Source organism: Gymnodraco acuticeps, unplaced genomic scaffold (genome assembly GCF_902827175.1).
Source record: "Gymnodraco acuticeps unplaced genomic scaffold, fGymAcu1.1, whole genome shotgun sequence".
Classification (NCBI taxonomy): Eukaryota; Metazoa; Chordata; class Actinopteri; order Perciformes; family Bathydraconidae; genus Gymnodraco; species Gymnodraco acuticeps.
The window spans coordinates 3,996,312-4,124,159 of record NW_022992265.1 but is presented as its reverse complement, the minus strand read 5'-3'; the positions used below and the strand labels follow the sequence as shown (position 1 = coordinate 4,124,159).

The window sequence follows — 127,848 nt, the reverse complement described above, 5'->3', positions numbered from 1 at the left end:
TGTCCATTTTGTAATTCAAACAGAAATGGGAGTCTACAGAATGCACAATAAACAAATCCAGAATAGGCGGCAGAGTGTGACACTGTGATTGGTCTAAATGGGGACGAATCACAAATCACAACAGACACATGCATTTATTTGACGTAGCCTGGCGCCTGCGATTTTTTTTTTTTAGTTCTGACATCACATACATCGTAGCATAAAAGTTCACAGTTTATTTATAATAAAAAAAATAAAAAATATATTTTTTTAAATTGTTATAAATAATAAAAAACGTGTTTATTGGGGGAGGGCAGGAATGTCAAATGGGAGGGCCTGGCCCTCCCACGGCGCCGGGCATGTGTCTAAACTCCGAAAAAACTATTTGTTTCTCCGAATCGAAGGTTAAAAACACAAAAGCATTGTACACAATTTAAACCAATCAATATTGTGTAATTAACAAGGATAAACTGATGTTTTTTAGTGGATGAGTAATGGAGATCATTTGACAGTGTGGGGAATACTTCCGGTTTTATTATGAAAACTTCGAGACCGGAAATACTGTTTTCACCCATGCCAGAGCCATATAATAGAAGAGTTACGACAACGGAAGTCCAAAAACGGTTATCGTCACGTGGTTCATGTAGAAGAGGATCGTTCCCCGGAAGTTCATGGCGGGCAATGTGAATGCATTGATAACAGGAGATAGAACTACGATTTTTGGTAATTATTAGTGAATAAAGGTTTTGATTTGCAATATTTATACAACAAATCGATATGTGTATGTATTTACATCAATATGTTTTAAAAAATAAAATAGAATTAGCTAATATTAAGTGATAATATTAGGATTAGTGTGAACAACTAGTTTACATGTTAGGCTAACAGTGCCTTGGTTAAAGAGCCTGTTGCTGTTTATTTATAGCTTTGAATTCTTTAAAACCAATATTATCTTCTTAAACTTGTATGGTAGTCAGGAGCATCACTTTCTAATGTGTATTGATATATTTAGAGGGAGGGGATCTAAAGTAATGCTTTAAAATTCAGATTAGATTAATGTCTACCATTTTCTTAAATTCATGGTAGTTTCAGTAATCCCATGGTAATTGAGGACACAAGTTATCTAAATGACTAATGTCATCTTTATGGCTTTCAGAAAGGACAGGAGACCGACAGGTGACTATCAAAGGACTAGCAGCAGCATGATGATGATGATGTTAAATGTGTTGTTTTAGGAACATCCATTGCAAATACATGGAATTCAATAAACATTGAATAGCATATCATGCAGTTTGTCTGTGCCTTTTCCTCCTTGTTGTCCTGGTTTGCTGTGCTGCCTCCTAGTCGCCACCATGGTTTGCTGTGCTGCCTCCTAGTCGCCACCATGGTTTGCTGTGCTGCCTGGGGATGCTCCAATCGCTCAGAGAAAGGAGTACGAATGTACAGCTTCCCCACTGACACAGAGCGGAGGAAGTAGGAGCAATTTCACGACCAACAGCAACAAAATATGTGATTTATATACAAACATTGCATTTGCACTTTTTCACAAAACGAAAACCACACCATTGGGAAAGCTTAATGTTTTGTTTAATACAAAAAACAGGGAAAGGCTTGAAAAACACAGAGTTGAGACTCAGGGTGCAGGGTGAGGGTCTCAGTGCAGGTATTCAGGCTCCATTGAATCCCCCTCTGGCTCTTGTGCTGAAAGAGGGATAAACAGACAGGAGAAAGGGTTATACACACCTATATAGCACACCTATTGGATGGGAAATTGCCTTGGGGAGATAAGGTGTGGTCTTTGTTCCCAACTGAAGTTATGGAACTTTATTATTTGTGAGTTTAACAAAGTATGACAAATGGCATCAGTAACATATGTGATATGAATTTCTATAAAGTTGTCTCACATTCTTGGTCATATTGTATATACAGTATGTAATGAGTATAACATGTCCAGTAAGTATAAAGTGTTTCCTAATACTGTGTATTCAACCACTATGGAATATGTATGTGGGCAGACAAAACTGAGTTGTTCTGTGTGTGAAGTAACCTCAAGTCACTCCGCAGGCACATTTTGATGCAGACCAGTTTGTCAAGACAAAAAAGGGCAAGACTAGGCTGAGAGCAGAGGCTATACCCACCATCTTCGTGCATCGCCCTGTGGTCAAAAAGAGAAGGGCCCCTGCACCACGATTCACCCCGGGACCTGTATCTACAATGCCCATAGCTCATGATCACAGCGATAGTGTGAAAGGTGACACAGGTATAATAAGTATGAACTCTTAGTAACAAAAGTAATATTTCTTATTTTTAAGTGGTATAATATTTTAAATGTTCGAACATTTACAGTGCCATGTCTTCTACTTACATTAGTCTCAAAGATTGAGGGAAGAAGGGAAGGGATCACTGCCCTCCACCTGCCAGAGGAGTGCAAACAACAAAAACAAGCAAGGTGTCCCGTCATGTACCTGGAAGTTTGGGTTGGCAAAATGGAGTAAGAGAGGGACTTGAAAAACCTTGGTGGCTGTCTACTCATGTTGTTACAGTTGTCTTGGTTACAGCTCTCAAGTTTTTTTTTGTCCCATTTCCACATCTTTAGAAAATATGAAAAAATTGAAGTGAAATCAACCTCATCTCTGGAGAACAAACTTCGATTTCTCTGTCTTGTGAGTTTGCAGTCTTGCAGTTTTGCTCCTCCACCTGTAACATCACTGCCCCTCCACCTGCCATACAGTAGGTTACTAACAAGATTACTTATATAATACAGTGATATAATACATGTTTAGTATGCTTACTTATATAAAACAGTAGTATTAAACTTACCTTGTGTGTTCACTCTCACTTAAGTTCCTCTCCCTTTGCCATCAATCCAAAATCAGCTGAGCTGCAACATTATACACACAGGTAATAATCAACATAATCACAAGGACACAATATGGCTCTGCTAAAAACACTCACTCTTACACGCACCAAAGTTATATTTATCTAATATTTAACTCCCTCCACCCCCGCATACAATCCCGTTTAGAAGCCCCTCTTCTCTAATTCAACAACGTTGGACCAAATGACATTAAGAGAACGGAATTTACAATTAAAAGGTTGTTCAACGTCTGTTGCTAACTTGCTTCGGTATCCTAGCTTGATCTGTTATCTGTAAACGTTCCCTAAATCTACTAATTTAGGGATAATCCACTGACATCCTTTAATACACATGTTCAATTGAATCAGATGTACTGATAATATCCGCAATATAAATCTTCAAACTTCTTCTTACCTTTAAAAGTCCGTCACGAACGGTCTATTATGCTGCAACTCCACAGCTCTGCTAGCCTTGGCGCTAACTTCCGGGGAACGATTGAGAGGCTCCACGATCCGCCATTGCTGTAAAAAAGTGGTCCATTGGAGTGAACGGAGATGTCATAACTCTTCTATTATATGGCTCTGACCCATGCTAACTTTACATGGAAGCTGCCCCATATACAGTGCACGTTCTCTTGGCGAGACCTCAAATTATCTTCGTATATCTATCAAACTGTAGATCCTACACATCCACTGGACGTAGATTATAAAAGTACAATATACACTTCTCGCTAGAAATCTAATAAAAAAAGCATTTTAATGGCCAAACTATTCCACAATTTAGGATTTTCCAGAGGGTAATTTGTGAATAAAAGACCCTCCGGAGCGTTTGCAATCGACAGGAGCATGTTGTTTCTTACACGACCACTAGAGGTGCTACACTTTAAAACGTGACTGGGTCGTATTTAGCTGCTGAACAATCGACCTATATGGTCGTTTTTTGTAGGAGGACAGGCTGAAACACTGGACAGCAACACTTTTTGCATTTTTTTTTGCAAAAATATGCAACTTTTTCATAATTTGCACCACACATTTTGAGGATGCCACAAGTTAGATAAAATGACCCCTTGTTAAAAAAAAATTGAAAATAGTCTAATGTGGTCTGTATTGACATGTTGCTGTATTGACTGGCTGCCAAAATGGTCAGTTGGGAAATGGCAACAAAAAAACAACAAAAAAAACATGCAAAATGTTTAAAACCGACTGGAATCTTAAAACTCTAAACTACCTGTGTGCACTCTAGTGTGCCCTTCAGTATAAAGCAACTGAGCATTTGGCACGTCTGTGTGCAGAAACCTGTAATTAATGTATGAAACTCCCAGTTCTTCTACAACATTTCAATCTTCTCTCTCTATCAACACTAAGAGGCAGTCCTCATCGCTCAACTTACAATGAAAACATACGCATCTCAACTGTCTACCTCTATTCTCTTGAGCAATCTACCAACACATAATGTTCGTCATACTGTACTTCATCACAGTTTAAAATGTCTGTTACTGTGAAGCATATCAGTCCTTTGCACTTATGATTCACTGAAGCAAGTGAAATCTTTTAACACCTTCTTTTTGCAACTTTGTCAGCTGTTGTTCTAACACCAATATGTGCACTTTAACATTCTTATGGAATCCTGTCATATCTGCAAACACTAATTGGACTTTAAGACAATGCTTAATGAGCAGCAAAGTGTTTTGTATGTGTCAATAAATCAGTGTGATTTCATGTGCAGACACTCCATGTGCTCCAGAGACACATTTCTAGTCAAAGGCAACACTTGATTCCTAAGCCCTATTTCTTTTCAGGAGACTCAAACCATCCAAGACTAACTTTTCTTGGCCCTTTAGGAGAAGACTATAATATTACCCCGACAGACTGAATAAATGCAAATGAAAACAATTGCCCATATATACATCCAGCAGATTCTGAGCAACAGTATCATTCATTTGATGTCATATATCTGGCCATCTAGCTGCTAAATGCTTCAGTAATTTCAACATTCATTTTGTTGCCATCGAGCTGATGATGCTGAGTAGGTTGTGTATGGCTTGATAGAATTCTTCCTCCAAAAAACTGCTGCCGCCATAAAAAAGAAATTAAGAGAAGTAAGAGTAAAACAAAACAGTTACGTTCTAGACACAAAAACAAAACAATGAGCAGAAAGAAACACTACAAAAACAATCAGCCTTGAATTTTCCAGGGATTTCGTCACCACAAAGTGACTCCTTTCAAATTACTCATTCTATAGAGTTCCGTCAAGAAATGTCATTACACTGAGATCTAATTTGAGTGAAGAAAAAATATATATATTTTGCCTGGAAATTTGATACTTGCAAAAGTACCCTCTGGAGGCCAGAAACCAATTATCTTTTCATTTTAAACTTAATTAGAGAGAGTAAAAGCAAGGTATCATTTACCTTAAACGTTGACCATCCATTACTATACATGGTAAACTACACTTAGCAAATGTGTATGTCGTTTCTGCCTACAGTGTCAAGAGCAGAACTCACGGTGTGTCCACACAGCAGCTTTGACCAAATCTTGAAAATCCTGGAGCTGGGCGTGTCTGACAGCTTGGGGATTTCGCGACCAACAACCAATCACATGAATATCCCGCCCCCGACATACAAAGCAAAAAAACCTGGTTCTTCTACACTATTGTCAAAATGGATGCCGGTTATGTAGCAAGTGTAGTAGCAAGGGTGAATTTAGTGGATGCAATGTCTCGCTGGAGGCCATGTAGTTTTCGTCGCTGTTGGGTACATCCAATACTCCGAAAACGTCTGCAACGGGGGGAATACCACGTTCTGGTCCAAGAACTCCGTATGGATGACCTGCTGTTTCAGCAGTACTTTCGGATGAGCAAACACGTTTTCGACGAGTTGCTCCAGAAAGTGGGTCCACTGATTACAAAGGCTGACACCCATATGCGTTTTTCAAATTGGACCCGCCGAGCGACTCGCCATCTGCCTACGGTACGTTTTGTGTATTTCTACTTCTTTAATATGACTCTGTATATAAAGAGAGAGAATGCATTTCATGGATGAATGATGACTGAAGTCTTTGATTTAGTTCAGATGGATGACATTAATTTAGATAGCTAGGTAAACACAGTCTTGCTCCCCTGTGTACATGGCGTGTGTGGTCTGTGTGTGTGGGGGGGAGGATCTCTGTGTGTGTGTCTGGTTTGTGTGTGGGGGATCTCTGTGTGTGTGTCTGTGGTCTGTGTGTGGGGGATCTCTGTGTGTGTGTCTGTGGTCTGTGTGTGGGGGGGATCTCTGTGTGTGTGTCTGTGGTCTGTGTGTGGGGGGGGGATCTCTGTGTGCGTCTGTGGTCTGTGTGTGGGGGATCTCTGTGTGTGTGTCTGTGGTCTGTGTGTGGGGGGATCTCTGTGTGTGTGTCTGTGGTCTGTGTGAGGGGGGATCTGTGTGTGTGTGTATGTGGGGTCTGACATATTTATTTTAATCATGTATATATTTTTTTTCTCAGGTACCTGGCAACCGTTGACTCATACAGGACAATAGCATTCAGCTATCGGGTTGGGCATTCAACAGTGGCTGTCATCGTCAGGGAGGTTGCGGGTGCTATCTGGACCGCCCTGGTTGAGGAGACCATGCCGGTACCACAGACCGAGGACTGGAGAGCCATCGCTGCTGGGTTCCAGGAGCGCTGGAACTTTCCGAATTGCGTTGGTGACATTGATGGGAAGCACGTGGTGATCCAGGCTCCGGCAAATTCTGGGTCCCTGTTTTTTAACTACAAGTCCACCCACTCCTTGGTACTGCTGGCTGTCGTGGATGCCCAGTACCTCTTCAGGGTAGTGGATGTCGGAGGTTTTGGAAGGAGTAGCGACGGTGGGAGCCTGCGGAATTCCGCTTTTGGAGAGAGCCTCCGAGATGGCAGTCTGCAGCTACCACCTGATACCGTCATCCCAGGAGCAGAGCGGCTCGGCCTTCTTCCCCATGTGTTTGTAGGAGATGAGGCTTTTCCGCTGCTGGACAACCTGCTCCGTCCGTTCCCTGGACGCCAGGTCACACGCGAGAGAAGGATGTACAACTACCGCCTCAGCCGTGCCAGGTTGGTGGTTGAATGTGCGTTTGGCATCCTCTCACCCCTGTGGAGAATGTTCAGGCGTGTCATCACCACCAGCCCGGAGGTAGTAGAGTTGTGTGTGAAGGCCACCTGTGTGTTGCACAACTTCCTCCGCATGCACACCTATTGCAGAGTCCACAGATGAAGCTCCAGCTCCTTCAACCCTGCGTGATGCACCGAGGATGGGCTCCAACAATGCCACACGCAGATCCATCCAACTGAGGGAGACCTTCAGCTCCTACTTCAATGAGGAGGGTGCAGTGCGATGGCAGAAGAATGTGGTGTAGGGTGAGGCAGAGATGTTCACAAGTCTTTTTTTGCAAGTCCAAGTCAAGTCTCAAGTCTTTGTTCACGAGTCCAAGTCAAGTCTCAAGTCTTTGTGGGGTGAGACTTGATCAAGTCTCAAGTCTTTGGTCACGAGTCCAAGTCAAGTCTCCAGTCTCTAAAAAATAAAAGTCTCATGTCTCTTCTGGTTGTAATAAGCCTTCTATTGTCTGCTGCTATCCAGTCTGTTAAGAATACTGCACAGCTATATCTAAGAAATTCAAAGCATTTACTGTATTATTATCACTCCTATATCTATTAGCATACAGTATCAGTATTGATTAGTTGTTTGTTATATGATCATTTTAAACAGGCTATTGCAATGCAATATGAGGAAAAACATCACACTTTAGCTAAATGCAAACAACTTATAAGCAAAACACTTCAGAATCAGAATCACAAATAGCCTACTTTATTAATCCCCCGCAGGGAAACTGTGTTAAAAGTACTTAAAAGTACTTCAAAGTAAACATTTGTTCTGTGCCATTTGCAACAAAAAAACTATTGCTGCAATATTATCTGAAATATACTGAACTGGTGATATTAAAACATGACCTGTTCCAAAAGAGATATCTACCATTAACACCATTTACCAGCCAAATGCTGGTAAATCATGCAAGTGGCTGGTACTGTTACGTTGCACGCACCAGCCAAAGATAACAATGGCAATCTATTGAGTGGCTGGTAACATTTCAACATTCACTAGGCTAGCCATTTGGCCAGTGGACAAAAATGCTAAAATTTGACCTCTGCAACCGTATTGTTTAATTACACTGGGTCTCTAATGACATCTTTTAAGTCTACTATAAATAAACATATTCCTCTATCCTCTCACTCAAACCCAGTGTAATGGTAACCTGATAAACCTGTAACATTAACGTTACGTGGTCAACAATACACCTGTAACCTGCCTATAAACCGACAGATGTGTTTATGTAACTATGTATTTTTCTACGTTTAACGTTAGCCAGTAGATGGTGGCAGCGGAACGTAATGATTAACGTTACCGACCTTTTTTATGTCATGTCAAGAGTTGGATGTCAACGCCACTCAACGCAAACAAGTGTGACAAGCAAACATTCACTCCTCTTTTCAAATATTCAGTTACAAAGCTAGTAGCAAGCTAAGTTAACATTACATAGCTGATGCTGAGCTAAACATGTTTGCTAACCGTCCATATGCGTTAATGTGACTGACCTCTCCGGGTGAGTTTTCAAGTGCCTGATGAAATTTGACGTTGTTGCACCAGCATCCTTGATTTTAATATTGCAGACTTTGCAGTGTGCGCTCCTTTTGTTAAAGGAAAAAAATCAGAGGGGTCTCTGGAGCAGAGACCTCCAGCGGGCGCACGTAAACCACCCGGAGCTTTTAGCGGTGTTCCCCACCCTAAAACGCATTCTGCCTTCTCTCAGAGGACACCATGTACTCGTGAGGACAGACAACACGACCACAGTATCGTGTATGAACCGCCAAGGGAGGTTGCGTTGTCTCCAGTCACACACACTGGCACACAAACTGATCCCTTGGAGCGGCAGACGTCTCCTCTCTCTGAGAGCGACGCATGTACCAGGAGTGATGTACCTCGGGACAGAACTACTGTCCAGAGGTGCACCACTCTATGCAGACTGGACTCCACATCCAAGGATCGTGAGTCCGCTGTGGGTGCGTTACGGCAGAGCCGCGTTAAATCTGTTCGCATAAAGAGAAAATGCTCAATGACAGCTGTTCTCTTTAATGCACGATTTAAACGCACGGTTAGGCGTGGACGCACTCGTACACGATTGACCTCCGGGTCTTCTGTACGCGTTCCCACCCCTGGCTCTGATACCCCCAACTCTGGCCAGAGTGAAGGAGCAAAGCCACACACTTATCCTGATGGCTCCGCCCTAGCCCGCAACGTACGGGCTGGCGGAGATATATCAGCTGTTGTGCGGGCAGCCATGGCAGCCCCCACTACGCAGGGACAGATTGTCTAAGGCGGGGGGGGGGGGGGCGATCCTTCACCCACGCCCAGAGCGCGGGGCACTATGGGCCTGACCCGTGAGTGGTACAATCTGAATACAGTGGGACTCCCTCAGAAGGTGATAAACACTATTCAGAGTGCGAGAGCTTCCTCCACCAGATCTCTTTATGACTGTAAGTGGAGGGTGTTTGAGGAGTGGTGCCTTCAAGAAGGACACATCTCCTTTCAATGTCCTGTCGGGGTGATTTTATCATTTCTACAGGACTTGATCGATAAACACAGAGCTTTCTCCACGATCAAGGTGTACCTGGCTGCTATTGCTGCATGCCATGTGGGCTTTGAGGGTAAGACGGCTAGCCAACATCCTTTGGTCTGCCGTTTTATGAAGGGAGCTCGCAGGCTCCTCCCTGTCTCCAGGTCACTGGTGCTCTTATGGGACTTGCTAGTGGTTTTAAATGGGCTCAGAATGACCCCATTTGAACCCCTGGAAGGAGCTGACATGAAACATCTGTCACTCAAGACAGTGCTGTTACTGGCCCTGGCATCCGCCAAGCGGGTCAGTGATATCCATGCGCTGTCTGTACATCCTTCATGCACTCAGTTCGCCCCAGGGCAAACGAGAGTGTTGTTGAAGCCCAACCCTGCCTTTACACCAAAGGTGGTTGGTTCGTGTACCCCAATTGACATTAGGGCATTTCCTCCGCCGCTGGTTTCCTCCGGGGAACAGCAGCAGTATCTGTTGTGTCCAGTCCGTGCTTTACGCACATATATGGACAGATCAAAGGAGCTTCGTCTTAATGACCAACTCTTTGTGTCCTGGGCTAACCCTCACAAGGGCAAGCCTGTTACTAAGCAACGGCTCTCCCACTGGATTATGGAGGCAATTGCTTTGGCCTATACGAGTCAGAGTTTGCAAGCACCTTCGGGTCTGCGGGCTCACTCGACTCGGGGCCTGGCTACATCCTGGGCTTTGTTCAAGGGTGTTTCCATCCAAGACATCTGTGCAGCGGCCAGCTGGTCCTCGCCGCTCACTTTTGTCCGCTTTTACAGGCTAGACGTCTCCGCTCCAAGCGTGGCCCGAGCAGTGCTGGGCACCTTGTTGAGTCAGGACTCTACCTGTTAAGTTCTGGTTGATTGGTGATTTTCGAGATAAGCTCGTCTGGCAATACAGGAGCTACAATTTCCCATAGTGAGACATCGAACGGAGTGTTATGAATGAGAACTATAGGTTACTTACGTAACCCCAGTTCTCAGAGTAACATGAAGTGAGATGTCTCACCAGACGGCCCTCCTTGCTATGGTGAAGCGAGAAGAGGTGCTTATTTTGAATGACGCATGCGTCGTGGCGCAAGCTACTTATAGGGGGTGATTCCCTGACGTTGACGTCAAGATCACCAGCCAATCAGGATTGGCGTAATGAGATTGATGCTTCCGTTTGCTCCGCGATGAGGCGCATCCCATAGTGAGACATCTCACTTCATGTTACTCTGAGAACTGGGGTTACGTAAGTAACCTATAGTTTCTCAGGCTCCGGCAGCAACTTCGTGAGCGGTGGGAAAATCTTTGGCATGCCAAAAAATTGCCGAAGGTTCATTTTCGTGTTGAATTTGTGTGTCTTCGTAAGGCCATCGTGAGGGCATGTTGTTATCATCGGTGCCATCGGGCATTCGCCCCAATCAGAGTGAAGGCGAATGCCCGATGGCACCGATGATAACACGATTCGACAAGATGCCCTCACGAGTGCCTTACGAAGTTGCCGCTCACGAAGTTGCTGCCAGAGCCTGAGAAACTCCACCGACAGTCATACGATGGCTTAAGATGCCCTCACGAATGGCGCGATGTTGTTACGATCAGAGCCGAATTTGAACATTTCCTTTATCGTGTGTCCATCGGGTGTCAATTTCGGGACAGTGTGACAGGGGCTTTAAGGATATCGAGAAAGTGAGTGAAACAGCGTTCCACTGTCAGCTATGCGGCTTTATAGAGCCTTGCAGTCAAGCAGACTTTTTTACACATTTGCGAAGACATTTGAAGTTGAAGCAAAAGGTGACTTGTCCATATCAAGGCTGTAACTTTCAGAGCAATGTTTATTCCACCTTTAATTCACACAAAAGCAAAGAACATCAGATGTCTTCCTAATGTGCTGGTTTTCCATCTCCTACCCCACCCCCTTCTCTACTTGTTCAGGTATTTGTCGAATTTAATCGCGTTACCAGTAGGAACCTTGAGGCAGACTTCTTTGAGGCTCTGGACCAGCACACCCCACGTTTCATCCAACTGTTCAAATCAAAGAAAGGATCGGTTGGACAGAAACTGACTGTGGTAAGTAATATAACTTAGCAACTTTGTGTCACTTGTCATTGATGACGATATGGTACTTGAAAAGTAGGGAATTAGTTAAGGACTGTATAATGAAGATTCCACTCGGAATGACGAACGCCTTGGGGTGTCGGTAAGAACACAGGAGTCTTGGTAGCGGTTAATTCCTTTTACTGAAGATATCAACACAACAGTCACAGTATTACAGACTTGGAGCAGGTGTAGTGTATGTATATGTGTGTGGTCTATAAGAGAGAAATACAAAGGTACAAGTATAATTAGAATCTATTATTCCAATATATTATACAGTGAAAACATGCATAACTTTCGCATTAACAGTACTAAATGACATATTCTACCAGGCTAATTGACTGCTCAACAGGCAGGTTGTAATATAACCCTTCCACATAGAAATGAAGTATACTGCACAGATAATTCCTTTAACTTAGAGTATAAAAGGTTAATATGCCATCTAAACATTAGACATTGCCAACAGGGTCAAACATAACATTTCAGATGGAGAGAAGTACAGCTACGTAGTGCTAACGTTAGCTTTGTTAGCTTAGCTCAACTTGTTGATAATAACCGGAGTTAGCAAACTCCAAAACAACTAATAGTGAAAGGCTTAATACTGTCCAGTCCCATGCGAGTAACATTAACTTACTGTTGGTCAGAGACGCACAAAGCTCACACACACTAATTTGCCACTGAAGGTCCAGGCTGCGCTCCGTCGACATGACGTGCTTCTCTCCCTTTCTCCTAACAGCTGCGCTCCATGTGCTTAATAGTTACAATTGCGCGTGCCGCCAACAGAGGGCGCTGGAGTAACAGTCAGCAGGCTTTCCAACATTGCCGCCCCCCAATTTGCGGTGCAAATTGGCTTCCATGGAAAGGCTAACTACTCAGATGAGGGATCTGGTCCCTTGTTGTCCTCGTCATGGATCTCTTGGAGGACAATAAGACGAACTATAGGCCGGGTGTAGGTTTTGTCCTGTATCTTCACTTCTGCTGTTCTGATGTGACCATCTGGCCCAGGAAATATTCTGGTCACTTGCCCAATCTGCCATAATGCTCGTGGAAGCTGTGGGTCGACAAGCAGTACAACTGCTCCTACTTTGATGTCTTCCGTTTGTCTCTGCCACTTGCCTCGAGTTTGAAGGCTAGGCAGATAATGTCTCACGAAGGCAGACCAGAAACGATCAACCAATATCTGTGAATGTCTCCATCTTCGCCGCCCTAGCAGTTCTGATGCAGGATATACCACCTGGGGCAGGGAGTTGTCAGCTCGACCCATGAGCAGGAAGTTAGGGGTCACAGGATCAACCTCAGCCACGTCGGAAGAAACATACCCTAAGGGTTTTGCATTTAGGATGCTCTCAACTTCAGTAAGAACTGTCATGAGCACTTCACCACTCGCCTTTTCAGAGCCAATGGTAGTGTACAGAGCAGTCTTGATGGAGCGAATTTCTCGTTCCCACACGCCACCGAAGTGTGGTGCTGCTGGTGGGTTAAAGCGAAAACTGATCCGTTGCTTCGCCAGTTGCTGCTGGAGCTCTGGACACATATTGGCGAATGCTTCCCTGAGCTCCCTTTGTCCACCTTTGAAATTGGTTCCGTTGTCGGAGTAGACTTCTGATGGCCTTCCGCGTCTGGCAATGAACCTTTTGAAGGCCATTAAAAAGGAGTCTGTATCGACAGAGGTAAGTAGGTCAATGTGAACTGCCCTTGTGGTGAGGCACTTGAACACAATACCCCACCGCTTCTCACTGCGTCGTCCCACTTTGATCAGAAAGGGGCCAAAGCAATCCATGCCAGTTGAGTAAAAGGCAGGCTTGAATAGCCTGAGGCGGGCCACGGGTAGGTCAGCCATTTGTTGGGAAGCAGGTTTTGCCTTCCATCTACGGCATTCGGTACAGCTGTGCTGGTGCCGCCTAACAGCCTCTCGTCCACGCAGGATCCATACTGTGCGGCGAAGCTCGGCGAACACTCTCTCAGGTCCAGGGTGACAGAGAAGAGCATCAACATGTTGAATGTGGAGCTTGGTGTACGAATGGCTGGGGTTAAGTACAACTGGGTGCATAACTGTCGGATCAAGGTCCTCTGCCTGCCGGAGTCTTCCTCCAACTCTGATAAGGTCGCCGTCTATGTCATACTGAGGCGCGAGGCATAGGAGACGACTGCTAGAAGGGATAGGCTTGCCAGATGGTATTCGTCTGTGAAGCTGTCCAGCTGAACTTGTTTAAGAACATTCTGCTCTGCCCTGGTGTACATCTCTGCTGTAGGGGAGTCAGTTGACGATGAGTCACCAAGCCTGGCCACCCCGTGAAGTTCCTTGGCTTTGGCCTCCACTAGATCACTCCAAGTACGGAACGGTGTGACATCTGGAGTCGATGCCCTTGGTTGGGAGATGGCCATAGCACATATGGCAAAACGCTTTAACTCTGTAACCTCCTGCAGTTGATCTGTGGTGTTTGACGACGTGTAGGAAGGCCACTCGTCTGGAGGCAGGAGTAGAAATGCTGGCCCCTGGCTCCACCTGTTTGGGTTTGCTAGCTCTCTTAGCGTCTTGCCTCTGGTAATGTCATCGGCTGGGTTACTGGCTGAGTCCACGTATCGCCAGGCTTTACAGTCTGTGATGTCTTGGATTTCTGAGATCCTGGTTCCGACGAAGACTTTGAAGTGGCAGGATGTGGATTGAAGCCAGTTGAGTACTGTAGTTGAATCGGACCAAAGGGTGACTTCCTCCACCTTGAGTGTCAACTCGGCCTGAAGTAGCTTCTTCAGCTGGGCGCCAGTGAGAGCTGCGCACAGTTCTAGCCGGGGGATAGAGAGCTGCTTTGTTGGTGCCACACGTGACCTGGCCATGATGAAAGATACGTGTACCTCCCCATGGGGATCCACTGATCGTAAGTAGGCCACGGAGCAGTAGGCTCGCTCTGAAGCATCACAAAAGATGTGTACTTCTCTTAGCACCTCTTGTCTGTCCATGTTCTCTGGTGTATAGCATCTGGGTAATGCTATTTCTGGCAGGTGTTCCAACTCCTCCTCCCAGGTATTCCACTGCAGCAGCAGATCTTCAGGTAGCTGGGGATCATCCCAATCTCTGGGCTTGTCCCAAAGCCGCTGTACTATGATCTTGGCTCTGGTAGTGAAGGGCATTATGAAGCCGAGTGGGTTATACTGACTTGCCAGAGTTCGGTAGATCATCCTCATTGTAGGTTGTCCATGGTTAAGGACTCTGTTCTTAAAACCGAGGGTGTCCGTGTCACAGTGCCAGCTCAGTCCCAGCGTTGACTCATGTGCACCAACCTTGTCATGTGACAGCCAAAGCTCCAGCTTTTCCGAGCGTGCCTCTGGTGGGAGATGGCTGATGACCTCCGGCCTGTTGCAAGCCCATTGACGGAGGTCAAATCCTCCTGATGCCAGAAGCTCTCGTAGCTTGTTGACTAACTGCTGGGCCTCACCGACTGAAGGAACGCTTTGCAGGCAGTTATCCACGTAAAAGCAACGTTCGATTGAAAATCTTACGTCTTCTCCAGGTTCACTGTGCAGGATGACATGTTGGTTAAGAGCAAATGAGGCACAACATGGACTGCACGTGGTCCCAAAGGGAAGTACTTGCCACTCGTAGATGTCAGGTGGTTCTTCTCTCCTCATGTCCCGCCACAGGAACCTCAGGAGGGGTTTGTCTTCAGGCAGGAGACGGACCTGATGAAACATCCCCTTGATGTCTCCACTGATAGCGACTGTGTGTTCCCTGAAGCGCAGCAGCACACCAACAATGGAGGCGCTCAAGGCAGGACCAGGTAGAAGAGACTCGTTGAGGTTAAGTCCCTTGTAGCGGAAGGAGCAGTTGAACACTATTCTATTCTTCCCATTGTGATGGACCATGTGATGTGGTATGAACCAACCTTCCTTGCTCTGAGAGACAGCTTTGGCTGGTAGTTTTACTACAGCACCGGAGGTTACAAGTTTCTGGATTTCTGCGTTGTAGTCAGCTGCCTTTTCTGGGTCTTTAGCCAGGCGTTTCTCTGTACTCCTGAGGCTTGGCATTACTGCTTCCTTGGATGCCTGGAGTAGTGGTGCTTCCTTTCTCCTTAGGATAGGTGTTGCATACCTAAGCACTCCATTCACGTTTAGTCGCTTTGTCTTAGCCTCCAGTAGGTTAACGGATTCCTGGTCTTCCTTAGACCTGGTCACTTCCTTCTCAGACCTGTAAGGCAGGGTGTCAACTTGCCACAGCTTCTCCACGTTGCGCTGCAACTCGACTGCAAGTGGGCTGAGGGATGTAAAAAGGCATTGGTGAGGCTGTAACTGGGACTGAAGAATCTGTGCCGGCCCTTGAAGTGTCCATCCAAGCCGTGTATGGATTGCAGCTGGACCTCCAGGTGGTCCGAAACGCACAGGTTCCACTGGGCTTATGAGGTGAGGCTGGTCAGCTCCAATCAGCAACAAGGGTGAGACTCGACTGAAACCGTGTAGAGGCAAGTCTTGGAGGTGCTTGTACCTTTTCTGAAGGGTAGCCACTGGATAGGTATGTTCAGCTAACCCGAGGCGCTGAGCAGTAAAGGCGTTGTCTATCTGGAAATACTTCTTTGGTTGCTTTATAGTGGAGACTTGGAAAGAAACTGAGGCACCGTGCAGAGTCTGAATATCCTGACGGATGGTTCTGAGGGCAAGGTCTTCTGGGGTGCCTGTTAGTCCAAGTTGTTGGGCTGCTGCTGAGAGCAGCATAGTGCGATCAGAGCCGTCATCTAGGACCGCATAGGTGTCCAACGTCTTGTCACCATATCGGAGGATAATTCTGACGACTTTCAAGAGAACTCGGGTAGAGTCCGATGGTTTCTCCAGATGAAGGGTTTCGGTTGCTGAGCTAACCAGACAGGTTCCTTCCTTAATAGTCCTGTTGTTGACCTCGTGCAGTATCTGAAGGTGTTTACCTTGACATATGCTGCAGGGTTTCTTCAGGGTGCATTGTGCCGCTTGATGTGATCTCCCACATCGCCAACAACGTTTGTTGGTCTTAATCCAGTCTATGATTTGAGCTTTGTCAAAACACTTAAAGGTGGCACATTGGCTTAGATAATGATCGTCTGCTTCACAGTAAGGACAGTAGGCTTTTGGTGAGCCTGTCTTCTTGCTCTGTGCAGGGGCTCTACCGGTAGATGACTCCGTTGGTGGTGGTGACACGTCCTCTGTGCCATGGAGTATGGTAGCTGCACGAGGGATGAACTTTGACTGTGGCCGATGTTCTTGCTTCTGGATGGGTTTCTCTTTGTGACCTTGGTTACCGCTATAACTGTCACTATCTTGGCACCAGGTTTCCAGCTGCAGCCAACAAGAGAGCTCTATTAGGTTGTAAACCGTACCTGGGTGACGACACATGTATCTCCGAAACTCAGACCTCATCTCAGCAGGTAATTTACTAAGGAGACGTGACACATGAGAACCACATCGCAGCTCCATCTCTCCTTCCTGGCCGAGGATCTTCAGCATACCGACGAGAGCACGAATCTGCAATGCAAATCTCTCAAAGGCCTCTGTGTCTCCACGTCTGATGTCAGGTGCATCCATCACACTGGCGATCTTCTTGATAGCTAACTGATGGGGCTGACCGAATTTCTCTGACAGGGCTGCCATTGTGTCAGAGTAAGGGGTAGGAGAATTAAGATATGCATCGGCTAATAGACGGGCTTCGTATAGTTTTAGATGATCCATCAGGATCTGGTACTTGAATAGCTCTGTTCCGTCCCGTGGAAGTAGATTATTGAGAGCAATCTTCAGCCGTGCAAACTCACCAGGGTCCTTCTTAGTAAGATCAGGTATGGTAGGTCTAGGACCCCTGTAGGTTATTTCTTGTGCTGCAACATATGGCTGGTGGTCATAGTATACTCTCTGGTTGTGGGGCTGGGGTGAATGAGTTGGATACCTGGGGTAGGTATATGTGGATGGCTGACTCTGCTGGAGAGGCTTTTGGTCATAGTGACCCATGGTTAGGGGACTAGAATGAGGATAAGGCACATGGTTAGCTGTAGGTTGACTTACTGAAGCTGATAGTGTTTCCTCCTTTAAAAGCCGTAATTCACCCATCATCTTATCCAGTGTGTCAAGCATCACAGTATCCTTTGAGTAGACACTATGGGCTTGAGAGGTCAAGGTGTATGACCTCTGATGACCTTGGGGTAGATCTCTGTACTGGGTTTGGTCGTGCTGCAGAGACTGGCTCCTTCCTGTCTCTGGCCTGACTGCATAGGGAGTAACAGTAGGGACACTGCCTGACTGCACATAATGTCTTGAGTCTACACTGTGTAGGGAATGAGGAGTTAAAGATGGTTCCCAAGGTCGATGATAGGGCGAAGGATCCAATTGAGGGGTTGGGTAGCTCCGCTGCCCACTAGCTCCTATAGGATGATCATCCTGCAGATGATGATCAGGCTCCTGAGCTCCATTAGTGGAAAGAGTCCATCCATCTAAGGTGAAGTTCCATCTGGCCTGACTTAAAGGGCTGCAGGACCGTGATGACTGGGCAGATACTGCTGAGGGATGAAGTCCTGGATCACTCAGGTTGTCCTCTTCTGGACCGACTGCATACTGTGCTGTGTGTTGATAACTAGGAATTGTAGTGGCTTGCCTTTGGCTGACATAACTCACTTCGTAGTCACTGAAGTAAGGAGGAGGATGAACTAGCCGCTTAGGACGTGTAGATTCTGATGAGGCTTCACCGTATGTGAAACTAGGCTGCATCATGGAATCCAAGGAAAACGTCTCATCCGGCTCGAAGGACCAATGAAAAGTAGGGAATTAGTTAAGGACTGTATAATGAAGATTCCACTCGGAATGACGAACGCCTTGGGGTGTCGGTAAGAACACAGGAGTCTTGGTAGCGGTTAATTCCTTTGACTGAAGATATCAACACAACAGTCACAGTATTACAGACTTGGAGCAGGTGTAGTGTATGTATATGTGTGTGGTCTATAAGAGAGAAATACAAAGGTACAAGTATAATTAGAATCTATTATTCCAATATATTATACAGTGAAAATATGCATAACTTTCGCATTAACAGTACTAAATGACATATTCTACCAGGCTAATTGACTGCTCAACAGGCAGGTTGTAATATAACCCTTCCACATATAAATGAAGTATACTGCACAGATAATTCCTTTAACTTAGAGTATAAAAGGTTAATATGCCATCTAAACATTAGACATTGCCAACAGGGTCAAACATAACATTTCAGATGGAGAGAAGTACAGCTACGTAGTGCTAACGTTAGCTTTGTTAGCTTAGCTCAACTTGTTGATAATAACCGGAGTTAGCAAACTCCAAAACAACTAATAGTGAAAGGCTTAATACTGTCCGGTCCCATGCGAGTAACATTAACTTACTGTTGGTCAGAGACGCACAAAGCTCACACACACTAATTTGTCACTGAAGGTCCAGGCTGCGCTCCGTCGACATGAAGTGCTTCTCTCCCTTTCTCCTAACAGCTGCGCTCCATGTGCTTAATAGTTACAATTGCGCGTGCCGCCAACAGAGGGCGCTGGAGTAACAGTCAGCAGGCTTTCCAACAGTACTACTTCAAAAGCCTTCTAAAAATAATTAAAACAACCCCTCCAAAAGATGGAAAAGGCCAACATTGTTCATCTTATGAGTTTGTAATTTAACCTAATCTTTGTCTTCTTTATCTCTATCATTAGACACCAGATGTGACTGAACAGCGCTCTGTTGTCCTCAAAGGGATTGCGATTGTTCTTGGCGACGACTCCAACGATTTCTTCAAGACATGCTTTGTAAGTACTTGGACACAAAAAAACTGTTTGGTATGCATTTATTGAAAAGTCATATCCCCTATTTACACAAACTTGCAGCCAAAAGTATTTATTTGGTGTGTTCAAAATACTGTACACTAAATTCCATGACCAGGAGTCTAGATTAGAAATGAGGTGTAAAATAAATGCACGTTCCTAGCTGTATATGCATCCATAGCATTAGTTTCCTCATACCACATTTACAGCACCTTTTTGGATATAATGTTACAACACAGTTTGAGTGTGTACTTGAGCTACATTTTTTAGCAAATACTTTAATGCAAATGGAACATGAATGTTTTCATAGGAAGACCAACTCTAATAGGTAGCGATGATAGTCTAAATAACGTCTTTTTCTTTGCAGGATACAACGAGAGATGAGGCCCTATCATCCGTCACTGTTGGTGTGCTGACTGTTCTCAGCGAAGACAATCCTCAGGAGGGTCCAAGCTCAATGCAACTCGAGCCCATCTCCATCTCTATTGTGCTTGAGGGAGGTATTGTCATGGAAGAGATCCAAAACTTTCCACAGGCAGTTTGCCTGTTATTTGGCCTGATATATGCTTTGCATTTTGATTATCCAAAATGCATTGCAAATACTCTGAGGTTCGTGCAAACAGTGATGCTTGGACTGGGAACTAAAACCCTCTCACCTAAACTTCTAACTTTGAGAAACGCTCTACTGGAATAGACCTTAGTCAAGATAGTCATCAACTATCACATAGAACTTGGCACTTAAAAAAGTTGCACCTGTTACTTGTTTGTTACTTGTTACTCTGAGGAAACTGTTATAACTGTTAATTGTTGAGCAAAGTACAATGTTTGTTTTTTTTAAGTATTTTTTTTATACAGTCATTATAGATTTTAATTTTTTTATAATTACCCTTGTTTATTGTTCGGCTCAGATCAAAATGTTGGTTGAATGACTTTTTGTTGGCACTTAAATGTATCCAAATAAATGTTATATTGCAACTGAATCAATTAGTGTTTTGAATGCATTATTTTTGGAGATTGTTGGAGTTTACACAATGTGTTTAAAGATTTGTTGTAGTACAATTATCTTAGTTAGCAGTAATTAGTTTGTTCAATTTTTAATTAGTAAACCTTAGAAATTATGAGTTAGTAGAATTTAAAAGGGTTAAGTTCTGGTGATTTATTTATTTAAGTAGGGTTTAATTTGTTCATTGAGTTCACACAAAATAAAGTTAATAAGTTTACATAACTTAAAAGGTTTGTGTCCATTGTACTTCTCAAAATTAATTAAAGCACACTTAGAATACACAAGTTGTTCGTACTCACCATTCTAACTTAACTTACTTAAAGTGAGGCAACGAGTTTGCATACTTTTTTTAAGTTACCACAACTTGTTAAGTTTTACAGTGCAGGGAACCCGAAATGTTCCCACACAGCTGATTTAAAAGAAGCAGGTGGGCTCTAGCTCCTGTGTGTTATCTGAAATCGCCATACTAACTTTTTTTCTTCTTGTATTTCTTTCGTTTTGTTGTTTTTCTTCTTGTTCTTCATTTGTTGTTTAAGGGTGGCTGGCAAACAGCTTTTAGGCGCAATACCGCCCCCTGGATTATAAATAGTGTAATGGATATTGCCCTGAATGACAGATTTTTTTCCCACTGGTAAAATAAAGGCGTATTCGTCGTGTGACTGCAATGGGGCGAACCGTGACGTCCGAACCGTGACGTCCGAACCGCGACGTCCGAACCGTGACGGTACGGGACGAATACGGATACCGTTACACCCCTAATACAAGGTCATGTTGAGTACTCTTGGCTTCAGTGTTCTGATATCTATCTGCATGGCCCATAACAGATGCTAATTTATGTTCTGTATTGGATCATCCCTGATTTAGTCTAAACCTAGGGCCATAGCTTCCAAGGTTCCAGTCCAACAACTGCTGAATTCCATTTGTTGTTGGAGCTTAAACAGTTGTGTTACTTAAAATGTCAAGCTGACAATTGTTGGTAATTGGGTTACAAATGAAAGCTTTAGCGCAAGTTCAATAAGGAAGACCTAACACGAGTCACTTACACGTCACTCAATGGCTCCCTTCTCCCCTCATTAAATACGAGGGCGTCACCCCTCAGCAGCCAATCGCTGCACATGCTAAAATCCTTAAATGCCTGCTCTTCCTCCCTGTCAGTTGTCATTGCAGATGATCACACGCAACCCGCCTCCACCCCTCTCGCCTCCTGTCTCCTTCAGGACAAAGCTAAACCTTCCTCCTTCAGACCGGTCTCACCTACTCATCACCACCACCAGTGTCTAGACCCCGGGGATTTCATCGGAGCGGTTCTTTCCCTCTTGAATGATTATCCTGCAAACCGGGGCCTAATCGCCAAACACCATTACATTCTCCTGTTGTATTATCATGGCAATCATTTCATTCATATGACGTGTAAACAATAAATATGTAATTCTTACATCACGTCTCTCCGGTTTGAACTAGTGGTTTCTTTCTGATCAGCATTATGCTCATTATTTATTTTACTTTATTTAATATATGTTTGGACATCCAGTGCCTTTAATGAAGGGACAGTATTTAAAAGGGGGAGACAGAGGGGATGATACGTGGCAGATTCCGGCTGAATTCAAACCAGGGTCCTCTGAATTGGTACCGAGCACCAGTACATGGGCTGCCAGTTCTACCAACTGAGATGAGATGCTCACTTTTAACTTGAAATGAACACAACTGAACAAGTAAAGTAGAACGTAATTAGCACTATAATCAGGGGTGCACATAACTGTTTTGCCCTGGTTCTCAAAGGAGCACCTGGAGATGTTGCTTGGTGCGCATCCTTAAAATGAAATACACCGGACCTTTTGAGGGGTACTTGACTTCATGAACGGGGGGGGGGGGCTTCTCTCTTTTCTCTCTCTCAATGTTGATGCGCAAATGCGCCTTTTTTCAAATGATCCGGTGCTCTTTTTTGGCGGGGGGTGCACATGCGCACCTGCGCACCAGTTATGTGCAGCCCTGACTATAGTGAAAAAAAGAGAAAATTGTTGTGCTTTTGACTTATCCATTTGACCTAAAGATGTTTAAGCTGTAGCTTAAGTGTTGATTTGACAAGCATACATCTCCTGCAAAGCCTTAATTCAGATCTGCAGCACAATTTGTGTGCAGAATGCTTTTGACCTCTCTTGGCATGAGCGAGAATAGCTGTAATTGATCTAAATCAATTAGAGCCTCAAGTTTCCTGATAACCATCAGGAAACATCGCAGTGTGAAAGCCAATAGTATCTGAGAATGCACTCGTTTACTTGTGTGCACATAGCCAGAATTCCTAGATGATGCTAAATTGATAAATTATCTTTAAAGGAGTGCTCAGGTCTAAGCACACAGGACAAAATCATTGTTGGACAAAAGAGATATAGCAGGACTTGCACGTGTCATCATGATGATATAAATGAGATTAATGTATCGGACTATATTGTATTTATTTAAGATTAAATGTTTCATTAATACAGTTAAAAAAGGAAACCAATGTGTGTAATCTAGGGCTGTCAGATTAACGCGTTAATAACAAAAAAACATTAACGCTACTAATTATTTTAACGTGCGATTAACACGTGTATTTGTCCTCGGCCCGCCCCGTAGTTTCAGAGCCCAAAGGCATGACGTTGTTGTTGTTGTTGTTAGTTGGATGGTGGCAGATTCTAGCGAGAGATATGGATACAAAAAAAGGTGTTTTAAACAGCAAGCCAAGCACACAGCTGATGCTGACAGCCCCGCTCCTGCCGCTCGCTTGCGGCAGACCACGCTTGAAAGTTTGTCGGGGAGACGCCTGGACACGGCGTCTCATATCGCTTTTAACAGCGATAGCTAAATGGGTGGCTACAGCTTAACATTGTGGAGGGCGAGGGGCTGCGTTAGATAATTCGGATCGCATCCAATGTGTCGACTGCACATCACAGCGCATTATTTTGACCCACAGTGGGAACGTCTCATGCTTTGAGTGTTATGAAGACAGAGGAGCGGCATTTCGCCGACAACTGTAAACAGGCTAGTCTGTTTGAGCAACTGGCTCAGTGCAAAGAAGTAGACAGGGTTGGGAGAGACTGTAAGAGAGAGAAAGAGGTTCCAGGTAGGGCTGCACGATTTTGGGGGAAAAAAAAAATCGAATTGCGATTTTTCGGACAAATATTGCGATTGCGATTCGCGATATTTGTTTTTTAGCGACCCAACGGAAGTTTATTGTAAAATGCGGCCATATATTCGGCTAGCAAGGTCGCATCAACATGCTCCCGTCTCTAGCACCCCCGCAGCCCGAGCTACGAGTGAAAGAACTAAGCTTACATGAAACTTCCTTTGGGTTGCTTTAAAGTCAAGCTTCAGTTTAAGATTCACCCTGTGATAGATAGATAAACATGTGATGGAGCATCACTAACCTGACTCAGATGGTTTGTTTCACCAAACCATCTAGGAAAGCTCCATTGGAAGCCATTTGGAAAGGGCAGGCACTTTCAAAAGTACTTGGCAGGTGATTGGATCAATCTGTCTATCACCTTCTATCATGGGCCACTTCTGATTGGTTAACAATTGCTGGTACATGTGGAGCACAGCGAGGAACGAAAGAGACAAACTTAAATGGACATTTTCTTCTGTAAAGTATTTAAAATAAATAGAATACAGAATACATTTAAAAGAAAGTTCTGTAAATAAAGTACTACAAAAAAATGTCACACTGCAATAAGGCTTGGGATGTATGATGGTATCGTGTGACAGTAGAAATGAGTCCACCAGTAATGATTTGGCAATACCATTTTCACCAAGGCGGATATTCTCACGTGATCTGGAATAATTCAGTGGCCTCACAAAGTAAATAGATTTGGGCAGACAAGGAGAAAGAGAGTGAAGTTAAAAATAACGAGCAGGAGGAGGACCCTACCAGCTGGAAGAAATCTGGTTACTTGATTATCTGATATTTGCACAATATAGTTCTTTATTTTAAATGTTTTTGTCAGCTATGACTTAACGCAGGCTCATATGTAATTGCAGTATAAGGTAGTTATTTTTGTATGTATGCAAGTTCCAAATAAAAAGAAAGACATGATATACATTTGATACATTTAAATGTATAATTTACTTTTTAATTTACAGAACATTAGGGTAATGTATTGTGATAGTTTGGCCATTGCCCACTCCAAGATCTGATTAAGCGACATCCTTTAAAACAGGTTACTTTAGATGGTTACATCTGACAGAAATGCCAATATGAAAACAATTTCAAAATTTTAAAAGAACCTAACAAAACCTAGTAATTCACAGCCAAAACAGACATACTCTGTTTATCACTGCCAAATACATTTTGGTAGCCTGAATCATCCTTCCCATATGTTATTAAAGTCTGCTTGCACAAATATTTTTTACACTTACCAATGTTACTCTTGGTGCTCATATTACTGTTTTACGAGGTATTTCCTGTATCTCAGATATAAGATTATTTTAACACAATAAAACATCTAAGTATTACAAATATTTCCCATTGTACCAGGATCAGTTAAGAAAAGGCTACACATCATTGCTAAGCTGCAGAAGCATCGGAGACAGAGGGAGACAGGCTGTCCATTACCATTGTTTTTGGCTGGTTTCACACGTCTCCAGGCACAAAATATGTTTACAGGGTCAATCACCTGCCACCCACTCAGTCTGAGTAATTGGAAATGACAACTGTTACATATTGCATTTCCAGCAGAGGGGAAGTTTGGTTAGTGGTTGTGTGCTTCAGTAAATACTTATTGCATCAGCAGGGTCCTTTGTGTTTTACATAAACAGCTGCTCAAACGACCTCAAGAATTTGTAGAAATACATTTACATTATATACTGCGTCTACAGGTAGCCAATGAAAAAGCTCAGAAGAAATCTTGACTAAATTACATATGGCAAGAAGTGGCTGAAAGGATGCATTCTTTCAAAAATACAATACCTGCAAACAATACAGGTAGTTAGTGCTAAAGTTAAATATTAATGTTTTTGACACTCCATGTCCAAGTAAGCTATAAGCCTGTATCTCCTATTGTATTCCAACCGTAGCACTTGAAGTAGATGAGCAAATTTGTTGTTGTTTGTTTGTACCCATGTAATGCACTAGATCTAGATGTGTCTAGACTGTTTCATAAATAAAATAATGAATAATTAACAGAGAGAAAAAATTACAGATCAATTTGCCTAGCGTGAAAGAAAGTCATTAGAGTGAGTAGTTACACAGGATTAACTTCAGCTTTGGTACCCGCTAGTTTAGCTTTTAGAATAATGAAAGCTAATCAAAGATGGTGTGTCCTTCACTCCGAACAAATAACATTAACAGCCCCTCCCAAAGTGAACAGCAGTACTTGTTTCAATTAGTGCTGATGTGCCATTACCAAAAGTAATGAGAAGCACTCTTCAATGTTGGTCAATACGCACTGCAGAATGCCTTTATTAATACCATAATGGAATTTAATTTATTTGCAGTAGAGTTACGTCTGTGGGAATTGATATATAAACAAAAAGCACAGAGGCAGACAAGATGTGCACGCTCATTATTCACAGAAATTATGTCCAAAACTATTTTTATTACATATGCATTTTCAATTCTCGTGTGAGAGCTTTGCTTAGAAGCTACTGCCAGCAGAAGTGGGCGTGTTTGAGATGGTTAAGCAAGCATGGATTATACCATGTCAATCATTCGAAGCACTTTAAGTAAACAAGCTAAGACACCATACTAACGCCTTGTTGAATAAAGCTATCTTTATGCTGCAGGTTATTTTATATAATAGAACGGAAATTCTCAAAAAGGGCTGTTAGGTGAATATTGTTGCATTAATACATATAACAGAAATTATTGAATGTGGGAGCAATTAATGTATCAAGATATGTCATAAGCTATTTTTATACCATCTCCACTGGACTGCAGTATGTGTCAGTAATCTGTCAGTGTTGTGAAGCAGAGGACGTCATTCACTGCTCCCTAACATACAGTGTCGTGAAGTCCTGTCCCAGAATATAATTGGCTGCTAAAAAGAAAAAAAGCAGAGGACATCCTGGTGGCCTGGTTGTCGAAGGCACATGTCATGTATCTGCCAAGCCATGTCTCACATGTGAAGTAACCAGGGACTTTTAATAGCATGTTACTCTTCTTTCTATTTACACAATTCCTGTTTTTGTCCATTGTCAGCTATTTAATTAAAATAAATACACACATACATATATATATTAGGGCTGTCAGTCGATTAAAATATTTAATCACGATTAATCGCATGATTGTCCATAGTTAATCGCACATTTTTTATCTGTTCTAAATGTATTTTTCAAGTTTGTAATACTCTTATCAACATATGAGTGGACAAATATGCTTTATATGTGTGTTTATTATCATTTGAACAATGACAAATATTCTCATGAATATTAAACACAACAACCTCTGAACATTACAAATATTCGCCTCAATTCAACCTGGAACCTCTCTCATTCAATAATACAATACAAAGTGTGTGTGTGTATGTGTGTGTGTGCGCGCGCGCGCGATATACACAAAGAAGCCAAAACAGACAATATAATATAATGATGTCAATGGCACTAAATAATATTAGAATGTTAAATGGAACGAGAGGAAACCACTCGTTTGCATTTCAGTTTTGTATGTTAAGATATGATGAAGGAGCGAATCCAATCCAAACCAATCCATTTTATTTATATAGCACATTTAAAAACAACAGAGTTGAACAAAGTGCTGTATACCAACAACTGTATAAAAACATAGCATAAATACATAAAAACAGACAGGACATGAAACAAATGTAATACACGAGACAATGAAACCAGATCAGAAGCCACCGACTGAAAAACTCCTATATGACGTAAAAACAATACAAACACTAGTAAGGTAAAAAAAAAAACCCACATTTAACAGCACAAGTGTCACCTGGTCTGTACAGTAAAAGCCAGGGGAAATAAATGGGTTTTTAAACAAGATTTAAAAACAGGCAGAGTTGGAGCAAGTCTAACCTGGAGGGGTAATTCATTCCATAACTTTGGAGCTGCAACAGCAAAGGCTCTGTCTCCCCGCTGCTTTAGCCTTGATTTTGGGACTACCAGAAGGAGTCTGTCAGCAGACCTCAGTAACCGTGTGGGTGTGTATGGTTTTAAAAGATCTGCCAGGTACGGTGGGGCTAAAGCGCTCAGGGCCTTGTATGCGAACAGCAACATTTTAAACTGTATTCTAAAATGGACTGGTAGCCAGTGTAAAGAGGCGAGTACAGGCGTAATATGTTCACGCCTGCCTGTCCTTGTCAGGAGGCGTGCAGCAGCGTTCTGGACCAGCTGTAGACGTGACAGGGAAGCCTTGGTCACTCCAATATAAAGAGCATTGCAGTAATCCAGTTTAGTGGATATAAAACAATGTATTATCTTCTCAAAGTCATTAAAAGAAAGGAAAGGCTTGACCTTTGCTAAAAGTCTTAGCTGAAAGAAGCTGGATTTTACCACAGAGTTAATCTGTTTGTCTAGTTTAAAATCACAATCAATCCGTACTCCCAGGTTTGTGACAATGGGTTTCACATATGGGACAAGAGAATCCAGCCCAGGCGGGGCATTGGGGCCACCACTGGGTCCAAATATTATGACCTCTGTCTTTTTTTCATTGAATTTTAAAAAGTTCAAGGCCATCCAGGCTCTGATGTCCTGCAGACAGTCAGACAGACGTTGCTGAGGGTTTGGGTCATTTATTTTCAGGGGCATGTAGATTTGCGAGTCATCTGCATAAAAATGAAACACCATATTTCTTAATGATAGCACCCAGGGGAAGCAGGTACATGGAAAATAAAATCGGCCCAAGAATGGAGCCTTGGGGTACCACCATAGACTGTATATATGGGTACCCCGTACGGGAGAGGAGCAGAGGAGGAAGTAAATTCATTAAGATTTACATTAAAACTTCTTTCAGACAGATACGACTTAAACCAGTCTAGAGCAGTACCACTGATTCCCACAAAATGTTGCAGGCGAGAAATGAGAATTCTGTGATCTACAGTGTCAAAGGCAGCTGTGAGGTCTAAAAGTATAAGAACAGCACTGTTCCCAGAGTTAGTAGCTAAAAACAGGTCATTCAAAACTTTTAAAAGAGCAGATTCAGTGCTGTGGAGGGGTTTAAACCCAGATTGGAATACCTCAAGAATGCCATGCACATTTAGAAGAGGATTTTAAGTTATGGGATTCAAGCCATATCAGATGATCCCTGAGATACTACTGAATACATAATAACATAAATGCCCTAAAAGGAGGTTTGATAAGGTTACAGCTACTTTTCATCTGAAGGAATGAATATCGAGTTTGTTCTCTTCTTTGTAATGGGTGCAGAGCTGAGTCAAAGACAGGTGTGTGTCTATGGTCAAGGCCAAGCACTAAGGCAAACAATTGTAACAACGATGTATTAATTTATGGTTTAGTTTTGTCAAATAGTTGCACAACTCATCCTCCACAATTGTGCTACTTCTCTCCTACTCTGAGTTACTCATTTGTTTCTGTTTTGCAACCAGCTATGGAACAGCAGTGTCTGTCAACATTACACCCACACTCAAAATGTATGCAGGTCAGAAAGAGCTCTACTTTGAATTTGATTTACTGGAAAATGTAACGCTTTTAGTTTTATTAAATTCTTGTTTATTGCTAAACTAACCCAACCGTTCATTGTCAAAACTGAGAAATACCTGTCAAGTATTTGTATACCAAAGCAGTGAGCCTTAATCATATATTTGGTGCGATGCATCCTTTTTCAGCTAAGGTTTTGCATTCCAACAGGCACTGCTGGTCAAACATAAATGAAAAGAATAACACTCATTTATGCAAATGTTCACGTTGTTAGCATACTAATGAATTGTAATGCAGGTTATCAAGTCTAGAGAAAGCAATGCACAGGAAAATAAGAGGCTTTGCTGTCTGCTGTGCAAGCTATCAGTCAGAGAGGATATTTACAGGGCATGGGGAACCTCTTTAATCACATTTTGTCCAAAGAAACACAACTAATATCATCTGCTGTCTTTCTTTTTAAACGTATATACTGTCCGTGAACCAGTTATTGGTTTTGGGAATTTGACATACATAAAAGCATTTTTGATTGTTCTTACCATCAAATGAAAAAATATAAAATCATATAAATTAGTTGACATTGGGGAATATATGATGAAAGGTTAAGGTACACATTGTTCACACTAGATTAAGGACCAGTATACTCTGATTTAATGTACATAACAAGTGGGGGAGGGGGAAGCAGTAAATACATTTCCTTCCTCTGATGTCTCTGTAGATGTAGAACTCTTGCAAACATGCAAACAATCAGTAATTTTCTATAAAAAAAGTACTGATTACTTATTTTAATTAATTTCATTTTTGCATCTGCTCATAAAGGCCACAAGGGAAGTCAAAATCCTCTTTTGTTTACCTAGTATAGACCAAAATAAAGTTCAGACGGAAAATATGTGTTATGTAGGTCCAGAATATGTAATGTAAATAACTCTGCCAACCACTTAATCCCACAAGAAAATGAAAAGGGACTTAACTGCTGTGCGGGAGGGGAAATGGGCCCTTAAGTTGTGACCTGCATGATTATCAAGAAACGATAATACAATTAATTGTTAGCCTATGGGAAAGACTATTAGGTTTGTGGATAAATATAAGGTTTTGTAATTGAAACATAAACTCAATGTTGTTGTGATAAATAGGAACATCACTTATTTAAATCTTTGGTTTAGGAGTGTGTTTTATAGCCAGTTATTCAGAATATTTGAATTACATGAGTTCATCAATTGGTAACCCCAGAAGCTTCAAAAACAAAACTCAAAAACTCATCGCAACTTTTCATACTAGTGCTGCTGGTAAAAGTGTTGGGCCTAAATCACAGCATAGTAACAGCACAAATGAAAATCCCTTTTAAAGCCTAATATCCCAAGTCATTTAGGGTAAAGTACTTAAATCACTCTGGTGATCTCTGGCCTTTAATCTGCCTACTCTTCCAAATGAAAGACTAAAAGGATACGATGTCCAAGGACAACAGGGTAAACAAATATGGGATAATACATGAAGACAGAAAGAATCCTTATTTAGTCAAATACATAGTAGCTTTTCTTCTGGCAGGTAATTTAAAGATAAAGGAGTATAGTTTAGTTGACGTATACCACTCACTCTAAAATGATTTCCATGACAACAGCAGGCAGGATCATCCATGTGGTGCACCGATTGGTTTGACTATTTAGCATAATGCAAGGCAGCAACATCCCCGGGGAAAATCCTTCCAGAGTGTGGCTGGACATATAATCGTCATCTAATTGTTGAGATACTATGCCGATATGTCACATGTTCAATTTGAGATAACCACTCCCTTATTGTTTGGAAGTTACCCCAATGAAGCACAGTCATAAACAAAGACACGAACAATTCTCTGCTGACCTCCTCATCTCTGAAGATATTGTCTAAGTTTGATGTTTCCTAAATTGCACAGTGACATGGGGGCAACATCTTTGTTTAGCACTCCAAATAATGAGGCCAGAACAGCGGATTGTGCTGAAAAAATATAAGGCCATAACGCTATTCTTCACTCGATTAATACCATATGCATCCCTCATCTTGACAAATAGTGAAAAAGCAACAGAGAACTCTTCTCTCTTCTTTGTTTAGTGTGACTATGCAAATAATTGTATTTGTCTTTTTATTTTATAGTGCAGTTTTGGCTTGTTCTGTCCTTTCTCAGAGATGCCCTTTTGGTGTTATGTAAAGCCATTCATCTGTAGCGCATTGCTCTGACACGAGAGCCGAATGATAATGCATTGACGCTGTCAAGCATAACGTTTTATAATAAAGTTGAAGCATAGTGCAGTGGTGATTCAAGGCTCCAAGTTATATCAAGGTACATTTTACTTGTACGCAACAATGTAATGTAACTGGAATTCGGGAACATTGTCATAGGTGGACTACAGTTGCAAGGAAAAGTATGAACCCTTTGGAATTACCTGGATTTCTGCATAAGTTGGTCATAAAATGTGTTCTGATCTTCATCTAAGTCACAACAATAGACAAACACAGTCTGCTTAAACTAATACCACACAAACAATTATATGTTTTCATGTTTTTATTGAACACACCATGTAAACATTCACAGTGCAGGGTGGAAAAAGTATGTGAACCCCTAGGCTAAAGACTTCTTCAAGAGCTAATTGGAGTCAGGAGTCAGCCAACCTGGAGTCCAATCAATGAGACGAGATTGGAGGTGTTGGTTAAAGCTGCCCTATAAAAAAATACACACCAGTTTTGAATTTGCTATTCTTAAGAAGCATTGCCAGATGTGAACCATGCCTCGCACAAAAGAGCTCTCAGAAGACCTACGATTAAGAATTGTTGACTTGCATAAAGCTGGAAAGGGTTACAAAAGTATCTCTAAAAGCCTTGATGTTCATCAGTCCAAGACAAATTGTCTATAAATGGAGAAAGTTCAGCACTGTTGCTACTCTCCCTAGGAGTGGCCGTCCTGTAAAGATGACTGCAAGAGCACAGCGCAGAATGCTCAATGAGGTGAAGAAGAATCCTAGAGTGTCAGCTACAGACTTAAAGAAATCTCTGGCACATGCTAACATCTCTGCTGACGAATCTACGATACGTAAAACACTGAACAAGAATGGAATTCATGGGAGGACACCACGGAGGAAGCCACTGCTGTCCAGAAAAAACATTGCTGCACGTTTGAAGTTTGCAAAAGAGCACCTGGATGTTCCACAGCACTACTGGCAACATATTCTGTGGACAGATGAAACCAAAGTTGAGTTGTTTGGAAGGAACACACAACGCTATGTGTGGAGAATCCAAAGGGTTCACATACTTTTTATTGCAACTGTATATGACAATCTTCCCGAATTCTAGTTACATTACAGTTGCTGCCATTACTTACATCAAACTTGAGTCAGTCAGCATACATTTACTTCTAATATATTGCTGAAGTCTGCGGTAAATTCATAATTGGGTTGGCAGTATCTAGCTAGTTAGGGAAGTAGAAGAAAGGTGTTTTCAGAAGGTGTTTTTTGCTGCAATCAGAGATAATGGCGCACGTTTCCAGAGTGTGAAAGGCAATATCCCACGATCCTTAATTTTCAGGTCCTAACTCTGAACAGAACGAAGATGCTGCGGCCCCTTAAGTGAAAACCAATGGGTGTCCTCAAACCTTGCTCGACCATCTGTAAACGGTCAATGGTCAGCAGCAGCTTCATAAAAGAGAATAAATTCCAAATCGTCCTTTATTTGAAATTACTTTTAGAAACACGGAGGAACATGTCATGCAATGCAGGCACCTTTTGATACACTGCTGTTGTTAACACAAAGTCAAGTCCTCTGTGTCTTATGAAAACTGTTCTTAGGACACAGAAGGTGCCATTATTGCTCAACCTGATGGATGAGCTGTTGGCTGGAATGTGAAGCTGCCCTGCCCTCTGCTTTGGTTCAAGAAAGTTCTATTCCTCGAGGGGAGACATGCTGTGATTGAAGTATTTACGACACGACAGAAATGTGATGGCACAAAGAATGTGGGTGACAGTGACGCATGACTGAACAGATTACTGTGTACAGACTGTAGGGCGGCCCTTTGAATTGTGATGCCTCACTTTATTGTGCTGAGGTTAAAGGCTCACCTCTCAGGGAGCAGCATTACTCTACCCCCTGCTCTTTTTGATACAACAGTCCACAGAACAAAGACCACGTCAGCCGAGCCAGTCGAACCCCAACAGACAGTTTGCTAAAACTAAAAATGCACTGTGACAGGACATTGACCAAGACTGAGAGAAAGACGGTTTCTTTAACATCTAGATGTCTGCTAGAGCAGGAGAAAATACGCCTGCCCCAAAGCTCTCATTATTTTGGTCATCCACCATAAGTTTTAGGAGTGATCTCCACTCTACAAGAACCTATTATAAAAAGGAGGAGGTACTATTTAATGCAATACAGTGCATTTAGCAAATGTAGATGACTACTTGAATAAGTGAAGTTTATTTACCTCTATGGTTCATAGGAATCATGATGAGTGGCTTTACTGTTCTTGGTAAAAGCTAACAGCAGATGGATGGCAATTATAATTATATTAGCTTCTCCAACTTAAAATTCTACATATTCCTCTTCCTAATTCTTAGTGCTGCTCTTAGAATAATTTGACAAAGAATAATGTCTCAGTGATATCCAGGAGAGTTTAACATCTAATACGTTATCATTAACCAAATGCAGTGCTCATGATAACAGAGATATGTAACCCAAATATGCTCCAACAAATATCCTACCAAGAGAATTCAAGACACTCACACCATTATGAAATTGCTTGTGGGAACTTGGCTTAAATTGTACAGAAGAAATAAATTATTCTTTCTTAGCGCTTTTTTAATTGAATTAAGACTCCGTTTCCTATTACCTTGGTTCTTGTTGTTGTCGTTTTCAGCACATCTTTCACAGCAGTTTTTGGATTAAGTGTTTAAAAAACAATAAGCCTTATGAACTGCACTGTTTCGTCAGACAAGACAAATCCCATTTACTGTATCTGAAACGCATTCCATACAAAAACTAAGCTAATTTTGCACATATTCCAAATTCAGTGTTGTGAAATGACACGTGTAAATAAGCGAAAGCACAGGAATACAAAACACTGTCTTCTAATTGCAACATTTAATGCTACATATCAAAACAACGTTGCTTTGAGTCAATTAATTTGCTAAACAGTTGATTCTCCATCCAGCAGATTTTTCAATGTAAAATAAAATAAAATAGAATGAGAGAAAGCTAATCTGCTTAATGTCCATCTGTGTCAATTGTTTTTCTAGAAAGTCAATATAGTAATTATTTGTTGGTTATAAATTGCATGTGGCAACTCATGAATCATGACACTATTTTATATTGTTGCAATAACTAACACAGTCAAGACAGACAGTGAATACCTGTTTTCATTCATATTGTTTAAAGCCTCTGTATTGAGCCAGAACACTTCACCTGATGAGGTTCAAAAGCAGCCCAATCTGATTAACAGACACAATCTGAGACAAGAGCCACAATACTTTCTGACATTACATTAGTTTCATCATTATATATGACACCATTATTAAGACAAGAGAGGGGGTCATTACAGATTGATTGGCTGTCCTGTCCATTACTGACAAGACAAATGGACACAGCGTTTTCATTTATACATCTCAATGTCTCATCTGTCCATGGGACCCCTATCCCTCTGCTCCATCTCATGTGTCATAAAAGATGAGAACCATAAAATATCCAGCCTTTGAAAGAGAGCACTATCCTCTCTTCAAGAATACAAGTGCACTTTTTTGTGGAATTTGCACAGCTGCAGACACATATCCATCTGTTCCATTTCAAGGGAAGCTGATACAGAATGATGTACATATCAGTGTCAGGATATAAATCCTGCCGTCAGTCTCAGCTGCTGCGATCAGTTTATGTCCTGTGAAAATGAAATGGTTACCTGAGCAGATCATCACTACTTAAACTGATTGTACACACTGTTACACAGCTGTGGATTCATCCTCTTTCCATACTGCAGCATAGCACATTTTAAATACTGACAGTAATAAAATGGAGCCTGCGGGAGTAGGAAGCCTTTTCGATGTTCACCAAGGCCACCCAGACTCCTGACTTTATAGCTTTCACTTCCTGTGCAGCTAGAGCTCGGGACTGCTTTTTTAGTTTGATAGCCATGGCTACTATAGGCTAGGTATATTTTGTAAAATAGAACTAAATAAATCATTGGGAGCAAGTCAGACTAAGCAGAATACTGAATTAATAGACTCCATGGCAACTGATTTATCAAATGGACAACCAAGTCTTGCTGACCCGTTTTCCTTTTCCCATCTTAAAAGGAATACCATGAACAGATCCTCTTGTACATCCTCATCCTTTGATGTTCAGTGCTTTGCAGGTGTTATATTGTGATAAGTAGTTGTACTACTGTAATGTACTGTTTCTGGGTATACCCACTTTCAATTGACTTGCCTTGTCTACTTCAGTTAGTGATTTTGAACATTTTCCAAACTATTGACAGTCCCTGTGAACTTTTTCCCATCAGCTGGATGGGGAGAGTGATCGTGATCGTGATAGTCATAGTGAGAGCAATAGATCACATTTTCCAGTGAAGAAAAAGTAAGAGTCATATCCCTTACTCAAGCTCTATTATATCTTGTGTCTGTATTGCATTATGGTCTATTGAAGCCACTGTCAGCAGAGAAATCGGTATCTCTGCCCTCCTGCCTTTCCTTCCTGCATGATAGCTGAACATCATTGCAAAAATAGGGAAACTAGAGACAAGCCCTTGTTTTTTTATTCAATCTGACATATACTTTTGAGCTAAAAAAGCTTTTCAAACTCACTTTACACTGACTGCCCATCACAAAACAGCAAACGGACATGGTTGGCTACTACCTGGTAAACACTGTGGAACAATCAGCAGCTAAGGAGTCAGCCTTTATTTACTTTACAAGTTAAAGGGATAGTGGAAATGGAACCTCAAATAGTTTCGTTTTAACTTATATACAAGCATAATTACGTACCAAAACAATCACACCTGATTAAAAAAATATAATAATTGCCTTACGCATGTTAGAAGCACCTCTCTGAAGAACCAGCACCTTACCGTGGTAGAGAGGTTTGTGTGCCCTGATGAACCTGGGGGCTGTGTTGTCTGGAACCTTGTGTTCCTGGTAGGGTTTCCCATGGCAAATTGGTCTCAGGCAAGGGGCCAGACTAAGATTGGTTCAAAAGACCTCATGAAAGACGACACAAGAAGTGAGGATACCCGGCCCGGAGGAAGCCCGGGGTCCCCTTCTGGAGCCAGGCCCAGAAGGAGGACTCGTCGGCGAGCGTCTGGTGGCCGGGCTTGCCACGGAGCCCGGCCGGGCCCAGCCCGAAAAGGCAACGTGGGCAACACCTCCGCTTCTCCATCCCGCGGGCCCACCACCTACGGGAAACATCGATGGGGTCGGGTGCGCTGCCAGAAGGGTGGCAGTGAAAGCGGAGGGTCTCGACGGACCAGACCCGGGCGACAGAAGCTGGCTTTGGGGACGTGGAACGTCACCTCTCTGGGGGGGGAAGGAGCCGGAGCTTGTGCGGGAGGTGGAGCGTTACCAGTTGGATCTGGTTGGGCTCACCTCTACGCACAGCGTCGGCTCTGGAACCTTACTTCTGGATAGGGGTTGGACTCTATTCTTCTCCGGAGTTGCTCAAGGTGTGAGGCGCCGGGCGGGTGTGGGGATACTCACAAGTCCCCGGTTAGGTGCTTCGTTGTTGGAGTTTACCCCAGTGGACGAGAGGGTCGCCTCCCTACGCCTGCGGGTTATGGGGGGGAAAACTCTGACTGTTGTGTGTGCTTATGCACCCAACAGCAGTTCAGAGTATACGGCCTTCTTGGAGACCCTGGAAAGAGTCCTGTATGGGGCTCCTGAAGGGGACTCTTTAATCTTGCTGGGAGACTTCAACGCACATGTGGGCAATGATGGAGACACTTGGAGGGGCGTGATTGGGAGGAACGGCCCCCCTGATCTGAACCGGAGTGGTGGTTTGTTACTGGACTTCTGTGCTAGTCATGGATTGGCCATAACAAACACCATGTTCGAACATAAGGATGCTCATAAGTGTACGTGGTACCAGAGCACCCTAGGCAGAAGGTCCATGATCGATTTCGTTATCGTATCATCGGACCTGAGGCCGTATGTTTTGGACACTCGGGTAAAGAGAGGGGCGGAGTTGTCAACTGATCACCATCTGGTGGTGAGTTGGGTCGAGTGGCGGGGGAAGCCTCTGGATAGACCTGGTAAGCCCAAACGTGTAGTTCGGGTGAACTGGGAACATCTGGAGGAGGCCCAAGTTCAGGAGGCCTTCAACTCACACCTCCGGCGGAGCTTTTCGGGCATTCCTGTGGAGGTTGGGGACATTGAACCAGAGTGGTCGGTGTTCAAAGCCTCTATTGCCGAAGCCGCGGCGGGGAGCTGTGGTCTCAAGGTCCTAGGTGCCTCAAGGGGTGGTAACCCTCGAACCTCCTGGTGGACACCGGTGGTCAGGGAAGCCGTTCGACTGAAGAAGGAGGCCTTCAGGGATTTGTTATCCCGGGGGACTCCCGAGGCAGTTGCAAGGTACCGACAGGCCCGAAGGGCAGCAGCCTCATCCGTGGCCGAGGCAAAGCAGCGGGTGTGGGAGAAGTTCGGAGAAGACATGGAGAAGGACTTTCGGGCGGCACCAAAGTTGTTCTGGAAAACTGTCCGACACCTCAGGAGGGGGAAGCAGGGAACCATCCAAGCTGTGTACAGTAAGGATGGGACGTTGTTGACCTCAACTGATGGAGTGTTAGGGCGTTGGAAGGAACACTTTGAGGAACTCTTGAACCCGACAACTCCGCCCTCTATGTTAGAGGCAGAGCTGGAGTATGACGGGGGATCAACACCAATCTCCCGGGGGGAGGTCACTGAGGTCGTCAAACAACTCCACAGTGGCAAAGCCCCGGGGGTGGATGAGATCCGCCCGGAAATGCTGAAGGCTCTGGGTGTTGAGGGACTGTCATGGTTGACACGTCTCATCAACGTTGCGTGGAAGTCGGAAACAGTACCGAAGGAGTGGCAGACCGGGGTGGTGGTTCCCCTTTTTAAAAAGGGGGATCAGAGGGTGTGTGCCAATTACAGAGGCATCACACTACTCAGCCTCCCCGGGAAAGTTTACTCTAAGGTACTCGAAAGGAGGGTCAGGCCGATTGTCGAACCTCAGATTGAGGAGGAACAATGCGGATTCCGTCCTGGTCGTGGAACGACGGATCAGCTTTTTACTCTCGCAAGGATCCTGGAGGGGGCCTGGGAGTACGCTTATCCGGTCTACATGTGTTTTGTAGACTTGGAGAAGGCGTATGACCGAGTTCCCAGGGAGTTACTGTGGGAGGTGCTGCGGGAGTATGGGGTGAGGGGGTCTCTACTCAGGGCCATCCAATCTCTGTACTCCCAAAGCGAGAGCTGTGTCCGGGTCCTCGGCAGTAAGTCGGACCCATTTCCGGTGAGGGTTGGCCTCCGCCAGGGCTGCGCTTTGTCACCAATCCTGTTTGTAATATACATGGATCGGATTTCGAGGCGTAGTCATGGGGGAGGGGGTCTGCAGTTCGGTGGACTAAGGATTGCACCACTGCTTTTTGCAGATGATGTGGTTCTAATGGCTTCATCGGTCTGCGACCTTCAGCACTCACTGGATCGGTTCGCAACCGAGTGTGAAGCGGCTGGGATGAGGATCAGCACCTCCAAATCTGAGGCCATGGTTCTCAGCAGGAAACCGATGGACTGTCCACTCCAAGTAGGGAATGAGTCCTTACCCCAAGTGAAGGAGTTCAAGTATCTCGGGGTCTTGTTCTCGAGTGAGGGAACAATGGAGCGTGAGATGGGCCGGAGAATCGGAGCAGCGGGAGCGGTACAGCAGTCGCTTTACCGCACCGTTGTGACGAAAAGGGAGCTGAGCCAGAAGGCAAAGCTCTCTGTCTTCCGGGCCATTTTCGTTCCTACCCTCACCTATGGTCATGAAGGATGGGTCATGACCGAAAGAACGAGATCGCGGATACAAGCGGCCGAGATGGGTTTTCTCCGCAGGGTGGCTGGTGTCTCCCTTAGGGATAAGGTGAGAAGTTCGGTCATCAGGGAGGGACTCGGAGTTGAGCCGCTCCTCCTTCGCGTCGAAAGGAGCCAGTTGAGGTGGTTCGGGCACCTAGTTAGGATGCCACCTGGGCGCCTCCCTAGGGAGGTGTTCCAGGCACGTCCAGCTGGGAAGAGACCAAGGGGTAGACCTAGGACCAGGTGGAGGGATTATATCTCTTCGCTGGCCTGGGAGCACCTTGGGATCCCCCAGTCAGAGCTGGTTGATGTCGCCAGGGAAAAGAAAGTTTGGGGCTCTCTGCTGGAACTGCTACCCCCGCGACCCGACCACGGATAAGCGGGAGAAGATGGATGGATGGATGTTAGAAGCACTTCCCCGAAGTTTTTTTAGAAACGAAATGTTCGACTCAGCCAAACCGGAAGTGACGAAAACTTAGGAAGACGATACGATAACAAACCATGGCGTCTATGCAGAATGAACGTGGAAGGGCAAATATACCAGACAAAGAAGAAGGATTGTATGAGGTATCCAGTGATGATAGCGAGTCAGAAACATCCTCTCGGCTTTCCTACGAAAATGTCGTTTTAGGAACTGAATCTGAATCCGGTTCAGTAAGCGACGATGGTGACAATATTGAGCCAGACGATGGACCATTACGTCCTTATTTGTTCGAGCCCGAGCCCGAGGTGATGGTTCACGGCATGGGCAATGGCGAGGATGACCAGGACCAGGCGCCAGATGATGCACCCCTACGCACAAATAATCTTGACTGGTAGGTCCCTAAGCATAGCTCACGCATCTTAAGATCACCTGCAGCCTTTACAAATATTAATCATTGTTAACCAGTTAAGCCCGAAGGTCCCCCCAGTGGACCCCTCCCACCGTTTTTTTTCTCTCACATGTCTCAGGGCTTCTTAACATTTATGAAACTATTAATGTTTCATACCCTTTTAAAAAGGTAAGAAACTCCGCTAACTGACAATAAGAACAATTGTTAGCTAGAAAAAACACAAGAGTAATACCAAGCCTTTGAATTAGCATTGAGCGAAACAATGCTAACTAATGCTAACGCTTTTTTACACACAACACACGGTAGAAATGCCCTTATTACTATCTTAACTGCATAAACAAGATATACGATTTAAAGCTGAGACTCCACAGATTCCACACATGTAATGTCATCACTGTAAGACCTCGAATTCCTGGAGCTATCAGCCAGAAAAGAGAAAGTAAACAACATCCGGTTCCAAAAATATTACAATAATTACGTCTTACCTTTTTTGATTTGTGATCAAAAGTTGTGTTCAACGGAATAAAAACGCATCTCAAGGTTAATCCAATGTCGTTGTGTCACGTAGAATGTTTTACTGATAATCAATCATCATATTTATGGCAATATACTCGGTATAAAGTATTGACACATCTATTCACCATAATAAAGGTCGGCTATTCACATGCAAATGCTATTGAATGTCCGCCATTGTTTGTGCCCGTCTTCCTATGCTCTCGTCATCACCCGAAGATTCCCGACGATTCCCGAAGTATTTCGTTTCATTGAGAGGGCGCAGTAAAATTGAAAATAAAATGAAACTAGGCGCATGAAATAAAAAAAAATTGTTTATTATGCTTATTTTTAATAAAAATACATAAGTTAAACCCAAAATTCGCGGATTTCCACTATCCCTTTAAATTAGACAAAAATGGAGCTTAAAGGAGTTATTATTGGTCTTACATTTGCAGCGTGGTGAAAATCAATACTCAATGCTGTTTCGAACCGTTTTCTGCTGCCCCTAAGTGGCCCAAAGAAAGAAAGAAAGGTTTATCTATAAAAAGCTTGTTTTGTTTTTATGTGTGGTGAGGAAACGTGATAATGTGGCATAGAGAATAAATACCTTGGTTCCATCCTTCTGTGGTGCTCTTGGACAAGAAGCTGCATCTCTTCTAACTGACGTTTTCTTTCCATGGGTGACTGCTTTAAAACAGGAGGAAACAAACAATCAGTGATCAACAGGTTTTATGTACTACTGAGGTGATCGGTCCTTATGGGAGCTGGGAAGAAATTCAAATATAAGACACTGTGTCATGTTCCCTGCGATTTGTCAATATTCCCTTTTCATTCTCATTCCTCACATTGTGACAGGCTGACAAGGATATTTTTGGCCCCAAGTCATATCTACAGGTAATTGGTTTCTCACCTCTCACCTAATGGGAGGTGTGTGCTGTTCTGCCACTGCATGCTCACAGGTTTAGGTTGAGCTGCTCTGGGTCAGGTGCAGCTAATGATCTTTATTTAAAGCAATATTTGAAGCAAGGGCTTATAAGATGCGTACCATCTATTGACAAGATAACATGTGTGACATGACAACCAGTTACAAAAAATTAATTCATAAATACAGCTGGAAAATAAAATCTAAATATATCCTTTGTGGCAGTAGCAGTCTATTGCCTATTCGTTCTATGCTCACCTGACAATCTATTAAACCACATACAAGGCTTGTTTGTTTGATACACAAACATTGCAGCTTATATTTTACATATGTTCAAACTGCAGACTCCCTTTTATTTCAATTATAAGTTTAGTCTTATCTGTAGCAATAGCTGGGATTGGTTTGGACTCAGAGGCAGCTGTGTTTCCTTCTTGCCTTTTTTATTAGATTGCTTTTTTGCGAGAGCAAAAACAGTCAGAGTGACAGGGGAAGTGCATTACCGCTGCAAGATGAGTCTTCAAAAATATATTCAGCGAGGGTTTCCAGGGACAGATACCTGGCCACGTTCTGTCTGCAGCATTTGCTTTGAAAATTCAGGGTAAGCTTCAGAAACTGATCAGACGCTTGGTGAATAAGGACGAATATGTTCTCCTCTTATGCTGACTCAAGCAATGCAAAGAAAATGTATTGGCACCCAAATGGAGAATGTTATAGAAACTCATAGTGGTATGATATTAGCTTGAAACAACCTTCATTTTTAAATTACTCATATTTGTCAATCAATACTTATACTGAAAAAACATTGTACGCAGTGTATTTTTACAGCATTTACAACTTAGTTTAAGTTTTTGATCATGAATATAGTTAAAACGTATACAGATAAATTGAAGTGGTCATCAGTAGATGCAGTGGTTGTGAATGACATGCAGAAAATGCTGCAGTGCATTGCAGCAATCTGCATCTCATCCCTCCCGCTCTAATCCCCTTACAACTGCCATCTTGTAATGACATCCAGGGACCCACTCAGGCCTGCTCTACTTTCTTAAGATGCCATGTTCCTTTTTTTTTTCTTTTTTAAATCACTACTTCATGACATGCCCCATAATTAAAGGTGGGGTAGGTAAGTTTGAGAAACCGGCTCGAGATACACTTTTTGTTATATTCCATGGAATGCTCTTAACATCCCGATAGCAATGAATATCTTAAGTGCTTTGACAAAAAATCCATAACAAAATGTCATCTGTGGAAGCCATAGTACTGTAAAAAGCACGACCAATCATTTTAGCCGGCCCGGCTAAATTAACCGGATGGCCTACCTACCTGTCAGCCTTCCATCTGTGCACAAACTTATCTCGTGCCCTCATTGGTCATGTGCGCGTTCGTGTGTGTTGGAGGAAGGGCTCTGTAAGGAAGTGGCAGATTTTTTCAAATTCTAGCGCACTCGAGCTGGTTTCTCAAATGACCTACCCCACCTTTAAAACGGATAAACAATTAAATACAATAAATGTAGTTTTTTTAAAAAGGCAAACCCACCAATATATCCTATAGTATTTTAATAGAAAACTGGAACAGTCCCTTTTCCTATAAACTTCACGTGAAAAAAACAGAAAATACAATAATAGCACAGAGGATAAATATTTGCCAGAGGTGTGCTTGACAAAGAAACGGCTGGCAGCAAAACGATTATACCATCAGTACATTTAGGAATGTTAACTAGCTGTAGTCCAGCTGTGATAACAGATAGAGAGAAAAAAGAATCTGGCTGAAGGCATTTTGTCTTCCCTAGCATCCTGCCAGTTTTGTTCCACTGCCCATTTGTCAACAGTGATGTCCAATCGCTCAGTGCCAGGCGGGCAAATCAGCACCTTGTCACTTTCGAAATGACAATTTGATACTCAGTCAAGTCTGCAACCAGTTTGTGCCTTACAGCCACTCACTACCTCAAAACAAGCACTACAAATAAAGCCAGCCAATCTTAAAGTGCAGGATTGCATGCAATCTACAAAACTGACCATAGAGCTCGGAGGTGACTTTGAGATTGAGGACATGTCCTTTCATTTATCAGAAGCGGTAATGCAAAGTTGAATCACAAGACTAAAAACCTCTGTAGGAGTTTATTGGACAGCGTGACGAAAAGTCAGTTTCATCTCATAGCAAAATAATGTAAAAGCTAGAGGATCTGTCATGGTCAATCAGCCGTGTAATATAAGCAATCCAGGATGAATATGGAGCCCCAGTAATCTTAATGCACAAATTGAAGACATTTTCTACACTATTTTACATGATGCAAACCTAGTGACAATGAGCAACCCACTGTGGCAATTAGTGTTGAAGCCATCCTATGATTACCATATCAGCTATTCCAGAAACTCATTTTATCCCCTTTTAGTTTTTCATGGCCCACGATTGTTATCATAACTTGATAAATATTCCACACACGGATATGGGCACGTTCAGGAGTCAAAACTAATAGACAGTTACACAGGGAACAGGATATATTCAAACACTGATGCTAAAGTCTGTTATCTTGAAAACAGTAAATGTGTAATTGCCTGTGGCAGCGTTGTTGATTGTCTGACAGCAAACTCATTAAAATAATATCTGGACGCGCTGTATGTTCCAACAATAGCATGAATCCTTCATAACCATTTGAAATCAAATTTCTAAGCTCACTGTTTTTTTCTTTTTACATCAGAAGTGTATAAACAAAAGAGAACCAATCCTCAAATCTGACTTCTGGCTTTTTTGTAGTCTTCCTTTGATCACCTCAGTTTGAAATTCAGATCTACAGCTTTCCCCCCGCCCCGCCTCCTACATGTACTTTGTGTGATATTTCCAAAGCAGCTGGTGTCCATATTGCACATAGTGATGCAGTGGGTGTCAGTTTTACCACCTATTACAGCCTCGCGCTAGCTTTCATGAGTGGTCTCATTTCTGTTAACTGATACACTTTAACTCCCCCTCCACATCAGGCCTGACTCTCTCTTGACCGCTCTTTATTGTTTTACATTTTGTCCTCTTAACTGAAAGTTGGAAAAATGTCCCTCACTGCTCAAAATGGTTTATAGACCATTGCAACAAACTACAAATATCAAGCTCAGAAGTTTTAGAAGAAGAAGCAAACCACAAAAGTCTCAAAGGGTAAGGTAATAGAGTTCTGAGTATCTGTTACTTGGTGTCATTCAAACCAAAACATTTCCTTATTAATTTTATGTGTAGACTAATGTCAAACCAAATGATACCCTAATCAGAGCAATTTAAAGGCTAAGCCAAAACAACACAACTTAAATCTTATCAAAACAACTCACCCTAAACAAAATGATATTACCAAACCGGACTTTCAGAAACATAAGCTATATCAAAGTAATTTTACAGGCATTTTACGAATACACATCATAGTCACAAAATTGAAGGGGGCCGTTTTAGTAAATCATGCGAATAAGGTCACAAGTGTGTCTAAGATTGTATTAAATATGTATGCGAGCTGTCAAGTAAAGCCTGGAAACTGACTTTAGTCTCCTTTGCTATCATTCAGCAGACCTGTTTGTTCCAGTCACAACATCAAGACTGAAGGCTGTCTGAGAGTGAAGGCGAGTTTTGAAATATTTCACCTGAAATTTGATTTATGTAAATAAAAAAAGGGTTTCAAACACTGACGGGCTGTTTATTCATCAGGCAAATTGGCTGAAAATGAATGATGACATGTGCTCTGGCGGTCTACGTGGACCCTTGAAGAGACCAGATGATTGATATGCTCAATCCCACTTTATTTAATTAACTTCTGTTTTCAGTTTAGAAAGAGACATGTAAGAAAAAATATTAATTCTGTGATAAATTGAAATGACCTCTCACATCTCATTAAGATGTGTAATCCATTGTTTGACATTATTGTGACAGTTAAGACATTTCCACAGAGTCCAAATCAGAGTAGCAGGCAACAAGTACAGATTTTTCCATTTTGCCAGCATGTCAAGTTTATGTTCGCTAACTTGTAAGGATTCAGAAATCTTTTTTTTCCAGAGTTCTCAATTAAGTGGGTCTGAAGTACAGTAAAAGTTAGAATTTCATAAAAATGGCCTGCTTAGTGATTGAAATGACTCATTTATGTTTAATATTACCCAAAATCCATGTTTGTCTTATTTGTCATTGTCAAATCATAGAGTAGATGTAACACAAAATTCCTTTTAATTCTGCCTTCTGAACTTTTTATTTCAACATGGGCTGATAAAATAATTAAACTGTAATATTCATACCATGCTACTGTTTTGACACAAGGACTTCAAACGAGGCAATGTTTTAACAAACAAAATATTATTTGACTTAGACATCTTACGAGCATAAATAAAATCACTGGAACCTTTAAATCCATTGAACAAAGCAGTATGACCTGAAGCAAACATAAAGGTGTTTATAACAACAACAATGAACAAGTGTAGGTAAGCACATACTGTATCAGATATCACAGATATCTTTGATCTCTACTAGAAATATAGTTGAGTATAATCAACAGTTGTGAACAGGCTCCATTAAACAGAAATGTGATTTTGATGATAAACATAGCTGAACATAGCTTAATCTAAAACTGACAAAGTATTTTACATGTCAAATCTCATCTAAGACAGTTATAGTAAAACAAAATCTTGATCTTATCTAACAAAAGAGCAGACATGGACTACTCTATAAACATCATGGAGCAAAAGGTGTGGGATGAGTCCAAGTTGTTTGGAAAAGGAATCTGATTATAAAGGGCATGTAGGTCAGTGGATATACATTTCCATTTCAGAAACTCACCCATGAGAACGTCATCCTCTGGAAACGTGACCTGAAATCAGCCCTGACCTACAAAAGGCCTAAAGTGAAAAGAACAGAAAACACAAATATTAGGATGAAGGCCAACTCTATTTCGAGTATATTATTATTACATAGGCTATGTATTTTTTCTCAACATTTTAAATAAAGCTAACATGTACAAGTCAGGCTAACGTAAACTGTTAAGAGCTAATAGGCTATAGCTAAACCATTACAGCTACAGGTGAAAACAATGCCCTGCTAACGGGTTACATACATTCAATATTATAACTCAATAGAAAAGTATGCAACATTTCAGCAGTTTCAGTGAGTTAGCAAACAAAAAAAACCTAGCGCTAAAGTTAAGCTAGTCACCGTTTGTGTGTCTCTTCAGTAACGTTATCATCATAATGAGTTAGCCTAATTAACGTTAACAACATGCACCTGTTTTCATCACAGATACACGGTCTTATAAAAATAGGTCATTTAACAACACTTACTGCTGTTTTGAATGCATTTCCAGAATCCTCATATGCACTTCTAAACATCTGGTTCATATTTACGGAAGAGGATTAGGGCCACATAAACATTTGTTTTGTGAGGATTTGAAAAAAATATTATTATTTTTTGTTCTGAGAAAAAAGTCAGAATTCTATGGGCTCAGAACAGTCTCATAATACACACATGCACACAGAAGGATTCACACTTGTATTTCATGATCCGCAAAAGGATTCACACTTGTATTTCCAGATCCACACTTGTGTTTTTCAATGCACACACAAATGTATTCCGTTTCATATAGGCCTACATGTAAATAAAATCCAAATACAGAAAAATGTTTGACATGTGTATTTTTTATCCTCACATATTTGTTTTCCGTTTAAATCTCCTGGACCTGCAAACACAAACCGCTTTCTGTGTACGGATCGCTGTGCATTCGTGTGTGGGTTTTTTGAGATTCCCCTGACGGTCAGCCGATTCGTACTTGTAATTGTTTCTATCTATAGCCAATCAGATGTCTCCTCAATTATAAGCCAATCACATGAGCGCGCCCCCACGAGGGTAGATTTCTTGCGTTCATGGCGTAGCGCTTCATGTACGCATTTTGCGCAGTCCGGAGCTGACTGATCCATGGAGTTTGCCTGCAGGCGCTAATCTCAGGACACCCTCCACTCTCAGTACAGCGCCACTTTCCAAACAGGGAATGCACGCAAATACAAGCCTTTATATTATTAAGGTACAGCGCCACTTTCCGAACCATTGATGAATGCTTGTGTACACAAAAACGGCAGGCAAAACCGTTTTAAATGTGTGTTTCCTGCTGTATGGCGAATACAGCTGCTTTATTTATGTCTGTATGAAGTTGTTGTGAGTGTGGAGGGAGCAGCTACAGGTTAGCTTAGCCTAATCGATCAGTGCACTTTTTATGTGGCCCTAATCCTCTTCCGTACGTATTAAATTAACCATTAAAAAAAAACTTTTAATCCGTTTTCAAAATTGTCACCGGAAGTGACATCATTGATGATCATTGGCGCTTGGCACCGGTTTGCATATGATGTCCTAGGCCCTTTCTCATTTCATCAAATCCCCCTCCTCGACTCCTCGGTCCTCTGGTCGTGACCCGGAAATGAATTTCAGCGCGCCATGTTGAAGGACATCTCATTTCTCTAAATGCACTTCGAGGACCGAGCATCGAGGAGGCTCTCTGGAGGAGCTATAACCGAGGATACACTGATGGGGCCTCCACGGTCCTCCACGGCTCCTTCGTGGATGCATTTCCGGCAACAGAGATGTTTCAAAGAGTCGTGACGCACGGCCGGACTTATCTCAGCCAATAACAGCTCTGCATGCATTCCCTGGATATTATTTTATTAACTGCTTTCATGAGACGCGATGTTTACAGAGAGAACAGCTGTGAGGTCCGTGCAGAAAGCAGAGCAGTGTGTATAATATATATCACTCAGTATAACAGGCCTACTCTCTTTATTTGCTTTAGTTTAGTAGATATCTACAAACAAAGAGTCAATATTTTTCTAAAACAATTTAGTGCTTAATAAAATACACAACGGCTGTAGCCTGTTTTAGGAGCTGTATGTGCGTATGTGTGCTGTAGGTATGTGTTGTACAGTGGGTAGATGCAGCGGACAGACAGGTCTCAGTTGGTTTGGTGTCCTCTGCTTACTTTTAATACTTGTAAATAAAACTTTGGGCCCGTAATTTATTTTCCTCATTGTAGCGACCAGAGGGGGGGGGGGGGGGGGTATATCCAGTCTCTGATAGTGTTACGTTATTATGAGAGTGCTCTGTTTGATTCTGAAATTGTATATATCTATATAAATATATACATATGTGTGTGTGTGTGTGTGTGTGTGTGTGTGTGTGTGTGTGTGTGTGTGTGTGTGTGTGTGTGTGTGTGTGTGTGTGTGTGTGTGTGTGTGTCCGCATCTGTAGCCTGTTATTGTCTCATTATACCGCACTGTCAATTAATCAAAGTAAATATATAAGTCGTCATGAACACATCTGTCCATCAGACAGAGTGCTGCTGTGCCTCCTGTCATCATTAATGGACGTCTCTTTAAAATGACCGCTCAGAGGAGAGGAGTTCTAATTTCTCTAACCACCTGCTGCTTCCCCTCCTCTCTCCTCGGTTCCCCTCCTCGGCTCCTCAGCTCGCATATTCGGTGGGCGGGACTAAGTCTCGAGGATAGGAGTCGAGGAGGGGAGTTAGAGAAATGAGAAAGGGCCCTAATTCACTTTACACCTTGTTTATTTTATCAAGAAGTTAAAAGATAAACTGTATTTCTTCACACTTTTCTACAATATAAAGACATATGATGACATTTGTCTTTTACTTTTGTGTTAGAAATGAGCAGGACACATGTTCAGCCGTTTGATACATTTGATACAACCAACCTGGCGTTCAAGACTGTAATCTACTGAAATAAGGTATTTGTTAATATGATTAATTTCTACATGTGAAATATAATGTTTACTATAAGCTTTCACTTGGTAGCTGTCAGCAGTCTACATATTTAAAAAAAAATTCTGATGCTTAACAAGCTGGGACAGAGTTGCACTCTGAATCTCGTTATACTCTGTGTATAATGACAATAAAAGGCTTTTAACTTCTTCTTTTTTAACTTAAGCTCTCAAGGCATATCATTAAGAAATAAAAACTGAAGTCTTACATTTGATATTATGATTAGTTGACAATAGACGTTAAACAATGTGATCACTTTGGCACTTGGAAGCAATTCAGTTCTGTGATGTATTTGATGATATTTAAAGAATAGTCAGTTAAGGTACAATCTCCTCTCTCATTGCCATGCACTTTTGTTTTCTACTTGGCAGTGTACAGAGAATGTGCTGACGAATTTCGGTTTTATTAACAAGGTCTGGTAATAACATGAATGCCCGGTATATATTTGCATCGTTTATTATAATACATTCTCTATTTATGTCCCTGAGCTTTCGACATATGGTAACACTTTAGTTAACCTAAATATAACACTGATAACCAACTAATTAAAAAGAATGTTTCTTTCCAGTTAATGATTTGATCTTTTATTTTATGATACCCTGGGTCAGTTTGTTAATCATAGTAGAGAGCATCCTTCCAAAGTAACTTTCATGTTTATATTGTGATGCTTTGCACCAGCCAATGTGATTCAGGGAAGGATTCATAGCCCCTTTGTGACATGGATAAAGTCTAAAAACCAGAACTTTCTGACCCTAATGAGGCCAGTCTCACAGCATATGAGTATGAGCGTCCTTGATCTATGAACACATCACACTTCATTGTGATCGTGTGCATCAGAGTGGAGAAATGCTTAAAAGGAGTCAAAGCACTGGAGCCAAGTCGCCTGCTTGATATGCTTGTTATGGCGTAAAGAGGTAATCCTTATCATCCAGACTGTGAAGGATGGTAACTCAATGTTTTCATCGCATATGTCATTACGTCAATAATCAATTTACAATTGTTATTTTCTTTGCAAACTGAAACAACAATGTAACCCATCATTTTGCAAGTAATGGTAAGTTTAAATATTAAAAGGTATCCTTGATTTAGTTATGACAGATTGATGAGGATAACGAGATGATGTTCTCTGTCGGCAAGTTATAGTACAGGTATGTTGTTCTGCCATTATCATGCATTTATTCAGTACCAGGTGTTCTGCCATTTTGTTTTCAGCGAGGAACTCAAATGCGAAGAGCATTTTTCTCTCTTGGAGCCAGGCGCATTAAAACATCACTTTGTTAAATTGGAGAGCCACCAGACAGGCCGATGGCTCTGGTGAAGGCCTGCGTGACCTGCCATGTGTAGGCAGTTTGCTTCGATAAATAGCTTGTTGAAGTGTTTTATATCCTTTTGAAATGCAGCTCTAATTTTCATCTCCAGAGCATAGTGATGTGGTTTAACACCCACAGAGGAACACTGAGTAATTACCTGTGAAGGCTCAAATCCACTTTTCAGATGAATCTGTTATTACAAAAATCAGGCATATACTTATGGTGTTCATATTATTGAAAATAAAATGTCTTAATACAATAGTCAACAAGAACTCTCAAGCTTCATCTTATTTTCCATATAATAGCAATTTGGATCTCAATATAGCATAATATTGAAATGCTTATCTGAAAATAATTCTGATTATAGAGCAACCTTTAGTTTTTCATTATATTTCTTAGTCTAGCTTATTTTTATTTCACAACCTCACAGTAATTGGTACATGCAACAATTGAAATGTCAGAAAAAGGAAATTGACAATTGCCACTATAATAAAGACATGCATATGTTTAACTTGCACAGATTACAGGGCTGAAAATAGGCTTGTCAAGGTGAATGACACCTCATATTTCTATCATTCACATCGAATAAGCACCTGCAGCTCTACTGGAAATTAAGACAGGCTCCCTCAGACACTATTTTTGTGAAATTTAAATATGTTTACTTTTCCAATTTCCCAAACATATCACAACAAGTCAAATTATCCAAGTGTGTGCCTACATTTAAATCATATTAAAACCCCAAATATTATTTTGCTGTACAGTACGGCAACCACATTTGTGTTTGGCGTCCACAAACAAAGTGAACATCTAAATGTGCCGAATGTTTTATTTGTTTGATAGCTTTTCAATATTGATTGTTTAACTGCTAATCGGGAACCACAGCTTTTCAGCAAATGCACAGATCTGGAGTGACACCACAATCTGTGCTGTATGGCTGGCATATCAGCAGGCTGTCAGTCAGCCTGTCAGCAGTGCAACAGTGCCATCTATGGTGGTGCAGCAAATGAATCTGGTCATCCATGATATCGTGATGACTTGATTGGACTGCACTCAGTTCCCAAGTCATTACCATGCCAATGAAGAATGGTTTGTCTGTATTAGTAAAAATGAGTGTTTTTATGCCCGACAAAACCTAATGACATAGAGAGGTCTATGTAATGTGCTGGAACCCCATTATGCCTTGGCAACACATCTTAATAATCTCTGGACATTTCCCCCATCTTTGCAAAAAGGACTTTCACCCTCACCACCCTTTATAAAAGGCTGCTATTAACCCCCATATTAGAGTGGCCATGAGCTCTTTTTATCCCTGGACATTGTATAGGAAATGTGATATGCTGTGTTGAAATTGGAGGTAACTACAAGTAGTAATGGAGCATTCAATTTTGCAATTTACATGGTGTGATAGGTAAAGAGACCAGACCATCATTGTCATTCACTTATTTTCAAGGTCACATTGTACTTCCGTGAAATTGTGGTTGGTGAACTTTAGAATACCCACGCATTGCTGTTACGCCCTTGCACACTAAAGCTAGTCAAACCATGCTCCCATTGGGGAAATGTATTCTTAATTAAAACAAAGTGACATAGTTATGTAATTAAATTCATAATAATAATAAATTAATTAATTATAAAGTTCACACGGAAAGGTCTCACTGGTAAATTACCCAAACATGGATGAGATTAACAAGATGTGACATCGAAAAAATAGGCAAGAGGTACTGCAACTCTATCACGGAATATTCCTTCCTGGAGTTTATAGGCTTATAAAGTTTTGAGGGGATATTACTAATTCAGTTATAGAATGCGAAAAACCCTCATCTGGTAAATGAAACAATTAATATGAAATTATTAAATCTTTAAAGGCATAATTCCTAATATTTTCCTGAATTTGACAGAATTTGAAATCCATATAAAATGCATTGTACAAAGCCCCCCCTCACACCTCAAATCCCAGTTTTCAAATCCAATTTGAGCTTTAATCAGAAATTGCTATGCCTCCATAACCAAGTAATCGTCAGTGAAGAACAAAAAGCAATTATTAGCCATTCATACACAGAGCCTTTTAAAAATAATTTGACATTGATTACACAAGAAAAATGGAAAATGCTTAGTTGATTTAACATCCTTCATTATCACACGGTCTGGCATGCAGTCAAATGAACAAGGAGGAGACAAGAGCAGAATTTGTATGCCACTTGTCAAAGCTTATTTACCTTTACATGTGGGGTCACGTATGCACTCAATTTATGATCGTAATGAAAGCAACAAAAATAATTTCAGCATTGGGCTTATAATGGAATTTCAGGGCCATTTGGGAGTGTTGGCAACCTCATGACAGCATAAAACAAATACTTGACCAAAGAATGGGTAAGCACTAATTCAGTCCCACAACATACTGAAATTCAACCCAGAAATTGCTTCTAGTGGGGGAAAGAAGTCCATTAGGCTGCAGCAGATGTATTTCAGCAGTTTGGAAACCTCACCAAAGACATCTTTATAAGCATACATTTTTGCAGTGCATGCTTTTTTACCAAATGACCTTCCCTTCACACTGAGTCCATACTGAGCAGCAGCTTTTACAATCATATTCATGAGGCCTGCTTTATGGCCCTCATAAGGCCACCTTCATCCAGGAGCCTAATATGTTTGTGTGAGGGATATAAAGCACATAATGTGCAATAAAATATGTCCTTTAATGAACTTTTATAGAAAGATTGAAGCGCCCACACTGCCATAAGTATGGGTCACATAAAAATGGCTAATGGCAACTTCCTTCACAGCTGCTATTAGGGAAAGTGGTCTGTCTGGTCTTCACCTCTTCACTGTTTGCCATTTGAATAACTACAAACCCAAATACAATGCTTGTCAAGGATCATGCAGTCCAAGATCCAATGAATACTTTTTTAAGAACATGCTACTCTGAAGGTTAGGGTTATTCTCAATATGTTTGACTTTTACCAAAGGTCTACCCTCATGGCTTTAAACATTGAGATAGTAAAATACCAAATTATTAGAAGTTAATGAGTAAACTGGACAAATAAATAACATCACATCATGTTTCAATTGTAATTCTATTTACAGTTTGTCTTGATTTTGATCGAGACCACTGTTATCAATTTAAACCTTAAAATCTGTTGCATGCCGTGAATCCGGCCGTCATATGATGGATGATAGTGGTGAAGGTGCTGAGAGGACTGGTGGACAGGGCAGACCCTTACACCTGAGCAGCCAGCGATGGCCTGGCCACATGCTGTTCGCATCATTACACAGCCTCAGCCTACCTCTGGAGCTGTCCTGATTAATGAGCTCCACCAGGCCAAACGGCCCGATGGAGGCGTTCCATCCAGACTATAGCCCAGCCCATCCATCCTGAGTCTCTAGTAGAGAGTTACGTTACTGTACATCTCGTCTGGGGCTAGGCTCCTCAGCCTTTATCCCACTCCCTGATTACATGGGCTGCTGGGTGCAGTGAGGGCAGGATTCAATATTGTACGCTTACAAACACGGAAGTGGGGATGAATGCAACACAAAATGAATAAAACACAAAATGTCAGTATTGTGATCATCACATGCACAATATAATTCATTGTATCAGATATAATGGGGTTTATGTGTTATTTGAGGATACAAATGATCCACAATCCACTGGAAATAATGCCATTGATTTAAAACACTGTTTCAGCGATGAGGCAAAATTGTGGATTACAACTGTTTTTATAAAAAGAGGGATGTCATATCTTGGAAGACTGATATGCTTATGTTTTTGGCCATAATAAGTCCTTTCATCATATCAAGCATGACAATATTAGGCATCAACTTTATCAGATAGCATAATTCAAATCAAAATGTGTTAATACGCAACAGACATTAAGGTAGACATTCAGTTGGCTTAAATAGTTTCTGAATTAGATGTGGCTGCTCTCAGTGGCAGTTTTTGCCAAAATTACAAATTGCCCACTGAAAGTCATTCCCTCAATGACATATTCCAAATTTCTCACAGTGCACTAGCAGCGCATGCATCAACATGCAGCTGGAGAGATCAGTTCAGTGCATGACAATAACGGACATGCCATTTCTCCATCCACAGGGAAGGAATGGCTATAACAAATGAATGACTTTCCGTCTGCCCCTTTAGATGTTTTGCCACTGCAGCCAGATGCAGCAACCAGATGCACACAGTTTGTCTGCTACCTTGCCGCTTCAATAACTCTCATTACGGTAATTGTTGCTTAATGTTTTCATAATCTGCTGCTTACAGGAAACTGTTTTCCTTTCTCTAATAACATGGCTGCATCCCCATGGTCCTATTCTTTTTAAAAATCTTTATCTATTTTCATGCCAATAATGAATCGGGAACTGTCCCAGCTGGATGCTTTCCCTGATCGAAGAAAGTCCCGGGGAGATTAGGTGCTGGTTTGAATGAGAGACAGAGCCATCAGAGATTTCACTCTTCTGATTTAATGAGTCACTCACATGCCATGTTGGCAGCGGCTCTCAGCATCTGGCACTCGGGTGGCCGTGCACATTCATAGAGTTTACTTACATTTCACCTCTGCCGTTACTCAGAATGAGTGATTGCCTACTTAGCCCTGCTCTATAGGGCGTTGCCATCCTGAAAACACACACACACACACACACACACACACACACACACACACACACACACACACACACACACACACACACACACACACACACACACACACACACACACACACACACACACACACACACACACACACACACACACACACACACACACACACACACACACACACACACACACACACACACACAAGTATTTGATTGGAGTGATAATCTCAATATCACAAGGTATTAATGAATTATATTACGGCTTGCATAGAGCCAAAAACAATCTATATTTTTGTGTCAAGATTTGTGTCCATGCTGGAGGGTAAAATGGTGGGCAATTACTTGTAAACCTCTTTGCAGTGTGAAAGTACCCCCTTAACTGTTTCATTATAGTTTTTTCGATGTATGTATAAGAGTGATAGCAATATATATTTGCTATGTTATGTATTATATGTTATAATATATTTTTTAATGGTTTGAATACATCCAGTCTATCAAAGGCATTGCAGTCAACAAGTGATAGTGCCTCATGACAGCCTTTCTTATTACCAAGGATAAAAACATAAATAGTGTGAGATTAAACAGTCACAGTAATTGTGTGTTTCTAATTAACTTCACCTGGCAGCTCTTCAGTGTGTGTACAATTAGTGAGAACTTCCCAGTTGAGTATTTTGTTCAGCACATCAACAATTTGTGTACACACAGCAGGGTACTGCAACGTGAAGTGTGTAGACATTTGTCACGTGTTCTGCGTTCAGAGCTGTTATGTGATGTAAGTCGTAGTTGCCACAAGTACAACATATATGCAGGATGAATCAATATTAACAGGGTTGAACTTTGTCAAGTAAAACATTTCCCCTCCGTTTAGGTCAGTGGCAATAGTTTTCCTTTCTAATCATTGCTTTCAAGCATCGACTAAAATGTTTTCTGAGGATGGCATTTCAATTTGCTGATAGTGTTTCCGAGAGACCCCTGAGTTTGCTATCAGCAATAATGATGACCGACCAATCCATCTGTGGGTCATTCATTCTCTCTAATTATCTCACATGTGCATTCTGCCTGGCCATGACATTTAGCAAGGGCTTTTTCAGTCACAGGGTGGGCTGAGATGCCATTAGGTGATAAGGTTCATTTATTGTGGGGCTCTCATCAGCACATTTTCCTGCCTTAAGGCATAAAATACAATCCACACTGATTAGCATCAGTCCCATATCAGGAGAAACATAATAGCCCCACTATGAAGGTGAACCTTTGAGGGCGCAGTCTTTACTCAAGGCAGACAATTGCCACAGATTATTTGCAGTTAGTGGATTATCTCTCCAGCTTTGTGTCCTGTGTGTTGCTCACACAGGGGAGGCGGAGTTATTTTGTATTCTCACAATGTCAACGTAGAATTCTCTAATTAAATCATTAAGTAACGCCATGTCCTTCATTCATTGGTTTGTACCTTGATGTAATGTTGCTGTCAAGGTTTATTAATTGATATAAAGACAAATTAGAATCGAGCCGATGTGTTTCGCCAGACTCAGTAATTGAAATGACCAGGCGCCCTGTTTGCCCTTGAGAATCAAGTCCTAAAGAATAGCGGAAAGTTTGTTTTCACCCAAATAAGCACTATCAATCTTCCTATCGTTTTTTATACAATATGCCTTTTCTTTCACTATGCTTAGTTGACTCTATCAGATGTGATCGTTTACAAGCTACAGTGACACAGTGTAATAATGACATGGATTACATAAGAGAAACCACCTCCAGCGGTTGTTAGTGGATGTAATGGTTAGGATAGCTAATTAGTTGGGTTGGTTGTCTTTGATTTATATAGTCTTTCCTATCATTCTTTAATCAGCTGAAAGCAATGATCCATGGGCAGACAAAACCCATTTCATTACAAAGCCTGTGATCGTGACGGAAATGCCAAGCTCTGAGATGGGAGTTTAGAACTCACATTACATTGTCACATTCTCTACAGTGATTATTCTCATAACTGAGTTGTAATTAGACACGTCACATCCTTTAAGGAGTTTAAAGACAACATGCTGGGGAATAATTACCTTAGGGCGGTACATTGAAGATTCAGACAACAAGTCATCTAGCTCCAGATGAGAAGAATCTGAATAACATAAGCCACACACTAATGTCAAAATCTAATATGATCATAGTCTTATATTCACTTAACTAGTAGACTTGTCGTTGATACATTTGAAAATGTACTGGTTGTGGTTTAATGTGGCGCAATATAGGCTGAAAAAGTGTGGGTTGTAATGTGCTTCAACATCAAATGCAGCTGGTTTACACTAAACACTAGCATTTAAACGTTGAACGTTAAAGTGGCATTTTCTAATGTTGCAAATCTGAGATCATTATGCGACCACAGACACAAAACCAACAGAGAACCGGCTGCCTTGGAGGGTCTGAAAAGAGAAAGCAAGGAGAAGTCAGGAGGGACATAAGTTCGATCAGTGGCAAGCGAGAAGAAAAGAAAGAGAACATGAACTGTGGAGATATATTGAGAAAATCAATAAGCAAGAAAATAACTGTTATGAACAAGTTGTGACAGATGGACATGTACTCTCTCACCCAGACTTCACCAACACCATTCTCACGTTGTGCTGTTTTTTTGCCGCTATCCTTTTGGAAAACATAACCATTTGAGTACAATATGCCTGTTTGATTACAGGATTTGATTTTTAGAAGGCTGTGGACGGAGAATTAATATTATCTTAGAAGAGCTGAATCTTTAGAAAATAACTAAAGTAAATGTTGGGTAGCCTACAATAAAGCTATGTGATCTGACACGGGTCAACTCCCTATAGATTTGCTAACTGGGACACACAGCATGAACATGAGTTGTGCATTATACATGTGTAATCTATTAACAGCAACAACCATGATACAACTTCTTGCTACAGTTTGCAGCAGTTTCTGTGATTTTTGACAAATATTCAGCATGCCGTTTGTTCCTTTAATCATTGAAAAGAATACTTACTACATAAAAAAGAATGCTAAAATATACAAAGCATGTTACCCTCCGCACTTAAAACAAAGCGTACAATCATAGTTAGGTAAAATATACCAGAAATATAAAAATGCCTACATAATGTAATACACGCTCACCTAGTGATCAATCATGTAATTGGTTGCTTTTTCAAGGTATCTGGGCCCCATATCCACAATTTACATTCTCTATTAAGGGAACTCTTTTCACATCTGCTTCATTAGGTTATCCGCAAAATATCAATCCATATGCTCTGATCGTTATTCATACTGTAAGCTCCTCCAGGTGTTGAAGTCAAAGCCATACAAGCATGTTCTCACTGTGCAATTTCTGACAGCTATTCACACCTTAAAGAACACATCATATTAGATTTTATTTGGAGCATACCATCCGGTTCATCCGTAGAATAGATTAAAAAGCATCCCAACCTTTGGAAATACTTAATCACTCATTATTTTTGCCTAAAGGCTAATTTATTAAAGATTTGTCTTCCTTAGCATGTGACGGCTTGGTGTTGGTCGTGTGGGAATAAACAGATTTGTTTCCAATGTGTCAGTTACCATGGTGAATCAGACAATGTCATCACCACCATCATGCCAAAGCATCTCTCATTCCCTGCAGCAGGAAGCAGCAGGGCATGGGAAGACCAGCAGACCACGAGTTCTCCCACTGCCTCTCTGCTGTGCCGAATACAAGGGCACCTCTGAGCAGAGGACAGCCTGTAGAAAGGGAAAACCGAACACACGTTCACATTTTCAAAAACCGATATTGGCAAGTGCTCACACTCCTTTTTGTTGGTTCTTCTGATGTAATGGTACATTAACATATTTCTATTTTGGCTATAATTTTGTGAACAATCAAAGACTGTTAAGCTTGCTATATGTTGATGCCACTGCTTCAAAATCAAGTAGAATGGGCTTGGCTCTATTTTCAAAGTCAACTTTAATGTCAATCTTACTCAGTTTGTGTTTACAGACAGAGAGATCGAAATGACGTTTCCAACAATCCCGAATGTAAAATTATACAGTATACAGATATGTATAAAAATATGTACAAAATAACAGTCACTTCAATATCAATACTGTACTATTGGTGTTTGAAGTGAACAAGACGAACTAGACGAACAAACGTTAAAAACACTAAAGACTCAGGAGAGCTAGTGGCCGCTGCTGCTGTCTGCGCCGCCATCTTTCTCATCATTATTTCAAGATTCAAAGGTTTTATTGTCATATGCACATACAGTGTAGAAATGGCTAAGAAATTCTTATGACCCGAGCTCCTCCAACAATGCAACACATATAATACAATACAAAAATACAAATACATATTAAAAATAGTGAAGAATATGATACAAGAACAGAATGTGAAATTAAATATTGTACATTAAGACAAAATTAAATACGGTTTATTGCGGTGATAACTATTTAGATAAAACAATGTGCACCAATGTCCAACAGTCAGACACGAAGAAACACATCAAGATGAGGCAGAAGAACCTTCGACACTGACAGTCGCATCAGCACCCTAGAATTCAATGCAGCCATTGGTAGAACCCAAGACCCCATGTGTAGAGTGGAAACACCTTTGATTGAATGAAACAAGTCCACTTCAGATGGTGTTTGAAGTTCTGCAAGAACCAAATGAAATTGCTAGCTGGAGTGGTAGCTGACGAGATATGTGAGGGAAAGATGGTTCATGGGGGGAAGTGGGTTCACTAAAAATAATAAACTCCAACACTTCAATAATACACTGCACACAAACAGATGATATCTAGCAATGCAAGAGGATTTCAGGATAGATGTATTTTCCCTCCCATTTAAGTAGCATTCAGAGACTCAGTTCCCTTGATCATTCATTTTCATCGGCAGAGTTGATGAAGCATTATTTGTTCATGCTATTATTAGTTCACGCTTTCAGTTTCATCAGAAACTCCAAAGCTATTTCATGATTATCTCAGGGATGACATTGAGATGATATTACAGAGTGAGTTCCACACTAGCACATTGCCACAGCCTCTATGGTGAAGCAGAACCATATATAAATGCATTGCAGTGCATCTAATAAAGGCTGCACAGCATGGGTATCACTGAGGGATTACATTCAGAGACATTCGGCTCATTAAACTGTAATGTCATATGTATCTGTACAATTCTTTGAAGCAAAGAAAAGTGTCCAACTTTGACATTATCTTCACCTCCTGGAGCAGAGGTTTGTGGGAGAACATTGATGAGTCATTACTTTGACAAAAGCCCCTTTCCTGTTATTACCTTTTCTAGGAATATGCAGGGGAATTGTCCTCTGTCTACTATAACTGTAATTTCTATCAATCATGATAGAGGGATTGTCAAGTGGTGCAAGAGGGTATGAGAGAAAGAGATCAGGAACAGTTCTGGGAGGACAAAGCCTTGTTTATTGTTTTTTTTATCTTATTTCTGTAATGCATTATATGTCAAACATCACCTGCAGTGAAAGGCATTCCAGAAATACAGTGTGTCTGTTGAATAAGGTTTTTTTGTTCAGGCAGCATTAATGCATGATCTCTTGATTTTCATTAAAGTTAAGCGTGTTCATTTGCCCTGCCCCCTGCGTTTATCAGACAAAGAGTAATAGAGGCGTGTCCCATTACAGTTTTAAAATAGCCCTTAATTAAAATCGCCGCAATTCAATTAAGATGAGTTAAAGATTCATGTATGTTAATTACAAAATTAAACAGTAGGTAAGCATTATGTGCAAAAAAAGAGGGAGAGAGAGAGAGAGAGAGAGAGAGAGAGAGAGAGAGAGAGAGAGAGAGAGAGAGAGAGAGAGAGAGAGAGAGAGCCTCAAGTGCTGCTCTGTTCATTCACTGCCTGTACTTCGATTGTTTACCCGAGACATTAAATGTCACGATCACATCTACACAATAGGAGACTAGTCAATGTGCAAATATGGCATTATCACATTTTCTTTTTATGAGGTTGACATTTTACCAATGTAATTACAATTTATCTCCAAATCATTATATACCTATATTTAGAAATAAGGCCTGCTTCTCCACAAGTGCGAGGAAACGGCTTGTAGCTGCTACATTTTTGCCGCTCTTGGACTACGGGGATGTTGTGTACATGAACGCCTCAGCTCACTCCCTTCATCTGTAGGACGCTGTTTACCATGGGGCTCTGAGGTTCATAACCAACTGTAAACCCCTCGCACACCATTGCACGCTGTACGCTTTAGTCAACTGGACATCATTATCAATGCGCAGATCACTGCACTGGTACAAACTGATCTATACCGCTATGCTTGGACTGCTGCCCCTCTACATATCTACTTACATATCACACAAACAGTACAGCTATAGACTAAGATCTCAACATTACATCACTCTGTCCGTCCCCTCAGTAAGCACGGTGCTTGGGAAAAAAGCCATATCGTACTCTGCCCCCTCGATCTGGAATACACTTCAGCAGGAACTTAAGCTGACCACTTTGATACCCATCACGGATTTTAAACTCATTTAAAAAAAGCTGGAGAAATCATCTGACGGTGTTTGCACCTGCTATATCTGACTGCTGTATATGGATTTTAATGACTACTTTGTTACGATGTTGTATTTTAGTGTTGCCTCTGTGTTTAGTGTCCTGTCTGTCTGTAACTTTGTGTGGTAGTGTTACCACTGACAGGTCTCTCTTGAAAATGAGACCTTGTGTCTCAATGAGATCTACACCTGTATAAATAAAGGCTAAATAACAAAATAAAAAATACCCTGGTGGTGGAAAACAATGCTTAGTTTAGCCTAAAAAAGGCAATCTCAGGCTAAGGCAAAACTGCTCATAGTGATTGCAGTGGAGTATGTCTCCCATAACACCTTTGACTGTGTCTGCCAGGAAGCAGTCATCACGGCAGAGTTAATCCTTTACTTCAGTAATGTCAGCTTCTTAGTGTTCTTTTTTGAAGTGCACTAATCACTACATGAATGGAACATTTTGCATCTCAGAGTTATGTCTGAATAATCCCAAATGGCATGTTTTATACGCATACCCAGTGAATGGTGACAGAAAAAAGCTAGCCTGTTATGAAAGGCAAGTGCAGGTGTTACACATGCAGTATGCCCCTAAAGTCCTGAAAAAGTGGCACAGGAAATGTTAACGAACCATTGGCCAATATATGGTCTCCCACTGCAGATAATGGAATTGACGAATGGTTGCATTTGACGGTAATGTTTGCTCTGTTATTACTTTTCTTGGAGTAGGAAGGGCCATTGATGATTTAAGAAAGCAAGAGGTTGTTTTTCTACCACATACTGAGAAATATCAGAAACTCTCAGCAGTAGTTATGAACTCCACAAAATAAAGTGGATGCTGAAGAATAAAAAACTGTCTCTAAATATGCGCGAATGAGGCCTGCTTAGAATTTCACATGACTAATTGCAGCAAGTGTTGTCTGCTTTTTCAGAGCCTTGGTCAGAGCCATTGATTCTTACTTGCACAAACATCCCTCAGATAAAAGATCAATGAGTTGGGCTGACTAGACTAACATAATATGTCTAGCAGAAGGGTTGTATAGCTGAATATTATTCAACTATACAACCCTTCTGCCCCTCAGCACTCTCCCTGCTGCTACAGGATGTAGAGGGGGGGGCAGCCGGTTAACAAGGACCATGTATTCTGGTCATTTTGCCAACAATGGAAAAGGCCGCAATCTCAAGTAACCTACTGAATCTAACCATAGTTTATGCCTTTCTGTCCATTGTGGATGTTCCTCATGTGTCTAAATGGTTAGAATCTATGACTGCTGTTGAACTGTAAACTCAAAGACCTATTAGGTGAATGTCCTTAGGTCATATCATCGAATCAGCCTTATGACCAAGTCTTCTTTCCATATTTGGATTATGATATACAAACATACAGCAGCAGCCTATTTTGCCACTGTTTTCCAATCAATAGAAAGTCCCAGAGAAATTAATTAATAAGGTCAAAGCAGGGGTTGTTTCGAGTTCAGCCTTACCTGAGCAGAATTAAATAGCTAGTCAGAGTTCTCAGTTTGTCTATAGCTGGAGGTGCTGCGGGCAAACATAACGGTGTTTGTAGGGCAGAGGAGCTGAAAGTGTGTGTTTGTACGCTAGTTGGAATTTTACGAGTTGTAATATCTCACCTTTTTTCACTAATGTAATCTTGAGAGCGATTTCTAGAAAAATCTTGATTCCTTAAAAAGGTAATATAATCCGTCTTTGACATCATTTATAAAGTCTACATGTACGAATTATGACTTATTGAGATGAGCACTTCATGCAGTCTGTCAGAAGATCAAACTAAAAAGTAGCCTACATGTAAAGTCTGCTTCAACATTAATAATTCATGGCCATTTGTAGCCGTATGATTTTAACTGGTATGTGATGGTTCAAAAGTGCAGTCATAGATAATGAACGTTCTGTAGTGTCAGCTGTATGTTCTTTGTTTATGGGCCTTTTCTAATCAGCATGTTCCGCGTTCCCTCCTGTAATATCGAAATTGAAGCAACTTACATTGTGCCTTCCCCCCCTTGGTAGAGAGAGGACGCTCGATGACCTTCTCACTGTGTTCACTATCATAATGTGATCTGAAAAGGTCACAGAGGACTACACTCATACTAATGATATGTGTCGTGATTGATAGCATTTGAGGTGTATTTGCACACGAAGCAAGTGTGTTTTCAAGTAATATTCAACAAGGAAAGACAATCTTTTCCCCTAAAAAACGCTACTTGTATTTACATAAAATAATATAGACTGTCATTTCATTGATTGAATAATGAGGTCCATTTTTATGTCAGAAATATGTTTTACATTTTTTTTGGGAGTGTATCACTTTGCCTACGGATGAATGTCCCCTAAAACTTCCAACAGCCTAAAGTGAACCAGCTAATTCAGCATCATTTGTATGCAGATTTGCATGTCTGTGTTAATGTCAATAGAACACATTAATGCGCCCTCATGTTGAGGATCAGACGCTGTTGGTTTGAGATTTTGTTTGATTAAGCATTTGACAGATTTACTGGTTAGAGGTGAAGGTTTATTGATGACTCAATAATGTTGTTGCTGTGCATGTAAATAAATCTTATTCCTCATAGTCTTCTCTTTTTAGTATTCATCACACCTTGAACCCCTCTGGCTGGGCTGGGCTGCAAAGCCGTCCATCTCTTTAAGTGACTCGCCCTTCATCCACAGAGTTTTCTTGGATGTTTTAATAACAGTTGGAACATTAGAAAGGTGAAAATGGTTTTCATTTTCAATTTAACTACTGAAGCATCTGTTCGATTTACAATATTACATAGAGCGTTAAAACATATCGCAATAACCTGTGAGGATATCAGACGTTCTTTCCCCTATAAAGTGAGCATCTGCTGTCTTGTTACTATGCAAATAAGACACACTTCCAAACTGAGAATGACTTTCTATAGCCGTGATAAAAAAGTTTTGTTCGGATATACATAGTATCCATGTGTATATTCGACACACAATTGACAACTTTAGTGTAGGTCTTGTAGACATAACTATAAGTGTTAAGTAAATAAGTACAATATTTCAATAAGTGCTCAACAGAAAACATTAAGTAAATGGTTCTATTATTTTAATTATATCATTTTATATTGTAAAACATTGACACCCCGGGCTTTTTTCCCAGTTGATTTCCCGCACTCATTCTGACTCAAAGCCTAAAGCTACAGTATGCTGAGTGAGCACAAAACACCCCTATCAGTAACAGAGACAGAGGGGAACATACAATTGTGTCCGGTCCCGCCCTACTGTCTTGATAGATAAATACAAATGTTATCTGCCATGTTAATCTCCAAGCCCCCGACAAATCCGGTAATGATTTTGGATATGGTTTTGAAAATATTAAATTATACACATTTTGGGAAGCTCAATATTCGGCGCACAATGCAAAGGAGGTGCTACATAAATATATCCCTGCTTTTGAGACGGTCCAGTCAGATCAGATTACAAGTATTTAAAAAAATAGTAGTAAATTAAGGAATTTTAAGTGTGGTCTAAGTTCCATGATAACTAGGTGCAATGCAATTTGTTGGTTTGTGTCGAGTGTGCTGGTTGTGTGAGTGTTAGATAGAAGAATGCCTGGAGGATGGGGACAGTAAGAAAAGGAAATGTACCTAGTGAAAATGTCACTGCTGCTAGTAACACAGCTGTTAGTCATTTATCTTTGTACAGTCAATAAATCAGTATTAAATGCAGCTGCTCCAGACAAGTTCACCTACACTCGTGCTTTGTAGTTTATCTTGCACTTTGAAAGGTAGCACAGTTTCTGAGAAAGAGTTTGAGATGTTTGCTAACTTTTGAGAGGATGATATTTCTGCTTGAGGAAATTCTACTTGTAAAACGGCTGCTGAAAAGAGGAATACAATAAATAAAGTTCCTTTTAATTACGCACACCTCATAGAGGAAATGCATTCTCTTGCGAACTGTACTCAACGGCACTGCACACTTTTGAATCATACCTTTCCAACATGTAATTGTGTTGTCGGAAACTAGTAACAAATATTGATTTCGCTCGAGAATAAGCTGTCTGGTTATTTCAAAAGCCTGGAATAATTGTTTGGATGAAGGCTAACGGAACAATTAGCCAGAGGAGAGGGAAAAAACTTGGCCAGCCTATATCATTTTTTTGGCTCCAGAAATACAATCAGTACATGCAAGATATCTCCTGGGACTGAGATGCTAATGGACCCTTAATCTGCATACATTAGCATATCACAAAAACGAACAAGGACATAGAGGCATCGTGTCTTTATAACTTCATTACTTTACTATGCATTGAGAAAGTCTTTGAGTAAATGTGACTGAAACAACATTAAGATGCTTTTTGGTGTAGAATTAATTATGTGTAACTCAACAATCTTTTCTAATCAAGAAACCTGAAGTTAGAGCACACTATTTGCTCAAAAGGTCTTTCTGCAGGCTTTAGACAACGCATACTTGAGGGAGAAACATCCAAACTCATTATTCAAGGCATAGTAGGTAAAAAAGAACAAATCATATTCTTTATTCTTGGACTGTAAGTACGCCATATTTTCTACAGTATCAGAAACCTATATTTTATCTTCCTCTAATCATGGAGGAACTGTACAGTTTAACATAACTTACAGGGGACATCACAAAAGGACCTTAATCAAAACTGAATACCCTCAGAGTTGATGTCTCTTCGTTGCTCTTTTAAACGTGTACCGAAATCTGTTCATTTCAACAAAGACAAAACAAAATGTCACAAGCAGGTTTTCTATCCCCCGTCTCTCTCTGTTCTCGCTCTTTCTTTCCATGAGCAAACATCAAACGTTGCCAGAAACCAGACACAAGATAAACAGTTCATTAAAAATGGGGGCATGCCATCATTCAGAGAATCGCTCCACTCAACCTGCACCACAATATAGAAGAAATAACAAGGCAAACAAACAAAGCAGTCTCATCCAAGGCATTACACCTGGACCAAATTATTTCTTGGACCAGACAAATCATAGACGAGAGGATTAAGTGATGAAATACAACAGAAATGTGCTCCATCAGAGGACAAAAAAAGAGCCTGAAAAAGAGATAGGGTTTTTGCATGGGAGACGCATAAGATACTCAAATGAGATTTATGCTAGAACCTATTTCAGATATTTAGCAGCTAGATAGAGAGTACATTTAATCCGTTTCTATTCTTATGAAGAGACTGAGGCTTATATAATGTCTAGCAGGTTTCTTACGTAACTTGAAGATGAATACATTCCGTTTTCACAGGGGTACTATTTCTTCAAATTCTGTTGAATTACAACTATATCTTGTTTATTGTCTTGACAGGGTGGAACAGAAAAACTCAGAGCTATTTAGTGGACAAGAAGACCCCCATGTGTTTAAATATGTTGTAATTGGGTTGACTGGTAGATGTAAAGCTACAAATGGAGCTCTGGGAGAAGAGCAAACAACTGTATGGACCGAGTGATCTTGTATTTCTAATGTCACACCTTTGGCGGTTTTGTAGCTGTAGAAGGCGTCCCTGCATTAGAGGCAATACAAGGTGTTGTGTTTTACGTTGCACTAAAAGAGTGAGATTGTAGATTCATATAGCCACCGTGCTTCATAGGATATCTTGGCTTAGACAAAGGGTTAGGAGCGTGGGTATCATGATGATCTTACAATAGAATCCCTGCTCCAACACAATGAGCTAATTGGTGTGGTTGAGGTATTTTATAAAGGTGATTTCTTGAGGCCTTCATGTGTAGGCAGCCCATTATCTTGGGTAATAACTGGAATGTCATGGACGATTACAATATAAGGAAAGGTTTCTAACCTTGGAATGCTCTGTTGAATCAAGTTTACTCTTCCATCATCTGGACCTAGATCAGAAAGAAAGGATGGGTACATGTGGATTGATAAGTAATGAATGCATACAGGGTCAATGCTAAATTCCCATACTAGATTCATAGTTGTACCTTTAACTAAAACATATTGATCTATTGACAATAGAGATTACATACCAAGAAATAGATCTTTCTTTTTTTTTAATCAAACAAAGCATTATAACGATCATAGGAAACAAAGAAAAACGAGATACTGGTCATATTATAATACAATTTGGCTTAAAGGCTATTTAAATCACCAGTTATTCACCACAACAAGTGATGTAGTTGTCAGCACACTAGGTCTTTAGCATCAAATGATGGTGGTGCAGTCGTGTTATTGCGGTAATGTTTTATTTGAAAACTCTATTTCAAGGGTTGAGAAAGGCCAAACCTTGCTACAGGAATGACAAGATGAAAATAGATGTCCCCTAGATTTCTCCTGAAGATAGTCTGATATCAGCGTGTCTGTCGTCCTTCACCCCCATCCCTCCCAAAGGGGAGGCTCCAGCAATTATGAGGGAAGAAATCTGTGACAGGTAATGGGATTTTCTCCGCCATTACAGATTATAATGCTTCTCAAGGGATGTGCAGGTGGTATAATACAACTTTCTCTCCTTCAGATGATAGGCACGTCATTTATATCTTTGGATCAGATCCTGCCCTCGATATGACACAAAGACAAAGACGCTTCACAACGCACTTCTATCCTAACATCCTTGAACATTCGCATCTGACAGTAGCCAGGGAGCAAATGTATTTTGCAGGATGTAATGAATCATAATTCAAGACATTCAATAGAGAGATAATTGCAACAACAACAAAATCTCGCACTGAACAGCTCTGTGGGTCTTGTTGGCGCAGGATTTGGATGATTTTCACAGAGTAAGGTCTATTTTCAGGTGAGAATGTTTAATACTCACGTTTCCACTTTGCACAAAGACAAGCAGCCATGTGCAGTGGCAGACTTGGCTGCATTAAATTACCAAAGACAGGCTAGACACATCAAGCCCTCAGCAGAGGCATTCAACAATCTTGTTTTCTAAATTCTGTTTCTACCTAAAGCCAGAAAGCGATAATAATAGAAATGAAATGCCTTATTTTGTTGTTGTGCTGTCTAAGGTATTGGACACAACTGAAAAGCCTGCAAGTGTCAGAGTAAATGCTTATGCTCTTTTCTTTTTGCCAATGACAATTACATTGAATGCAATTTTCATTGTTCAGTTGATTTATAAAAAGGGCAGTGAGGAAAAGTAGAATGGGTATTACTTACTATTCCTGAATAGTAGTTTGTAGTTGTAGTTTTAAGCATGTCATCAGATAGCTGTGAGGTTGATGAGAGGGAAAAAACCCAAATGCAGACAATTGTGCAAGTGCAAGCAGGCAGGCCAGGTCAGATGACTGGAAACACATGGCAAAAGCTTACTTAACAAACTGGGAAAAATGGGCTGCGATGGGCTGATGAGGGGAAGTGGAAACAGGTGAGCAGGTGGAAGTCTGAGGGTTCCTTGTGGACAGGTATAGAAGGCCATGGAGATTGTGTAATGAGATACATCATGATGATACTGCCTGGTTTATACACATTTTTTTGTCAATATGTATAAAACTGTTCAGTTTTTTCTTTGAAATTATTACTGTATATAATGTCATTATTTTTCTTCACAGCGGGCTGAATGTTGTGTAACATGACAGGCAGAAGATTTCAAGTTGGTATAGTTAATTCCCCTACTTACGTTGTTGTTTGGTGGTCATACCGCCAACATTATTTTTCATGCAGTTAACAGCAGCCACTGCTACAGTATACAGTACTGTAATACAGCAGAGAAACAAAATGAACAGACAAGTAAGTAAATAAGCAGTTCTGATTTGTTTTATCTTTAGGCATTTGGGCGCGGCATCAGGCAGTGCACGGCTGCTTGGACTGTCAAGCATTACAAGAGACATTTCTAATTGTTAGTGTGTTTCATAAATGGACACGCTTTTTAACTGCATGGAGATAATCAGGGTCTCATGTGAATATGCAAATCCTGTCTACATGTGTTGGATGGTGGATTTGGACAAGGCTAATGACCATGTTCCCTGACCAACTATGAGGAGAGGAACCTGAGGAGGGTGCTTGGGTAAAACAGGCTTTTGATACTCAGATCTGATCGGCATGACCCTGACTTAGATAAGCCGAATAAATATGGATGGCTGGCTTCCTAACAGCGAAAGAGACTTAACAGATAACACACAGATACAAAAGTAATACATATTTTCCAATGTTCCCATGTTTTCCCTTTTAATGACCAATCCACCTTCAGTAAAGTGTTCAATTACATCCCTTAAACCTCAACTAATGGTTATGTTTCATATGTTTGGTATAAATCCATATACATGACAATGTGTAGTCTATAATCATCCCTTCTCTACAATTTAACACATCAGATGACATTGACTATAGTGACATTTTGCTTTCTTAGACCCCTTTGATAGTCATAGTTATAACAGGAGCGACTCCACCTATTAAAGTATGTCATCCGAGAAGGGAATGGCTTTTAAATTGATATTTATTAATGTGATTTTCACGAGAGAGTTGTGTCTGTCAATATGGGTAGCATCTGCCAGAGATGAAAGATCTCCAGCAGTATAGCCTTTAATCTCGCCAAGACTTTTGTCATCTGCACAACTTGCAATTGGTATCACACTGACAAAAACACACAGATGTAAGCCAGCATACTCACAACACCCTGAGGAGGCAAAACAGTGCACCATAGCTGCTGAAAATGAATGCAGACTTAAATGGAAAGCAGTGAGACATGAAATACATATGGAAAGAAATATACTGTGCTCTAAGCAAATTGTATTTGTTGGGATAATCTTACTACCACAGACAAGAAAAAGGATCAGGCAAGGATACATTATTCATTTAAAATTAATGTTCACAGAAACGTACTGCTATCACTGGTTGAGGCAGTGCAATACAAGGTGTGAAAATGGCAATGTGAAGTCATATCTCTCTGCACTTTATTTACTGCTTTGAATGGCTTGCTGTGTAGTCCTTGAAAGGTGGAAGGCAGCATTATCTGTGATGAAATAAAATGTCTAAAAGTCAAGGATTTAAAGTTGAATTTGGTGTTTACAAAGGACGTATCAAGACTTCGATTGGAAATCTTTGGAAGGACATAAGTAGCACCCAAGGAATACATAAATGGCCGTGGGGACTGAAAAAGCAGTTTTCAGACACAAAGGTGCAATTATAAGGTAATATTAAGTTATGAAATATTGTTTTATAATGAATATGTACGCTGGAGAATATGACAAATGAAACGTCAAGTTACGAATAATAGAAATGTGATCTTTACAAGCTGATAATCAGTGGATACAATGAGCCACTTGCAGCTTATTATATTAAGCCAAGCATGAATCTGTTGTAATGTGTCCTTTTTCTGCAAAGCAGTTAATTAAAGATAGTGGTGATGCTATGCTTCAAATCAAAAATATTTGTATTTAGTTTCGACAATTAATAAGCAGTGTGTGTCAGAGAGTAATGGTAAACATAATATATGCCAACGCAAATGAGCGATTGGTCTGTGCTGATTGTATGTACAAAAGGAAAAATAAAAAACAAAACAAGAAAAACACAGACAAACAATAACAACGACTAAAGTAATCCCCTATCACTGCCAGTGATCCTTATACACACGAATATATGCCAGACATATTGTTGGATGCGTATTATGCATGTAAAACAAATGCATATACACACACGCAACCTACACATACACATTTGCTGTATACATACATGTATACATACATACATAGGCCTACATACATATGCTGCACTTAAGTTAAACCAATAACAGAATGATTTACAGAGTTTCAAATGCATTTATAAAAGGTCCCCAGGCTTCCTGAAATTTGCTGTTTGAGTATAGAAGCGAGTATCTGATCTTTTCAAGTTTCATACAGGACATAACATCTGTCAACCACTGTAGATGAGTGGGCGGGAAACTGTCTATCCATCTAAGCAGGATGGCTCGACGAGCTAAGAGGAGAGCAAAAGACAGAGATCGCCGCCGTTCTGCAGTTAAACGCATCTCCTTTCCTATTACCCCAAATAGGGCAGCCAGAGGATTTGGATCCAGTTCAATAATGAACACTTGGCATAGAGTTTGGAAAATCTCCGTCCAGTACATGCTTAGGCGGGGACCAGTACGAATGAGAGAGGCTTCATTCATTTGGCATTTATCACAGTAGGGACAAACATCAGTGATGCTATGCTTCAATAGCATGCATGTGAATTATTTCTATAAATTGCTCTCTATAAAACAAACATGTGCAAAAGTAAGTTACATGTTACTGAGAGAGTATATACGAAAGGCTAACGGATATCATCTGGCAACTGTGCTTTCACCCCGGTGGCGCTAACAAGCCATGAGGACTGGCTGTGAAAGGTCAGAGAGAGGGCAGGCGTGGATACTCTAATTCTAATGTAACACCACGAAGCTAACAACTCTGAAATGTATAACTTTTTCATTTGAGCACTGGTTTGTTTTTCCATTCCGTATACATGTGCAAATTATATCATCTGTGTTTACACTACTTTTATTATAGGACATGATATACCATGCCAGAGAAAATCTTCTGTATATTATCTAGTTTACCTAGATATCAGGCTCTTGTTATTCAGCCCTGCGCCAACACAGTTCTTGTTAATCTCTTTGACAAACATTGCATCTCAGTGTGCCATAAATCAAAGAAGAATACAGTTGTGGCTCCATCAGTAGGGTTTAATCTGAATGTATCAGCCGGTGACAACTCAGGGACAGAAAATCCATATGCCTTCTGTGTGTGGAGCTTTCTATTGCAAATTGCCAGATATCTTTTTTGTCTTGTGAATGACATAGGGTGTTGTTGACCAATCTGTAACAAAGCCAGCTGGTCGGAATGTAAAAAAAAGCCTGGCAGACTATTATAAGCTTAAAAATAGAGCATTACAATGAACATGTACATCATTACATGATACTCTTACAGCATCTTAACATTAGTGTGTGGAAATCCATTTAAACCAACTCTGAAAAAGACAGAAATGTAAACTACTCACAGTTTATATGCACCCATTCCCCTCCAACTAACTAAATCCAGGACTCATTTATGTCATGGAATTTGAAAGAGCACTACACAATACTGCAGTTTCACAAATCATCTCATACATCAGAGTGCATCTGTGTCTAAATGAGAGTGGTGGACATTTGAGTTTTCAGTGGAACATTACTGCCATCTAGTGTGTGCTATTAGTAGCTGCTGGGCCTGAAGACAACACTGACGGACATGTTTGTGGTGCTCTGCCATTTTATATTGTTTCTTGATTGGAAATTGAAAAAGGGAGCTATGGGTCAATAAATCGTAGGAAAAACAACTGGAAATTGCTCCTGCCTTCTTCAACAACAAGCTGAAGCACTTAACTCCCCAGTGAACTCGTCGTAAACAACTGAAGACTGCCGGTCTTTGTGGATTTGTGTGCACTGTGTTATGAAGGAGTGTGGCGATTAGCCAGATCATGCATGTTTAGTCAACCAGAGAAAAAAAATGTCCTTTCCTTTTCTTCCTTTTTCTTATTTTTAGGGTAGGCGGGGTATTTTCACTTGGTAGGATATTGCTGTATTACTATTTTTGGTCAAATACCATTGCTGTAAATAGGCTAATATCACAAGGAAAAAGTGTCTATTATCCCCACACACATAAGACTGCATGGAAGAAGAAACAAAATAAATTATAATTGTTTTTATATTGAATTTGTTTTAAGTACAACAAGAAGCAGATACATATAATGTATGTATTTATATAAAAGTATACAAAAGCATTTAGACATTGTGGCAATTCCCTTTTTCTGATAACTTTTACTTAAGCGTTACATATCTGTACACCTTTATTTCTGAAGGGGGTACCCGCCATATTTTAGAACGTAAAAAAAGAAAGATAATCAACCTGTTTAATATTATATACAATGTTGAACAATGTGACTATCATTATTCTACAAGAGTTCACCATGCAGACTTTACTGTGAGCCAGGATTTCTGCACTATGAATTGGACTTTCATCAGCCAGCAGAGGGTGGTACTAATGTATAGCCTACGGTTAACGGGGTCATGGTATTCAAAAGATGGTCTGGAGGTTTCAACAGACAACTTGCAGGAAATGAATAACTCCCATGCCCATATTAAGCCAGCAAATGGACTGATGGAGTGGTGCAGTAGTGAAAACTGGGAATTAAATATAAATGATTGTCATACTTCCTCAATTTTTGCTTATTTTGAGAATGTTTGTGTGAGAAGGTAATTAAGGGCAATGATGTTGAGTTAGAAAATGTACATGAACTTACTTTTTCTAATCTCACAACACTTTGAGGCGTTTCTGTCCCACAGAGTGTTTACCAGCCGGCTCTCAGTCCCAGCAGAAATATAAAATCAATCAAGCAGCACTGAATTATTTCTCCAGTGTGTACCAGTTGTTGTTTTTCCCTCAGAATTGTTATGTTGTTTTCCCCTTTTGTCTAACATCTCAACAAATGAGACCGGAATTCCAATTTATTGGACCAGAAAGAAACAATGCTGGTTAATCAGCAATGCATTTCTGTGTCTTTTCAAGCTATTTAAGCGAGTATAAATACTTGAGTAAATGTACATTTGTTATACTGTCTGTGAGTAGAACAATTACAAACACCTATATGATGCAATGTAAGGAAATACTGAAGCAAATACTACCTGTTAAACCGTTGTTTACTGTTTGTGTAATGACTCAATAGTTTCAACTGATTGCATAAAGCACTTCAAACCAAGGGTTAAAGAGTAGTTCACAGTTGCAGATAGATGATAAAAGCATTGGAATAACAAGCAATACTATTTAACAAAACAGGAAAACTCAGGGTAGAGAAGCTTCAGGATGTTGAGATAAGAATGGAAACACTTTGCATTATATGCAGCCCTCAAAGGATATATAAGAGTGCAATGTGCATGTATTGATTTATTTACTTGCGATTGCAACAAACTCAACTCTCAACAAAACCATGATCAACAATTAACACAAAAACAGACACTGTTATACAATAATAAAGACCAGCTTTATTTTGTCCTCTTACAATAGCTAGATACATGTAAGGCTTTTCCAATACATTGGATACAAGTGGTAAATGTGACGAACACTTCTATAATATCTAGCAATAAGTGAGGTTCAGCGGACTTCGCCAACAACTATATCTGCAGCTTGTATGTTTTCTTTTTGTCCAACATGAAATTGTAAGAATGAAAAGTCTTCATATTAATGACCGGATTCACTCCACTGACAAAACTGAAACTCACCCAAAATGAGATGAATTTTCTTTCTGACTATCATTAGAAATTGCCTGAGATAAAGAAAATAATATCAACATGTGAAACATTTTAACAGAAAAAACAGAAGAGTTCATTAGACTGGGATGTCGAAAAGGTAAATGGAATGCATTGACTTGAAAAAGCTTTGGACAGTTTCTCATGAAATACTATATTTGAAGTTGCTTGTTTTTCCCCAGGAAAGTGACACATGACGCAATGAGGAGATTATGCAAAATGATTAAATCCAGTTGCAATATTGCTCCCACAACACATAAACAATATTGATAAAGTAATATCCAATTCTCTTAGCCTAGTGTTAAACTAATCAGAGCAATTGTATCTGCTTTTCACCAGCAGCACTTCTAAGAACAGTTTCTCATAGAGATGAATAGTTAGCTCTGTTATAACCACCACTTAAATCATAAGTGACCTGAGGTATGGAGCAGTCTGTGAAGAAGTTTGGGAAGGCCAAAGTGCACAGTGCGTTGTCCTCTATGGACCCAGTCTCAGAGGGACAGTAGAGAGGAGGCTGGGCTGGGCCCGTACGAAGGCTCTCCTCTAGTTTCTTAGAGGGTCCCGAGCAGCTAGTCCAGGGTTCGGAGTACAGCAGTCCACCAACTAAATTATGAGCATCGTATGAAGCAGGATCCAGGCCTCCCATCTCTGGCAGCACACGGACCGGCATACTTTGATAAAGGTCCTGGTCGCTCACCATGTTGCTATAATCAGGCCCCAAGAGCTCGAAGAACTCCGCAGCCTCAGGATTTCCTCGCTCCAAGTCCTTCAGCGTCATCCCAGATGTGGAGCTGACTTTTGAGTAGTTGGCAGGCTCGGTGAAGAAAGAGGGGGGCAGATTGCGATGCCTTAGGGGTGGTTTCTTGGCTTTTTCACCTCTTATATCCTTTACAGGGCTAAACAGGGCTGCCAGGCTCTTGCTCTGTAAGTTTGCCTGGACTCCATCGCGTTTAGGCAGAGTTTTGCTCTGCAAAGGGCTGGGTTGAGCCAGGGGGGAACCCTGTCTTTTAACAGCAGCATCTGCTACATTTCCTGGGGTTATAATGCCAGTGCACCTTTTGATCTGCTTCTGTAGATACTTCCGGTGGTTGACTTTCCTCTTGGATTTCACCGGCTTGTCCAGAGCCAGCTTGATATTGCTGGAGGCTGAGTCTATGAAGCTCAGCAGATCCCTAGTGGTCTCCTTGTAGTCCTCGTCATTTTCTGCCTCACCGAGGAGACTCCCATCCAGGCCTTTCTCCACCTCGTACTCCATCACAGAACCAGGGAAGCAGAAACTCATGAACTGAGGGTTCATGATTGCAGTCTGAACAGCCATTACTCTGTTGAGCCCAGCGGCTAGACCTGTGGCATCCGCTGTGGTCCCTGAACTAAAAGTTTCTTCACAGCATGTCTCTCTCCAAACACCTGGGCCTGATGCAGCTCATGAAGTTGCTGCACACATTCCAGAGTAGAAGTGACGGGCTCTGAGAAAAGCAAGGAGATCTTTCGGGGGGCTGGACTAATGATGTCAGAACATCAAAGAGGAGGGGCAAAGAGAGCGCAGGACTTAACTCTTTGCTTGTGCCTGACCACCTGCATCTAAGAGGGATTTGTCTGAAATTCCCTGCTGTGTTGAAGACAATAAACTCTGTCAGAACTCTCCCCCTCTAGTTTAACTGTTTGTGTGTGCTCTGAACCAAAAGCGCTTTCATGAAACTGAAGGAAATGACTGTAACAGTGAGCAGAAAACCTTTGAAATACACATGAATAGTAGAGTATTTTTCTGGGTAGAATTACTAAACCAAAATCTGTCTTTTAAACTATTTGTTACATGATTATTAAACAAACAACAAATAACTAAACCAATTTCTTCAGCAGTAACATTTTCTCCAAAAATCCACAACTGATATCATTATTCGTGTGATTCCTGGTTGCTTTTCAAAACATTTTAACCACCATTCAAACACCATTATGTGTTTCCTTTCTGGAGTGACAAATGGAAGTTAAGTTGTAATCTAATTACTGCTCATTTAGGCACTGAAACAAACCACAAACCAAGGCTCTACAGTAGTGAGAAAGGCTTCTATTCTGTGGGAAAATCTGTGTGCACAAACAGATGCCACTATTAGGGGGAATCTTCCCAACTGCTCGCTTGTGTCTTAATCTGCTCATGGCAAAAGTTGATTTCTTGTGCGATCCCAGGCCAGTGGGAATTTCTGCCCTGGCCTGACAACTATTATGGGCTGCCTTTGACATAAAGCCCTACAGGGTCTAAATAGCCTCTATTCTTCGCCCGGCAGTGAAAGGGAGCTTTGTGCCAGAGATTCATTAAATTGCACCTCACAGCCCCTTCGTAAAATGGGTCTCAATAATGAACAGTCGATTTAACTAGAAAAGCTGCCGGAGCTGTTAAATTAAAGGGGAATAAAGTGCAGTTCAGGCTCAGTGTGCCAGAAGAAATGTTGACCTTAAGAAATCCTGGGTATGAAACTTCTGTTGTAAACAATAACGTATTTACAGGAAGTTTGTTGGCCGGCCGTGAATACAACGAAGGATGTGTCCAAGAGCCAGATTGTTACGCTGCCAGCACTTATCCCAATTTAAGTGGAATCATTTTGGAAGAGTTTCAAGTGTATAGACTATAAGACATAGTTTAACCACACACTCAAAATGTACAGCATTTACACATATTTGTATTGGTTAGGCAGAGAATGCAGAAAACTCATTTTATGATTATTATTACAATACGTTATGCTGCAGCTGAATAAAAAGATCCCCCCTCTTACTGAAGTGCATGTTGAGGTGAGGCAGTGACTCATTTAAGAGTTGAAAAGAAAAGTCTGAAGCAGAAGGGGAGTGAGGCCGTAAAAAAAAATCTTTCTTATGTTAATTCCTGGGGAGAAACAGCGAAAGTGATAGCACTGATCTAATTATCTGCGGCTTAACACTGTGACTGAAAATACAGAAAAACTCAAATCTAAAAGCAACAACTTAACAACAATAAAGAATATATTTTCCATTTATACAGATGGCCTTTTGATTTGACTAGAAAAACAAGAATTCATGTGTGGGAAGTGGGAACTACAGAGACTTTGCATATTCAACTCTACTGGAGTAATTGCCAAAATAAATTGTTGCAAATTCAACAATTAGTTCTTCACAGTGATAAGTGTCAGAGGAAAACGGAGCTGAGGCCGCATCACAACAACTCGTGAATTCAGGAGTGAGCTTTCAACGCCTACTCAAAGTGATTCTGCCTCCCTCTCTTAGCTAGCAGCACAATTTTGGCAACGTGACATCATCACAGGCAGCTATATCCCCCCTTTTTTCCCAGTCAAGGGACTTTGCTTTTGTGCTGGTGGGTCATTCACATCAGCGAGCCTGACGCACAGACCCCGGAAACAAGTTTCTATTGTTGCTTAAAGGCTGAGAGGGAGGGAGGGGATGGGTGGGGGCAGAGCAGCTCGGAAACAACATATAAACTGAGAGCATTTGACTTGTTTCTACTCCTGAGACCCTTAGTATGAGGTCAATTGTTAATTTATTCCTTTAATATATTTTATTTGGCCAGAATCAATGAGGTGAAACAATTGAATTTTCTAAATCTCATTTGGTTTGGTGCTTTGGGGGAATTTTAATTTGGAGAAAAGCATTAGTAGTCTGCAGTGCCTTTTCCAATAATCAAATTGCTACACAAGACCCTTTTTTTTTGTTGATAAAGTTAAACACTACAACCACACCCTCTGTCCCTGGGAATTTCCTTATTCCGCAGCACCCAACTTAGAGGGAGAAGGGTGCAACGTGATGTGACACACACAGGCTTAATCTCTTCCTACTACTGTGTGGTCCCTTGTCTGAGCAGGGACATACTCAGAGTTTGGGGTCGTAATAACACCTTTGATTGATGGCCAGTGTCAGAGACTAAGAAAAGGCTGGCAAAATTAATGACCTCTCAAAGTCCTGAGAAAAGTTTTAAGGATGGCATTTAGTCTGTCCTCCCCCATGTTTAGCTAGGTTTCTTTCTACTGGGATGTCTGAAATCCAGTCAAGCCTGTGACAAAATGCGGAGAAGTCAGGCTTTGTGCCTCCTGGTAGAAAATCATCCCACATACCAGTGCAGGACATGTTCCCCATCTGCTTCACAAAGTCATGTTATGTCAGAGCTTTAAAAGAAAGGGGGGGCAAGAATAGTTCAAAGGAAATAAAAAAAGCAAGAGTGTTCATCGCCCGTCTTAGTCTTATCGTGACATTTGAATATTTTAGCTTGACATTTAAAAAAGAGGGAATAAAAAGGAGAACTACAAAAGGATTCTTGGTTTCTGCCTTCCCTCATCCACTCACCGCTTCACTCTTAACCTTCCATCCGCCCCTCTCCACCTCCCTGGCACCCCAGGAGTTGTATTAATAATATTACTAGCAGGGGGGAACAAACCAGGGTCTATGAGCTGCCTCTGTGCTGCAATTTAGGGCTTTAATGGCAGGCAGTGAATGAATGCGTGCCAGGGGGAATCCCACAGGTTGGTCGGCAGGGGTGAGGTCAGCAGGCGTAGCTGCAATAATCTCCCACCACTGACTTTATTGGCCTCCTCCGATTGGGCTTTTATTAAATCTCAGCCGCATGCAATTGTTCCTGCTAGGTGGAAGTAACTCTTAAGTCTCAGTGTCTCTATAACAAGACAAAGAGTGGTCTCAACATAGCAACAGTACATCTAAACATGATTAAAAGACACTAAGAAAGTCTATATGACCGTATCATAAGCAGGTTTTTAATCAGTTAGTATGGAAGACTTCTTTGGAATGACAGCATTTTACATGAAGCTAGTATAAGACATAAATAGACATCTTAAAAAGGCCAGGAGGACACTCTTCTGTGAACAATAACATATCAAATGTAATAGCAGACTTTGTGCAGAGTATGTTTAAAACAAACAGAATGATTTTCTTTCTATTTGGTGCCAAACTATTCTCCTGAGAAGTCTTAGAAATGTCAAGAACTAACATCAGACTGTACATTCATTTGAAAGAACACATAGATCTGAGTGTCAACAACAAGAACAACAAATCCCTTAGTTGCTGATAAAAATGGAATCAAATATTTGAATAACTGAGTGTATCTGTGATTATTACACTGACAACAGAAAAACACTAGCTTGGAGGCAGAGAGGCCATAATGGGTTTTTGGCAAATTTTACAGGGTAGAAAAAGAACAAAACGAGGATGATCCAGTCTTTTCATGATAATGTGATTACATGATTTAACAAAGGAAGACATTTAGACAGCACTGTTATCACAAGCATATCTCATTTTTCTCTCATACCCCTGTAGCCCTTTGACATTTAAAAGTTTGGCATAAAGAAATGGAGTGTGCTTGTATCGGACAAAGAAAATGATTAAGATGCTAAAACACCACCATTTGATTAATGACATGGTTATTAAAATTAAAAGGGTTGTTGATTTTTTTTTTTTTATAAAAAGGTCATCTTTCAAAGTAAAAAAAATCTTCCCCCACATTAATTAAAAAAGGCACACACTTTGGCATAATGATGCAGAGGTCACCCTGTTGAATACCATGTCAGATCAATTAAAGCTAGGTAATCCTGGTAGGGGGACATTGTGCTGCTTTCAGGGTCTGGGGGGTGGATGCAGTTTGGCCTGGCTTATCCACTCTCGGAAATACTTCACCTCTAACGCCCGGGCATGGCGGACTGGAGCTGTGTCCTGGGCGTTGCTGTAGCGGAGGTCCAAGTGATGGGCGCCGTCAGGAATCATTATGGACACCAGAGAATCTGTGATGTTGTGGGTCACTCCGCCAGAAGACCACGGGTCCAGTCCTCCGTTACTGAAATACAACAGCATAGGATCAGACAATGTTTACTACGAGGTCGATTCAGGGTATTTAGAGCTACACAATAATTGGGGACTTTTGGTAGAATTGTTTTGCAAAGTATACATTTTATGCACATAAGAGTTTTTTTTTTCTTTATCTTCTAAGCTACACAAACTTAACTTAAGGTGGTTCATTTATGTAATTAAGTTAGTTTAGTTAAAGTGGCCAAAGACAACTTTTTAACTACTTTCAAGTCCAACTGGTATTTCCAAGTACGATTGTTGTTGTAAAAAGTCAATCGGATCCCTTTCATTTTCCCAAAGAGCCTTATAACTTCCAAGAACACAGTGATGTGATAAAATTGCTTATTAAAATAGTAGAAGGAATGCCAACTTAAGGTTTCGAACACTCTTAAGTCCCGTAACTCATTAACAAAATAGTTATTTTTCCAGTTGTTCTATTTCTGATACCAGATAATACATACTGATAGCTAAAGCAAAATGGTTGACGAGCCTTAGCATTCATTTTCCAGAAGATCATAAACCAGAGGCTGCCAGTTGTATAGTGTAAGCTAGGCTAATGGAAACCCAATGAAATTGCAGATGATGTTATTATTCCGTAGCCATTATATCAACATGTACCTAATAAGGACAAGCTAAAAGAAAAACATGTCACTTTAAACCACCAGAAATTCCCACCAAAAAAACATGTGGCCATGGACATAAAATACAGAATATGAAAAAGACAAAATGTGCTACACAATATAATAAAACACTCAACTGTGTATGTCAGTATCTGTCAACCTCCCATGTGGGCGGTAAGATACTGCTGTTCCTATTTTTGAGCGCCTTTCATTAATGATTGGCATTTGTTATGACATGTATTTCAGTTGCTTTGAAAGCTCACACATTACATTTCTGAGTGCCACCCTGTTTATTGCTTGACAAAAGCTGCTACTGTAATTGGTAGTTAACCTAACAAGACCCACCTCAGTGTTTGTGATTGAGCCACATCAGAGTCAGTGCTTTTTCATTTAAGTTTTACATACTTCAGTCTACCTCCTGTGGCTACCCAGGTGGATACTTATTGTGAGTATGCAATAAAAGCCAGTCAGAATCTGCAGTTTAAAGACTCTCACTGCGCCTGCCAAATCCAGGAAACACAGGGAACCTTCTGTCTGCCATTTTATTTTTACCTGAAGATGATGTTGCTGTGGGAGGCGATGTCCTTCGCCCCATAGACTGTGCCTGCCCAGTCAGCTCGCGGCCTGACACCAAACATGGCGTAGCACTCATCAGAAAAGGCCTGGAAGTTCCACTCCTCGGGTTCAAACATATCCTGGACGCCATCTGTGCACATGGGCATCACCATCTCTGTGCAGGCCTGGGAGAGAGGGAGTGAACACATATTCATTGTGACAGGTAAAGCTGCCCTGTGCCACATCTGGGCTGTGATTTATTCAAAATGACACGCCTGATCCCTGCGCTGTGTGTCAGCTCACCTGGTAAAACCAGCCGAGGAGGCCCAGGCTGCCGGTCGCTGTCTGAGACGTGTTGAGACAGGAGGAGCTTCCGGTGTAGTTGTAGTAGACCTTTGCTGCCTCCGAGACACCGTGCAGCAGCTGGAAGTCGGACACAGAGGGATCCAAAGCAAGATGCTTGCAGACCACCTTGGAAATGATAACACAGGAACAAGAAAACACCAAGAATTAACAAGACGTTTGTGATTGCGTTAGAGTTTAGACAAGGTGTATACCTTCCTGTGGTCCTCAGATCAAATTTGACCCTTTTCCAACTGTTTTTATGTTGGGATTTGATCGAACTGCAACAAAAACCTTACTTTTATTATAAATGTATAATATCCACGTCTTCCCGTGTCGAATTTGTAAATGTATAAAACGTTTTAGCTATTTGTGATCTAAGAAATGAGGTTACATTTTGTTTAAAGGATTTCTATTGACCATACATTCCAAAAAGAAGACTCAAACTTGTGATAATGAGAATAAAACCCAAGTGTAACACAAAGTTTATATTTAAATTTGAATTTTGGAGGACAATAATTGTTGACCGGTTGACGGGAAAACAACAAAAATGTACAGATAAATACAGCGGCATGCCTTTTTTTTTAAACTTAGAAATATAAATATCTTGTTCCCGTATGGTTCTCCATATTGTTTACAAGACTGGATCTTGTTTTCTTGTGGTCCATAAAGTGTTTTTCCACATAAAAAGTGGTGGCGCCTGATTAGCATATGAAATTCCTTGGAATCAACTTGAATTTATGGCTCTAATCTTGGCACGGGAGGAAAAAAGCGTCCATTAACTTTAAGGCAATGATCTACATTTTGCTAAGTTTTGCTCTCCGTACGGCTATTTTGTTTAACCATGGTTGATCTCTCGGAATAAGTAGCATGGATGATAAATATTTGCGTTTCAGCTTTTGTTTAATTTCACTGCGAGTTGTTATGGTTGCAGCGGCAGAGTTGGCTGTTGTTCTGCACTCTTTGTGAGGCGGAGAAACTGGGCTTTCTTGTATGGAGGTTGGAGGGGAGCTGAGCTAGTGTGGAGTCTGTTACTAAGGCTTTTGTCTGAGGACTGGGGAGGAGTTGGTGGTCGATGGATGAGGAGGGCCACAGACATGTCCAACCAAAGATTTATACTGTGAAAAAAAAACACTGCAATTGCTCCAAAGCATCTTCTCCCTACTTTTCAGATAGGATTAGGCTTATACATTCATCTCTGCCAACAGATTTCCCACCTCTAAGCCCTCAATACCCCGTTCTCACACTCACTCAGATAATCACATTAGCTTTGTCATTAAAAAAGCTCCTCTTTGCACCCACTGCCTAAACCGCTTAAACCACCCATAGGGGTCGCATACATTAAAGGCACGGAGCCAAAAAACTCAAAATGACCATTTAGGGTTTATTTCACCTGACATGGTTCTCCTGGGTCTATTCAGCGGCTCAACGATAACCAAATAAGCAGACAAAAAATGTATCACACGACTAAAAGTTTTAGAAAGTCTGCTGGAGGAGGGGTGTCGAAGCACCAAACAGAGTTGGGGGGTCAGCAGCAGAGCTTGGTTTATTCACGTGACATGCCAAGGTGACATCTAGAATACACTGAACTGAAGTCAATCAGCCTCCGCAAGACAACCGCTATACTGTCACCGGCTCTTTTACATAAAAACTGTTGGAGCTATATATTGCTTTATATTATTTAATAGTTAAACATTTACTTTTCTTGCCGTTTGTGTTTATAGTAAATGTATTCTTGGTTAGTGTCGTTATTGAAGTGAGTTAAAGTAGTAGTTCTCTTATTTTGAAGGCATGTTTGGGCACGGGGTGATTAGAGCATCTGGTGTAATGCTATATATCGGAGATAAGTGGCGGTGGGAGTAGAGCACTAGCAGGCACACTGTTTTTTTACCAGTGTGATTCAAGCAGGATAAAGAAGAAAAGTCATAGGAAAGGCTTAAGGAAAGGAATATAGGAAACCTGTGCATTGTTCTTTTGTAAATGATATTGGATCATGGAATAAAATGCACAAATGGAGATTCTTGTCTGGACTTGGATCATTGCCCTGCGTAAGATTCGCTAACTAGTGCCTCAGCAGCAGTGATATTTTAAGTTTATGATCCGTTTTATTTCTATATGATTTTGGCCGCTACAAAAACAAATGACTTTTTGTAATGTTGTGAGTTAAAAAAAGTAATGAAATTTGCTTTGTTTTTGCAATTTTGGCAAGTTATGTGATTATCTTTTCCCCAAAAAGTGTCCATTGAAGTATGTGTAACAGTCTCTTTTTAAATGAGAGCGGTGAGCCTTTTGTTTTGATGGCCTCATGAGCTGCTCTGCGCAAGTGTCCTCTTTCTGTGCCGCCATGTGAGCGTCCTCAGAGGAACACCTCAGAGATCTGAGGGAGTGTGCAGATGAAAGGGGCATTGGTATGACACACCAAAAGAATAGTGGCTTACTTGTAGCTGCTCATCTAAAGAATACTTAAAATCTAAAAAGGAAACCAGACCCCTTATGAATATTAATGAAGTTAATTGACAGCTTTTGTAAACAAAGGCTTCAACGACCACAACAAACACTTTGGCGTCTGAATCACACATTCACTGCAATTTAGGGCAGGCCAAGTCAGCCGCTTCACCAAGGACAAACTTCATTTCAAAAGTAAACAGTGACAGTAAATGAATTTAAAGTTAAGCTGGAACTTTAAATTGTTTTAGTAAAGTAGATGTTTGTACCTCGATCGGCCAGGGAGGAAGAGGCTGCAGAAAGTTTGCCTCGTAGGGATAGTCCACCATAGCCAGATTCACCCAGGTCTCCTGAAGCCAGTTCTTGAAGCCCACCGCATCGTTCCTGTTCTTAAGAGGCGCGCATAAACTGAATTCCTCTGACAGCCACTGAAGACCAGATGCTTTTAAAAAGGAGCAAAAAAGGTTTAAATGTCATCACTTTAGCAAATCCATTTTCATGTAAAGTGCATTTATGTCTACTGCTGGGAACTACAATGTGACATTCTCGTTTTAATAAAGATAAACAAAGGTTATTTTGTTAGCACTTAAGGACTACAGCTCTCTTGTGTCGTTATAGGATATGATCAAATCCTCAGGATAGCTTTAACTCCAGAATGCTAATGAAATAACAATTATATCATAGTGGTTAGAGTGAAAGGGTGCTCAAATTTAAGGAGCAAATATCCAAATGAATTTGTGAGTAAGCACTTTCTATTTTAACCATCAAAGTTAAATCAAGTAGCACATTTAAACTTTTTTTTTTTCTAAGCTAGGAATCTCAAATCTTTAGGACAGATCAACCAAAATACAGCAACAAACAACAACATTCATACACGGGGACAACTAGAAGCTTCTTTTTCACATTTTTTGGGCTAAAATCTTTGTGGGGGAAGCTTCTGTAGCAATGGAGAGTCAGGACTCAGATGCCCCTTTCACACCAGCGCTTTTTCAGCTCCGGCTCGGAGCTGGAGCCTGAAAAGCGCCGGTTTTTCCTGTTCACACCGCAGCGGCTCTTAGCTCCGGAATCGGGTTCACTTCCAGCTCCAAAAAATTGTCGGTCTAGCATAGAGGTCTAGAGGCAAGAGCTTCGGAGCTAAGAGGTGGCGTCGCTTACGTCTCTCTTACGTCGAGGCGTGCAGGAAACTAAACCCTCCTCCCCTGAACATGGGTCGACTGTCATGCCTGCCTACAAGCAGTAGTGCTTATAAACACACTTTATAAAGTCAGGCAACACTAACCAGGCTTCGTGTGATTCTGTTTATTTGTTCCTTACTTTGACCATCCGTTCATTGTTATTGATCATTGTGGAGAGAGGCAGACGTTTTGTTTTGTATTATAGCAGCTATCGGATGGAATCAATACATGGGCTGCACAGGTTGTCGTGTCCGACTATCACAAGTAGAATCATAATAAAAATACGCCGGTAAAATGTGCCTGTAGAAAACGGTTTATGCCACAATAGGATAGCAATAGCAAGTAGTCAGGTTAGCTTCGGTTGCTATGCTAACATCACCCATTTTATACCAGAGACACTTTCATAACAGCGTTGTGATACCAAACAGCGTCAATTCAGACTGACACACATTCACTTAGGCTAAGGGGAACTGGGGGTATGTATCAGCTGCTTGTGTGAGTCGGACAGTGAATACTTTAGAGCGGCCGCAGCAGTGTGAGCTAACCGGGAGCTAACGGAGGAGAATAAACTCCCGTGGAAGAGCAGCCAACTCTGCAGTGGTCGGTAAATGCCGCAGGAACACATTAATAAACAATGAACCACGGCACTCTGGAGAAAAGCATAAGGTTGGAGAAGTCGTTATTCAATTGAATCTGGCTTCGTGTGATTAAAAGCAACACGATCATCGACCCGACGCAGTTCCCCGTTGTTGTGAGCGCCGTAATGCCGTTGGGGAGCAAATCAACGATGTAAACGGTGACGTCATGACGCAGCAGCGGCAGCACCAGTCGGGTGCTGGGCGGTGTGAACAGAGCGGGAGCAGAAAAGGGAAACCGGAGCTGAACCAGAAAAGCTCTAGCTCGGAGCTAGAAAGGGAAAAGCGCTGGTGTGAAAGCCGCAAGAGAGACACGAGGAGAGCTGGAGCTTTGATGGCAAACACTGACGGTTTATTTGGAGTTACGGCCGGAGAACTGACAAAACAGGTGGTGTGTCACGAGTTGACACGGCGGCTGCCAAACTAATTCTGAAGAACTATTCTGCAGCTCGAGGTTTTAACTAGTTCGGAGTGTAATAATCAACATTCTTCATCAGCGAGACTAAACAATGATGGACCCTGAATCTAACTAGAGCTCTCGTCCATAGAAAAGAATGTGCGCCAGGGAACCTTCGTCCCTGAACAGTAAATTACCTCATGGCGGCTTGTGCTCTGTCATAGACTGGCAACAACAATGCTCCCAAGCTGCCCCTCCTTAAGAGAGATAGCAGCAATACCCAAGGCCGTAGACCTATGCCGTGGGAAAGGAGACAGTAAGAGGAGAAAATGATGAACTGTGTTGTGGTTGAACACCTAAGCAAATTATTCCCTGACAATCATCTTAATGTTTACCCTGTTTAATTGTATTTTGGCTGATAATGACAAACACCAGGGGCCTCATTTATAAAGCCGTGCGTAGGATTGCCGTGGGAAGGTTGCTTACGTAGGACAAAGCAAATAAATACGACGACATTTTCCGATTCATAAAAGACTGCGTACCGGCACAGGACTTGCTTACGGCACGTCCTACGCCAGTTTCCCTTTATGAATCACAATCAACTCGAAATGCGGTGCAGCTTTTGCGGGCTTCACGTAACGCCCACATTTGCCTATAAATAGTCAAAGAAACGCCCATTCATTCATTCATTCATTTTGACAGACTTTATGAAGAAGATCGCAGGAAATGACGACAGAACAGCTAAAAAAGACATCTCACACCATCAGATTGTGGTTATTTTGGGGAGGTCGAGATAAATCATATTGTTTGGTGGATGCCGTTTGAACCAGAGCAGCAGCATGGAGGTCGGATCGTCACCAAAATAAATAAATAAGTGGTCCGAAAAAGGTTAATGACAAAAACAAATGACAAAACAATACACATGTCCTCGCTGCGAGGGGGACCCAAGTTCCCATCAGCAAAAACACGTGGGTTTGCTATCCTGGCTCCAAGATGGTGGAATGAGCTCCCCATTGACATCAGGACAGCAGATAGCTTGCACATCTTCCGGCGCAGACTGAAAACTCATCTCTTTCGACTCCACTTCGAGCGATAGAACTATTAACAAAGCACTTATATACTAATAAAGGACTGGCTTATCTAAAGCCAGTTGAGTAGCACTTGAAATGTTTGGCTCTATGAAACCCTATGTACTTATATGATTCTGTTTTCTTCAAGGTTGTGTCTTCCTGGTCGAACGCACTTATTGTAAGTCGCTTTGGATAAAAGCGTCAGCTAAATGAAATGTAATGTAACATAGCCTTCCTCAGGCAGTGTGTTTGTACCGGGGACAGGAGACACCCCCTTGATGAGAAACTGTAAGAAATGATCGGGGAATCCCTCCAGAGTGAAGTCATGGCGACTGGATCTGAATTATTTTTTTGTATTTGGTGGTTTGTGTTCCAGCTGTCGATTACCACATATGGTGTTCTTAGTTTCCATACCTCCTGTGTTTTACGAGCGACTTATCAAGTAGGCTATTGGCGAACGGCATAAAACATGATTAAACATGATAGTATATAAAACCATGCTCGTATTTATACAACCTATAGAAATGCAAAACGGCGTCAGTTTAAAGTCTTTCTGTCCTGTTTACCGCATCATTTATGAGAATACATTTCTTAATAAGAGAACATCATCGAGGGGTGATCAATAACATAACATTTCCGTATTTATTTATTTTCTCCAAGTTACTGAGGAGTCTCAAACAGGCGTTTGTTAAATGATTTTAAGATTGGCTTTAATCAATGTTTGAAAATGAATTCTTCATATATGATAAATGAGAGGGAACATTTTATTTATGGTATTATTTCCACATATTTCTCTCCATTCTTCCTTCTGCCAACGGTGTCACAGTTTCTCGTCTCTCCTGTTGTTGTGCTTAGGTCATGGGTCAGAGTTTGCGTGGAGGACTGCACATTTTCCCGTCAAGTTTGTTTTTTATAAAAACGCAAACAGTGCGTAGAAACTGGCGTACGCCATCTTTTGAGCGTACGCACCGTTTATAAATGAGGCCCCTGGACATTACACAACTTGCTTATGTTTCATGAAATGTGATGCTATCTATCAAAATTGCTGTGCCATGGCTCAAATCAATTATTGATCTTGTATTGGTATGACATTTTCTCTACACAAATAATCAATATTTAAAGGAATTGAAAAACGATTATCTTCATCTTATTCTATTACATATATTATCAAACTGCAATCGGAATTTATTTGATAAAGTTGTGTACCACTTTTTAATAAGAAATCCGTTACATAGTATCAGTAAGTAACTCATGGCTTTACAATTTCTTTCTAAATTGCTAAAAAAAAAGAAAAAGTAACAGATATAAGCAGATCCTTTGGGTTGCCAGGTTGTGGACCATTATCCTACAGCAGGACACTTCCTTTGTCTTTATAGTTAAATGTCAAATTTAACAGAAAGGAAATGGATTGATTGATATTGATATTGATTGATCAACGTATCACATTTTAATGAAGCTAAGAATGAATGAAGCTAAGAGCTAACTTATACAGAAAAAAACTATAAATCAAGCCAGTCAATACAAATATCAAACCATTGCTAAAGTGCACCTTATTAGAAACTTTTTTCATTGCTGATAACAACTGACGGTGTGATGTAAAAAAGTAGCACTCAATTCAATAAAGCGTCTTCCTACAGTTTAGGGTTGTGAAAATAGAAAAGGTACAGGGAGCCTGTGGGGACACTTTCTTATTCAGATCTGAGCAGAATACTAAAGAGTCTAAATATTCTGAGTTATGCAGGTTGTACATTTTATGGATTCATACATTATAATCTGTCATCTGTGGAGAGACTCTAGATTTTATACCCAACAGATCGAGTTTGAGTAAACGCTGTCTGGTTTCAGGCTTTAGCACACAGTCAATCAAAATCACAAATTTAGACCATCTGTGCAGACGTGTAGAAACTCTTAAAACCAGGATACCTTATATAAGAATTGTTTTTTCTTTTTTTGGTATGTTGTAATTATTCAAGTGATATTGTGCAGTCATATATTGTGTTGACAGATGTTATGATGCGGATCTTTTCTTTATCATGTCGTCTTTTTTCCTTCTCACCTTTTATTCTACTCGTTTCATTTGTATGCTTTTGCACAGTTATTGCTACAGTTCATCCCTTCACATCCATAAAGTGATAGTATTATTGTTATTTTCAAATGTTCTACAGATGCATTTTCACTGTATGACTTACCAGTGGAGGAGACATTGTTAATAGCCTCCCAGGACTTTCTGATGTTTGCATCACAGTTATACCCGCTCCTGGCAAAGTCCTGTGTGACTACTTTGTAAAAGTCTCCACATGGCACCATACCAGGGAACTGCCATATTGGCGCGGAGGCTGCCAGAGCTCTGAAACAATAAGAAGCAAAAACGATTTAAATTTGTATCTCAAAGTTACACAAGCTGCACATCCATTATGCTGGTAGTGATAAGAGCATTTTTTAAAACATGTTTGCTGGGGCTGCATAGTGCTTTTAAAGTGAATAGATTCTTATACCTGGTGTCACACACATGAAGTGCCTCTGTAGTGTCCATAGCAAGCCCCTTTGTTAAAAACATTTTACTAATGTTTGGAGCTGCAAACATTCAACGTTTCCTGCTACATTAAGGGTCCTTCCCCCTTGAAATCAGGACTGCTGACTCAAAACACTTGCTGACTCAGTTCAATCTCTCTCCTCCGCGTTGTTGTTTATTTCTGTTTTTTTATCTTATTTTCTTATCCCTGCTGTGTGTTTTCCTTTTTGTCCCCCCCCCACGGCCCATCTTTATAGTGTAAAGTGTCCTTGGGTTTCTTGAAGAGGCGCTATATAATTCCAAGTTATTATTATTATCATTATAAATCAAACCTAAAGTCCCCAAGACTTGCTTTTATATCTTACCCAACCACAATATTGGGGTATTTCATCCTGAACCAGGCGGCGAGCATCCCTCCATAGGACCCTCCGACAGCGATGACGGGGCTCTGCTGCGCTGCAGGTAAACTTCCCTTCATGTTCTGAATCAGCACTGCGAAATCTGCCAGGGCCTGCTCTGAGGTCAGGTAGTTCAGGTGTTTGCTGTCCTGCAAGCAGATTCAAGATTCAAAGATTCAAAGGTTTTATTGTCATAGGCTACAGTGTAGAAATGGCAATGATAGTCTTACGACCCGAGCTCCTCCAACGATGCAAAATATATAATAAAATACAAAAATACAGATAAAAAATAGTGCAAGAAGTCTATATACATGCAAATAGAATATGATATATACAAGAACAGAATATTTAATAAAATATTGTAAATTAAGACGAAATGAAATACGGTTTATTGCGGTGATAACTATTTAGATAAATAAGTAGATGACAAACAGATGAATGTTTATCGAGGCACTTAACAGAGCTCAGGTGCTTAGCAGTCTTATGGCCTATGGGATAAAACTGCCAAGTATATATATATATATAATGACAAGTATAACATTCGAAAAAACTGCAGAAAAAACTAAAATGACTGATAGTGAAATCAACATTTATCTTGTAAATACTAGGATTTAAGAAACACACACATGCTATTTGGGAATAAATATCTTTAAATATATGCCTCAGTGTTGTTGCTTTTAATTTATGTATGATTGGGAGACCAAACATTTATATTAAAACATGTAAGCAAACCTATGTAATCAGACGTTATCATACAAAGATTCACTAATAGACTGCGTCTCCCCTTACACTGTAAGAGTCTTGTCCAAATGGCAGGGACTCTCCATAGTAACGATGTTCTGCAAAAACCAGCATGGCGCCCAACTCCTCCGCAATTTCCCACATGAATCCCTTCAGAGAAAAACAATGACAGGTGTTGAATTAGAGTGGCGATTACGTGCGGTGTAAATGCAAGCTAACAGATGGGGTATTTACAGTATTGTTGCAGAACCAGGTGATGTCTCCTTCATTGCCAGTGTAAAACAAAATGGGTCCTCCAGGCTGCTGCCAGTGTTTGTCTGCCACAAGGTATCTCTGCTTAAAAGTGCCATCCTCTAGGAAACCTAAATGATCAATCTGGAAGAAATAAAAACATTAAATAAGTGCATAATCCTAAATTTAAATGAAGGCACAAACTCATCATAAATACTCTCAGTTGAGCAGAATTTACCAAAAGGTGCAATGGGTCAAATGTAAATGTGTCCATGAAATACAATGTTGCAAATATATACTGATGTTAATCTACAGATAGCATTTTAGAGGAAACTGCTAAAAGCTAGATATGATCAGTGGACACCTGGACCCTTTTCAACTATGGTGTTTTGAAATAATAGTCCCTATTGGATTCTAGGGTAATTAGCCCCAATTTGTATGAAAATATGTTGGAGCCGGTTTAAAGGACGCTCGATTAGTTCCACTTTAGATGAGCTCCTTTCATCCAACCTCAGGGATTCTGGGATATTTCTGGGATATTTCCTGTATTCTTTATTAAACAAAAGCAGAAAACACCAACCACCTCTCGGAGAAGACAGCCCCATGAGGCTGCACAGAGTTGTCTGACCCTTGAAACCGCACCAACACTTCATACAAAATGTTTTTGTGTTGTTTTTTCACCCCCTCCTCACTCACTTCCCTCCTCAGTGGATACAAAGGACGCAGCAATGTTATGAGCCAGTGACACCAAAAAGATTCTGGGGCCTCAATGTGTCCATTCAAGCCTCGACTCCTCAGTGCTTGGCAATGCTATTAAGTGTGAGGGGACCATGGGACCGTTTAAAGGAACATTTCGGCAGTTTGGAAGCAAATTAGGTTTCAGCGGTACTGGTCATAAAAAAGTTTAAGTTAGAATTCTGCGCACAAAGCATTTAAAGTTGCTGTAAAAAGATATAAGTAATGTATTTTGTGTGGTTAGTTACTTTTTATTCAAACCAGGTTTCTAAATTGTTAGAATTCATATTTTGGGAGCTAAACTCTTCAATTATTGAAATTCAAACTCTCTTGAAATGCAAACAGATATAAAACCATGACCTAAATGCAAACTAAAGAGGTTGAATATCCAAACCAAAAGAGCGCCCCTGGTGATACTGTATCACTTGCACCCACTCAGTATGCATATCACAAAACCTTTTAAAGTGGTTTCATAACAAATCCACACCGTGATGAGTAGTGCCACCCTGTGGTTACTGCAGGCAGCACATGAAGAACAGTTTAATTCCAATTAAAATTCAATTCACACACTTAACATCTACTGGACCAGAACTTTAGCTATTGGACGGGAAAAGAGACACATCTGTGGTGTTACAAACAAGCAATTGAAGGCAGGAGGGAAACCACCAAAGCATGTGCTCAAGTAAACTACAGCAGTTAAAGTGGAGGATGCTAAAGGACACTTCCATTTATTGTCTGGGGGCAAGATGCAGTGAAGAGGATTTCCTCTCCTAGTCCACTTGGTGCTGTCCTCGCAGCAGCATGTCCCACAGAGAGTGCAGACTATGGCAGCATGATTGATGATTATTTTGCACAAATAGCTGCTTCTGATACTGGAGAGTGGATTGAAGGGATTTTATTTGTTCTTCTTGTCAAGAAAAAGCACACAATTTGTTTAGTGATTGGGTGAAGAAAGCACATCAGACAAGACAATGGGCGTCAGAGGGGAGGAAACGCTCTTTATCTTCTTGTCAGCGTGTCTGATTAGGCAGGATGTCGTGGGTTGGACCAGGTGTGGAGCATTGTCTCCTAATCCAAATAATGTTCCACACATACACACCATCAGCCGTTTGATCATATGATATTAGACTACGGAGTGCAACTGTTGTTTTCATTGTCAATGTATAGTTGTCTTGATTAAACTTTGGGTCTGATAAAAACAGTCCAAAACACATATTTGATCTAATATATTGCAATACAACCAAAGAAGGCAAATCCTTTAATTTGTCTGTGTGTCTGAAGAAACAAATATTGTGTGGTGATACATTCTATAAAAATACGTGTATTGTTCTGAAGGGTTCACTAACCCTCTCACTTTAACTCATGCAAACTTTGATGAATCAGCAATAGCGACTGTTTCCACTGTTTCTACTTTCTTATGAACTCGATTGTATTCTCCCAACGTTTTTGCAAATCAGGGCTGCAACTAGAAATCACTTTCATTATAGATTCATCTGTTGAATATTTTCTTGCTTAATCGTTTGATCTAGAAAATGTCAAAAATCGTAATAAATGTCTATCGAAGTTTTATGTCTTTAAATGTCTGCTTTGTTAGTCAAAGGTCAAATGATATGTTCCTTCATTTGATAGAAAATAATAGAAAAGCAGGAAACCTGCATATTTGAATATTACAATCACATAAATGATTACTCGATTACCAAACTAGTTGGGGATTATTTGTCTTTTGTTGAAGCTGTATCGCAAAGATGTCCAATGTCCAAGCTGTGAGACAGGCTTAAGCATGTGAATACGGCCTTTCGCAACATCCCTGTATGAGTCAGGTTAGCATGATTGCAGCATGAAGACACAAGCAGGCATATCACTAAGAGTCAGACTGTATGAGTCAGGGTCGCATGTCAAAAAACATGATGCTGCCCCCTCAGCATACACTCAGCGTGCCACCTGATTCTCCATGAAGTAACAGTAAATGTAAATGTAAAGGCTGAATGAAGATCTCTCAAAGCCCCCTCAGGTAAAGTGTTTCACATTCAGTGGGCCCCGGAGACCTTTTCAGGCAGGGAGCCAAGGGGGGGTGCAATTCCGCCGGCAGGAACAGAGCCAATAGTGGGTTTTCCCTTCACTACAGGAAGCCAGAGTAAAACAGCTATTGTCTACCGAAACAACACATGAACAATTTCTACTGGATTAAGATTTTAGAAAAAGAAAGTGTTACATAAAGGAGTAAACAGTAAACAATGAGCCCAAGTAGTGGTAAATAAAGTAGTAAGCAAACTTTAATAAGCCTGTAATTATATAATATTATTTTTTTAATTGTTTTGTTAAGATCCATATTGACAATAAAACACTAGCATGATTACTATTTGTTTTTTCATTCAGACTATAGGGATTATTTGTAATAATTAGGCCTATAATTGCACCTTATCTACACTACTAAATGCAACCTAGTTTATACTATAGAAAACACACCAAACCTTTACAGATAAAGTAAAACAGAAACTAGTGAAAGAGGAAGAAACTGCTTTGTGTTTGCTTTGTGAAGCATACCTGCACATAGTTTTCAAAGAACAGATTGTGAGTTAAAAAAAAAATAGATATATATTTTGAACTCACCTTTTGGTCAAAGTAAAGTGTTTCATAGCTGATGGGGCTTTCAGTTGAGGAAGATGAGCCCCCACGCCTGGAGAAAAGTTGTTGTTTGAGGGCGATCACATGCAGACAGCCGAGACACAGCGTTAAGATGCAGGTAACTGCAGCTCTGTCCACAAACCTCTCTCCAGCCTTCATGTCTGCTTCTGTCACGCACAGCTCACAACACACTGATCTGACTTCAGCACATGATAGTCAAATCGCATGATCTCCCTTGCTGGCACAGTGAAGATGAGACCTGTCCCGTAAAAGAGAGGAAGTGAGATTCGCCTGTCAGCAAATCCAGAGAGGTGTTAGTCAGACAGCATGTGACCTATATTTAGCAGCAGAGCAGAGACAGCCCGCTCGAGCACAGCATCAGTGTTCAATGTCTGCTCAACACTTTAATAACTTTAATTTAACTGTAGCCGGCTAGCAGTCCGAAGAAAGCAGATGGTTACCAATGTAAATAATGCTCGCAGTGGTTGATGGGAGTCTGAGTTTAACGTGGGCATGTTGCTGCTACGCTGGAAGCACACCCGTTCAAAGCAAGTAATATACCAGGAACAAGTTCAAAGCACGCACCCATCACTAACGAGGCCATGTTACGTTTGTCACACGCATTAATCATACAGTCTATGATTAATCCCCGTTGTGTTGCCAGTGTATATTTATTAAACCTCTGATAATGTAAGACTTTTATTGTGAAAGTCTATAACGGAAATGGAAAATCAAGTAGGCAACTATTCTGTTTCTTTACACATTTCTTTACCATAATAGTTTAAATCTTACACAATTGTTTTTAACAAATATGTGTTTCATTAACATTCAATAGTTTTGTGAATATGATAATGTGGAGATTACCTATATTTAAAATCACCAGTGCTCACTCACTACCATTTAAAATGAAGGTCATTAGCAACAGGCCAGGGTTGCGTTCCGATAATCCAAAAATCAGCTCCTAAATTCTAACCCTATCTCCTATTCCTTGACCTCTGAGTGAAACGTCACGGGGTTAAGGGATAGTGGATAGGATAATTCAAAAGGATTTAGGAGAAGAGACTGCGGTACTTTAGAGAATCTGAATGCACTTTCACTATCCGACGTGTTTATGATGCGCCAGCGGACAACAGAGAAACATATTCTTCATGACCAAAGTTAGAATTGAAATACAAAAGGAAAGTGAAACTTATGCTCGTCACCCTCTCCCTCCGGTCCACATTAATACAAATGATCCCAATACGTATGATTGATGAAAATACCTTAAAATCAATACAAATGTATTTATTATAAACGTTAGTCCTTAACATATATCACTGTGTATATCACCATTCAAACATCTTTTAAAAGTTGAACAAACCCCACAGCTCAGTAAACACTGTGAAATGTTGACTTTATTTGATCATTTCAGTAAAAACTAACGTTCATATTTCTCTTTTTGATTATAATACTGATGAACGTTCAAAACAAAGCACTTTGGCAACTTACCACATACGTTTTAAAAAGCTTAATAAGCACCGTAACTTTCATGATATCATTTCTCCGTCATAATCGTTTGTTTCCGTGAACGGCCGACTGTTGAGTGACGGCAAATGCTGCGGCTGCAATGCATTGTGGGGCAGCATTTTCTCCTCTCCTTTCGGTTAGGGAGGTCCAGTGGTTCCTAAACTAAAGGAGGTTATAAAGGAAGTTTGAAACCTCCTTTCCTATCATCTAGAGAATTCGAACGGCACTTATCATGGCTGCCACTGAGGGACTTCCTAAGCTAAATGGACTATTCGACCCAGCTCGCGTTGCTGGCTTCAAAAGTTGAGCAATGTTCAACTTTTGAAGCTTCGGCTGAAGCGTCAGCCAATCAAATAATATGCCAGTACAAGCTCTAGCCAATCAAACCGCGTGCTTGTGTGTCCGGGGCGGGATATTCATGTGATTGGTTGTTGGTCGAGTTTCAGACAAGCTCACCGGCAAGCTTCAACGCACGCCGCAGTGTGGACGCTGCGTTATATTTCTAAGTTGCATAGCCTGAATAAATTATCTACAGGCTTGGGGCCTAACAGGTTAAACAAGCATACAGTTCCTCTGGAGTCATCTTTGATGCTAGAAAATGTTTATTCAATAGTACATACAAAAACGACGGTTTAAGCCCTCTAGTGGGCACAACAAGGAACTGCAATCAAGTCAAGTTAGCGTAAATGCATCCATGATAACATACTTGAACATAAATTGATTATTGACTCCTCTAAAGAATATATATTCTGTGATGCTGTTTATACCTGTGACAACTGGGGAAAACCCATAGGCAAAGTCTGTGTTGATTTTAATCACGATGGTTTGCTTACCCTCTAGTGGTCACTGCAAGAAACTGCAACATACAATTAGCCACACCGGCATCGACATTATGGCATACTACCACTTCCGGTAAGGTCTTTCAAAATAAAACTTTAAATATAGGTGTAGTAACTCGTTGTCGCCGCACGAAGGCAGTACATAGACATGACAATGATTGGCCATAAGCAATAACATGACAAATACACAATATTTAGTGTAATTATTTAATGTTATACAGATTAATTTTTTTAGGAGTCATTTTGTACACATAAAGGAAAATAAGCACAATATCCCAATAGCGTTTCCTTCCAATTTCCCATATTGTGTTGACAAGGAGATGCAAGGGTTAACAATAAATCACTGCTGTTAAATCTAGGTAAAAAGGCAAAACAAAATGCTCGCCGGTTGTACGAAGGGATTACAGAAAATAATAAGTATAAAAGCAAAGTGCCAAGGTGTACAACAAGTCTGTACAACAAAAGACATAATGTTACAATAAAAATAATAACTGTGCAGTATATGGTATTGTGCAATACAGTACATTACAGTTATGGCAAATATATAAAAAGATAAAGTTAGACACTACAAATTATGGCAATACATGCTGGACAATCAATACATTACACATTAAAAGAATATGAAGTACAACAATTTATACGAAACTACATGAACATATCCCTTCAAACAAATAAGAAGTGATACAATTTCATGGCTAGGCAGCAACCACAAAGGCAGAGAATTATTTACGTCTATGGGTAAAAGAAACAGCTGACAGACAAATAAAAAAGTCAATTGATTAAAATGTTTATATTTTCTACTGATGATTGCCAATATCTGAGGCCTTTCCAAATGCTTTATATCATATCAACAGACTAATCGAAGCAATGCATGTATGCTAAAAAAAAGAAAATGTCACATAATAATGTGTCAATGTAGTAATTATATGTGTTTCAATTAATGTTATCCGATACAAAAGAAATATTTTAGCAGCAAGTAGAAATCCTATATTGGAAACAAATATTTCAGTTTGTTATGACGGGTGCAAATAACTACACATAAATTAGATACAAATTGTATGCAGTTCTCAGAGCAGAAGAACCTAGCGGGGAATAAATGATTGTTCAAAAGATTTTAGGGCAAGTTTGAAAAACCTTTTTGCAACTTGATCAGACTTGGTCATCTGAAAAACGTACTGTATGTAAACATATTGTTATCATTTACTGATAACCTCCAATGATCATGACACTTGTTGTCAGCTATTTGGAATCTGTAACAAAATACCTGGTATAACCTTTTAGTCACATAATACTGCTGGTGGAAATAAACGTTTATTGAAAATGGATACTAAAGCCCAAACAGCAAAATAAATCTGCCATTTGACCATTAAGAAGGACAAATGGAGCCCTACTTATATTCCTGGATGCAACAGGCAGAAAACTATACATCCTGTTGCATGGCTGACAATATCTCCAGAACGACAGCATCTAAAATGCTGGTTCCTGTAAGGCCAAACTAAAGTTGACTTACTTCCGTGTAGAGCTTAAAAAAAGGCATGGGGCTAGAAATGACTAAGAAGTGGCTTTATGCCATCTTAGAGGGACCTAGGCATTGGGGCTCTGCCATGTGTCCTCTACAGTCAATGACTACTAAGTTACCATGTGCTGAGCCCTCTCTAATTGATGTTGCAGCAGGTCAAGTAACTGATGGCTTTACCCTCGCCGGGCATTGGGGCATTGTCATTGTTATCCAGCTTGTTCTGTTTGGCCTCTCGAATGAGTTCGCAGGCCAGGTCCAGGAAAAGTTTCTCAACATTGTCGGACTCTTTGGCGGAGGTCTCCAGATACAGCATGCTCTGAGACTCAGCGAAGTCTTCAGCCCTCTGTCTCAGGACCTCTCTCTTCTCTGACAGATCTATTTTGTTACCTGTAAGACATAGAGCATTTATCTGTCATCACATGTGACAAGTATCACAACACAGTTTGTGTGTTCATCAGGGGGTGGGGATGGAAGTATGGCAAATAGTTGAAGTGTTGATTTCATATCCTTGATAACAGCAGCAGTTATTTCACTAGATGTACTGGTGTGAGCCGAAATGCTCACTTGTCAACTAGAAGGCGTTTGTTTTGGCTTTACTAGTCTTACACACTTTTATCAACTGGTTACCTAGTTAAGGTAAAAGTGTTACTAGTTAACTGTTTGAAGCCCCGTTTTAGATTAATAGTAAAGTAGTGAGGCTCACGGTTAGTTGGTTAGTTAGTTTAGTTACTAGTTGAACTAGTATAATTCAAAATCCTGGCATCACTATTAGGGCTTATGTTGGAACTTGTTGGAGAAAAATGCCACTAGTTGCTGCAAAAGACTGACTAGCACAAGTTTTTGTTCAACTAGTAAGACAGAATGCCAATCTAGAGTGACCAAATGTCAGACTAGTGTTGACAAAGAGCCAACTAGTGGGCGAAACTGCCGTATAATATCAAGGATATTAAATTAAAGCTAAAATGGCTTCCCATAATGAAAGTGGAGGTATTTGAATGCTTGTGTGTGATGATGCATTTAGGCAAAGACAGTGTCTAATATTTGTATTAAAATACAATTATTATGAAGTGAAAACCACACAACAAAATGTATGTTCAATTAAGTTTAAATGTAAGTGAAAATCAGTCAAATCAAGCACACACTATTTTTTACAGTGTTCTAATGAAAAACACTAAATAAATAAAGGACCCTTATTATGCAATGTAATGTAATGTAAATTATTCAAGTGAAAAGTAAAGCTTCTTACCGACTAATATAGTCACCACGGTGGTGTTGGCATACTGCTCGATCTCCCTCAGCCACTCTGGAAGGCACCTGAAGGAGTCCTCACAGGTAATGTCGTACGTGAGAATGAGGGCGTTGGCACTACGGTAATAACTCTGAGTGATGGAGCGGAATCTCTCCTGCCCAGCTGTGTCCCATATCTGCAGCTGGAAAACAAAGTATAAGAAATCAGCAACTTTCCATCCAATTGTTTACAAAACACAAAGGAATCTGATTTTGTATAAAACAATGTTTCAAAGTCTGGGTACCTTGACCTTCTCCCCTTTGATTTCCACTGTTTTAATCATGAAATCCACTCCAATAGTAGCCCCTTGTCCAGGTGGGAAAAGGCCCTAAAATGAAAACAGAAATAGAGAGTATGTTACCTTAAATGAATTACTTCAAACTCATAAACTCAGAATCATACAAACCTGAGTAAAGCGCCGGACAAGACATGTCTTCCCAACTCCAGCATTTCCAATCAGAACTATTTTGAACAGGTAGTCATAATCTTCCATGCTCATGATAAACCTTAAAAACATAAAAGGAAACAATGGGGTATAAGTAACATTGAACATGAAATCACTGCATTGCATGTGTCCAAGTGGATCACCTTATAGTGGATGCTGATGCTACTGGCACAATTCTGAAAAGTCCTGAAGTTAGACAGTTAAAATGCTGAGGAAACAATTAACATTTGAGCTGAATAACCTTCACTTTTTAGTTAAATATGCCCTTGTTCAGAGTTTCAGAATGTACATTTTAATTCTGATCTAGCTCTGTAACATACGGTAATACACTAACAGCACTGGAAAATGGCTGATATATTTTTATTTTAAATACTCAAAACGACTGATTACGTTCAACAAGTATCAGTATTCTAATAAGGTAATTCATGTTCTAGTTGCCCCTCCTTGATTCTGGTTTCATATGTCATAAAATACACATTCTTAACTTGTTTTTTATAGTCTATCATTAAAGCCACTGACCACAAAGAGGACATTTTTGGTCCCCTAATTTCCTAATAGTTTTGCTTAGCAGTTGTCAGGGGGTAGTCGTGCACCCTTTTTGGGTTATAACGGAGCCACGGAGGCTGGAGACACTGTCGGAAAGATTAATCTGCAATATTAAACGCATATCGGTAGCTGATGGGTCTGTTGATTCAGTCAGTGTCCACACATTACACAGTGAGATGCATGTAATGGATAGTAAAATACAACTTTAGTTTTCTCTGCAATAGATACCGTTACATTTGCTCCGACAGCAGCATTGAGAGGGGCCTATGCGTGCGTGAAAACGAAATACTCCATTGTAAAAGATAACAGAATCAATCAAACTGTTGCTTGCCAGACGATGCAAAACCCTGAATGGCACCCTGAATACAATGGTCCATATTCTATAGTTACAATTACTGAAATAATTTTCATACAATTTGTTGCCTGTGTCGCATTTCCTCTTCCGCCCTTTTTTTAAACTTGTTTTGTAATGCAAATCAACATTATTGCACATTTTGCACAGACAGAATCTGAGTTACCGTTACATTTCTTCCCAATAATGATTCGCTTTCAGCCTCAGTCGATGGCCATTAGGGCGAAGCTAGCGAAGGTAGCAACTAGCAGCTACCGTGCAACTAGCCATTTTGGCAAAAATCTGTAGATGCAGGAGAGATATAAGTCAACTCTACGAATCGAGAAATAGCTTTTACTTACCAAAAACAAGGGGATAACCCGGACTTAAAAACACTTGGTATGCATAGGTCACCTCATCAAACAGGCAAAGCCACTGCTGGGCAGGGCATATTTCCTCTGGCTGTGTATCCTCCTCAGCAGCTCAGCAGCTCAGCAGCATCAGCCTGTCTATGGAGGAGGAGGAGGAGGAGGAGGAGGAGGAGGAGGAGGAGGAGGAGGAGGAGGAGGAGGAGGAGGAGGAGGAGGAGGAGGAGGAGGAGGAGGAGGAGGAGGAGGAGGAGGAGGAGGAGGAGGAGGAGGAGGAGGAGGAGGAGGAGGAGGAGGAGGAGGAGGAGGAGGAGGAGGAGGAGGAGGAGGAGGAGGAGGAGGACACTCAGATGATGTCATCAGTTCACATGCACTCAATGCATCGAGAGAATAAAATCTCCCTAATGCAAATGTTCGGGCCTTCTCTTCACTATGTATCAAGATATCTTAATTAGAATTCACGGTGAAAAATAGAAAAAATAAATAAAAACAATTGAAACGTATAACATGACAACTGTGATTCATTAATGAGCTCCTGCCATGTGTATAACCCAATTTGTATTGTGTTATAATACTGCACTATCCCTTTATGTATTTGCTACATAGCCTAGGCCTACATTTGTTTAATATTTCACTTTGGTGAATCAAAGAAGTTGAAAAATAGCCTACATCTATGATCAATTTAAGTAGGGCTACTGCACCTCGGTGTTATTCTTATACGTTTTAACGTACTAACTAACTAACTAATTAGATAATTAACGAACTAACTAACTAACGTTACAACTAGCCTACGTGCTTAGCTACTGAACATAGTAGTGTACTCGCAGTGGTACGCCTACATTGTTAGCCTACCGTTGTTAATATGGCGATAAATGCTAACAAAGTTCAACTCGTATGGTCCTAATGTATTTATTTATATTTATTTTTGAAGTATTTCAAAAGCTATCTGTTTATACAAGGCAACCAAGGACAGTAGTTTAAATAGAGTTGCTTACAGCGAGCCCACATACTGTAACGTTATAAGAGGTTTAATGTAAATAAACCCTTTATTGTATGTGAATATGTTATTTCATATAACATCTAATTAATGTAAAATCGTTTAAGTTAAATCACATTTATTGCTCAATGTAAAGTTGTACCTTCTGGCATTGGTTGCTAGGAAACAAGATATTCGGAACTGAAGCGGTTCTCATGTGTTGTACCCGGAGGTTTCATGCGGTTGCACAGCACGTCCTTGACTTCCGACGAGAGGTAAAGGAAGCTAGTCAGGAGGTCACTCATATTTCTGAGTAAAAGGGGAGAATTGTCATCATGTTGTTCTTACCGGAGGAGGCGAAGGATCTCCCTCCCCCGTCCCTCTTCAACATGAACTCGGTGTGGCTGGCGTTTTCATCCGGACTTGCTTCGATGTACAGCAATGCCATCAACCACAAGCCACCTCTGAAATCAGGTTAGCATGTGTGTTAGCAGGCTTTCAGACTTTAGCTTCTCTACAGAGCTGCTCTTTCCTCTCAAGCATTATGCAACATTGAATCATCATTTATTATTGTATTAATTCATATTCTATCTATGTTTTTTAATTATTATTTTCGATGTGTTTTACTATGTTTTCTTATGTTTAGATGTTGTTGTTCAATCCGCTTGCTCTCTGTATATGTTTAAGTGAAAGCACTTTGTAACTATGTTTGGAAAGGTGCCATATAAATAAAGTTTATTATTAGTATTATTAGTATAATGTATAAAAACCCTGCCCTGACATGGTGCACTTATAAGAGTCAACATTGTGTGAGCAGTCGCAGCCCAACGTTTTAAAAGGTTACACATCTCCTATGCTAGGCAGACATACTGTAAACATTCATCATATCAGCCTTACTTAAGTCAATATTAACAATAAACTCACTCAACAACATTTCCAGTGTCTGTTCTTTGGTGCTCATTTTCTTTTAGATAATGATAATAATACATGGCATTTATATAGCGCTTTTCCTGGTGCTCAAAGCGCTTAAGATCCAAACTATATACTCCAATCTGGTGGGTTATCCTTATGCTTGATTTATTTCTTTATGTCTTTGAATTTGACTTAATTTAAGAACAAGGTAGCACTTCTTAATTTGAAAGGCACAATGAACGCTTGTATTTATTCTTTCAATGCTAACCTTTACATGTATGCATTGTGTTGTGTGCTTAAATGACACTCATCCATGTCCATCTTCTTGTTTTAAGGTGTTCACCGACTTGTCCTAATGACAACAATTGGTTGGTACGTCGGCTACCATGTGACAAAAATAGAAAATTACCATTTTGCCAAAGTTGATCGAGATATGAAAGAGTATATCAAACTGCACCCAGATGATTTTGTTGCAAAGGGTAAGTGAAATATCAGTGTTTTTGCTCTTCCAAAAGACCCCCGACAGTGCTCCATGTTTTTTCTATGCATGTTCATTAATATTTAACAATTACACTGACTAATCCCATTCTATCCACCTGCAGTGCCCTTTTCTGAATATATTTTGGCATTCAAATGCATATTTTATTCCTTCCTTTCATCATATATTTCATCATCACTTAGGACGATTATATGCTAGTTACAGACCACAATTATAAAACAGGATAATACGAGGATATGAAGTTCCATGCTGTGTATTTGTGCCGTTCTTTCTGTCGTGCTTGATGTTCACTTGGAGATTTTTAAGTCTTCACATTAAGTATAAGAACATTGTGACCCATGTTTATGTGAATTCAAATGGTTTCTTTCTGTTTTTGTCATCCCACCAGACAAAAAGACCTTTGCAGAGATTGTCGAGCGTTTCATTCCCATTCGCTAATTGGCGTCTGATGAGATGGAAGAGGAAGGGAGGGAGAAAACACTTTTAGACTACCATCTGTCTTCAGTGGTCTTTTTGTGAAATCTTTCTGTCAACTATTGTACAAAATATTGTTATGTAATAAAATAAATACCCAAGTTTAAAATGTTCTCATTATTCAGAAGCATAGACATAATGAGTGTTTGCACATAAATCAATCCTAGAACACAGCTCTGTTGTTTCATGTTCTTTTAATCAGTCAACCTTTTATATCTTCAACCATCATTTCCAATGGGCTATTACAGTTCGCAAATGAATAGATAGATTTGGTTAACATTGACAAAGCACGGTTGTTCCATATCATTTAGTTACAGGAATTGGGTCACTGAATGTAAACAGTTTGTGAAAATCATGTGACTGTTACTTCTTGGCTGTTACATGTACAGCACATTTTAAAATCACCAGATATTTAGCTTAATGTCCAACTAAGTCTTACATGTTTTTCTAATTTGCCACTCCAATAATGTCCATATATTTGTCAGTGAGACTCTGAGTCTTCTTGGTGAGGTCACTCATCACAGAAAATAGTCCTCTGAGGTGGAAGCCAAAGAGAGCCTCTGGATCTGTGTCCAACAGAGTCTCCAGGGTCTTGTTGAGCGCTGTGTTCTTGGCCTTGTGGTCATCCAGGCGAACCAGGTTGCTCTCTGCGGTGTTTCTTATGGCCTTGAGCATCAGGTAGTTGCTATACAGGTCAGTGCAGGACTCCTCTGCTGCCGCACAGTCCCAGAGGTCATCGGAGGGGACGTCTCGCAGCAGGCTGGGCAGGAGAATGGTCTGCTCCATGTCACAGACGGCTGAGCTGTACCGTCTCAGAGCTAAGAGGAGGCTGTTTTTGTTGGATTTGGCTTCGGCAGACTGCATGGTTCCAGTTGGATGTGGTTGGCTGTTTCTGTGCTGTGGTGGTCGACAGTAGAACGCCGTGTGCAGTGCAAAGACATGAGAGCACAACTGGGGAATTTATACAAAGAGCACAGGTGGGTTGATCCATGCAGTTACATAATTGCATCAGCCGAGGCATTGAGGAGCGCGTCGGGTGCTATGTGGAGTCAAACTCTTATCTTTATTTGATTTACACAACCCAAAGTCATAATAATGTCTGACCACTATGTACCTAAATGAACCTCTCTCAACACTTTAACAATGTAGATCACTGTGTTTGCCTGGCAACAACATTATTTGATTTTTGTATTCAATCATTTAAATTACATTTAGCTGAGGCATGTTGTTTTTTTGCCACAACAGAAAGAGCCTCAGTTTTAACCTCAGGTTAGTTCTGTTTACATTTGCAGGTCATCTTCGAGAACTGCTGAACTTCTGCTGTTGTTTATCCATTTGAATAGGCAAAGAGAACTTGAATGATTATTCTTAAAAAATCAAATGTATCTTAAATATGATCCTACTAAACTAACAGCAATTGAGAAATGGTTGAGACAGTTTGTCCATTGGCAGGTAGTTCTGAAGAATAGCCAAGCACCATCAGAAACACAAAAGACCAATTATTGTCACATAGAAACACACAGATTTATTGTTTAGAATGATAGCCGTTTCTGAGATATTACAATGTCAACCATCGAGTAAACATAGCAACATAGAAGACACCGATTGTAAGACAGAATTATTACCTAATTTGAAAACACAATATTAATATCATGTATATAATACACAATATACACATTATAATATGTAAACCAAGTGTAATCCAGTGCTTCTAGATCCTTTCTGTTTCTTTCTAACTTTAATTGTTCTCCCTTTCCCAAGTGCACACATTTAACCAAAGTTAAAGAGGAATTTGAAAGATATCATTATTCATTTTAATGATTTTTTTTTTTTATCAAAATGTATCATAAATGATTTTTAACCTAACATGTAATATTGTGGCAGCCCTACATGTACATCTGTATCTTACTCTGTGAAAAAAGGAAGACTAATACAATATTTTAAAAAACTGCTCTTTTTTTAAGGGGGAAAAAAAAGAATTTCAATTTTCTTTGTGATTTTAAGGCAACATTGTAACCTAAATAATTGTCAAATATAATAAAGCAAAAACATTTCATGTTAAATATTTGTACATGCAGTAACTACATGGATAGTCAGATATCATCCAATTTATATACAAGCAACAGTGTAGTTTTATGCACATTTCACATGAACAGCAACACAAAACCAACTAGATTGAACAGTCTCTGGATAGTTTTGAATAGTGTTAACATGCTATTACCCAAATGCGTAATTATGTCTGATAGGGAGTGTTTTCTCTAATGAAGTTTGTAACAAAATTAACAAAGATTTTGGCAGTTGCCTTCTTGTGCCGGACAGTTCTGTAAACCAAGAGTCAAAGGGATTCATTCACCACGTTTTGCATCATCTACTCAAGCCATACTGTAGGAACCTGAAAGCAGATGTGTCCTCCTTCACTGAGAGACTCACGAAACACACAGCTTGTTAAAATGTAACAAAGCTGGAGGGCCACCGTTGTGAGAGCACAAGCAGAGGGGACAGTGCTTCCCTCAGGCGACATACAGTGACATCATATCTGTGTGGGGCTGCTCACTCAGTTCATTCAGTTCAGTACAGTTTGAGGTGGGACTTTGGTCTTTAACCATCAAGCACATACAGTACATTCTTTCCTAAACACTACTGCATTCTGAAAATCCTTTCGAAAAGCGCAATCACAATTTTCCACACAATCCAGCTTGTTGATTTCACGTTCAGTTTATAGCTCTCTTCAGTTGACCATTCAGGATAATTTCCAAGACGTTTGTAAGATCCATCATCTTGCCAAGCATGTCCATGATGTCGGGATGTTCGTGGGCTCCACTGATGAACTCCTCCAGGGTCAGCTCACCTGAGGAGACAAGTAGATAAGATGGAAATGGCATGAACACATTGTAAACAGTGTGTACAAATGGGTATAAGAAATCATATATTAGGATATTTCACGACTACTAGAGTTATGGAGACATTATTTCTAAAGAACACTATTGTCTTTTTCTTGGCTATGAAATCATTACATTAGTCATGGATTGACTATAGTTCTGACCTTCTCCGTTGACATCAATCTTCTCATATATAAGAGTTACAATTTCTTCTGGAGGGACGTCATAACTTCTGGTGATATCTTGAATAGCCTGTTGAAGGAGTTACAGATAATGGTTAGTTAAATCGACACTGGCAGGTTAATCAATTTGATTAAACACTGCGCCTTTCCTCATTAAGCTCCTGAATGCTAACCCTAAATAGGAGTCTTTATATTGAGTGATATTTAAGACTAGGAATACCATTTATTTAGGTTCCTCTACACCAAATACGGTCTCTAAAATGACTACTATGACTAAATCCAAGGTGGTGTATATATATGATTTTACTTGACCTAAGTGTCAGTACCTACAGTTATTACCATAACAAAATGGTGACAAGGTAAAAAGTGATCATGTAATATGCATAGTATGACTGCTTTAGTGACTAAATGATGTAATAGGGCCATATTTAAACTTGGAGTTGGATAATAAACCCCCTGGATTAGATGTCTACTGGCTAAATGTAACCATTCAGAAAACGTTGAAATGCCCAGTCTCTAAGATCTGTAAAACTAAAAGTATGGAACAAGAAAGAAGAAAACACACCTTGAATATGGTCTCTAATTCCTCCTTGTCAATTTTCCCATTTCCATCCTGATCAAAGAGCTTGAAGTACCACTTGAGTTTCTGGTTAATTTCTCCTTTTAGCAATAAACTAATTGCTGCGATGTATTCCACAAAGTCTATATAGCCATCCTGCAAAAGGACACATAAAAAGTACAATTGTGAATAGGATTATGAATCAATTTGATTAATCAGCAACAACAAAAGGTATTTTTTCAATGAAGGTTTTCTAAATAAAACGGTTTAATCAGTTTATCATTCTATGCATTCTTTGGTTTTAAGCTTTGTGAAAGATGTCAGGAATCAAAGACTAGAGTTTAACCTCAATTGATCTAGAGACTTCAACTGGTAGCATTTATAACAATTCTACACTATTCACGTAAAATAATTTGAAATAATGCAGGAAAACTCTTGTTTTCCAACAGAACGTTTCGGGTCTACATTACCAAAGAACTGATTTGATGTATTCAACAAGGTACATGCATTAGGAATTCGCAAGCAACTGTCTTGTCAGTTGAAAAATTGTTACCAGACTTTGAGTCAATCACAAAATCCACTGTCACCTGGGCAGTGAATAAAAACTCAGGTGATTTCTTACCCTATCCATGTCAAAGGTAAGGAAGACCTGTTCCACATAGCTGCTGGCCTCCTCTGTCATTCCGTTCATGTCGAGCATAGTCCTGAGCTCAAAGAGCGTTATGAGTCCTGAAGGGGACTCCTTCATGAATTTGGTGTACCAATGATGCATGTCCTCCTCCAGGATATCATCCAAGGTGGGGTATGCGGCCCCCATTATTCCCTTCAGAAATGTAATTTAGTCCAGAATCCAGCAAAGAGCCAGTGGTGAGGCTGAGATGAGAGAGAACAGACTTCCTGCAGAGCTCTGTAGCACTGAGGTCCGGCTGAAATGACATGCAACAAACACCTTAATCTGTCAATCCTGGCACAGCCAAAAGAGGACATAACTCCTTAATTGGATAACTACAGGAGTCTTCCAAGAAGTGCAGCACATTGCATGCTATGACTGAAGTGGGCTTGGTTACTGTTTCCACGGATCGGTAACTCTTATGCGTGATGAAGGAAGCCCCTTTGAACTCTCGACTCTAAGAGTTTGCAGGTTTTAATAAAGACTTCTGCCATGGAACTGGAAGTCAAAGTGTATTCTTTTTTTTCCATACAAACTTTATTTCATCATATTTTTTTCTAGTTTGCTCTTTAGTCAGGTATTTACATAACTATTTATATATATATACATTTTATATTTTCACCTGCATAGTCACATGTTTGATGCATACAAACAAATCTAAATGTGCACACATATGCCATGCCACATATACTATGTGACATAGTATACCAACTATTTAAGTTGATCACATATTTCTTGGATTCCTCAGGGAATTAACAAAGGGCTAGGAAATATTTCTGAGCTACAAACACATACATTATACATTTCTTTTTTGGGGGGAGGTGGGGATTTTAAGTTGTACATCAACATTTAAAGGAGAACAAATATTTTGAAAGTTCTAGATATTATTTCCTTCTGAAATTCTAATAAGGATGTTGCTGAAGTAATGAATACTGTTGGGGTTGGTCAATAAGGGATGCTGAAGTCAATTTGACTAACAATCTATTCTATTGAACAGTTCACGTCTATGGCAAACATATGCTATGGCTCTTTGTTGAGTTACAAATACTGATGAAACTTGGGATGAATGACTTTACACTTTAGATAAAATATAATAAAATGATAAATTATCATACTTAGTATTATTAATAAAATACCTATATGCATTTTCAATATTCATTTATTTTTATTTTGTTTATTATATCTCCTTTATGGGGTCTTTTGCTACCCTTTTTTGAAAAATCAACTTTGAAGCAAAAACCATGCAGTTTTGGCATGCAGTATAAATGTGTTATTTTTGCCTTTAAAAAGTTATGCATACTAAACGGCCATGGAAAGTCTCACTCTGATGGATTCAATGAGCCCAATTGTAATCATGTGTTATATTGATAGTCCTTAAAGTAGCCCTTTCATTTGATTGAGACCACTTGTTGAAACTTGATCTCACTGAGTTTTTTTTAGTTCCAAAATAATCATAACTTCATTAAAACTTGACAAGCACAAACTACACCCATGACATTCAGAGGATGTATGGCTTTACTAGTTATATTGACAGTAAACGGGATTACTGAGTGCTCGCATTATATATGGAAAAAAGAAAACTACAATCTTTGCAGGGACGTTTTTGATACTTAATCAGTGCAGGATTTAATTGCTATGGTGTTCTTCAAGGTCTTGGTGTGTTAGTGTGGTATTTTGAAAGTACTTTTAAGTACTTTTATCAATTCTCAAGTGTTCAAAAATGAAACAGTTTAGCAATTAATCCGGTTAAGGAACAAATTGCATCAACTCAACATTTGCTGAAAAGATTTAAGAGACAACATGGATCATCCCCTACTCTGTACACCTATACAAAAAGGGTTTGATTGGTAAGAGATTACAGTAGTTTTCCTGGTATGTTAAGTAACAGGTATTAGCAAAAGCTAGTTCAGATGTAGCCTAAACTACCCTAAATATATTGTATTACTCACAAAGAAATGTGGAGGACCGAAATATGATTTTGTCTGCAGAAGTACATTTCCTGCCACCTCATTGACCTCAGAATTAGGCAGACAGATCGTGTGTGTGTGTGTGTGTGTGTGTGTGTGTGTGTGTGTGTGTGTGTGTGTGTGTGTGTGTGTGTGTGTGTGTGTGTGTGTGTGTGTGTGTGTGTGTGTGTGTGTGTGTGTGCGTGCGTGCATGTGTGTGTGTGTGTGTATGTGTGTGTGTGTTTCAGCATTTTTGTTATTTTATCAAAAATACTTAATTGTTGTTGTATGCATTTGATAAAAATTACATGGAGTTTAGCTGTAAAGACATGATCTGTTTAAATAAATTGACTTTCCTCGCCAAACATATCATAAGAATAAAACCATTTCCAACTCATTCCAGCCTGTGATCAAACGGCTTGGTTTAAAATAACTCAAATGTCTTCTGTGTGATCAACATGCAGTAAGGCGAGCAGGCAGACATGTTTGTTTTTACTTTCAATGCCAGAACAGGTGTTGTGCTTTAAGAGGATTAAGGTTATAAAATCATTTCCTAGAACAGAACATAATCATCAATCTGATTACATAAACTCAAGCCGTAAGATAAAAAGAAGCAGTTATTTTACATTTCTGGCATCTAAGTGTGAGTCAATTGGACTATATAAAAGTCCCACCGATCCTTAATGGATATATACACGTTTAACCAGCCGTTGTGACCCCTGACCCGTGCTTGACCTAAGTGTGGCTCTGGACTGCCAATAGAGGACTTTGGGTACTATAAAGTAAAGACAGTAGTGGTTTTTAAACCAACCAGGCTATCGAAGATCAGCGAGCTTATTATAGTAAATCTGGCTTTAGACGATTACCAACGCTCAAAATAGGGTTGAGAAGATGTCTGTGCACGGGTAAGCACAGACAGCTAGTACCTATTAAGTGAACTAACACGACCAAGATCAATGCTGATGCCATGTGCGATGGCACAGGGTCACTCGCTGCTGCTAACAGATTAAGTAAAGTGTTTACTTACAAAGAACAGAGATAAACCTGCAGACACACTGCCAGCCCCTAAATATAGTAAAGAGAAGCTTACAGTTGTCAAGTGAAAATCAATAGAATCCCCAAATGTGAAGGTTTATTCGTGTTTATTCAACATTTGCAATATTTGAGGGTTTCAAAGAGCAGGTGGAGTGATATGGTTTTATGCACAATAATGAACTGTTGAAACTCTTGGATCCCACTGATGATCTGCTGTATAAACTTGATCGTTTGACCAGCATGTGACTGTCATGCAGCAAGGATGTTTGAGGACTGCAGGTGCGTATGTACAGTGTTTCCTCTTCATGTTTAGTAGCCCACGTGGAAAAAAGGCTCAGTATTTATGTCTGTTTTTAAAACAGTATTTACACAATAATGTGTTCACATGATTCTGTATCTTTTCAGAATAGCCAATAATGGTACCTCAAAAATGTATTTGTGCAATCAATCAGAGACAATTTATTGCTATTTAACACTGCAAAACAAATTTTAAAAAATGACATGCCAACTTGCAGAGGTTGGTATATCTTGTACTTAAATAAAAGTAGACCAGAGAGTAGGAATACTCTGGTACAAGTTAAAGTCCTGTATTCAAAATGTTACTGAAGTAAAAGTACAAAGTATTAGCATAAAAATATACTAAAAGTTCCAAAAGTACTTATTATTGCAGATTGGTCCATTTCAGAATAATATAAATGTTACATGATATTATCAAACCCTTCCTGCAAAAGATAATCAAAGTTGTTATCACAAAAAGTGAAAATAGTGTATTAGGTTAAGCTTCAACTTCTTATAATACATCTTGTACCGAGTGCTACCGGTTGAAGTGAGGTCTCATTAATAACCATCTGGTGGAAGTGGAGAATGGCATGTGTGACCGGATAACTTGACACAAACATTAATCACAGCTGTAATCTTATTAGAGGACAGACATGTTGACATGAACACTTCCAGGAAATATATTTTTTTTTTTTAAATCACACAGCTCCCTAGTTAATATATATATATATATATATATATATATATGTCACCAACGCTATTACATTTAAAAAACAGCTACCAATACAAATTAAATGTGAAAATGTCCTTGAATGTCACTCCGAATGGAGACAGGCAAATCCAGGAAGACAAGATAAACAAAGTAACCAGTAATAGCTCACCTGCATGTTTAACATGCACTCACTCTACTGTTGAACCATAAAGAACATAAACAAATACAGCAGGTCACTTCTTTGTGAATAGAAAATATAGTTGTATTAGGCCATGAACAGCTTTACTTATACAATTACCACACAAGCAGCATAGTGTACCTGTACAGTTCTCTCAAGCTGATTTTGCTAAAAATATTCCACAGTTCTGATTTGCAAATCATGTCATGAAAATAAAGCTATGCAAATATAAAAACTTGTATTTATATAAAAAAACATGTATAAAACCACAGGCTTTGAACAAACGGTCGTATGATTTCACAGGGAATGAACATCAATAATTACAGCACTGACATTTTTACCAATATTCTTTCAATTAAACGTGCAGTTAAACAAGGCACAATACAAATATAAACATCAATATCAGAGTGACAGTAGATTTCCAGGCACAGTTGATTGATTTCGAAAAAAGGAACAGTCTCAAAGCACCCTAGCACACCATGAGATCACACACACAGCATGACCTACAGGGGATTGTGTGACTGTGGCTATGTACTGTAGGTTTATGTGGTCAAGCTGCAGCATTTGCAACATTTCTACAGACATGTGGGAAAATCACACGCACGTATGAGAATCATATGCTTCAAGCAACCATCTCACTGTAGAGGGTTAAGTGTTTGCTCAGTGTTTCACTTAAATGACAAAAAAGAACAGAATTCCCTGTACGGATTAGAACATGTGTTCCTAGTGTTTTAAAAACATCTTTAGGGAAACTGGATCTATGTACATCTGCCCTGACTCATCTGGCTCCTGGTCATATAGAAACTGTCTGAACACGTTGTACACCATCTTCCTGCTCAGAGTTATGTTCCTCAGCTGATCCTGGTGTTCTGCAGGCATGAGAAATGTCAGCTGGAAGTCAGCCAGGAGCAACTGGTTCCTGTGAGCAGAGTAAAACAGAAGTTCACACCACTTTTCAGTCAAATGCACAATGACAAAAAGCCCACTCTATTTATGTAGCTGAAGTGTACATTTTAGTGCATAAGCATTCGAGTGTGATGTGTGTTTACCGGAAAGCATATATGTCTGCTTTCGAGAAGTATCGTCCGAGAGCAGGGGAGGATCTGTAGAGGTCAGCCAGCTGGGTGGGGCAGGTTGACACAAGCAGAAGCAAACAATGAAGTAAAAGGTTTTGGCAGATAAAGATCTATACATTCAATAGACAGTGAGCTCTACTCTGCCACTTAGGGCTCTTATATTCGCTGTAAGAGATCAACAAAACAGCTCTCAGCAACAGCAGCTATGAACAGGTTGTTGTCTTTCAGTTGAGAAAAGTGCCAGATTTCTCATCCAAATAATGATCAATTGTGAGTTCTGGATGAAGTGCAGCTCTCTCACTTAATAAAACTAAATATAGAATATAAAGTGTGAACCGCAGTTTTAAAAACACAGTTAAAAATAAAATGAAGGTATCTGAGACTAGGTAAAAGTTTACACATTGGAAGCAAATAAACCTAAATAGATCTGTACAACCTTTTAAAATATAGTTTTATTTAATGTTATTCGTCATAATTGTTATTCTTTTGTCCATAACTTGTTAATGTATGTTTTTAAATGAAAAAAAGTATGTTGCTTGTTATGAAATGTGCAAAACACTGTAAATAGTGCCTCTACAATATCATAACTATTCAGTTAGTTGTTACATGGTTATACATATTAAGCCATTATATGGTAGGCATCACATCAGTTCCCTATTTGTCATATAAAGATAGACACTGATGCAATAGAATGTTTCTAGTCATACGTTATATTGTTTGTTACTTAATATACTGAATTATAAAAACCACAAACTGATTTTATTAAGTACATCATTTGAAATACAGGTCATAAATGGTAAAAACCTTTTCTCGAAGTTCACCGGCGAGTGTTTGGCTCTCGTTGGAGGACATGGTGAAAAGTTCCTCTGTAAAGACCAGATTGGGCAGCTGAAAGCTCCCATTGAAACACTGAGGAACTTGAAACGTTGAGGGATCAAAGATCTCATCCTTGTCCTCATGAATCACTGTTCAAAGAGAGAAAACGAGAATCTGTCAAAGCCTTGGCACAGATCAGATAATAATAAACACAATAAACAACACACCCATCATGCAACCTTACCTGAGCACAGAAGCATTGACATGATAATCACAGCAAAGATGAAGAAAAATAAGATGATGATGGCCATCCACAGTTTGACTCTCCAGAAGATAACCTCATTCAGCTCTCCCTTTATCCTGCACACGGCACTTGTCTAAAAGCATAATGAAAGGACTTTATCACAATAGGGCTTCACTTTTTTTCAAGCTTGAAACTAGCATTTCATGTTGAACATGGTTTAAGTAAGAGATAACACTAAAAGCATAGACAAACTAGTTTATGTAGCTGAACCGTCCTCTTTTGTGTATGGGGGATGCATGGGGAAATAATTTGTTATCACATTATAACAGAAACGTTACACTTCCTTTATTCCAAGTATAAGAAGAAATGCCCCAGAAACAACATGTTAACATTATAATTTCTTAACTAAGATTCTCCATACCTCTTGAGGAGTGTGGATTTTTTCCAGATTAATTTGAGTTTCCACTGCATGGTCAGAGGCCACTGTCCCCCCATTACAACCAGAAGTCTGAGAAAAAGACACAGCATGCAACTGTCACTCTCATCTAAGGACAGTGTATGGATTTTTTCTCTCTGGCAGGAATGATGAAAATAAGTGAATAAAACAAGTTGTTGCCACAGAACACACTACATATGTATTACATACATACACATACTGAAAACTTGAACACAACTTTGATTCAAGCTCACCTGTGCAGAAAGCAACCCGTCTTCCTCTCCTACTTCAGTGATTCTGTAGGCCGCACCATCTCCGTTACCTGCGGGCACCTAGGAGCAGGCAAATATTGGGGAATAAATATATATATATATATATAATGGTTATATTATCCCAATTTGGGATTAATAAAGTATATATCTATATCTCAATTGTACATAGATCAGCCATTAAATATAAGTTTCATTAGTTATTTACCTTGAAAAAACAATGAAAGATTAGTTATAATAGTTAATTATCTTGAAAAAATAAAAGGGTATAGATATATAGTATAGTCTGCCTATAATTAACATCATAAGCTTGCATTATATTGTAATTGTTATTAGCCTAGTAAAATAGTATTAGTCCTCTTCTGATTAGAATTGCCTCTACACTTTTAAACCCTTTGAACTTACCTGTTCTTTAGACAAATATGTTGCTCCATTAGTCTTGGTCTGCAGCTCGATGTCCATGCTTGCTTCTTACTGCCAGTTCCAAATGGAAGCAGTCCTAACCCGGAAGTATCAATAAGCTACAACTTTTAATAATGAAACCGAACTGTCAGCATAAACGTCCCAGATGTGGTTCAAAAAGGCAACAATTCCTCTTAAACAAACAGGTCGCGAGTTCACATTGTAAGGTGTGACAGCTCGTGGGAACGTTTTTGTTTGGTTTTGAGGCGAGGAAATGTGTTTCTTCTCTCGCAGCTCGCCCTCTTCCCAGCCTGCCAGGTGAGTTAAGAAGGAAGGAAGGCGTTGTGGGCGTTGTCAATAAACAGTGGAACGTTAACAAACATGACAACAACGTGACACAACCGACATTACATGGAACTACAGTGAGTGTACTGCGAGTCACAGCCAGCCTTACTGTAAATACAACTTGCGTTATTAAGTTAAATAAAATGGAATCTACCGAGCAAACACTTTTTACTGTTGCTAGGTATTTGAAGTGTGCATACCACGTGATCTATTTTCCCCAGGTGAAGGTGTCGAAGATTTTACGACTTGAATATTTGCTTAACCAAATGATACGTTTAATAAGTCAACATGCCGGTTAGGAATTGTTTTCTTGCTGCGTTTGTCAAATTCAAAGAAAGTTTCCTAATTATTAGATTAGAAACGTGTCTACTTTTTACAGTGAATAATGTGTTATGGTGCGCGTATCACCTCTTGCTACGCTATACAAATGTTTCAAAAATGTAGGGTGAGTTGCCCTAATGTGGGACACGCCCTAATGTGGGACACCTAAGCTCAAATGGGTGTAGGTCAGGGGTGCCCAACCTTTTTTGAACCGAGAGCTACTTTTAAAGTTGCCAGTCTGCCGAGATCTACCAGTCCAAATAGAGAGGCGTAGCCATTACTGACAGCCTACTACCAGGTATAAATACACACTTCTACTTGTATAAAACTGACCTTTGTACAATTAATACTTCATAAAATCCTGCAGATCCTTTATCTTACCTCTTTCTAATCTACACAAATACAAGTATTCAACTGAAGTTACACAACAGTGTTGTTGATACAGAGTTGGAGTTTATTCACATGTCACTACAGTGGGTAATGTTTTCAAGAAACATTGAACAGTGCTGCCACATATGACACAGGACAAAAAGAAAAGACTGAACCCTTTCTTTGCCATTATATCAAAATAGTGTTGCTACAAAAGTATAAATTAGGCTTACTAATAAGACAACTCAGATCTGAAGCTACACAGGAATCTGCTGCAACAGTGCAATAAAAAAAGATTATCTAAAAAATGTATAGAATCAAACCCTTTTTTTGTTGCATTTTAGTAGAGTATAAAAGGAAATGCCTTTAAAATAGGATGCAAGCAACTCTAGTTTCTTAACCTGAATTGATAATAGACTATTATCAATTTAAGTTTGCATTATTATACCATTGTGTACAATAATTATAATGAATAAGTTCAAACTTACAGCTGATTAATAACGGTATCTAACTTTAGTTTTTATTATATCAAAAACCTGTTGAAATGCTTCTGTTATTTTTTACTGTCCCCAAAAAGCGCATCGGCAGCCTCCAGGAATGCTTCTTTCACAACTTCGCCGTCTTTGAAAGACTTCATGTGTTTCGCAAGAACGTGACTGACACGATAAGGTGCTCTGGTAGCAGCCTTGCTCTTGTTGTTGGGCCTGGTGAAAATGGACTGCTGTGCATTTAGCTGTCCTTTCAGGCCCCTCCCCTTTTGGAGCGTAGGGCAGAATAACGGCCCGTCTACACTACAGGCGTCAAAAAAGCTTGAAGCTGGGCGTGTCTGAAGCTTGGCGATTTTTTGCGAGCAACGCGACCAACAACCAATCACATGAATCTCCCGCCCCCGACATACAAAGCAATAGCAATGTTAAAACGAAGTAAACTGGATATAAACTCCCCAAACAGGCGAAAACCTACCAGTTTCACCCACTCTCTCTGCCACCTCCCTCCATGCCTGGTTCCTCCGGTTTGTATCCCGGTAATAGTCTGGTCGTAAAGAACCGGGTGATTTGCTACCGTAATTTCTCGTTTGGAATATGAGGAAATGAACTGCGGTCTGGCTCTCCCAGCTTGCACGCGGTTTGATTGGCTAGCGCTTGTACTGGCGGGATTTGCATAAACGGGATTTGATTGGCTGACGCCAGCTTCGAGCAAGCATCGAGCCTCAAAAGTTGAACATTGTTCAGCTTTTGACGCCGATAGACGCTCGCGATGCTTGCAACGCCTTGCCATGCTACCCACAATGCAGTTCGGCGAAGTATGAAAATATCCTACGTCACCCCATTCAAATGAATGGGCGAAGCGTTGAAAGCATTTTTTGACGCCTGTAGTGTAGACGGGCCGTTAGGAGGGAATTCCGTCTCGTAGCGTTTGTGCTCCTAAATTACTCTTCTTCGATAAAGCCACGCTCGCATTCAGGAGCGGACCTAGCACATTTGGTGCCCTAGGCGAGCTTCACCACTGCGCCCCCTCCCCCCCAAAAAATATCAAAACATCTTAACAGTTATACAGTAAAGTACTGCACCTTTATTTATTACAAGCAAGAACAAGAGCTAAGAATAAATGTAAAGTGCACACTAAAGAATTAAAACAAATAAACAACTTAGCTAACAAACAATAATAATAATAATAAACAATAACATAATGTGCAAATTTGCTTTAAAAGAAAATTATTAGGGCTGTCAGTCGATTACAATATTTAATCGCGATTAATCGCAAGATTGTCCATAATTAATCGCACATTTTGTATCTGTTCTAAATGTACCTTAGAGGAATATTTTTCAAGTTTTTAATACTCTTATCAACATATGAGTGGACAAATATGCTTTATGCTAATGTTTATTATCATTTGAACAATGGCAAATATTCTCATGAATATTAAACACAACAACCTCTGAACATTACAAATATTTGCCTCAATTCAACCTGGAACCTCTCTCATACAATAATACAATACAAATGGTGTGTGTGTGTGTGTGTGTGTGTGTGTGTGTGTGTGTGTGTGTGTGTGTGTGTGTGTGTGTGTGTGTGTGTGTGTGTGTGTGTGTGTGTGTGTGTGTGTGTGTGTGTGTGTGTGTGTGTGGATCGTTGGAGCTATGTGCAACTCAAGGCATGTGCTCGAACGGGAGCTGTAATCATGTTGCGCACTATCCGTGCTGAGTGTGCTGACTTTTCGTACAATGTCCCACTGTCTGGCTTCCTGCATAAAGTCAAGTGCTCGGCGCAGTTGTGGCGAAATGTCGCTTCTCTGTTTTAATTTAAACAGCTCCTTATATCCGTTAGCACAGCTAGCTAGCACCAGATGCTAACAACAACAATGCACGTAAGGTCTCTCTCTCGCTCGCTCGGGCCACACATACACACACACTCCCGGTCCTCCCAATAGCCAGTCGGTGCCTGCCGGTGAGCGCGGAAGTGTGGTCTGCAGCAAGCGGGCGGCAGGAGCGGGGCTGTCAGCATCAGCTTGTAGACGGTATTTTAAACTCGATGCGCTCTGAAACTACGGGGCGGTCGAGGAAAAAAAATACACATGCGTTAATCACGTTAAAATAATTAGTGGCGTTAATTTTTGTTTGCGTTAACGCGTTAACTTGACAGCCCTAAAAATTATGTATTGTAAAATATGTTACACATGTCAAATAATCAAAATATAATATGCTAAATAAACAAACAAATAAATACAAATTACAAATTCCCTTTGTCTCAATAACTATTTACATTCCACTCCCTATCATCACACAAGGTTAGCCTATTAGCTCCTACTGGTTTCCATTTACAGTGCAATCCTTCTGGCCTTCCTCGCTGCAAAGTCATCAATCACATCATCAGATGAAATCTGACCACCAACCTCATGGTTAATACTGATTACAGCCAGACCACTGAGGCGTTGTTGAGCCATGGTTGACCTCAGGTATGTTTTCAAGAGTTTTAATTTGGAAAAACTCCTCTCGGCTGAAGCTACTGTTACTGGTAGCGTTGCACTGATCCGCAGAGCAATACACAAGTTGGGATATATTTCGGTGAGCTGCTTTGTGTGTATGAATTTCAACAACTCAAGAGTTGTCATGCTCTTTGATGGCAAGTCAGGTACATTTTCCAACTCCTGAGCCAGCTCCTTCCCATCCAAATCAGATTGCGCTCCATGGCTTAAGGTGTGTGCAAGTGCCTCTGCTTGCTTCATCAGCTCTTGGTGTGGCAGGTCTGGGAAGTTGTACAGAATGCCAAACTTGTCTTGCACATGTTTTAAGAGTGGTAAACCTCTCCTTTTGTGCTGACACTGCAGCATCCACCACCACGTTAAAGAAGGTTACCTCCAGATTTTGCAAGGCATCCCTCAATCGCTCATCAGGAGACTCATATGAGAAGTGCCTCTTTGTTGACTTCAGCCGCTTTCGCACAAGGACTGCGTCCACATTCATGTCTTCACACATGTCCTTGGCTGATGTTTGTGCAGCCACAAAGCCTGTGGCTCTGTAGGATTCGAGAGTTTTTTCAGTCTTTTTCAGTAGACTTACTGCTACATTCAGTTGCATTGTTTGGGACTGCAGGAGTTTGCTCACCTGCTGAATTTGACTTAACACATCATACCAGACCACTGTGCACAGTGAAACGCGGAATGATCCCACTTCTTCTGCCAGAGACTGGGCTTCAATCCTGATGATTGGGTCTTTGGCCTGGTTTCTCACCTCAAGCAGTGCCTCTCTCACAGCTGCGGCTTCATATCGCAGAGGCTCCACAGCTTTCACTCTGCTCTCCCATCTGGTTTCTGACCACATTTTGAGTGAAAGGTTGACGTGTTTCTTGAGGATGGCCCATCTCTGTGTAGAGGCAGAAAACAGGCAGTATAGCTTCTGCACAATGCCAAAAAATGATATGGCATCTTTGGAGCTTTTGGCAGCATCAGCAATGACCAAATTGAGTGTATGTGCCCCACAAGGCACAAACAAAGCTCTGGGTTCAACTGCAGTAGCCTGGCCTGTACTCCCTTGTTCTTCCCTCTCATATTTGCGCCGTTGTCATATGACTGTCCTCTGCAGTCATCAAAGGCAATCTGCAACTCCTCCAGCCTCTTCAAAATCAGGGCGGACAAACTTTCACCAGTGGACTGCTCTGCTACTAGGAATCCCATGAAGTGCTCTTTAATCTGGGGGTCTTCGTCCAGTGTCACAATTCTGATGACTACTGACAGCTGTTCAGTGTGGCTAACATCCGGGGTGCAATCTAAACTGAGGGAAAAGTACTTGCATTTCTTTATTTCTTGCACTATTGTAGATAGAATCTTTCCACTGATGCATTCAATCAACTCATTCTGAATGGTTTTGCCCAAGTAGCTGTGGTGGGATGTTTGACTTTTAATCTTGTTAGTGTGGTCTTTCATCACTGGGTCAAACTGCGCCAAAAGCTCAACCTCTTTCAAAAAGTTTCCATTTGAAGGAGAGTGGAGTATTTCTGTCTTTCCTCTCAATGCCATATTTCGCCCTGCCAGAGACTGTAGCAACCAGTCGTGTCAGCACTGCTCTCCACCGACTCTTCTCTGCCTCAAGGAGGGCCTGCTCTTGTTTGTCTATTGTTGTACTTTGTTTTAATCGAACTGCCAATTCTTTCCATGACGCCAAATTGTTCAGGTGTTCCGGACTATTTTCATGGCTGGTCAAAGCAGCACTTGCATTTTTCCAATCCGACAGTCCTGCATTTGTTAAATGAATTTGTTTTGGAGAGAAAAGTTGACAACAAAAACAAAAAAGACTGTTCTTCTTTTTTGAATATGTCACCCAACTTCTTTTGATCCTTTCTCCATTTACTAAGGTCCTGCTGAAGTACTGGTGGTGGCAACTTCTCCCATCATCTCTCTTTGGGAAAATGAAATCAGGTGTTATCTGATATGGTCCTCTCTGAACAAACTCTGTCCTCATTGTGTCTGTGAGATGTGAAGGGCAGTCAGCAGGATCGGTTGGTAGTGGATCGTCTGTCTTTGCTGCATCTGGAGGGCATGTGAAGCACATTTTCTCACCTCATATTCACAATATCTTCACACATACAAACACACACACACAACCCCAATTCCAAAAAAGTTGGGACAGTGTGTAAAATGTAAATAAAAACAGAAAGCAATTATTTGAAAGCATGAGGACAATTAGGTTTATAGCTAAACATCTTTACATTCATCAGGCACACACCTGAGAAGAGTGTATGGGTGGAATCTGTGGTGCAATCAGGATGAGATGCAGCAGGCTGGTCTGACGTTCCTTGCAGTGGTTCTGGGCCTATACATATATAGAGAACACACAAGAGCAAATATATTGGCTGGATTAGAAATGGCACAACAGTCATTTTTACATTCAATTATTTATCATCACATCAGGAACATCTATTGACATATTGTACTCACCAGAACAAACAGGCACAGTGGTCAGTGGCAGGGTGGAATCAGTGGTCATCTCATCAGGATGAGCAGCTTGCTGTTCTGACATTCCTTCATGTGGTTCTAGGTCTATAAATATAGAAAGAACACACAAGAGCAAATATATTGACTGGATTTCACATTACATTATTTATCATCAGGAACATCTATTGACACATTGCACTCACCTGAGGAAGCCGGCACAGCTGAGCTGCATGGCTGTTCCTTGTCAACTGATGCAGCAGGTGGTCCCAGATATTTTAAAAGTTAATCTAAAATGATATAACAAAATGTGTATTATCAACATTTAATAATTTCCATTTGTTAAATGTAGCTATTATTTAGTTAGTAAGCATTTGGACAGCCTGACAGGTCTGATTCAACTAATCAAGAGCTATGCCTATCTTATTAGAACAGTTGAATCAGCTGTGTTAGTTCTGGGTTGGAACGAAAACATTCAACAGGACTGGAGTTGAGAACCACTGAGCTAGTTAGCTAACGATAGCGCACATTATGACAGGGTTGAATTTGGCAAATGTTTGACTCGGATAGTCAATGTGCTTTTTGAGGTAAACTTAACGTTAGCTAACGTTACCAACTAACTAACATTCCACCACACTGGCTAGCTCGCTATACCAAAACTAACATTGTTATTATTACTAATAAACGAAAATAGCCTTATGACAGTTTAGACTGAATGGCAATAACAAACGCTGGCTAGCTAACGTTGGCTTGGCTAACTAGCAAGATTACATGATCCATTCGCCAAATGTTGATAATACAATCAAAATTGCATACCTTTCACCTTGGCACGTTTCTCTTCTTCTTCATTTCTTCAGTTTTTATACTGCGCCTCGGATGGCTTTTGCCTCGTCATAGTTCTCTAACGTTAGTCTTTCTTTCCTCAACGCTCAATTTTATAAACACTTGACCGATAGCCATCGATGCACAGCGCTCTAGCATGTTCTGACTGTGAACACCTAGAGCCCTAGACCGACCGACCGTTTTAGATTGTTGGCTCATTTTCCCTTATGTTAGAATTTTTTTTGTATGTAAGAATAATGGTTGCAGATATAGAGGTGGGCGCCAAAACTATAGGTTACTTACGTAACCCCAGTTCTCAGAGTAACATGAAGTGAGATGTCTCACTATGGGATGCGCCTCATCGCGGAGCAAACAGAAGCATAAATCTCATTACGCCAATCCTGATTGGCTGGTGATCTTGACGTCAGCGTCAGGGAATTCACCCCCTATAAGTAGCTTGCACCACGACGCATGCGCCATTCAAAATAAGCACCTCTTCTCGCTTCACCATAGCAAGGAGGGCCGTCTGGTGAGACATCTCACTTCATGTTACTCTGAGAACTGGGGTTACGTAAGTAACCTATAGTTCTCATTCATAACGCTCCGTTCGATGTCAGACCCTGAGTCGAAAGAGCTCGCGGACCCGAGGGTGCCTGCGAACTCTGACTCGTATGAGCCCCAAAGCAATTGCTTCCACAAACCAGTGGGAGAGCCGTTGCTTAGTAACAGGCTTGCCCTTATAAGGGTTAGCCCAGGACACAAGGGGTTGGTCATTATGACAAAGCACCCTTGATCTGTCCCTGTACGTGCGTAAAGCACGGGCTGGACACGGCAAATCCGGCCGCTGTTCCCCGGAGGAATACAGTGGCGGGGAGGATGCCTCAATGTCAAATGTGGTACCTGAACCAACCGCCTTAAGATAAAGGCAGGGTTGGGCTTCAACCACACTCTGTTTGCCCTGGGGCGAACTGAGTGCATGAAGACTGTACAGATAGTGCATGAGTGCCACTGGCTCGCTTGGCAGCTGCCAGGGTCAGCTTCATGTCACACTGTATTCAGATTGTACCACTCACGGGCCAGGCCCATAGAGCCAAGCGCTCTGGGTGTGGGTGAAAGATCGCCCCCCCGCTTGGGACAGTATGTCCCTGCGTAGTGGGAGCTGCCATGGCTGCCCGCATAGCAGCTAATATATCTCCGCTACCAGTACATAGCTGGCCAGTGCGGAGCTATCAGGATAAGTGTGTGGCGTTGCTCTCTCACTCTGGCCAGAGTTGGGGGTATCAGAGCCAGGGGTGGGAACGCGTACAGAAGGCCCGGGGGCCAATTGTGCGCGAGTGCATCCACGCCTAACGGTGCATTTAGATCGCGCATCGAAAAGAACAGCTGACACTGAGCGTTATCTTTCGATGCGAACAGATCCACCGCGGCTCTGCCGTAACGCACCCACAGCTGGCTCACAATCCTTGGATGTAGAGTCCAGTCTGCATAAAGTGGTATACCTCTGGACAGTAGATCTGCCCCGAGGTTCATCACTCCCGGTACGTGCGTCGCTCTCAGAGAGAGGAGACGTCTACCGCTCCATAGGATCAGTTTGCGCGACAGTGTGTGTAACTGGAGAGAACGCAAACCCCCTTGGCGGTTAATATACGATATTGTGGTCGTATTGTCTGTCCTCACGAGGACGTGATGTCCCCTGAGGAAAGGCAGAAAGCGTTTTAGGGTGAGAAACACCGCTAAAAGCTCCAGGTAATTTATGTGCGCCCGCTGGAGGTCTCTGCTCCAGAGACCCCTCACCGGGTGACCTTCATAAATACCTCCCCAACCTGTCAGACATGCGTCCGTGGTGACCACTTTCCGTGAAAGGACAGAACCCATAGGCACACCTCGTACTAGAAAAGTCGGGTGCAGCCAGTGGCGCAGTGCCATTACGCATTTCACAGTAACCATCACTCTTTAGTTTAGTTTTAGGGCAGCCACCCAGCGCTGAAACTCCCTCATGTGTAAGCGTCCCAGTCGTACGACCAGGATGGCTGACGCCATGAGCCCCAGCAATCGCAGGCATGATCTGAAGAGAACATGTTTGCGCAGCTGGAAAAGAGCGAGACAAGCTCTGAAAGCTTTCACTCTATCCGCTGACAAGCGAGCTGAAAAGGGCACCGAGTTCAGGTGTAAACCCAGGAAGAGTATAGTCTGCGCGGGGCACAACATGCTCTTCTCTGTGTTTATTATGAAACCCAGGTTGAGCAGGTGCTTTACGAGGACATTTGTCTGCGTAACAGCCTCCTGCTCCGACTGTGCGAGAAGCAGCCAGTCGTCCAGGTAGGTCGCCAGGCGAATACCCTGTTGTCTTAACGGGGCTATCGCGGCTTCCGTATATCGTACAAACACCCTTGGACTGAGAGACAGACCGAATGGGAGTACTCTGTATTCATAACAGATCCCCTGAAATGCGAATCTCAGATATTTCCTGTGTGGGTAATATACTGGGATGTGAAAATACGCATCTTTCAGGTCGACTGATGTAAACCAGTCGTCTTGTCGCACGAGCCGCAGCAGAGATGTGTGAGTGAGCATTCTGAACTTATATCTTTTTAGATATATTTCAGTTTTAGGTCCGCTATTATTCTCTATCTATATTAATAGTTTAGGTGAAAATGTCGAAGGAGCAACCTTACATTTTTATGCGGACGATACCGTTATGTACTGTGCAGGTCCCTCGATTAACGAGGCTGTTGTTAAATTACAGGCTGTTTTTAACATTATTCAGGCTCAGCTCTCTGAGCTTAAGCTTCTTTTAAATGTGGATAAAACCAAGGTAATGCTCTTTTCTAAAGCTAAAGCTAAAAATACACCAGAGACTGCTTTGGATATTGTAACTACGCAATAAATCAAACTTGAAGTGGTTACCTGTTACAAATACTTGGGTATCTGGCTTGATGACTGTCTCACTTTTAAACTTCATGTCAATAACCTGCTTAAAAAGCTGAGGGTTAGGCTAGGTTTCTTTTACAGAAATAAGTCCTGTTTCTCGCTTGAGGCCAGGAAAAGGCTAGTCACTGTGACCTTTTTACCTGTGCTGGATTATGGTGATTTGTTATATATGAATGCACCTGCCAATTACCTGAGCAAGTTAGATGCTGCGTATCACAGTGCACTGAGATTTTTGACAAATTGTAAAGCACTTACGCATCACTGTACCCTGTATACCAAGGCGGTTATGCCATCACTTACTGTACGGAGGCTCAGTCACTGGTACTTTTTCATTTACAAAGCCATGTTGGATAAACTACCATCTTATATCTGCTCCCTGATCTCTTTGCGAATTGAAAGTACTTATTGCCTGAGATCGCATGCTGTGGTTTTATTAAATGTGCCAAGTGCTAGGACTGTCTTAGGGAAGAAAGCTTTTAGATGTGCAGCTCCACTAACATGGAACAGTCTGCAAAAAGAATGGAAAATTACCAAGCTAGTACCACTACATGTTTTTAAAGCTCGGTTGGATGCTACAAAATCAGATGCTGTTGGTACCTGTACTTGTGGTTAAATATGTAAATTGTAATCCCTGTACATTTTGCTGTATGATGTCCTTTTGTTGTTCTGTTGTTTATGTCTTCTTGTGGAACCTACTGCTGCAGGTCTCCCTTGAAAAATAGATCATTGATCTCAATGGGATTTTACCTGGATAAATAAAGGTTTTGAATTGAATTGAATTTGTTCAGAGCCCTCAAATCAAGTATTGGCCGAATTCCGTTCCCTCCCCGTTTGGGAACGAGGAAGTACTTGGAATAGAAGCCGCCCTGACTCTGCTCGGCGGGTACAATAGATATAGCCCTCTTTTCTAGGAGAGAGAGAATCTCTCTCTCCAGAATATGGGCTGACTCTCCTCGGGCCTGCGAATGCAGAATGCCCGAGAAGCGAGGGGGGGTGACAGCGAATTGGAGTCTGTAGCCCCGTGTTACTGTCTTGAAAACCCAAGCAGATGATGTGAGCATCTTCCACTGCATGCTCCTTAGAGCCAGTGGAGATGTCACGTCTCTTCCCCTCTGAGTCTCTATTTGTTGTGTTATGGGGCCCTCTAGTGTCTGAACACAGTGGTGCCCCTTTTCGACAATCCCCACTGACACTGCGCATGCGCATGACGGTGGTGCCTTCACAACCCCAGCCGGCACTGCGCATGCGCGTGGCGGTGGTGCCTTTAAAGCCCCAGCCGGCACTGCGCATGCGCGTGACGGTGGTGCCTTCACAGACCCGCCTGTAATCCGCCTTTTGAGAGATGCCGTAGCTGCTCTCAGAAGG

At 40.7% G+C, this 127,848-nt stretch overlaps 8 protein-coding genes and 1 long non-coding RNA gene across 10 annotated transcripts; 1 reads left to right on the top strand and 8 right to left on the bottom strand.

Moving 5' to 3' along the window:
- Positions 1 to 13,649: 13,649 nt before the first annotated feature.
- Positions 13,650 to 19,023, bottom strand: LOC117540373. The gene is made up of 2 exons (XM_034207009.1): positions 18,919 to 19,023; positions 13,650 to 18,499 (listed from the first exon to the last, which is right to left on the bottom strand). The coding sequence occupies exon 2, from the start codon at positions 18,272 to 18,274 to the stop codon at positions 13,670 to 13,672; it is 4,605 nt and encodes a 1,534-aa protein (XP_034062900.1). The 5' UTR covers positions 18,275 to 18,499; positions 18,919 to 19,023; the 3' UTR covers positions 13,650 to 13,669.
- Positions 19,024 to 59,242: 40,219 nt separating this feature from the next.
- Positions 59,243 to 79,010, bottom strand: LOC117540439 (protein FAM181B). Its single transcript, XM_034207106.1, has one exon. The coding sequence runs from the start codon at positions 75,884 to 75,886 to the stop codon at positions 74,930 to 74,932; it is 957 nt and encodes a 318-aa protein (XP_034062997.1). The 5' UTR covers positions 75,887 to 79,010; the 3' UTR covers positions 59,243 to 74,929.
- Positions 79,011 to 79,294: 284 nt separating this feature from the next.
- Positions 79,295 to 95,302, bottom strand: prcp (prolylcarboxypeptidase (angiotensinase C)). Its single transcript, XM_034207105.1, has 9 exons — positions 94,867 to 95,302; positions 91,525 to 91,665; positions 91,339 to 91,440; positions 90,517 to 90,698; positions 89,829 to 89,986; positions 84,632 to 84,804; positions 81,879 to 82,046; positions 81,573 to 81,760; positions 79,295 to 80,389 (listed from the first exon to the last, which is right to left on the bottom strand). Exons 1-9 carry the CDS (start codon positions 95,038 to 95,040, stop codon positions 80,173 to 80,175), a joined length of 1,503 nt encoding a protein of 500 aa, XP_034062996.1. The 5' UTR covers positions 95,041 to 95,302; the 3' UTR covers positions 79,295 to 80,172.
- Positions 95,303 to 97,419: 2,117 nt separating this feature from the next.
- Positions 97,420 to 101,865, bottom strand: rab30 (RAB30, member RAS oncogene family). The gene is made up of 5 exons (XM_034207225.1): positions 101,718 to 101,865; positions 100,440 to 100,539; positions 100,278 to 100,361; positions 99,992 to 100,175; positions 97,420 to 99,132 (listed from the first exon to the last, which is right to left on the bottom strand). The coding sequence occupies exons 2-5, from the start codon at positions 100,530 to 100,532 to the stop codon at positions 98,882 to 98,884; spliced, it is 612 nt and encodes a 203-aa protein (XP_034063116.1). The 5' UTR covers positions 100,533 to 100,539; positions 101,718 to 101,865; the 3' UTR covers positions 97,420 to 98,881.
- A 1,068-nt stretch (positions 101,866 to 102,933) lies between these two features.
- ndufc2 (NADH:ubiquinone oxidoreductase subunit C2) lies at positions 102,934 to 104,693 on the top strand. Its single transcript, XM_034207001.1, has 3 exons — positions 102,934 to 103,173; positions 103,947 to 104,090; positions 104,499 to 104,693. Exons 1-3 carry the CDS (start codon positions 103,035 to 103,037, stop codon positions 104,546 to 104,548), a joined length of 333 nt encoding a protein of 110 aa, XP_034062892.1. The 5' UTR covers positions 102,934 to 103,034; the 3' UTR covers positions 104,549 to 104,693.
- Positions 104,694 to 104,761: 68 nt separating this feature from the next.
- Positions 104,762 to 105,534, bottom strand: thrsp (thyroid hormone responsive). Its single transcript, XM_034207000.1, has one exon. It carries the CDS (start codon positions 105,446 to 105,448, stop codon positions 105,032 to 105,034), a length of 417 nt encoding a protein of 138 aa, XP_034062891.1. The 5' UTR covers positions 105,449 to 105,534; the 3' UTR covers positions 104,762 to 105,031.
- Positions 105,535 to 107,295: 1,761 nt separating this feature from the next.
- guca1c (guanylate cyclase activator 1C) lies at positions 107,296 to 109,021 on the bottom strand. Its single transcript, XM_034207239.1, has 4 exons — positions 108,827 to 109,021; positions 108,211 to 108,360; positions 107,628 to 107,715; positions 107,296 to 107,432 (listed from the first exon to the last, which is right to left on the bottom strand). Exons 1-4 carry the CDS (start codon positions 109,019 to 109,021, stop codon positions 107,296 to 107,298), a joined length of 570 nt encoding a protein of 189 aa, XP_034063130.1.
- A 3,265-nt stretch (positions 109,022 to 112,286) lies between these two features.
- Positions 112,287 to 116,612, bottom strand: LOC117540365 (TPA-induced transmembrane protein homolog). Of its 2 annotated transcripts, XM_034207002.1 has the most exons (7): positions 116,271 to 116,607; positions 115,851 to 115,928; positions 115,582 to 115,668; positions 115,161 to 115,293; positions 114,905 to 115,065; positions 114,074 to 114,144; positions 112,287 to 113,943 (listed from the first exon to the last, which is right to left on the bottom strand). In XM_034207002.1, exons 1-7 carry the CDS (start codon positions 116,325 to 116,327, stop codon positions 113,748 to 113,750), a joined length of 783 nt encoding a protein of 260 aa, XP_034062893.1. In that variant the 5' UTR covers positions 116,328 to 116,607; the 3' UTR covers positions 112,287 to 113,747. The 2 variants fall into 2 exon arrangements, with proteins under 2 accessions (XP_034062893.1, XP_034062894.1); XM_034207003.1 differs by lacking the exon at positions 115,582 to 115,668 and having other exon boundaries at positions 116,271 to 116,612.
- A 4,084-nt stretch (positions 116,613 to 120,696) lies between these two features.
- On the bottom strand, positions 120,697 to 123,745 carry LOC117540366. Its single transcript, XR_004568160.1, has 4 exons — positions 122,937 to 123,745; positions 122,737 to 122,838; positions 122,525 to 122,611; positions 120,697 to 122,328 (listed from the first exon to the last, which is right to left on the bottom strand). It is a non-coding gene; the product is annotated as an uncharacterized LOC117540366 (long non-coding RNA).
- Positions 123,746 to 127,848: the final 4,103 nt, after the last annotated feature.

Coding starts and splice junctions, on each gene's coding strand:
- LOC117540373 (XM_034207009.1), bottom strand. CDS start 18,274: ATGATGCAGCCTAGTTTCACATACGGTGAAGCCTCATCAGAATCTACA.
- LOC117540439 (XM_034207106.1), bottom strand. CDS start 75,886: ATGGCTGTTCAGACTGCAATCATGAACCCTCAGTTCATGAGTTTCTGC.
- prcp (XM_034207105.1), bottom strand. CDS start 95,040: ATGAAGGCTGGAGAGAGGTTTGTGGACAGAGCTGCAGTTACCTGCATC. Junction 89,987..90,516: donor TACCCCAATATTGTGGTTGG/GTAAGATATAAA, acceptor TTATTGTTTCAG/AGCTCTGGCAGCCTCCGCGC. Junction 82,047..84,631: donor TTCCTCCCTGGCCGATCGAG/GTACAAACATCT, acceptor ATCATTTCCAAG/GTGGTCTGCAAGCATCTTGC.
- rab30 (XM_034207225.1), bottom strand. CDS start 100,532: ATGAGCATGGAAGATTATGACTACCTGTTCAAAATAGTTCTGATTGGA. Junction 100,362..100,439: donor TTGTCCGGCGCTTTACTCAG/GTTTGTATGATT, acceptor TTTTCATTTTAG/GGCCTTTTCCCACCTGGACA. Junction 99,133..99,991: donor CGTGGTGACTATATTAGTCG/GTAAGAAGCTTT, acceptor TATGTCTTACAG/GTAACAAAATAGATCTGTCA.
- ndufc2 (XM_034207001.1), top strand. CDS start 103,035: ATGTTGTTCTTACCGGAGGAGGCGAAGGATCTCCCTCCCCCGTCCCTC. Junction 103,174..103,946: donor CAAGCCACCTCTGAAATCAG/GTTAGCATGTGT, acceptor TCTTGTTTTAAG/GTGTTCACCGACTTGTCCTA. Junction 104,091..104,498: donor AGATGATTTTGTTGCAAAGG/GTAAGTGAAATA, acceptor TCATCCCACCAG/ACAAAAAGACCTTTGCAGAG.
- thrsp (XM_034207000.1), bottom strand. CDS start 105,448: ATGCAGTCTGCCGAAGCCAAATCCAACAAAAACAGCCTCCTCTTAGCT.
- guca1c (XM_034207239.1), bottom strand. CDS start 109,021: ATGGGGGCCGCATACCCCACCTTGGATGATATCCTGGAGGAGGACATG. Junction 107,716..108,210: donor AATTAGAGACCATATTCAAG/GTGTGTTTTCTT, acceptor CTCCTTCAACAG/GCTATTCAAGATATCACCAG. Junction 107,433..107,627: donor GATTGATGTCAACGGAGAAG/GTCAGAACTATA, acceptor TTGTCTCCTCAG/GTGAGCTGACCCTGGAGGAG.
- LOC117540365 (XM_034207002.1), bottom strand. CDS start 116,327: ATGGACATCGAGCTGCAGACCAAGACTAATGGAGCAACATATTTGTCT. Junction 115,669..115,850: donor ACGGGTTGCTTTCTGCACAG/GTGAGCTTGAAT, acceptor TCTTTTTCTCAG/ACTTCTGGTTGTAATGGGGG. Junction 114,145..114,904: donor CCGGTGAACTTCGAGAAAAG/GTTTTTACCATT, acceptor TGCCCCACCCAG/CTGGCTGACCTCTACAGATC.